Source organism: Tachypleus tridentatus, chromosome 9 (assembly GCF_004210375.1).
Source record: "Tachypleus tridentatus isolate NWPU-2018 chromosome 9, ASM421037v1, whole genome shotgun sequence".
Lineage (NCBI taxonomy): Eukaryota > Metazoa > Arthropoda > Merostomata > Xiphosura > Limulidae > Tachypleus > Tachypleus tridentatus.
In genome coordinates, this window is record NC_134833.1 from 146,198,428 (window position 1) to 146,342,606 (window position 144,179).

General features: G+C 33.8%; 2 protein-coding genes across 5 annotated transcripts; both read left to right on the forward strand.

The window, feature by feature from the left end:
• The first annotated feature begins 796 nt into the window (after positions 1-796).
• LOC143226611 (homeobox protein prospero-like) lies at positions 797-68,765 on the forward strand. 4 transcript variants are annotated; one of them, XM_076457808.1, is made up of 7 exons: positions 799-943; positions 5,247-5,363; positions 22,782-22,968; positions 34,623-36,721; positions 45,142-45,296; positions 59,716-59,860; positions 61,714-68,765. In XM_076457808.1, exons 4-7 carry the CDS (start codon positions 34,742-34,744, stop codon positions 61,891-61,893), a joined length of 2,460 nt encoding a protein of 819 aa, XP_076313923.1. In that variant the 5' UTR covers positions 799-943; positions 5,247-5,363; positions 22,782-22,968; positions 34,623-34,741; the 3' UTR covers positions 61,894-68,765. The 4 variants fall into 4 exon arrangements, with proteins under 4 accessions (XP_076313924.1, XP_076313926.1, XP_076313923.1 ...); XM_076457809.1 differs by lacking the exon at positions 5,247-5,363 and having other exon boundaries at positions 797-943; XM_076457810.1 differs by lacking the exons at positions 799-943; positions 5,247-5,363 and adding an exon at positions 22,465-22,599.
• Positions 68,766-75,086: 6,321 nt separating this feature from the next.
• Positions 75,087-90,157, forward strand: LOC143227268 (uncharacterized). Its single transcript, XM_076458732.1, has 7 exons — positions 75,087-75,210; positions 81,018-81,352; positions 82,522-82,580; positions 83,010-83,095; positions 83,616-83,787; positions 85,612-85,927; positions 89,891-90,157. Exons 2-7 carry the CDS (start codon positions 81,043-81,045, stop codon positions 89,929-89,931), a joined length of 984 nt encoding a protein of 327 aa, XP_076314847.1. The 5' UTR covers positions 75,087-75,210; positions 81,018-81,042; the 3' UTR covers positions 89,932-90,157.
• The last annotated feature ends 54,022 nt before the right edge of the window (positions 90,158-144,179 follow it).

A 144,179-nucleotide genomic window follows, 5' to 3' on the forward strand; every position in this document is an offset into this window, starting at 1 on the left:
CATATTTTAGGAAGGTCATTTAGTGTACGATTTTTTTTTGTAAGAACACTTTACTGAACCATCACTACTTTTTATGAACACTTTACAAAACCAGCACTCCATTTTATGGACTCTTCACTGACTCAGCATCACCTTTTATGAACCCTCTACTGAACCAGCAGTACATTTTACAGTACTTTTTGTGAACACTTTAATGAACCAGCAGTACTTTTTATAAACACTTTAATGAACCAGCAGTACTTTTTGTGAACACTTTAATGAACCAGCAGTACTTTTTATAAACACTTTAATGAACCAGCAGTACTTTTTATAAACATTTTAATGAACCAGCAGTACTTTTTGTGAACACTTTAATGAACCAGCAGTACTTTTTATAAACACTTTAATGAACCAGCAGTACTTTTTGTGAACACTTTAATGAACCAGCAGTACTTTTTATAAACACTTTAATGAACCAGCAGTACTTTTTATAAACACTTTAATGAACCAGCAGTACCTTTTGTGAACACTTTAATGAACCAGCAGTACTTTTTATGGACAATTTACCGAACCAGCACTGCATTTTTACAAGCACTTTACCGAACCAGAACTACTTTTTTGCAAACACTTTGCTCAACTAGCACTAATTTTTATGAATACATCTCTGAAGCAGCAGGAATTATTGATATACCCCAACACAATATTGTTTGAGTTGCTGAGTCATTTTACGTGCCCAAATGTTATAGTTTGTCGACTAGTTATTGTAATATTTCTAGTGAGCATGTGCAGTGCTGTCTTGAGAAGAGTACCCCGACGCGCGTGCTTGCCTTCTGTCACACGGAGAACGAACACTCGACGCCACGGTATTATTTCGAAACCTTTGTAGCACGTACAGCAGATATGATTACCTTAGCGCCAGAGTGCTTCAGAACAAACACATTTTAACACCCAACTCTTACATCAGGTAAGCTGATTTGACAGATTAATTAAAAGGGAAAAAGTTCTCATATTAATAGCTTATAAATGTGCTGATGTGCTGCAACTGTTTTAAAATGTAATTAAATCTAGAAATGTTTGTTGAGGCCATTGTGAACTTCCTACTTGTATGGCATGCTGTATATTTTCTATAGTTGATTAAGTGTGTTTGTGTGTCTTCTTTTTAACAAAGCCACATCTGCTGTGTCTACCGAGGTAAATCGAACCCCCGATTTCAGCGTAGATTTATCTCTGTACCATCGCGGGACACTTGATTAAGAAACTTGTGTAATGTTAACGTGTAGATAATTACTTAACAAATTGCATATTGTTGGTCTTTCTTTCAGCTTGTCCACGTGGTTAAGGCACTCGACTCATATTCCGAGAGTCGCGGACTCGAATCCCCATCACATCAAATCTGCTCGCCATTTCTGCCTTTTGGAAAAGGCTTTTTCAATCCCACTATTCGTTGGTAAAAGAGTATTCCAAGAGTTGGCGTTGGGTAGTGATGACTAGCTGTCTTCCCTCTCGTCTTATATTGTTAAATTAGGGAAGGCTAGCGCAGATAGCCCTCGTGTAGCTTTGCGCAAAATTCAAACCAAACCAAACGAATATTTCAGCTTACAATTTGAAACGAGTTAATTGAATCGTATTGATACATGTTTCTTTAGGTTAAATTCGGACCATGCCAAGCTGTTTGCGGGTTTAAAGGTCCAGGGTTAGAACCGCGATACCCTCCGACATTTAAATTATGGAGGAATTACAAGAGTAACAATTAGTCTCCTCACTCAGGATACTGAATGTTGTCTTATGTCTGGTGAACAGATATATGAAGTGTGTGTGTGTAACTTGGAGCCTCCAACCTGGCTGTTTAATTCATTATGTTGCCAAATTATTAGAAACTAATAGTAACAAATACATTTCGTACGTCAAGTTCTTGTATAGGATCTGGTAGGATTCTGGATCACATGGTGTACAGACACTGTTCAAGTTATATTTCTACCACTTAGTGGTTGTGTTTCGATATGTACACTGGTTAATGATACAGCAGTGTTTCTGCAAGTGCCATATACATCACAATAACAATATAGTATTTAAATTAAGTGCTTTTACTTCGCAACCAGATTACATCAAAGAGCTTTATTATACGTATACGTGTAGTTTACGTCGCAAGAATTCACAGATATGTGTTGATTGTAACCTACATTACGAGAATTAATACATTTATACACAAAAATACTTGCTGTATAAAGAACTATCAAATATCACGTGTATTTTTTAATAAAAATCACCCTTCTTAACAATGAACTTATATTCATCTGCTGGACATTCTTTCACAATGAATTTATTATATTCTTCTGCTCGACATTCTTAAAAAACGAATTTATCACATACATATTCCGGACATTATTTAACAATGAATTTGTTACATTCATCTGCTGGACATTATTTGACAATGAATTTATTACATATATATTGGGACATTCTTTACCAATGATTGGTTTGTTTTTAATATCGTGCAAAGCTACTCGAGGGCTATCTGCACTAGCCGTACCTAATTTAGCAATATAAGACTAGAAGGAAAACAGCTAGTCATCGCCACCCACCGCCAACTATAGGATTACTCTTTACCAATGAATAATGGGATTGTCCGTGACATTATAACGCCATCACGGCTGAAAGGGCGAGCATGTTTGATGTGACGGGGATCTGAACCCGTGACTTTCAGATAACGAGTCGAACGCCTTAACCATTCTGGCCACACCGAGCCTCTTTAACAATGAATTTATTACATTTATCTGTTGAACATTCTTTGAAAATGAATTTATTGCATTCATCTGCTAAACATTCTTTAACAATGAATATATCATATTTATCAGTTGGACATTCTTTAAGAATTGATTTATTATATTTATACTGTGGACATTCATTAACAATGAATTCATTATATTCATCTGCTCAACATTCTTTAATAGTGAATTTATTATATTAATCGGCTGGGCATTCTTTAAAAATGAATTTATTACATTTATCTGTTGAACATTCATTGACAATGAATTTATTATATTCATCTGCTGGACATTCTTTACCAGTGTATTTATTATATTAATCGGCTGGACATTCTTTAAAATGGATTTATTACATTTATCTGTTGAACATTCTTTAACAATGAATTTATTATATTCATCTGCTGGACATTCTTTAATAGTGAATTGATTATATTAATCGGTTGAACATTCTTTAACAATGAATTTGTTATATTCATCTGCTGGACATTCTTTAATAGTGAATTGATTATATTAATCGGTTGAACATTCTTTAAAAATGGATTTATTACATTTATCTACTGGACATTCTTTAACAATGAATTTATTACATTTATATTCTTGACATAACTTAACAATGAATTTATTACTTTCATCTACCACTCATTCTTTAACAATGAATTTATTACTTTCATCTGCCACTCATTCTTTAACAATGAATTTATTACATTTATATTCCAGATATTTTTCAACAATGAATTTATTACTTTCATCTACCACTCATTCTTTAACAATGAATTTATTACTTTCATCTGCCACTCATTCTTTAACAATGAATTTATTACATTTATATTCCAGATATTTTTCAACAATGAATTTATTATATTCATCTGAGGAACATTCGTTAAGAATGGATTTATTACATTTATATTCATGATATTCTTTGACAATGATTTTATTAAATTTATATTCCGGACATTATTTAACAATTAATTTATTATTTTCATCTGCTGGACATTCTTCAACAATGAATTTATCATATTTATCTGCTGGACGTTCTTTAAGAATGGATTTATTACATTTATACTGTGGACATTCATTAACAATGATATTATTATATTCATCTGCTAAACATTCTTGAATAATGAATTTATTATATTAATCGGCTGGACATTCTTTAAAAATGCAGTTATTACATTTATTTGTTGAACATTCATTAACAATGATATTATTATATTCATCTGCTCGACATTCTTTAATAATGAATTCATTATATTAATCGACTAGATATTCTTTAAAAATGGATTTATTACACTTATATTCCACACATTCTTTAACAATGAGTGTGTGTTTTCTTATAGCAAAACCACATCGGCTATCTGCTGAGCTCTTTAACAATGAATTTGTTACGTTAATCTGCTAGACGTTCTTTAACAATGAATTTATTACATTTATCTGTTGGACATTCTTTGAGAATGAATTTATTACATTTATCTGATAAACATTCTTTGAGAATGAATTTATTACATTTATCTGATAAACATTCTTTGAGAATGAATTTATTACATTTATCTGATAAACATTCTTTAACAATGAATTTATCATATTCATACGCTGGACAATCTTTAACAATAAATTTATTACATTTATATTATAGGCATTCTTTAATAATGAGTTTATTACATCATCTGCAGGACATCCTTCAACAATGAATTTATAATACTCATCCCACAGACATTTGATTTGACGAATACTTTCTAACTGACATACACTACCAAGTTAGATATGTGAATCTATAATAATAACTGGAAGTGGCTTTACCACTTCTAGCAACGTATAGATCTACTGTTGGATACACTGTTTATTTTACTTTCCAACGTGGCATTACTACACTGTTATTCTCCCATTTTAAAAGCCAGAATTTTTTGTATATTTCCTGATTTGTAATGTACTGTTCTGTGAACGACTAAGTTGCAGAGAAAACTGTTTATCTATTAAGACCTTGTCAGATCTTTAGGTCTATATTCCTACAGTTATCTGTCTTACTGACATGAAGGTTTCCCATTTAAAAAATTTTAATTCTAGGTCCATGGCGCTTGACTTGTAATCTGAGGGTCAGGGGTTTGAATCCCTATCACACCAAACGTACTCGACCTTTCAGCTGTGTAGGCATTATAATCCAATTATTTGTTGTTTAAAGAATAGTCCAAGAGTTGTCGGTGGGTAGTGATGACTACTTATCTCCCCTCTAGTCTTATACTGCTATATTAGAGACGGCTAGTGCAGATAGCCCTTATGTAGCTTTGCGCGAAATTAAAGAAACAAAAATATTTAGGTTTATTTCCACATTCAATGACAATTTGGGTTCTCATATGATAATTTTTAATTTTTTACACCTATTTCTAGGCTTGTGGTTCAAACATATTTGTACTTGAAGTATTATAAATGTACACTGGAAGTGTTGTCTTTTTTGCTCTTTTTGAACTCTTCAAGAAACTTCTTCCAGCTATGTAAATCTGTTTACAGGTGTAGTTTTGTCTTCATTTTCACTGATGACAATTTATGCATCAAACGAGAATCTCGCCTTTTAAAGAACAGTGTATCAATGACAGTGAATGAAGGAAACTAACTTATATTTGTTTCGTAAGTACCCTACATTTTATTTTTATAGAATTATTTACATTAACAGCGTTAATCACAATGTTTAATACATATATATGCCTACATACATATGTATTTATTTATTATTTTCGTATAGTGTTTTTATTTGAATAATTATAATTATGTTTGGGATTAGCCCAAATCTCTTATACTGACCAAGATACCTCATTAAATATTATTGGGATTACGTCCGAAAATGTCGTTAACAGTAGCCCCCAGCAGCTAGCTCATCGGTAAGTTTGAGAGTTTTTAAAACTAAAATGTGAGACTCGATACTCGTGATGTTTTAATGATTTTACATCTTCGTTTCATGGGTTTGTTAATATCATAGTTTGAAACGAGATGTTTAATTATCTATAGTAGTTTCTTGGTTATTATGTAGTTCTGATCCGTTTAGGTAAGTTACTTAGATACCTGTACCTAACTAAACACAAGAAAAACATGTATTAAAAGTGTCGACTTAAATTTTCCTATGAGATTCTTGTATAGAGTTTATCAAATCATGTTATATTAGTCGTTATATAAAGTCTTAATAATGTTTGGATAAGTCAAAATAATATTATAAATTAAATAGTATTATATTAGTGTCTATAGTAATGTTTTGAATGAACCAAGAATTAGGTCTCACAGTGTTACTACGTTACACTTTGACTTAGTGTTTGAATAAATCAAGAAAACAGAACAACATTTTTTCGTAAGTTTCTGAATTGTTGTTTTAATCTAGACTAACAAACAGACACACAGTCTGTCATCTTTTATTTAAGTTTATCACTGAGTTTTGACAGGTTATAGACAGGACGGAGCCTTGGTATACTAATTACTTTGACTCTACCAGTCATCACATTTCTCTACAATTCTGTTTGGCAACCATTATACCAGTGCTATCATATTTATCTTAAAACTTTGATAATTGTTTGTTTGTTTGTTCTGAATCTCGCGCAACTCTACAAAAGGGGCTGCCTGCGCTAAACTTTGAAGTTATCAGTAAACTGGACATTGGCTGTTGTCCGAGAGCACCTTAATTTTCGAACGCTAAGGAGACAGAATGTTTTTCTTCTTCTAAAAAATAGCTAAATCACATCAAGCTCTTTTAGGGTCAGGTAAAAACGTTGTTTTTGTGTCAACTGTTTATTACATCCTTTGTAAGTTTCCTCATCTGTTTCTAAGATTAAATATTATTTCGTGGTCGCAGGTGAAGTCCAATGGTGTAGTTGTTAACAAACACGGATATGTCTTCTTTAGTTCAGTTAGCGTGACTTCAGCGATTACTTCAGCGACAAATGCGTAGAATATTAAAGAGATTTTTTTGGGGATGTGACAAACATCGTTATTTTCCGAGCTACACCTTACAAGTGGGTCAGTCTTCCCCTCAGGAGTTTCTGTAATAACTAGAATTGTTTTACCGAGTGTAAGCAGAAGACAGGAAGGAAAAATCCCTTTGGCATCACACAAAATTGAGATTGGCTCTCACCACTAAAGAATGCCAGGACCGTTATATATGTATTGAGAGACGTGTGTATGTAGGCCCTATCCTTCCGCATATAGCAGATGTAATCTCTCTGCGTTTTTTTGTGATTTGGCTTCTTACCGCCAGGTGGTTATTTATCAGCTGCGACTGTTAACTCCTCACTATATTTCCACTCGAAACAGAAAAACGACTTAGCTTTTTAGTGATCTCCCCACAATGGAAGGATTTATATTTATATAAGTTAAAGACTGGTGTTAATGTAATGGTTTCTGTAATAATAATAACTTACGATTACAGTAAACTATGTAAAACAAAACTAAAATCCATCTGGTTATTAGCCAATTGAAAATACTTTTTTTTTACGAATGTTATTATTACGTGTTTTCTGTATATAGTGGCCTGCTAGTCTCACCATTTATTCAAGTATCTAATGTATGTATATTTTTGTAGGGTGTACTCACGCACATATTTGACTAATGGAAGCTATTCCAGCAAGTCGACTGGGTACTTTTGTTATCCAACTGAACACAGCTATGTTCTGACTTGACTACATAATCAGGTGAATAAATACCTAAACGTTCTCGAAAATGATCGTTTATTTTTAAATCAACCCTTTTGTAACCAAGAGATTCCATCAGCGAAAAAAACGACCTTACAACATTATACACACTATCTAAGGAATAAGCAAACCACCTATTTCTCTTTTCATTTGAGAAACACAACAGTTGGGAAACTTTCAGTTTTTAAAATATGATAGTAACGTACGATGCCGACTTGTATTTTCGTAATTTAGAGGTCAGGTCAGCACCAAACTACACAAATGTTCAAAACTTTATCCTTTTATTAATTTATATGACCTTCGAAGGTTACGATGGGGAAAAGTTAATATTTACATCTAATGGGATCAAAATTTCATATCTAAACTAGAAGACTGAATAGATAGATATAAGAGTAGCAGTATTCTGGTAAAATCAGAAATAAATGTATTCAATTACGAAACATCAGAGTTTGTATTTAGTTTGCGTGTTCATTTCTTTTTCTGTAATATAATAAGTTTTATTTTTAAATTTATTTGATTATTAACTCTACAAGAGTAATTTCTGAACAAGAAGCTATACAGGGTGTTAAAATAGTTTTTAAACATTAACTGATGCAGTTATACAAGTAAATTAACATAGGTGACTAGTAGTTGACATTCTCTGTTCCGGAACGCCTACTTGTTTGTTTTTTAATATGCACAAAGCTACACGAGGGCTATCAGCGCTAGTTATCCTTAATTTATCAGTGTAGAACAAGAGGGAAGGCAGCTACTCGTCATCACCCACCGCCAACACTTGAGCTACTCCTTTATCAACGAATAGTAGGATTGACCGTCACAATCTAAAGCCCACACGGCTGAAAGGGCGAGCACCTTTAATGGAAGGAGGATTGGAACCCACAACCCTCAGAATGCAAGTTGAGTGTCATAACCAGCTGGTCACACCGAGCCAGTAACATCGATAAAATAACATGTAGGACTATTGAATTACATTGTCTGTCACCTGTTATTGTACATGAGTTACATAAGCTACAATAAAGAGCACGTATATGACATACAACTTCACCAACCGATTTATTTTTATTAACGTTTCGATCAACTGTTTTGTTTTGTTTTTTCTCTTTTTCTGTGCTGTAATAAACCTTTCAATTAAAGTATTTCATTCGTCAAACGTTTTATCCAAATTGTATCTTTTAACAAACGGTTCGAGTAACTAACTGGTTTGTTTTGATTGACGCTTCAAAAACACTGGTTTGTTTTGATAAATGTTTCAACCAAAAGGATTCTTTTAAAAACTATTTTCACCAGCATATTTCTTTTGACAAACATTTCTGCCAAACGGTATTGTTTGACAAACGTTTCATATAACCGGTTTGTTTTGATAAATGTTTCGGACGTACTGTCTTTATTGTTAAAGATTTAAGATATACTAGTTTCTTCTTTTCAGTTAAAAAAACAGGCATAGGGTGTGGAAAAGAAACTCGATAATATGTAAGAAATGTATTTGCTTAGCATAACCAGGTGGTTAGGACGCTTGACTCGCAATCTGAGGGTCCAAGGATCGAATCCTCGTCCCATCAAACACGCTCTTCCTCTCAACCATGAAGGCGTTATAAAGTTTCGATCAATCTCACAATTTGTTAGTAAGAGAGTAGCCTGAATTGTTAGTGGGTGGTGATGACTTGCTGTTTTCCCTCTAGTTTTTCAACTGATAAATTGAGGACTACTAGTTGAGAGAGCCATCGTGTAGCTTTCTACGAAATTCAAAACAAACATAAAAAATACATTGGACCGTTTTGTGGATGTTTCATGTAGTTTGGGTGAATATATTAAAGGACCCAAAATACAATAATTAGAATAATAAAAAAATCTTAATTTGCTGGGATAGATCGTTTTATCTTCTTCTGAAACATGTTCGTGTTCATTCCTATCTTATATTAATTTCTCTTATCAGATATTTCTATCATCGTTAAGAGATCCCATTCAACAAGCTTACAGATAAAAATCCGTAAGAAAACATTGAACAAACCTATAGCTAAAAGTCTATAACAGAATGTTAAACAAACTTGTAGCTAAACGTCTATAAGAAAGTGTTGAACAAACTTAAAGCTCAAACTCTATAAGAAAGTGTTGAACAAACTTATAGCTAAAAGTCTATAATGAAAAGCAGAACAAACTTATGGCTAAAAGTCTATAAGAAAATGTTGAATACATTTATCACTAAATGTCTATAAAAATGTTGAACAAACTTATAGTTAAAAGTCTATAAGAAAATGCTTAACAAACCTATAGCTAAAAGTCCATAAGAAAGTGTTGAACAAACTTATAGCAAAAGTCTATAAGGAAAAATAGAACAAACGTATAGCTAAAAGTCTATAAAAAATGTTGAATACACTTATAGCTAAAAGTCTATAAAATTGTTGAACAAACTTATAGCTAAAAGTCTATAAGAAAGTGTTTAACAAACTTATAGCTAAAAGTCTATAAGAAAGTGTTTAACAAACTTATAGCTAAAAGTCTACAAAAAGTTGGACTAACTTGTAGCTAAAAGTCTATAAGAAAATGTTAAACAAACTTATAGCTTAAAGACTATAAGAAAGTGTTGAACAAACTTATAGCTAAAAGTCTACAAGAAAATGTTGAACAAACTTATAGCTAAAAGTCTATAAGAAAATGTTGAACAAACTTATAGCTAAAGGTCTATAAGAAAATGTTGAGCAAGTATGTAAGACGTCATCATATAGCTTGGTTAGAGTATGCAAGACGTCATCATATAGCTTGGTTAGAGTATGTAAGACGTCATCATATAGCTTGGTTAGAGTATGCAAGACGTCATCATATAGCTTGGTTAGGGTATGTAAGACGTCATCATATAGCTTGGTTAGTGTATGCAAGACGTCATCATATAGCTTGGTTAGAGTATGTAAGACGTCATCATATAGCTTGGTTAGAGTATGCAAGACGTCATCATATAGCTTGGTTAGAGTATGCAAGACGCCATCATATACCTTGGTTAGTGTATGCATGGACACGTTTTCTGATGTATATGATTGAGATGTTAGTTTGTAACTATTGTTGTTTGAAAAGGACAAATGCTTTTTGAAATACATGATTTTAAAGACGTATCTTAAGAAACTTAGCACAGTAAATTTTGTTGTTTTTCACTATACCAACACCTGTCACCTCGAGAGTGACTTTCAGAACAGTTTGAGAAATAGTTTTGTTTTAGCGATTGGTAGAGAATCAATCAGGTACATTGTTAACATCATGATCATTAAAGTTTATCTCTATAATATCACCCAGGTACATTGTTAACATCATGATCATTAAAGTTTATCTCCATAATATCACCCAGGTACATTGTTAACATCATGATCATTAAAGTTTATCTCTATAATATCACCCAGGTACATTGTTAACATCATGATCATTAAAGTTTATCTCCATAATATCACCCAGGTACATTGCTAACATCATGATCATTAAAGTTTATCTCTATAATATCACCCAGGTACATTGTTAACATCATGATCATTAAAGTTTATTTCTATAAAATCACACAGGTACATTGTTAATATCATGATCATTAAAGTTTATCTCTATAATATCACCCAGGTACATTGTTAATATCATGATCATTAAAGTTTATCTCTATAAAATCACACAGGTACATTGTTAATATCATGATCATTAAAGTTTATCTCTATAAAATCACACAGGTACATTGTTAACATCATGATCATTAAAGTTTATCTCCATAATATCACCCAGGTACATTGTTAACATCATGATCATTAAAGTTTATCTCTATAAAATCACACAGGTACATTGTTAACATCATGATCATTAAAGTTTATCTCTATAATATCACCCAGGTACATTGTTAACATCATGATCATTAAAGTTAATTTCTATAAAATCACACAGGTACATTGTTAATATCATGATCATTAAAGTTTATCTCTATAAAATCACACAGGTACATTGTTAACATCATGATCATTAAAGTTTATCTCTATAAAATCACACAGGTACATTGTTAATATCATGATCATTAAAGTTTATCTCTATAAAATCACACAGGTACATTGTTAATATCATGATCATTAAAGTTTATCTCCATAATATCACCCAGGTACATTGTTAACATCATGATCGTTAAAGTTTATCTCCATAATATCACCCAGGTACATTGTTAACATCATGATCATTAAAGTTTATCTCTATAAAATCACACAGGTACATTGTTAACATCATGATCACTAAAGTTTATCCCTATAAAATCACCCAGGTACATTGTTAATATCATGATCATTAAAGTTTATCTCTATAAAATCACACAGGTACATTGTTAACATCATGATCATTAAAGTTTATCTCTATAAAATCACACAGGTACATTGTTAACATCATGATCATTTAAGTTCAGTTATTTAAAATCATTCAGGTACATTGTTAACATCATGATCATTAAAGTTCAGTTATTTAAAATCATTCAGGTACATTGTTAACTTCATGATCATTAAAGTTCAGTTGTTTAAAATCATCCAGGTACATTGTTAACATCATGATTATTAAAGTTCAGTTGCTTAAAATCACCCAGGTACATTGTTAACATCATGATTATTAAAGTTCAGTTGTTTAAAATCACCCAGGTACATTGTTAACATCATGATCATTAGTACCATATCTTTCTGTTAAAACTCATTATTTATCTAGATAATCCATATTTATACCATATCCTGAAAAATTCGAATAACATTTTCATGTCAATTTACGTAAAATTTTGTAGGTCAAGAAATTGGTAATAAGGACTTGTGTATTTTAATCTCAGCCATAGCTCTAACCCTCATATATCAGTATTTTAATACTGGATATCGTAAAATACAAATTCTGTCTTTAAAGGATCAACTCATTTTTGGTATTCTAATATTAAATGTCATAAGATTCAAGTTCCAACTCTGAAGGATCACCTCATCTTTGGTATTTTAATATCGTATTTCGTAAGATGTAAGTCAACGAAAGTATTTTCGATTAATAAACTTTGTTTCAGTTGTGCTGGTGGATCGAATTTCGAAACTTCCACAACTTTAGACCGTGCGTTATTGTTACTTTATACTTGTATCTAAAACATAAATATGTAAGAGATATTTTCCTTATGTGCGTGTGAAAACAAAGGTAGAAACTTTGTACAGTTTGAAGCATGTGTGGGCGCATACGGAAGTGTATGTGTTATGAACTGTGGTAATATTAAAGTCTGTTCGGTTTGCTTTGTACTTTTTACACATTTACCTTAGATAACGTGAATTTCCTAAGTGCTGCGTGTCGAAACGTATACAATAAGGAAAGTAGGTGGAAAGGTAAGAATCTATGTGTGGGTAGGGGGTTTGATCACTTTAACCAGAAAAGCCAGCTGCCAAGATATATAAAAAGCTGTAATAATTATTGTTGCAATACCTCTGCATTAAAAGGCTCAGCGTTTCAGGAATTGGCTAGTTTGTTGTTTTCTTTATATGCGTGTATAATTGGTGTATATAAACACACACACATTCTTTAGGGTTAGGACATCAAGTTCACTTGAAACACTTGGGTTTGTGTTATGTGTAAGCAGTTCGATGTGAACTTAACGTCATGTGCAACAACAGTTTTATCATAAACTCTTTTGGTTCGGGTGTCTTAGCATCTTTCTTTCATCCACTACAGTTCTTTTATACCCAACCACCCCTACTGGCAAGTAACGGTCCTCACTGGGCGCCAGTAATAAAGTGTGTGTTTGTGTTTTTCTCATAGCAAAGCCACAAAGGGCTATCTGCTCAGCCCACCGAGGGGAATCGAACCCCTGATTTTAGCGTTGTAAATCCGGAGACTTACCGTTGTACTAGCGGGGGGCAGTAATAAAGAAACTTAGAGAAACAATTTTTGCTATCGAAAGTACAAAATGTTTCTAAAAAAACTGGTTTCACAGTTTGGTTTGATTTGAATTTTGCGCAAAACTACTTGAGGAATATCTGCTCTAGCCGTCCTTAGTGCAGCTAGTCATCACCACCCACCGCCAACTCTTGGGCTACTCTTTTAACAATTAATAGTGGGATTGACCGTAACATTATAACGTCTCCACGACTGAAAGGGCGAGCATGTTTGGTGTGATGGGGATTCGAACCCGCGACCGTCAGATTACGAGTCGAGTGTCTTAATCACCTGGTCATGCCGGGCCCAGGTTTCACAGTAACAAAACATAGAAATTTTATATTCTTATGACTACTCAAAAATAGAGGTCGATAGTGGTCGTAAATGTGAATGTTCAAAGTTTCAGAAGTGATACTACACAGCTCGTGTTTGATCTGTGTACATCTACCCACGGTGTATTATGGTAAGCATACAAGTCGCAAGATAGCGCTGTAGTAGCCTACATTTGCTCTATACTCAATTCCTGTGTAAAGAATATTAAACTGTGTAGCAACATTTGTACCCAGGAAGATGTTTGTATTACAAACCTCATTAATCATAATTTATCTTCATTTTAGCGAACCAGCAGTTAATATTAGTTTATTTGTTCATAAAACCAAGAACATCACAAACCATTAAACAGAAAATCTAGTGCAAGAGGGAGCATATTAAAATCACCGAATTTCTACTAATATTTCTATGTTGGGAATCCAAAAACATGAGATTAGACGACAACTTTATGAAACATTTTGTGTTCATTGAGGTACCTCAAAGTTAGGACTGACGTGGCCAAATGGTTAGTGGAGCTTGGCTTGCAGTCTAAGGGTCACAGGTTCGAATCCCCATCACAACAAACATGCTCGCCTTTTCAGCTGTGGGAGCGATATCCCATGACAGTCAGTCCAGCTATTCGTTAGTAAAAAAATAGCCAAAGAGTTGGCGGTGGGTAATCTTTCACTGGCTAACAACTTACAAGTTGATTAATTCATTGAAGACTTTAAGTACAGTAAAAGTCAAATTATCTGTTAAAACAACTTTGTATAAAAACAAACAAACACAGCTAGCAGAATGAACAAAACAAACCAATATTGTTTGGTTTCATTTTCGGTTTTTCTTAACTAGAAGGTGTACTTTCTGCTCTTTTCTGCGTGTGTGTGTATTAAGAAACAAAGTTTCTCTCCACAGAAAAATATGGATCACAGCAACAAGATAACAAGATAAGACCAAAAAAAAATATATTACATGATAAGAAAATATCAAATGTACCCTAGTTGTAGAGGTTTCTGAAAATATAGGTCCTATATAGCAATAGGGATACAACGTCTTTCAGATTTAAACTTCTCTTGGTTGCCTTTGAAAAACAAATCTTCTAATCGTTGTGTCAACGCATGAAACACAACACGTGACAGTCGTGACTCAACATATGAAATACATCAAGTGACAGTCATATTCAGTATATGAAGCATGATACGTGACAGTTATGATTCAACACATGAAACACAAGTAATACTAATAATTATATCAGCACGTAACTGGGACGTGATACTTTCTGTATGTACATATAACTCCGTTACTTTAGTTACTTATACTTTCTCAGAACGTTGAAAATGAGTAGGTTCTATGTAAATGTTTTCATAGTTTTTCATGATGGATACCTTGAAAATTAGTTTACATTTAAATACTGAGGTTTCCTCTGAAGTAAAGTATTTCATTTTTTTAAACATCAGCTTAGTATTAGAAGTCAAGTTACTGTCATTTATCAGTGGTTCCTTCTTTGATCTTGGTTGTCATACCAGTTAATGAGGAAGACTGGCATTGTTTAATCTAATGTGACGTCACTACCGGTTGATTATAGACACGTGAGAGGTCACACGTGTGCCTGCAAGTTTAGTTGCTCCAGGTGTCTCCGTAACTTAGCAACAATTGAAGCTAGAGATTATCTTACAAAGTCAGTGTTCCTTTATGTTTGTTTCAAGAGAATGTGGCTAAATGGGAAAATATGACAGCCATCTACAAGTCCTCGACTTTCAACCCGTTCTCCATGGTAGTTCATATTGTGTTGTTGATGTCAACATATTCAGTTTCTTTACCTGAAAGTTGTAACTTCTACTATATCATTCTCAAAGTTCAAAGATTATTTATAAATGTTTGAAATATATCAAAACTTTACAAACAGTACCACCCTTCTTCAGAAAGCAATAAACAATACTACCCTTCAGTAAAACAACAAATAATACTACCCTTCAGTAAAACAACAAACAATACTACCCTTCAGTAAAACAACAAATAATACTACCCTTCAGTAAAACAACAAACAATACTATCCTTCAGTAAAATAACAAACAATACTACCCTTCAGTAAAATAACAAACAATACTACCCTTCAGTAAAACAACAAACAATAATACTACTACCCTTCAGTAAAACAACAAACTCAACAAGCAACAATATTATACTTTAATAGTTCACAACAACAATACTATTTTCCATAAACTTATAAACAAAGTTATCCTTCGAAAATTTACAAATAAAGCTACTTTTTTAAACATGTCACAAACAAGACATCACTGAAAATCTTTACAAACAAATACAGTGGATGATTGGGAATCTATTCACATTTACCCTTAGTTTGTCATCAAGTATAATCGATACAAGTACACTGAATGGGTTGATAATCTCCTAATAATCGACTTTAGTTTGTCAACAGTAATTTTTGGATGTATTTAAATTGTGTATATTGCAGAAAATTTGTATTTTTACCTCCGTCTATGTGTTCTTTCTAGTACTGTTACGCCATCTGGCTTGGCAAGCAGGTGCTGCCATCTATGTATTATTACTTCGACGTTCTCTAAAAATGCAGTTTTAGTGATAAAATCGAAGTGTCTTTCAGATGAATTTCTTCTGGAGTGGGTCCTCAAGTAAGAACTAAGTAGCTTGAAGTTGCGTTCGGAACTAGATTGTCAGATTGAAATCAATGTCTATCAAGTCTTACACGAAACTCGAGCGCCCTCTTATATATAACGTTGTAAATGCAATAAATAACGTATCTCGAGGGATAGCGATCATCTGCGTAGAAAGAAATAAGGCCCAAGTTAAGTTTCAATAGTCGACTATGATCACAAAAAATGTATATATATACAAATACTTTAACAAACGTTTCGTTTCAAAATGTCCTCTTGTCTCTGCTTTAACTCGCATGGTAACAGTTTTAAAATTGTCATCAGTAGTGTAGTTAATTAAAGGGTTTTCCTCTAATAGTTCTACCAATCCAAAGGATTGTCACTAATATTCCGGTCACCCAAAGGATATTCATTAGTACTCCTGTCAACTCAGTAGGACTATCACCGACAAGTACAAATAATTATAGATCATTAACAGATGCAATTCAGGATACTCCATATCTTTCTGCATGTAGACAAACTTTAAATCAAACGCACGCGAAAAGATCATGTGTATCACACTTCTTTGGCCATAGTTTACTGTAAAACACCTAAGATAATACATACTTAGCTTATCAAAGCTATCAACAATAGTGTTGAAATATTTTAGCTAAATGATTAAGGTATACAGCGGAACCTGACATATTAACCACACTTCAAATCAAATGTGCCAGGAATTTTCAATCTAATAAAAGTAGATATCAGATTTAGACTCTAGCCTTGTACGGTTCCCATTCATCGCTCAAATCTAATAGTTATGAAAGATTAACTGTAAATCTAACAACACTATCAGGTTATTTATAATATGAATAATCTTTCTGTTCTTGACATCCGTCTAACTGTAAAACTGATAATGATATGACAGATCAAGTATTTCATCTTGTACCACATTCTGGTTCACACATTGTTATCCTCGAACTAACTGTAAGATTGGTAGATATTGTAATCTTTGAACTGTAAATGGTACACACTGTCGTCCTTCAACTGTAAAGTGGTATATATTGTTATCCTAAAATTCACTGTCTGATTAGTATATATTGTTATCCTAAAATTCACTGTCTGTTTAGTATATATTGTTATATTTAAACTATAAACTGGTATACATTGTTGTCCTTGAGCTGACTGTAAGATTACTATATATTTTTATACTTGAGCTAAAAATTGGTACACATTGTTATACTTGAACTGAATCTAAGATCTGTAACTATTGTTATGTTTGAACTATAAACAGGTATACATTGTTATTCTTGAACTATAAGATTGGGAGATATTATTATATTTGAACCATAAACTGGTAATATTGTTATCCTTGTACTGACTGTCAGACGTTAATATATTATTATGTGTCAACTATCAACTGGTATACATTCTTATCCTTCAACTGACAGTACGATCTATAGATATTATTATCTTTAAGCTATAAACTGGCATACGTTCTTATCCTTGAACTGTAAGATCGTAGATATTGTTATGTTTGAACTATAAACTGGTATACATTGTTATCCTTGAACTGATGTAAGATTTGTAGATATTATTATCTTTAAATTATACAATAGTATACATCTGTTATCTTTGAAATGTAAGGTTGGTGTATATTGTTATGTTTGAACTATAACTGGTTTACATTGCTATCCTTGAATTCACCGTAAAATCTAAGATGTTATTATCTTCACACGGTAAACTGATATATCTCGTTATCCTTGAACTGTGAGATTAGAAGATATTGTTACGTTTACACTATAACGTGGTATACATTGTTATCCTTGAACTAACGGTACGATCTGTAGCTATGAATATCTTTGAACTATAAACTAGTATACATTGTTATTTTTGAACTGTAAGATTAGTAGATATTGTTTTGTATGGTATACAATGTTATCTTTGAACTGACTCTTAGATATGTTCATATAGTTATTTTAAACTATAAAATGGGATACACTGTTATCCTTGAACTGTAAGATTTTTATGCATTGTTATCTTTGTACTGACTGTATGATTTGTAGATATCATTATCTTTAAACAATAATTTGGAATTCATTGTTATTTTTCAACTGATTGTTAGACCTAATGATGTTATTATGTTTGAACCATAAACTGGTATACATTGTTATCCTTCAACTGTAAGATTGGTATATATTGTTGTATTTGAACTATAAACTTGTATAGCTTGTTATCCATGAACTGACTGTGTGATCTGTAGATATCATTATTTTTGTACTATAAACTGGTATACATTGTTGTTTTTGAACTAACTGTAAGATTTTTAGTTATTTTCTTACACTATAAATTGGAATTCATTTTTATTCTTCATGATCGGTAGATATTATTATCTTTAAACTATAAACAGGTAAAAATATTTATAATTGAACTGTGAGATTGGTAGATATTTTATGGTTGAAATATAAACTAGTATACATTGTTATACTTGAATTCAGTGTTGATATAGTTATTTTAAACTATAAAATGGGATACATTGTTATCCTTGAACTGTAAGAATGGTATATATTGTTATTTTTGAACCATAAACTGGTATGCAGTGTTATCTTTGTACTGATTTAAGATCTGTAGATATTATTATCTTTAAACAATAATTTGAATTCATTGTTATCTTTCAACTGACTGTTAGACCTGATGATATTCTTATCTTTAAAATATAAATTGGAATTCTTTGTTATCCTTCAACTGTAAGATATGTAAATATTGCTATGTTTGATTGTAAACTTGTATACATTATTTTCCTTGATCTGATTATAAGTCTGAAGTTATTATTATCTTTAAACTATAAACTGGTATACACTGTTATTTTTTGAAGTCACTGTAAGATCTGTAGATATTATTGTCTTTAAACTGTAAAGTGAAATACAATGTAATCCTTGAACTGTAAGATTGGTATATACTGTTATGATTGAACTACAAAGTGGTATACAATGTTATTCTTGAACTGACTGTCAGATCTGAAGATATTATTACCTTTAAACTATAAACTGGTACACATTGTTGTCATTGAACAGTCAGATTGGTAGATATTTTTATGTTTGAACTACAAAATGGAATTCGTTGTTATTCTTGAACTATAAGATTGGGAGATATTGTTATATTTGAATTATAAAGTGATATATATTGATATTTTTGAATTATAAAGTGATATATATTGATATTTTTGAATTATAAAGTGATATATATTGATATTTTTGAATTATAAAGTGATATATATTGATATATTTGAATTATAAAGTGATATATATTGTTATATTTGAATTATAAAGTGATATATATTGATATTTTTGAATTATAAAGTGATATATATTGTTATATTTGAATTATAAAGTGATATATATTGATATTTTTGAATTATAAAGTGATATATATTGTTATATTTGAATTATAAAGTGATATATATTGATATTTTTGAATTATAAAGTGATATATATTGATATTTTTGAAGTCAATGTAAGATCTGTAGATATTATTTTCTTTACATCGTGATCTTTGAATTGACTTTAAGATCTGAAGATATTATCCTTTTTAAACTATAAACTGGTATACTTTGTTATCCTTGAACCGATTTTAAGATTTGTAGATGTTATTATTTTTAAACTACAATCTGGTAAGTGGAAGAGTGTGGTTATTGTAAGATATTACATAACACTTAAATAGTGTCTTTATTGTATAACTTTACCTAACACTAGAACACTGTCTTTATTGTATAACATTATTTAACAATAGAAGAGTGTCTTTATTGTAAAACATCATTTAACACTAGCAAATTGTCTTTACTGTAAAGCATTGTTTAATACTAGAATAGTGCCTTTATTGTAAAACATTATTTAATCATAAAAGAGTGTCTTTATTGTAAAACTTTACCTAACAGTAGAAGAATGTCTTTATTGTAAAACATTATTTAATAATAAAAGAGTGTCTTTATTATAAAACATTTGTTAACACGGATAGAGTGTCTTTATTGTAAGATATCACCTAACACAAGAGGAGTGTCTGTATTGTAAAACTTTACTTAAACGTATCTCGTGTAACATATTCTGCTATCTAAACTGTGGTTACCATGTTGATGTTAACATGTTGATACTTTTGTTTTCCTTTGATGTTTCAAACACGTACACTGTTTAAGTAGATTGTATGCCGTCAATAAACTGTTAATATCTGAAGGCACGTAGTGGAAACGTTTCAGTTATCTTCTGAGTTAGGAATACAAAACACTACCCAAGCAATTTATCCTAACAAATAACAGTTTTTATAACACGATGTTTGTAAGTTGGTTAACGTAGGAACTCAGTGCGAGGTGACGCCGAATGTTCAAGTCCGGGATTGTGTTTACTCCATTTGGGTTTTAGAATTATTACCCAGTTCTAATCATAATATACGAATAATTTAGGTACAATGAAAGGTAAAATCTTTACTATTAATTATCGCCGAAGAGTTTTTGTAACACAGTTATTATCATTAGGGCTAGTGTTCACAGTGTTAGCTTACCCTATGTTTAACTACAACCGTTAATAAAGGCTAAGATAAAACTGTAGACACTAGCTAGCCCTGATGGCGGTAACTGTGTTCCTGGAACTAGTCGGTTTTGTTTAATAATAAACATTTTTACCTTTCACTGTGACAACAGAAACGTCGCGTTTTACTGTTCTTAATTGTTTAATCCTCGAATCGTCTTCTATGTTCCCAGTCATTCTTTGAATACATTAATTTCATCAGTGGTCTCCAGGTGTTTCGCCCACTCTATCGCCCATGTGTTTTACTTTGTTAGGCTAAATATCTCAAGCGGAGATAATCGACCATAGATTAAGGACAACTCCATGGATCAGACTGTTTCATAGTGTTCCCCCCGCCTATTCATCCATCTCACGTGACTAGAACTGTAGCGTGTGTGTATATACGTGGGGGTATACAAGCTTTGGCCTCTTAACGCGCGTCTGATTTTAAGCTGTCCAGCGGCAGGTAACCTAGCAACGGTTTCCGCGGCGTCTGGCACGTGGCTGCTGTCTCAAGTCATTATCACCGTTACTTTCTATTGAACCACATTATCCCAGCTGTTAGCCCGCGGCCGCCTACCAGCCCGATACTCAGAAGACTGTTATGTAGTGTGTCCAACCCACTAATTCTTTGTTTAATGGCTTCACATAGTTAACGGCCTTTTGGTGGCCAACAGGATATAAAAAAACATGACCTTAGAATCTTTTGCTCATTTCCAATTCTTAATTTGAAAAAAAAAAATAACGTTTGAAGGCTGATAATGCTAAAATTCGAGTTTCGGTACTCGTGTTGAGCAGAGCACGTATAACCCGTTATGTAGTTTTGTATTTAACACGAAATAAACAGAGTTATATATTTGTGGGATTTCATTTTTTCGTTTTATTTGAGAAAATCGTGCAAAACCGGATGAATACCGTGAAATATGATTTCTAATTTTTTGTTCTGTATTGACACAAAAACAAAACCATTAAATATATTATATGAAAGTTCGCTCAGGAATATTAGAAAACAAATGAAGTAACAAATATTTTTAATTTTTGCTGACTGTTGATTAATTACCCTGGACTTTTTTATTATTATTTTTATTCTTTGCTTGGAAAAGTTGACTACTTCAACTCAGTAAGTTGGATGAACGGTAAATTGACGGACTAACAACGGTAAAATTCGGGTCTCGATTCCGCGAGATGGACATAACGCAGATAACCTATTGCTTGGCGGCCCGGTATGGCCAGGTGGGTTAAGGCGTTCGATTCGTAATCTGACGGTCGCAGATTCGAATCCCGGTCGCACTAAACATGCTCGCCCTTTCAGCCGTAGGGGGCGTTATAATATGACGGTAAATACCACTATTCGTTGGTGAAAGAGTAGCCCAAGAGTTGGCGGTGGGTGGTGATGACTAGCTGCCTTCCCTCTAGGCTTACACTGCTAAGTTATGGAAGGCTAGAGCAGATAGTCCTCGTGTAGCTTTGGGCGAAATTCGAAAACAAACAAACAAACCTATTGTGTGGCTTTGGTCTGAAACAAACAAATTATCAATACGATAAGCCAGAGATATTTTAGACCCTATTTACATGAGAATAAGTTCGTTGTATTTTTTTAAATCATTACGTGTCGTGTAATCACGAGTTTTCAATTCCTGGCATCAATTTCGTTGTTAAACTCCGAAATTAACGCTTGTCTCACGATATATCTGCACGTGCTTAGAGATCTCACCTCGACGATGCCCTCGTCGTATCTGCTTTACCTTCAGCTATCTAATCTACACTCGTATTGTTGATTGGATCACTGTAAAGCTGTCTGTCTGTGAAGTCAAATGTTTGTCTTCAAGTAAAGGTATGTACTAGCAGAAAAAAAGTGTGACAGCAACATAATCATATGAAACTGTTTAGATTGTTATGGAACTATGATGTTAGGTTTAAGGTGAAGTCAACTTATTTAGACGACATATAAAATTCTGGAAATACTTGCATTATCTACATTTAAAACTAAGCTAAAACTCAACTTTATCCGAACAGATCTTTGAACAGAAGGAGACCAAATCAAGTAAGTTTGTTGTCAGTTGTTTCTGACAAACAGCACTGTGAATTGGACTTAGACTTACGTGGGTCTTACTTCAGATGGCCAGATCATCCTTGTCTGATCCCGCAGTCCAAAGCTGGAAGTTCCTTTTTAAAGCCAGAAGCTGATTGTTTTTATATCAAGGTCAGAATATTAAAACAATATATGGAATTAAAATGAAAGTTACCTTACACGATGTAGACTATGTATTTCTTACTAATGATTTTGTTTTTGTCTTACCAATTGTTTGTTTTTCAATTAGAAGAACAAAAGTATCTGATATTTCCATGTTATATAATTATACATATTTAATTTGAGTAGAGGTGAAGTGGAGATTTGATTAGTTTCATTGTCGATAGGAAAGACATTTTTATTCGCTTACATAAGTGGGCAACCTACTTTTTATCGTGTGATACCATTAATTTGAGCGAGAAAATGTACGTGAACGTGCATTAAACGTTTTGTGTTTAATCTGAAAGGCAGTCAGCTGCGTTCATTTTTATCATAATCTCCCCTGTCTCCCCCAGAGATGATCGTTTTTATCCTTTATATGTGTCAGAAGTGTATATAACCAAGCGTGGTCGAATGATGAAATGTACATCTTTATCGTAATCGAATAGCAGGGGATGAAACCCCACACCAGTATGTCTTCGTAGATATGTAAACCACCAGGGGATGCAACCCCGCACCGTTGTGTCTTCTGTAGAGACGTAAATCACCAGTGAATGAAACCCCACACCAGTATGTCTTCATAGATATGTAAACCACCAGGGGATGCAACCCCGCACCGTTGTGTCTTCTGTAGAGACGTAAATCACCAGTGAATGAAACCCCACACCAGTATGTCTTCATAGATATGTAAACCACCAGGGGATGCAACCCCGCACCGTTGTGTCTTCTGTAGAGATGTGAGTCACCAGTAAATGAAACCCCACACCAGTATGTCTTCATAGATATGTAAACCACCAGGGGATGCAACCCCGCACCGTTGTGTCTTCTGTAGAGATGTGAATCACCAGGGGATGCAACCCCGCCCCAATGTGTCTTCTGTAGAGATGTGAGTCACCAGTGAATGAAACCTCACACCAGTATGTCTTCTACAGAAATGTAAATCACACTCCAATTTTTTCCATGGAGCTGTCAGTGTTAAAGGGATTCATAATTACGCTTTACATATAAATGTTTTTTTTTGTAATGATTGAATCCTGGTTTAGATTAGCTTCTCAGAATATTTACTTATCTGACCTGACTGACTGTATTCAATTCAACACTATAAAATGACAGGTGTTAGTACCTTTAGTTTGAAATGCATTCTACAAACAAATAAAACCTGCCGCGGAAAAAAAAAGTACTTTTGAATATCTTATATGTTTCAGAGTGTCACATTACAGGCAGAGGTTTGGAGAGCACTCATTTGGTAGCTCGAAGAGGCAGAAAAAACAAAGATATGCTTTGATTATTACGTTATTTACTATAGCTGACAAAATAAAGCTGTGTTTCTTGCAGCAAGTAAATAGTAGGTCTTGTCTATCGCTGTTAACAGTAGATCCTGTCTTTATAGCAGCTGTTAAAATTACATTCTGTCTTCATTATATTTCATACCAGTAAGCCTTCTCTGTTGCACCTTATAACAGTAAGACATGTCTTCGTAGCAGCTGTTAAGAGCACCCTGACTTTATAGCAGCTGTTAAGAGTACACCCTGACTTTATAGCAGCTGTTAACAACAGATCCTGTATTTTTACAGCTTTTAACAGTAGATCCTGTCATTGTTACAGTTGTTAACAGGAGATCCGGTCTTTTTTACAGTTTTTAGCAGCACATTCTGCTATTATCGCATTTGTTAACCGTGGACCTTACACTTGTTGTATCTTTTTACGGTTCATATCGATTTGTTGTAGCTGTGACATTATACCTCATATTTTTGTAGCTGCTATCATTAGGCCTCGTGTTCGTTGTAGCTGTAGCATCATACCTCATATTTTTGTAGTTGCTATCATTAGGCCTCGTGTTCGTTGTAGCTGTAGCATCATATCTCGTACTCTTTGCAGGAGTTGACATTAGATTCCTTATATGTTGCAGAAGTTGACATTAGATCCCTGTATGTTGCAGCTGTTAAAAAAAATAACTCGAATCTGTTGCAGCTGATGACAGTATATCTTATATTTGTTGTAGTTGTTTCCAGGATATCATATATTTGTTATAGTTGTTTACAGGATATCTTATATTTGTTGTAGCTGTTTACAGTATATCTTATATTTGCTGTAGTTGTTTACAGGATATCTTATATTTGTTGTAGCTGTTTACAGTATATCTTATATTTGCTGTAGTTGTTTACAGGATATCTTATATTTGTTGTAGCTTTTTACAGTATATCTTATATTTGCTGTAGTTGTTTACAGGATATCTTATATTTGTTGTAGCTTTTTACAGTATATCTTATATTTGCTGTAGTTGTTTACAGGATATCTTATATTTGTTGTAGCTGTTTACAGAATATAAAAGCTACTCTTAGTTCCGATCCCGTAAAGCAAACCACTTCATTTATTAATTTAAGTGGCATAGTTGTAGCGTAGCAAATATTGCATGTTTTGCCATTTTAAAATAGTTACCCTTCGTTCTTGGGCAACTAAGGTATCAGAGTTCATCTGTACTTATGATAACATAGTTATACCCTGTTCTAGATAACCAACGTTCATGACTCTTTGTGTAAGTGTAGTGACGTACCTACATGTAAGGTCCTCCCCTCGTTTTCTTCATATCTATGCAATTAAAATTCCTGTGTTACTCAGATAACAGCTAAAACAGGTTCATATCTATCGTGCTTTAACCCTATTTTTAGTGCATTGAATGATTTAATTTTAGCAAGAAGCATTTGTTCATTGCGCATGTTCATATACATTAATCGAACCGTCATTTTTCTGTTGGAAAAAGAACAAAAGTCATTTATAACATATATTTTGAACGTTCTAAGCAGAGGATAAGCTCATTGGCTAAATCATCTATTTTAATCTTGGTTCACGAACATCTTTTTTAAGAGTTTTGTGTTGAATGTTAGTGGATTTGATTTTGCACTAAGATGACCTTTAAGATAAGCTGTCAAGGTCACAATAAATATCGACAACTATTCATGATACACATAGTGAAAACGTTTCGAATGGGTAGAACGTTTCTTGGTTGAAAAGAAATATAGTTAAAGTAAAGTTTCACAATTTAACTGTAGCTGTTGCACAAGACAAACCACAGGCTTCGAGAGATCACTAAATGTTCTGGTAGTTACTGTATTACTCTAACCACAGGCTTCGAGAGATCACTAAATGTTCTGATAGTTACCGTATTACTCTAACCACAGGCTTCGAGAGATCACTAAATATTCTGGTAGTTACTGTATTACTCTAACCACAGGCTTCGAGATATCACTAAATGTTCTGGTAGTTACTGTATTACTCTAACCACAGGCTTCGAGAGATCACTAAATATTCTGGTAGTTACTGTATTACACTAACCACAAGCTTCGAGAGATCACTAAATGTTCTGGTAGTTATTGTACTAGACTAACCACAGGCTTCGAGAGATCACTAAATGTTCTGGTAGTTATTGTACTAGACTAACCACAGGCTTCGAGAGATCACTAAATATTCTAGTAGTTCTTGCAAAGTTTCTATTTTAAAGTATATTCGTCAATTTCTGAGGATATTGGATTTTATAAGTTTTTTTGAAGATGTGATTAGCAAAACGGCAGAAATCTGTCGATAAAAACAATTAAGGCAGCAGAAAAAACAAACAAACAAAAAACAGGGAGTGTCCCCTCCCGGAAATCGCCCACTTAGGTAACATTTACATTGTCCGGCCGGAAACCATCGTTTATCCTCACCTAACCTCCTCTTCCCCTAGTTATCTTGTAGACAACTTCGTCCTATTGACGTAACTTCAGGTTGATAGTTACAACTTGTAGACTGTGAAGACGTTCCACCTGACTAGATGAGAATTTCTTTGGAGATTCTCACACAGGGACGACACATACAAGGATTTCCTTTCGACAGGAATGTCACGCCATCTCAGGCAATATAGTGAAGTAGGGGTTGTGTATTTTAGGTTGTGTTATAAACGATTTCCTCGTAAATTTTTCGTATTACAATTTTACAAAAGAACATTAATGTACGGAATAAGGGTACGAATATGTTCCAAATATATTATACATTTTAAACAAACAACCCTGTGCCAAACGTTTCTGATTGGTTAAAACCTGTGAAGCGCAAATTTATTGCGAAAAGGTAATATTCTGTTAATAAAAAATATATATTTAAAATTAGTAATTTATTGGTTTTATAACCTACCACTCAAAGAATAAGGTCAATACTGTTGTTTCTTATGTTATCCGACTTGTTTTAAATTTTAAAAAAAGTTTCTTGTTTTTTTTTGTAACTTATCAGAGAATTAATTATATCTCTTTATAATTGTTAATTATTCTTCTATTGTGTTTTCAAAGTGATACCATACTACCCTTCGTGGCTCACGTTGGCGTACCCGTCTGCGAACCTAAGGGTCCATGGTTCACGTCCCAGTAGGGCTAAATATACACAATCACTCTGTAAAAGTCCTCTTATTAGTCTAATAATAGTAGTCCGAGAGTTGGCGGTGAGTGCTGTTAATAAACTGCCTTTGATTCACTTCAAAATTAGGGACAGGTAGAGCAGATAGACCTTGTGTAGCCTTGCGCGAAATGAAACAAATAAATAAGCAAGTTGAGTCTGTAAATAAAGATGTATTATATGTAGTATTATATTGCATTACATGAAGACGAAAGTCGGAAGAGTTTTGAAACGTCTCCACAACAGGCAGCTGCCGTCCATTCTACAAAGTTTCATCAAACCAGAAACATGTCTTCTCAGCCACCGAATAAATTTATTTTCTATGGTCTGATGGCTGTCATGGGATTGTAACTGACTGAAAATTTCAAGAAAATAAAAATAAACAGGGTAACAAATGAAATTTGAAAATGCTGATTTATTATTAAATAGTAATTCTATTGAGTTGCTAAGGCGTGTATATTTTAGTTACATGATAATATAGTCACGTTCGTAATAATCTTGTAATAATTAAACTTATGCTTCAAATGCCAACTGAGAAAACTTGCTCTTGACACATAACATCATGTTTCGAAAATAAAATTTGGATGTTACAAATAGAGAGGTTAGGCACATTATATTAAAAGGATTTAGCAGCCTCACTACGTCGTTACAGTTCTTGTCACCGCGTCCGCTCATGCTGTATACGATGACCGTACATTGTTAAAATTGTCCAAAGTATACTTTCTGTTGGAAAATTCACGTTATAAGACCGTCATCTCAGGACCCGTTTTAATAGTCCGATCGCACGTAAATCCATAAAAGTTGTCCCCGGCAGATTGTCAGGTGTGTGTTAGTATTGACTCAAGTATGCAACGATTGTATTGGAAACTGTTGCCTTTGACATGTTTGGTTTGGTTTCTTGTGAATTTCGTGCAAAGCTACACGAGAACTATCTACGCTAGTCGTCTCTAATTTAGCAGGAAAATACTAGAAGTGAGACAGCTAGTCATCACTACTCACCACCAACTCTTGGGATACTCTTTCACTAACGAATAGTGGGGTTGACAGTCACATTATGACGCCATCACTGAAATGGAAAGGATCCAAACCCGTATTTGCGAATGGAACACCCTAACCACCTGGCCATGTTGAGCCTTGAAATTGTGGAGTCGAAAGAAATCTTATAAATAAGAGAACTGATGGAAAGGCCAGGTCAATCATCCGACATCATTCCGATTGAAAATTTATGGGCCGAGTTAAACAGATTAACGAAAGCTCACAAGCCAAACTCGGAAGATGAACTTTTTGAAGTACTTAAAGAAGGATGGTAGTCAATCACTCAGTAACATCTGTACAAACTTATTAAAAGGGTTCCATGTTGATGTTGTAGTAGTGAAATACAAGAGAATGTTGACTAAATATTAACTTGTGAAACTGACTTGTGTTATTTTTAGTTTCATTTTTACGTTCGATTATTGGAGATAAACTTGTTTGATTATTTTTGTAAGCTAATTGTAATAAGAAGATCTAAAAACGATAACAGTTGTACAACAGTTTGTATGAAAATATAATAAACTACAACAGTTGTACAGCAGTTTGTATAAAAATATAATAAACTACAACAGTTGTACAACAGTTTGTGTGAAAATATAATAAACTACAACAGTTTATATGAGAATATAAGAAACTACAACAGTTGTACAACAGTTTATATGAGAATATAAGAAACTACAACAGTTGTACTACAGTCTATAAGAGAACATAAGAAACTACAACAGTTGTACAACAGTCTATAAGAGAATATAAGAAACTATAATAGTTGTACAACAGTTTATATGAGAATATAGGAAACTACAATGGTTGTACAACAGTTTTTATGAGAATATAAGAAACTACAATAGTTGTACAACAGTTTCTATGATAATATATAACTAAAATAATGAAAAGTTCAGGTATTTATGTTAACATTAGGATTTCAGTACATACCTGAACAGATTTCGTCGAGTGCGTTCTAAAAACATATAGTTATATATCTGTATATAGATATATATATTTTTCCTGTTATCTAATAAAATATCTAACAAATTAATACCTTTTAAAGGGGCATTTTTTCCACCCCCTGTAAATAATTAGATTAGATTAATAAACTAAATTTGTTCGTAAAAACTATTTTTGAAAGAAACGTTTTATTGTTAAACATGGTTAAATATAATGACACAATATATTTTTTCCATGCTCCTGACCTTAGAAAGTTTACAAATTTAGGCTTGAGATCACCGTTTTTGGATCAGTAGATGGACTATAGAAATGTTTTTGTTTGTTTGTTTTGAATTTCGCACAAAGCTACTCGAGGGCTATCTGTGCTAGCCGTCCTTAATTTACCAGTGTAAGAATAGAGAAAAGGCAGCTAGTCATCTACACCCACCGCCAACTCTTGGGCTACTCTTTTACCAACGAATAGTGGGATTGACCGTCATATTATAACGCCCCCACGGCTGAAAGGGCGAGCATGTTTGGCTCGACGGGGATGCGAACCCGCGACCCTCAGATTACGAGTCGCACGCCTTAACACGCTTGGCCATGCCGGGCCCTATAGAAATGTAAATATTGTAAATGTTTTGCCTATTTCAGAAAGTGGTAGCATATACTCATACAGGAAAATCGATTCTACAGTTTATGTCTACTCCCCAAATGTAAAGCTTGTTTCTTTTCTACGTATAATATTGTACAATCTACTATTCGGCTGTCGTCATCTGATTGTTCTCTCTGATTAAAATTTATACCTTTTCGGATATGCCTGATTAAAACTTTCCTTTCTTTGTGTTTAATATATTTATAGGCTATTTTCTTCGTATCTCAATATCTTTCTCTTTTATATCTCTGGTTGTCTGTTACATAGTCTGTTTCATATTAAACCTTATTACCCACAGAACGAGTTGACTTAAGTTCAAGTAGAGAGATATTGATGTAACCAATATTATTCCAAGCTTTATTCAGGTTGTTTAATAAAGGATATTCTACGTCTTATTAACGTTCTTATCATAGAAGTCTGGTTTATCCGGCCAGGAGAGAAAAATACCATTTAATAATAAATCATATCAGGACTTTATTATCTAACACTGCAAGAGTGATGTATTAACAACTAATAATCAAATCATGAAATATTACTGGAAGAACGTTGATGTGCGAAGAATGGAAAATGTGTTAATCAACACAATGTTACATGTTACACACCAATATTTTAATCTACACCAGGTAACCTGGCACACACCAAGGTTTTAAAAAGTTTAAGATGTAACGACATCATCTTTAATCAATACCAGGTTACCTGGCACACACCAAGGTTTTAACTAGTTTATGATGTAACAGCATCATCTTTAATCAATACCAGGTTACCTGGCACACACCAAGGTTTTAACCAGTTTATGATGTAACGACATCATCTTTAATCAATACCAGGTTACCTGGCACACACCAAGGTTTTAACTAGTTTATGATGTAACGACATCATCTTTAATCAATACCAGGTTACCTGGCACACACCAAGGTTTTAACAAGTTTATGATGTAACGACATCATCTTTAATCTACACCAGGTTACCTGGCACACACCAAGGTTTTAACTAGTTTATGATGTAACGACATCATCTTTAATCTTCACCAGGTTACCTGGCACACACCAAGGTTTTAACTAGTTTATGATGTAACGACATCATCTTTAATCAATACCAGGTTACCTGGCACACACCAAGGTTTTAACTAGTTTATGATGTAACGACATCATCTTTAATCAATACCAGGTTACCTGGCACACACCAAGGTGTTAACTAGTTTATGATGTAACGACATCATCTTTAATCAATACCAGGTTACACGGCACACACCAAGATTGCAACACGTTTATGGTGTAACGACATGGTCTTTGACCTTGTATCAATGCCTTCACTCACAAACTCAAGGCTACAGTTACGAAAGAGATTCTTTCGACTCGAAAGAAAGCCATTATGGTGATATATGCATTCTTTTAAAGTTGATGAGGTCACACGGGCTTTTGGTCATACGTTGTTATCGACGGCTGTTTTCGTGAGAGAAATGGTTAAGACTAAAACAACCACAATTCTGTTCGACCTGTCAAACCTCTCATACAGTTTGAATATTTTGCGTTTCCTCTATCTTTATATATGATAATTAAAACCGTTGTCCACGCACAGAGCATGCTTTTCGGAGAAGCTCGCCAAAACGGTTGATATGATAGAAAATATTTTGTTTTCCGCCAAAGACTTGCACCAACAGAAATTGCTATTTTAGATAATACTCTGTAGTCGTGTTCATTGGCTTGGAATTATTGAATAGGATGAAGTAACCCTTCCCCACACTCTTCAGTGATAATAGCATATGGCATTCCACTTTGCTCAAAGTAAACTCACAATTATCAGACACATAGTTAATGAAGGATGCACTAACCAACGGTTTGTAACGTTTGAGGTTATTTCTCTTTCAATGGACAATGGCCTCATCGCGAGGGAGTTTCAGTAGTATTCTTTTTATTCAGACTTTCAAGAAAACAATTTAATTCAAGTACTCCAACATTTTAAATATTTTCGTATAAAAGTTTATTTTCGGTATAGTAGTTTTTAAATTTCTTTGTGTCCATTTTATGTGATTAGGGCTCGCATTTTAAACAGTTTTTAAGTTACTGAAACAGAGAGAAACAATGAAAGTACGGTTAATCTAGTTTCATGAGTCCAGGACAATGAGCTGGACCATGAATGTGCGTATTGATTATCTCTATTCCAGTAAGCGTAGCGTGATATACCTCTATTACAGCCGCGTCAGGAGTCTTTCCTTCTGTGAAGTATACTGACTTTTTTCTGTGTGGGTACCAAGAAAACACACTTCCCCCTTCCTACCCCGGTAGTCTATTTATTGCTTATGTGGTGGTAAACATCTGGGATGGACATACATATATACATGCTTTCAATCAAAATTTATTTCATATTTTAACAAAGCAACGACATCTGAGTTGCCCTGTACTTAACATTTTATATATCAGCTAAAGTTTGTTTTAGGCCTGAGTTAGTATATGAACATATAAGAAACAGTACGAGTGTTGACGTAACTACGTATAACAAGTGATATGTTGGAAGATATTAAACTACAAGAGAGAAATCATTGAAACTGTACAGAAACAGTCTAGCCGGTGAAGTTAAATACAGTTAAGTTTTATGTTTTTTAAAACACGAGGTTTGTAAAATGCGGTTGTTGTTTTTTAATATATTTATGTTGTGTGTTAATACTAAATCTATGTTGTAAAGTATCAGTATACTTTTGTTGTAATTTATTATTGCTTGTTTGTAGAATTAAACGTTCTGTATTGTATATCTCGTTTTTAAATCAGTGAAATTGTCTCACATTTGTGTATCAGTGAAATAATCTCATATCTGGACATCAATTAAGTAGTAACAGTGAAAGAGTTAACCGTTGAATGATAACCACTGCCAGTATTGACATAGGGAGTAACTTATCGGTAAATGTGACAGTGAAAGAGTTAACCGTTGAATGATAACCACTGCCAGTATTGACCTAGGGAGTGACTTATCTGTAAACGTGACAGTGAAAGAGTTAACCGTTGAATGATAACCACTGCCAGTATTGACCTAGGGAGTGACTTATCTGTAAATGTGACAGTGAAAGAGTTAACCGTTGAATGATAACCACTGCCAGTATTGACCTAGGGAGTGACTTATCTGTAAACGTGACAGTGAAAGAGTTAACCGTTGAATGATAACCACTGCCAGTATTGACCTTGGGAGTAACTTATCTGTAAACGTGACAATGAAAGAGTTAATTGTTGAATAATAACCACTGTCAGGTGTGTATTAGGATGTATATGTTTGTGGATTGGATTTTGCCCTTACTTGTAAACTGATGGAGTAGGTGGAAGGTTATTAGTTAACTTAACTTAACCCACTGTCAACTCTTTTATAAGGCTTCAACTCCCCTATCCCTCCTAGCGTAGATTAAACCTTTTGTTGTTGTTTTTGAACCACAGTCCCACACCGCAGGGCCGCATTCAAAATACTAATATATGAAAATTATCAACTTTAGAGCACATTTAAAGTTATAGTGAAAGCAAAACAAAAACCTGTCTACAATGTCACTCACGTAGCTGCGAAATGCTGGTTTTACGTACAAGAGAAGTATCAGTGTCTCCCAGAACATGACAAAGGTACGTTTAAGAGGGACAATGTTATCACTGGTATTGTCTGACTATGTATGTAATTAGATTTTTCTTAACTATAGAAATGAATAGTAGTAGTGTTTTGAGTCTTGATATTGCAACTGATACAGAAACGCAATTACATACAAAATTTTGTTGTTAGCTCTTATAGTGTGTGTGTTTTTTTTCGTATAGCAAAGCCACAAAGGGCTATCTGCTGAGCCCACCGAGGGGAATCGAACCCCTGATTTTAGCGTTGTAAATCTGGAGACATACTGCTGTACTAGCGGGGGGCAGCTCTTATAGTGTGTAGAAGTTGTTGACCCGGCTGACATATTGGATATAATACAACTATACATTGATGGATTCGTTAGTTGGACAATTAAATTCGTAGTAAAACAAGAGAGATTTAGATAATTAGACTGAAATATGTCAGTTAGAGCTTTCGTGGTCAACGATGTTCTTTAACGCCACTTTTCTGTTTCAAACTTTCTCAATTAGTTGAGAAGTGATCGTCTAAGTTTCTTATGCTGTTTCGTGGTGACGATAAACTCACTTGAAGTAAAGATGTATCTCAGAACGACTGGTACGGTTATTAAAACATTTACCAAAATAAAGCAGAGAACGACGTTTCGACCTTCTTAGGTCATCTTCAGGTTTATAAAGAGAGAGTACCTGAGAAAGTCGAAACGTTGTTCTCTGCTTTATGCTGTTTCGTTTTGTTGTTTTTTTTCTTGAAATTTTATTAAGATCCACAGTCAAAAATGTTTGGATTTGGTTAAATCCTATATACGTTGAGGCAGTAAAACTTTACACACGGTCAGATGTCCGTACAGACACACCCTGGAGACACCCAGGTAATATTAATATAATGTGTTGTTATCTTCTGTTGTTGATAACATTTGTGAACGTTGTTCCTCGTGCTCTCACGGTGAAAGGTATAATATAACGAGTGTTTATCTTCTTTTGTCACATATATAACATCTGTTCTCCACTTTTTTGTCTTTCAGGTTTCAACCAAATGACTAAGCAGTGGAGCCTGAGTCAGGCCTAATAGCTGCGTATGTTTGTTCTACTCCACTTCATTTAAAACTCGGTCTGAACCGTCCAATCAGCCTTGTTCCTTCTTATGACGTCGTTAGAGGAAGCCATGCATGAGAATACTGTAAAGACCAACCAGACAGTAGAACCAAGAAATGACTATTCTAGTATTGCCGACTTGAGTATGCTATCGAGTCCACCTATTCAATCTAATCAGAAACGGTTCAGCATGTCTCTAGCCAGTTTAGCGGCCTGCCAAAGTATTGACTGCTCCGATAAAGTGGTAAACCCGGATGTGGAAGACAATTGTAATAAATACGCGGTGACTGATAATCTACCAGTCACGGGGGAGAGTAAAACGTATCTAAGCGACAACGTTTCCTCCGATACAGGCACATCTTTACGTCTTCCTAGTGTCGAGGGTACGTCACAATTGTCGAACACCAGTCATCTTCGGGACACGCAGCGGAGCCGGATGTCCGTCGAAATGTCTAGCGTCGCCCTTCCAGTTTCCGGCGGGGAGCGGATAGGAAACCGGCCTGTAAGCTGCGACAGGACGTCCGAGCAGTCACCTACTCACAGTCCCGCGATTTCGCCGAGCCCTGATTGCAGTAGAAGTCCAGTCGGTCCTGCTAACTCACCCGCATCTGGTAGCAGCTCTCTGGAAGTGAAGCGTGCTCGTGTAGAAACAATTGTGTCCACCATGATGCAGTGTCCAAACGGTCCCGTGAACGGGTGTAAGAAGAGAAAGTTCTACCAGCCTCAACAGCACGAAGCCGTGAACGAAGACCAAAAGCGCGAAGGCGATAACGATGACGACAGTAAACAGCTCACAGAACCACCAATAAAAGAACGTCGTGTGTTTCAAGAAGATCTTAAATCAGACCTGAGGAAGATGCAGGAACAACTTGTTTTAATTGAGCAGCAGTACACGGAACTCTTTCAAGAACATGTCTCATCAAGGGTTCCGAAAACCCACAAGAAACCTCTCCAGTTTGGAGAACGAGACAACCCTCTGGCGGTATTTTCCGGCGTAACTTCCAAAGACACAGACAACATTCAGTCAAGTAGAGTGAAAAACACTACAGGTGAAACCGGACAACTTGCCTACTATAAGGATCCAGAAATCCGTCAGTCCTGTATTGTTAAACCAAATGGTCAGTCTAGCCAACCTTCAATGACCACTGACCTGGACAGTCTGGTTGATGCTCTAAAGTCTGAAATCTCCAGGTCACTGGCAAATGTTATCGACTCTGTTGTGACGAAATATAAACAAACCAGAGTGTGTTCTAAGTCGCTGGAGACGGAAACACCAAAGGATCTGACGCTGCTATCTCAAATCCTTGATCGAAAATCTCCTCGTACAAAAGTGGTTGACCGTAGCAACAGGGTCACTAATCAGATGCTAACTGGTCAGAAAGTTAACCCCTTTCCTCGTGATCCAAATTCCAGAACTCAGGGTTTCTATTCACAGGGGACTAGACACCCCGCATCATTATTCTATCCAACCCCCTTATCACAAGCAATACAATTTGCTCCATCGAGTAATATCGCCCACCATCCACCCCTACCGGCAGGTACGGGAGTGACTACAAGCAGTAGTGTTACGGAACAAACTGAAGCTATATCTCTTGTAGTAACGCCTAAAAAGAGACGCCACAAGGTGACTGATGCACGTGTAACCTCTAGCCTTGTGAATTGCTGCATGAGTCAAGAAGATTCTAGCCCTAAGTGTCCTGCCATTAATGACACGACACAACCCTTCATTTGTCTCCCGGTGTACCCTCACCAGCCACCTCCTCTGGTCCCTGTAAGCTTACCCACGTCTGTGGCTATTCCTAACCCCAGTCTCCATCATCATGAATTGTTTCCCTATTGCTACGAGACCACCAGGCTAGCCTACTTCGACCAAGCGGAGAGATCCTTTAAGTCAGCCCTTGCTGGACGTACCCCTTCCCAGTATCCCGATTCTCCAGTTGAGTCCACAGCCTTCTCTTACCTGAAACAGGATGTAGGAGAGGGATCAGACGGTGGTGAAAGCCAGGGTTGCGAGTCAGGTCTGGCAGTTATATCCTTTTTACATAGTTTTAGACGCTTAAGCCTAAACGTTTAGTTTTGTAGTTTGGTTTGTATTGAATTTCGCGCGAAGCTACTCGAGGGTTATCTGCGCTATCCGTCCCTAATTTAGTGGTGTAAGACTAGAGGAAAGGCAGCTAGTCATCACCGCCCACCGCCAACTCTAGGGTTACTCTTTTACCAACGAATAGTGGAATTGACCGTCATGTTATAACGCCCCCACGGATAAGAGCGAGCATGTTTGGTGTGACGGGAATTCAAACACGCGACCCTCTGACTGCGAGTTGAATGCCTTAACCACCTGGCCATGCCGAGCCAGTTTTGTAGTAAAACAATATAAGTGAACAAATAGTTTAAATTCAGGTCCATCAAACATGACAGACACATACTTTTTGTAATGTTTTATGTTTGTTCGAAGCAGTTGTATGAACTTCGTCCTTGTATAACGTATATAAACAAACTAAACGAGGGACTGTTCTAGCTCATCTTCAGAAACTAACAACCCTAAAGATTCAGGGTACTGATTTTGTACAGAAAGTGTCAACCTCAGTGTCATCTAGTAAAGCATTCTACAACCTTCTGAGAGAAAGTAGAGAAGAATGCAGTTTATCTAAGACACTATCTACTATAATCAGTACCGAAGAGGCCTTTCCTATCAATACCAGAACTCGGGTTGGCTGGGGTATCATAACAAAATAATGGTTGGGAAGCTATTTGTATTGAACTAATGTTATGATATCAGTTTATAGCATGTTATATGTTAGCGTGTTATATCATGATTATGGTATTATTGTACCATATCTCTTACATGCATCTATCTCATGTATTATTAATCCATTTAAGCTCTATCTTAGCATCCTCCACGTGATAGATCACAATATGCTGTTTATTGCTATATTGGGTTTACTGTCGATAAAGTTTTAACGCTTTTGTTGGGATTTTAACATGATTTTACTTGACAGTTCTCCATAGAACTTCAGGTTAGTGTCTGACAGAGTGCAGGTCAACGGTTTACTTAGTTTACAGAAAGATGTTCATCCACACTACAGAACAACACTACTACGTAAATATAATAGGATTTCTATGAACGTAACTAAAACCACGACCTATATTTTGCAGAATGTAACTTTATTAGATCAGTGTTTCGTTACTACAGTTTCGTCAGGAGCGATTGATACTCTACAGCTTCACTAATCTATATAAAAGTCGTAATTTTATTCACGTTAATACATATATGTCTCATAATAAAGTCCTGTACGTCTACAATACATTATTTAGAACTATACAGATAGTACTAACTCGTTACCAAGGTTACCACTATGTCTACAGTAGATTGTTTGTTTTGAATTTCGCGCAAAGCTACTCGAGGGCTATCTTCGCTAGCCGTCCCTAATTTAGCAGTGTAAAATTAGAGGGAAGGCAGCTAGTCATCACCACCCACCGCCAAGTCTTGGATTACTCTTTTACCAACGAATAGTGGGATTGATCGTCACATTATAACTCCCCTACGGCTGAAAGGGCGAGCATGTCTGGTGCGACCCTCGGATTACGAGTCGAACGCCTTAACACGCTTGGCCATGCCGAACCTACCTACAGTACAACATCCGGAACTATTCAGATGGCGTTAAGTCGTGACCAGGATTACCAGTATGTATGCAGTACAACATATAGAACTGTTCAGGTAGTGATAACTTGTTACCAGTATGTCTACAGTAGCACATTTATAACTATACTGAGAGTGATAGGTCGTTACCAGGGTTAACAGCATGTCTACAGTACAACATATAGAACTATACAGGTAATGATAAGTCATGACCAGTATCAATCTGGAAAAGTTTTTAGTATGGCCTACATTTGAACCTGACTTCCCAACTCCGAAATACGGAGCTCTACAATTAGACTAACCAACACCTCAATAGATTGTTTTGATCTACATATCAAGAAGGGAACAGCGAATGCTTGAGCATTTAGGATTTGCTCTTATATCTGAAACATTAAAAATAAGTCATACGAATAACGTGATGACCACCAAGTAACCTATACTACCCTAACACTTACAACCATTTATCGTCTGAAACTAACATCTTTGTTTTGTAAAGAACCGCCCATAGTTTCTATTCTTGTTCGACGTCCATCCTCCACCCTTGCGAATTTCAATAATTAAATAATAATTTCACACTCGTCCTTTCTGTTATCAATCAAATTCATGCAGAGTTCAGGCGAACTGATACAAGCCCAGCTGCCCGAAGATAGTCCTTCCGGCAGTTAGCCCATCTTTAAAATAGCTAAATGAAATACAAAGCTAGCATATGTGTGTCATTGGAGTATCAGGAACGTCTAGGAATCGTGAAGTAAAAATAAAGGGAGCTATTTCATTTTTAAAACATTTCATTTAATAATTTATAAGTTACAAAAATATGTTATAGCTTTAATAGTTTCCCAGTTTTTATGTTCATTTGATTGTTAATTATTCTACATTGTTGCAGACAGTTTAATGTCCTTTAGGTTGGGCCCGGCATGGCCACGTGGGTAAGGCACTCGACTCGTAATCTGAGAGTCGCGGGTTCGAATCCTTGTCGCACCAAACATGATCGTCCTTTCAGCCGTGGGGGTGTTATAATGTTATAGTCAATCCCACTATTCGTTGGTAAAAGAGTAGCCCAAGAGTTGGCGGTGGGTGGTGATGACTAGCTGCCTTCCCTCTAGTCTTACACTGCTAAATTAGGGACGGCTAGCACAGATAACCCTGGTATAGCTTTGCGCGAAATTCAAAAAACAAACAAACAAACCCAAATTGTGAGGAGCGCCCCCTATGGGACGTAAGTAATAAAAAGTAGAGACTAACTGCTTGCACATTCTTTGAACATATTGTCTAAATCTAAATAATACGATTACCATGGTTATATCATTCTGTTATGAGTTCTTTAGGATGAATTTGAGCATAATAAAAATTTAAATTATTAACACAGGTAAAGCTGTATAAACGCGGTTAGTTGTGTGAAGTAAAGCTGAATAAACGCGATTAGTTGTTTGAAGTAAAGCTGTTTAAACGCGGTTAGTTGTTTGAAGTAAAGCTGTTTAAACGCGGTTAGTTGTTTGAAGTAAAGCTGAATAAATGCAGTTATTTGTTTGAAAACAATTTCCGTAGACGTTTGTTTTTTTAATTCCGTCCAAGGCTACACAAGGGCTAGCTGCGCTAGCCGTCCCTAATTCAGCAGTGTAACACTAGAGCAAAGGCAGCTGATCATCATCACCCACCGCCAACTCTTGAGCTACTATTTTACCCACTAATGGTGGGATTGACCGCGTCATAATAACGCCCCCGCGGCTAAAAGGCCAAGCATGTTTGGTGGAAAGGGGATTCAAACACGCGACTCTCAGGTTGCGAGTCGAGTGCTCTAACCACCTGGCCATGCGGGGCCCCACTGAGGGAAATCGAACCCCTGAGTTTTAGCATTGTACATCCGGAGACTTACCGCTCTGCTAGCGGGGGACAAAAACGAGTCGTATTGCTTCCTTCAACGTTTCAATACTAAATAAAACATACTGTTTTGTACCTTGCGAAGCAGATCAATTATTGTTTAATACAAGAAAACAAATTGAACAATATAGCACAAAACCCAAGAAATTATATCTGGTAACAAGTTAAAGAAAAACGCAATTAAAGTAAAATCAAAACCTTCACTGAATTCTGTCCAGTGAAAGGTGTCACTGACTCCGTTTTGTGTTTCGCTGGAAAGTTTTTCTTTTGGATAAAATCGATATAAGACTCACTAGACCTACCTGATATTTAGGCTTGGTGTAGTGTTTTCTAAACTCATTTCAAGTAAGGCTGTTTACAGTTGCAATGCGAGTTTTTCAACATTGTTGTTGATACATAGATCTCTGCCTGGCCATGGATTCATCGATAATTAACAATTTTGTAAAACAACAAAAAAAAAAAAAATTTTTGCAACATTTCTACAATCGAACTCCATAATTGATTTTTGGTTTTCCAGACTGGTAGGAAACGGTTTTACTCAATTTGTCAGATATTAAAACAGCGATAACAGTAGTTTTATTTAATGTTTTTTTTGTAAATATTTTAGTTATATTAATTTCATTAATTAAAATTAAAACTAACTGTATTATTGTAATGTTTTAATATGAAATATTGCGCTTTGGACTTTATGAACTTTATGACTTTCGACTTTATGAACTACAGGAGGTATATATAAATTATCAGATATGTTTCAAATCTATCATCGTATAGAAACGTTCTGAACTATTTACGCTTTGTTTGTATTTAATTTCACGCAAATCTACTCGTAGGCTATCTGTGTCAGGCGTCTCTAATTTAGTTTTTTTTTTAGATTTGAGGATAGACATCTAGTCAGCAACACCAACTACCACCACTTGGTAGTTATCGAATCGAATAGTGAGATAGATCCTTACTTTATAACGCTCCTTCGACTAAAAGGACAAGTACGTTTGTTAACAGGGATTCGAACGTTATTGGCGAAAGTTGCAAATTTTTAAAGGAAATAATACGGAACACCTTGATTTCGGGTTTAAATATTTATGAAAAATAGACCATAATTATATAATATTTTATATATATGGACACGCAGTTACGTCAGTGCCTCATAATATGTATATATAACTTTCATAATTACATGTGTGTGTGTGTACATATAATTACACAGATCCCGATTTCACACCAACATAGAATGGCTCAGGGCGTTTCGAAACAGCTGAGCTTCAACATTATCAAACCAGATTTTCTTCCTTCAAACTTCATTACCTCTAACATTCAAAGTATAGATATAAACAAATTCAATACTGCTACTTATCAATAATGTACTTTGTGTTTGTATACTATACTTAATCAGGAAATACGAGACACCAGAATAAGTGTACTGTGTGTTTATATATAACAGTTAATCAGGAAATATGAGGCACAAGAATAACTGTACTCTTAATTACGAAATACGAGACACCGGAAGAAGTGAACTTTGTGTTTATATACTATACTTAATCAAGATATACGAGACACCAGAATAAGTGTACTGTCTGTTTATATGCTATACTTAATTAGGAAATAGGAAACACCAGAATAACCGTACTGGATGTTTGTATACTATACTTTATCAGGAAATACGAGACACCAGAATAAGTGTACTATGTTTCTGTATGCTATGCTTAATCTGGAAATATGAGACACCAGAATAACTGTATTGTATGTTAGTATAATATATTTAATCACGAAATTTTATTAGAATAAGCGAACTGTGTGTATGAATACCGCGTGTAATCAAGAAATACGAGATACTAGAATAAGTGTAATGTGTATTTGTGTACTATACTTAATTAAGAAATACGATATACTAGAATAAGTGTAATGTGTATTTGTGTACTATACTTAATCAAGAAATACGATATACTAGAATAAGTGTAATGTGTATTTGTGTACTATACTTAATCAAGAAATACGATATACTAGAATAAGTGTAATGTGTATTTGTGTACTATACTTAATCAAGAAATACGATATACTAGAATAAGTGTAATGTGTATTTGTGTATTATACTTAATCAAAAAATACGATATACTAGAATAAGTGTAATGTGTATTTGTGTACTATACTTAATCAAGAAATACGACATACTAGAATAACTGTACTTTATGTTTGTATACAGCATTTCTTCAGTAAATACGAGATACCAGAAGAAGTGTACTCTGTGTTTCTGTACTATAGTTAATCAGGAAATACGAGACACCAGATTAAATATACTGTGTGTTTGTATAATACAGTTAATCACGAAATACGAAACAGCAGAATTAGTTTAAAGTGTTTGTATACCATACTTAATCAGAAAATAAGAGACACCAGAGTAAGTGTACTATTTGTTTGTATACTATACTTATTCTATAAATACGAGATACTAGAATAAGTTTACTCTATATTTGTGTACTGCACTTAATCATGAAGTTCGAGATATAAAAATAAGTGTACTGTATGTTTGTATAATTAACGTTATCAAGAAATACGAGATTTTAGAATGAGTGTACTATGTATGTGTATGTTATACTTGTTCCGAAAATACGACATACTAAATCAAGTGTATTGTGTTTTTGTATACTATAATTAATCAAGAAATACAAGACACCAGAATAAGTGGACTATGTGTTTGTATTATGCACTTAATTAGGAAATACGACATACTAAATAAGTGTATTGTGTCTTTGAATACTATTTTTAATGAAGAAATACGAGAGACTAGATCAAGTTTACTGTGCCTTTGTATACTACACTTAACCAGGAAATACGGGACACTAAAATAAATGCGCTGTATTTTTGTAGATTGCAATTAATCAGAAAATACGAAATAAAAGAATAAGTGTACTGTGTGCTTATTACATGTAATGAGTAAATACAACATACTAGAATAAGTGTACTGTGTGTTGTGTAATATATTTAATCACGAAATACGAGATACCAGAATAAGTGTGTTGCGTGTTTGTAAACTACACTTAATCAGTAAATACAAGATAGAAGAAAAAGTGTATTGTGTGTTTCTATACTGCACCTTATCAGGAAATACGAGATACTAGAATAAGTGTACTGTTTGTTTGTATTCTGTTCTTAATTAGATAATACGAACTATTAAAATAAGTATAATTTGTTTTTGTATACTATACATAACAAAGAAATACCAGTTACTTGAATAAGTGTATTATGTGTTTGTATACTATGCTTAATCAGTAAATACTAGATACTGGAAAATGTGTGCTGTGTGTAAGATACTAGAATAAGTGTTGTGTGTGTTTGTATATTATACTTAATCTAGCTAATACTAGATACTAGAAGAAGTGTACTGTGTATGTATATACTATACTTCATAAAAAATACGACATACTAAATTAAGTGTATTGTGTTTTCGATTACTATACTTAATCAGGAAATAAGAGACACCACAATAACTGTACTGTGTGTTTGTATTCTGTAAGTAATAAGGGAATTCGAGATACTAGATTTAAGTTTACAGTGTGTTTGTATACTCTGCTTAATCACTAAATACGAGACAGTAGAATAAGGTTACTGTGTGTATGTATACAGAATTTAATGAGGAAATACGATATGTTAGAATAAGTGTATTGTTTGTTTGTATACGGCACTTTATCAGGAAATACGAGATACTAGAATAGCTGTACATTGTGTTTGTAGCAACACTTAATCAGGAAATACAAGATACCGGAACAAGTGTACTGTGTGTATGAATATTGCATTTAATCAGGAAATTCGAGATACTAGAATAAAAGTGTACTGTGTGTTTGAATACTATACTTATCCAGATAATAGACACCAGAATAAGTGTACTGTGTGTTTGTATACTATACTTAACCAGATAATAGACACCAGAATAAGTGTACTGTGTTTTTGTATACTATATTTAATCATAAAATACCAAAACTTAGAATAAATGTACTGTGTGTTTGTACACTATCCGTAATCAAAAAGTGCCATATACAAGAAGAAGATACTATGTGTTTGTATACGACACTTAATCAGTAAATACAAGATCAAAGATTAAGTGTATTGTGTGTTTGCATACTAAAATTTTCAAGGAAATACGAGATTCTAGAATAACTGTACTATCTATGTGTACATCATTCTTAATAAAAAAAATACTACGTACTAAACTAGGTGTATTGTGTTTTTGTATACCATAGTTAAGCAGGAAATTGGAAACACCAGAAGTGGACTGTGTGTTTGTATAATATAGTTAATAAAGAAATACGAGACACCGAATAAGTGTACCGTGTGTTTGTATGCTACACTTAAACAAAAAATACGGCATATTAGAATACGTGTACTGTGTTTTTGTATACTCCATGTAATAAAAAATACGTTTAATAAGGAAATACAAAACACTTGAATAAGTGTACTGTATATGTGTATGCTATACTTCATCAGAAAATACGACATACTAAAGTAAGTGTATTCTGTTTTTGTATACAATAGTTAATCAGGAAATACGAGACATCAGAATAAGTTTACTCTCTGTTTTGTATACCATAATTAATCAGAAAATACTAGATTATTGGGTAAGTGTATTGTGTACTTGTATATTACAATTAATCAGTAAATACTAAATACTAGAATAAGTGTACTGTGTGTTTATATACTATACTTAATAAGATAATACGAGATACTAGAATAAGTGTATTGTGTGTTTGTATACTATACTTAATAAGATAATACGAGATACTAGAATAAGTGTATTGTGTGTTTGTATACTATAGTTAATCAAGAAATACGAGTGTAAGATTTACATTAGTACTCTGCCTTCTTTAACTTGTTTTATACTAGAACTTTAACTTCCTTAACCAGGTTTGCACTAGTACTCTAACTTCCTTAACCAGTTTTACACTAGTACACTAACTCCAATGCATCTGAGAAAAGCGAAGCTCATGTTCTTCTACGTAAGGTATCCAAGCTCTACGGTTCTCAAGCTTTACTTTCAAGACATCAAGTTCAATAAGAACAACACAGCGCAGCTAACCAAATGGTTCTCCAACTTCAGGTACGTTCAGTGTCAACTTACTTTTATACTGCAAATTGTAAACAGTCCTTTAACGAAATCTGAAATATTAACTACTACAGCAAAGAGATGTAACTAATCACACTCATTAAAACCTACCTTATTGTGTCTCACCACCCATATATGATGCCAGAGTATAGTTATATATCTACCCACTCATGTTTAATACCACAGTGTAGTGATGTATCTACTCATCCGTATTTATTACCACAATGTTAAGATGTATCTACTTACTGATATTTAATAAAACAGTGTAGTGATATATATATTTACCCATATTTAATACCACAGTGTAGTGATGTATCTACCCACCCATATTTAATACCAGAGAGTAGATATATATCTAACCATCCATATTTAATACCACAGTGTAGTGATGCATCTAGTAACACTTATTTAATATCCTAGTTAAGATGTATCTACTCAACCATATTTAATACAACAATATAGTAATATACAGTCATGTGAAAAAGTTAGGACACACTATGAAAGCCTGTGTATTTTTGTAACATTTTTGGATATATAGATATTTAATCTCAATTTTAACAATACTGAGAGTTTATAGAAATATAACTAAACAATTGAAACTGAAGAAAAGACTTTTCAAGATCTTCTGTAAATGTAATTCTACAAAAATGCATATTCTAACTGAGGAAAAGTAAGAACACTCCCCACATTTATTCTCACTTAAAATGGCTCAACTCACACACAGGTGTATCACACCAGGTGCATATGATTAGAAGATCGTTACTCAGCATTGTGAATGAGGCTTGCCCTATTTAAACCTCAGACATTTAGTTTGGTGTGTTCCTGACTGTTGAAGTGAGAGTCAGCACTATGGTGAGAGGAAAAAAACTGTCTGAGGCCTTCAGAAAGAAAGTTGTAGCAGCTTATGAGTCCGGTAAGGGATTTAAAAAGATCCCAAAAGATTTTGAAATCAGCCATTCCACTGTCCGGAAAATAGTCAACAAGTGGAGGGCTTTCAAAAGAACTGCCAACATGCCCAGGTCTGGTCGTCCAAGCAAGTTCACCCCGAGAGCAGACCGCAAGATGTTAAAAGAGGTCTCCAAACATCCTAACATGTCATCACGGGACCAGCAGGCTCTGGCTTGTTGGTGTGAAAGTGCATGCCTCTACAATGAGAAATAGACTGCACAAGTTTAATTTGCATGGGAGGTTGCAAGGAAGAAACCTTTGCTCTCTAAGAGAAACATCAAGACCAGACTGAAGTTTGCCAGAGAGAATGTAGACAAAGACCAGGACTTCTGGAATAATGTTATTTGGACAGGTGAGTCCAAAATTGAATTATTTTGACATCAGAACAGAGGGCATGTTTAGCGAAAACCAAATACAGCATTCCAGGAATATAACCTCATACCAACTGTGAAGCATGAAGGTGGAAGTGTCCTGGTTTGGGGCTGCTTTGCTGCAGCAGGACCTGGACAGCTCACAATCACAGAATCCACCATGAATTCTACTGTGTATCAGAGGGTGATTGAGGACCATGTGAGACCATCTGTAAGAACATTAAAGCTGAAGCGGAACTGGACCCTGCAACACGACAATAACCCAAAACATACCAGTAAATCCACCAAGAACTGTCTGAAAACTAAGAAATGGAGAGTCCTGGAATGGCCTAGTCAAAGCCCAGATCTCAATCCCATTGAGATGCTGTGGGGTGACTTGAAACGGGCTATACATGCAAGAAACCCCTCAAACATCTCACAGCTGAAAGAATTCTGCATTAAGGAGTGGGGCAAACTTTCTTCAGACCGATGTCAGAGACTGATAGATGGCTACAAGAAGCGTTTCACTGCAGTTATTTCAGCCAAAGGGGTAAACATTAGCTATTAGGGGAGTAGGGTGTCCTAACTTTTTCTTCAGTTAGAATATGTATTTTGTAGAATTACATTTACAGAAGATCTTGAAAAGTCTTTTCTTCAGTTTTAATTGTTTAGTTATATTCCTATAATCTCTCAGTATTGTTAAAATTGAGATTAAATATATATATATCCAAAAGTGTTACAAAAATACACAGGCTTTCATAGGGTGTCCTAACTTTTTCACATGACTGTATGCATCAACTCATCCGTATATTGTACCTCAGTACAGTGATGTATCTACCCACCCATATTTACTATCACAGTGTTGTGATGTATCTACCCACCCATATTTAGTATCACAGTGTTGTGATGTATCTACCAATCCATATTCAATACCACAGAGTAGTGATGTATCTACTTAAACATGTTGAGTACTGCAGTGTAGTGATGTATCTATCCACCTCTTTTCTTATCTTACATGTATCTTCACATAGCTTTTACTATGTTTCTTTATTTTATAGTCAGTGCTACTAGTTTTTATTAAAACTGTAAGAGAAGGAAATACGAGCGAAGTTATAAGAAAATATCGAAAATAGCTTCGTCCATTATAATTCTGGAAATTTTCATAATCTCTCCAAAAACTGTGGACTGCTCACCTTAAACAGTACTTCTCTCTCCAAAGCTGAGCGTGTTCAACATATCTATATCCATTAGTTTAGTTATAGAATGAGTGCAAGTTAGTTTATCGTTTAACTCTTGTCTCTTATGAAAATTATCGACAAAAGAATATACGATATACGATGTACTTGAGCTCGCTGGGAAAATAAGACTATAAATAACAATTGATTTGAACTATACAGTCTCTACATGAAACCATATGATAGTGTTCCTTGTTTATATGTGGTAAACATATGTATCATCGATACACTATATGATGAGTTATGTATGTCTAACTATACTTGATGATATCTATACACTACAGTGGAACCCCTCTGAAGCAGCCACCTTCGGGACTGAGACAAACTGGCCTGATTAGAGGGGTTCCACTGTACATGATTAGGGATTATGTAAACAAAAAAGGGACTGTGATTGAATGACCACTTTCAAGGGGTGACCAAATCTGAGGGGTGGCCGTTTAGAGAGGTTCCACTGAATATGATAAGTTATGTGTCCAACTACAGTTTGATGACATCTGTACATCTTATTTTGAGTTATGTGTGTCCAACTATACCTTGATGACATGTATGCATCTTATTTTGAGTTATGTGTGTCCAGCCAAACTTATTGACTTCTATACCATAAGTATTTTCCACCGATTATGTTAAATTCTGTATCGTTCTTTGAAGCATTAATCTCATGATTCAGGAACATTAAAATAAAATTATGTGTCAGTTTTGTGATAACGAAATGTGTTAAATCACATTAGTTTACACGTCAGTCATTTTTGAAATAAACGTATATTAAATTAGGCGTGGCTATTAAAAGTAGCCTTTTTTTTTACCCCTTCTGCTAGTTGTTGAGAGACGGGACGTGGGAAAGAGACAAAGGAAAATTTACTATTTTGTTCTCACAGCTCCCGATTAATAGAAATTTTAGATCGTTGTTCATTGTTCCTGGAGACAAACACCTGCCAAAGAAACCCAAAATATTACTACTTACTTCACGTGACAGTTAATGAGTTGTTAGGTAAAGTATTCAAAGTTACTACGCATGTCACGAAGTGAACAAAGTTTATTGTGTTTACAGAGCTTTGGTCATCATTAGTGTTAAGGATATACTTTGTATTCATACACCGTAACTTTCCTTTACTAAACTATTACAGGTCCGGAAAAAAACATTACACATTTATATACTGTTGCCCCATTGCCGGAAACAGTTGTTTAAAAAAGTATTGAGGTAGTTATGGTGCTGTGGTCTGCTGTCGTTTCGACGGACGCCTTTTCTGTATCAGCCGGCCGACCGTGAAGACGAGAGTCGGCGGGACCCTCGTGGTATTGCTTTTGTTACCAGATGAGGGATCCGATCGATATTGTACCTCTATCACTTACTGTTTAGGACATGCTCCAGTAGGTGGCGTGAACACGCGCTTTATTCTGGACCCCTGAATAATTTTTTTTTTTTTTTCTCACAAGTATAACAGTAAAACTTGTTAAGCCGGAAACTGCATTAGACAGAAACCTGCACGAGCCGGAAATATCATAATTTTGCAACATTATCTTCAGATTTCTCTTATAAAACGCCCTCTATATGGCGGAACCTGCGTAACGCGGACGAAAAACTATCTTTCACCTACTTCATCTATCAACAAATAGGATTAGAACCTGATTAAGGCAGAAAAAATGTTTTTGATTAAATATTAATTTCTTTAAATTTCGTTACAGTCAGTATTGGTTAAATATAGTCTGTTCTTTTTTCTGACGTCATTATTCCGGAAGTCGTTATTTGAAAGAACGATTGACTGTACTTTTGGTCGCATTTACTGATGGAAAACTAGAGAAACCATGGGTAATAAGTAAAAGTGTTTGTTTGTTTGTTTTGGAATTTCGCACAAAGCTACTCGAGGGCTATCTGTGCTAGCCGTCCCTAATTTTGCAGTGTAAGACTAGAGGGAAGGCAGCTAGTTATCACCACCCACCGCCAAGTAAAAGTGAAAATCTGTGCTGTTTTAAAAAGTTAAGAAAGAATCAACTTTCTGTGGAATGAAAAGCGAATAATAAAGGGTGGATGACAAGTGTTATATTAGAGGAATTTTTGAACAAATTAAACAAAAGAATGGAACAAGAAAATATGAATATTCTACTTTACCTAGATAATGCAACTTGTCACCTATAAGTTCAACTTTTCAAATGTTCCTTTAGTCTTTCTACTTCCATGTACAACATCAGTTCTACAGCCACTAGATAATAGAATTATACAGTGTATAAAATTGAAATACAGAAAATTGATGCTTCAGCACATTATTGCAAACATTGACAACTGTAAGAAGCATCTGAAATGACCATGAAAACTGACATGTTAGTGCAATTGCATTTTTAAGTCATTCAATCAAATGTGTAATAAAGCACTTTCGAAACTGTGAATTTATTCTTGATAATGGCGAAGACTGTGGAGAAGTTGTTTGTTATGATGATTATAGTAAAATCCAAACTCTGATTGATGCAGATGATTGTGTGAACGTTGACAAGAATGTTTTAACAGAAACTGATGAAAGTGATTTAAAATCTATAATATTATTTCAAGATGGTAACAGTTTTAGAGATTCAGAAGATTAACAAAATTGAAAAGATAGTGAGGAAATAGAAATTCATACTCATCACAAGTGTTAAGTTATATTAATTCTATCAAATTGTATGGAATAACAAACTTCATGAAAAGACTGTAGAATTGGGATTCTCTTTTAACAGCATGAGAAAGCCCATTAAAAACATGAAACAGTTGAAAATTGACACTTTATTCAAATAAATTTGATTAAGATTTTGTGTACTTGTGTATGTTTTGATTGTCTGTATTTGTTCTTAATCTATTAAATATCATAAACAGTATAATAACTTTATTCACAAACGACTTACTTCCCTTGAGTCAAGCAAGTATAAAGTTCTCCTCAAAAATTATATATAATTAATGAAATGCATGTTCACTGTCTAAGCCGAAAATTTTACTCGTCCGTGCGATTCCGCCTCAGACAAATATTACTATATTTTGTTTAGTTGTATAGTTACAATAAAGTGACTGGTTACACAAGTAAAAACGAGATATGTTACACGAGATTTTCTCTTTACTGCTTTGGAAGTAATCTTATACATACAAATGTACTGTATAAACTTAAATTAACGTTTATTAACCACATATGAATTTGATGAAAGTATATTATGTGTAAAACATAGATAACATTTATTATTCCAAGTGTCATAAACTTCACACTTTACTTATTTATTTTAATATTTCTGATATTATAAATTATTTTTACAAATATTATTTCTGTATGTGTAATATCGACAGAACTTTATTTTTCTAAGTACTGGTGATTAGGTGTCGAGATTTAACGTTATCAGTGTTTTAGTTTCGAATTTCACACATGTTTAAAAGAGAGACTTGTTAACCACTGTATTTCTTTAAACAAGAGACTTGTTGACCATCATATTTGTTTAACTAAGAGACTAGTTAAACACTATTGTTCTTTAAACAAGAAGCTTGTTAACTATTATATTTGTTGGAACAAGAGACTTCTTAACCACTATAGATCTTTAAACAAGAGACTTGTTAACCATTACATTTGTTTGAACAAGAGACTTGTTAACCATTATAGTTATTTAAACAAGAGACTTGTTAACCATTATATCTGCATAAGCAAGAGACTTGTTAACCATTATATTTGTTTAAACAAGAAACTTGTTTACCACTATAGTTCTTTAAACAAAAAAATTTAACCATTATATATGTTTTAAAAAAACTTTTAAACCACTATAGTTCTCTGAAGAAGAGACTTGTTAACCAATATATTTGTACAAACAAGAGATTTTAACTACTATAGCACTTTAAATAAGAGATTTGTTAACCATTATATTTGTTTGAACAAGAGACTTGTTATCTACCGTAGTTCTTTAAACAAGAGCCTTGTTAACCACTATATTTGTTTAAACAAGAGACATGTTAACCGCTGTAGTTCTTTAAGCAGGAGACTAGTAAAATATTATATTTGTTTAAGAAAGAGACATGTTAAATATTATATTTATTTAAACACGAGTCTTGTTAACCATTATAGTTCTTTAAACAAGATACTCGTTAACCATTATGTTTTGAAGAAGAGACTTGTTAATCACTATAGTTAACCATTATATTTGTTTAAACAAGAGACTTGTTAACAAGAGACTTGTTAACCACTATGGTTTTCAGAAAAGGAGACTTGTTAACCAATATATTTGTTTAATGAAGAGATTTTAACCACTATAGTACTTTAAACAAGAGACTTGTTAACCATTATATTCGTATAAGCAAGAGACTTGTGAATCATTGTATTTATTTAAACAAAAGTCTTGTTAACAATCATATTGGTTTACACAAGAGACTTGTTAACCACTGTAGTTTTCTGAACAAGAGACTTTTTAACTAATATATTTGTTTAAGCAAGAGATTTTTAACCACTATAGTAGTTTAAACAAGATATTTGTTAGCCATTATATTTCTTTGGACAAGAGACATGTTAACCAATATAGTGCTTTAAAAAAAAGAGACTTGTTAACCACTATATTTGTTTAAATAAAATACTTTTTAGCCACTATATTTGTTTAAGATGAAAGAAATTTTAACCATAGTAGTTCTTATGTTGAATATGTAACATCGACAGAACTTCATTTTCACATGTTGTGGTGATTATATGGCGAAATATAACATTTTCAGTGTTTTAGTTTCGAATTTTGTAGTGATTATTTCACACAGTAAGATGTAGTCTTGTCAGTAGTTTCCATCAAATACAGTTGTCAGAGCTTTAGTTTCGTACATTTATACTATTTATTATCAATAGTGTAATATTGCAATTATTTTTATAGTGATTATTTTGGATCTTATTTTACTGTAAGAGTATGAAATTAATATTTTCATAGTAAGTATTTTGCATGGTATAATGCTTTCAGTATTTAAGTTCAGTGTTGTTTGAGATAATGTTATTTGAAACATAGAAGTAGGTAAGCCTTATCGCTGTTTAAAAGCGAATGCATACAAAAGCTAGAAAAGCTAGAATGACATTTCTCGGTAATTATACACAAATAAATATTAAAAAACTGAGATTATGTCGTTTCTGAAGTAACAGTTATTATGTACGTTTGTGCAATAAATTGTGTATTATGGGTTTTAGAGAATGCCATCACTTAAGGTTCAGCATTTGAAATTCACTTTTTTCCGTAAGTAGCTGACTATTGAATTTGTGAAATATTTCACTTCATAACCAACATGCTTTTTATTTGTTGAAATAGCAGTGTCTGTCTTACATTATTTGAGTACCTTAGGTACATGACATAAAATTAGAGAAATATAGAAAGAAATCAGAGGTTAAATCAGCGTTTGTAAGAATTATTAAAGTTGTGTGTTTTATCCATGTGAGGTAAGAAAGACAGCGTGATTACATTTGCTGTTATTTATATACACACGTAGATATACACACACAAAAAAGCAACACGACTCTTTGATTGCTCGTTTGAATTTTTAAGCCCCTCCCCCATATTTTAACAGTTAGTCTTCACATCTTGGTGTGCCCACCACAGATAGTTCGTTTGAACTTAACTACGAAAAAACACAATAACTGATGTTCCCGCTTAGGCCCGGCATAGCCAGGTGGTTAAGGCGCTTGGCTCGTAATGTGATGGTTGGAGGTTCGAATCCCCTAACACCAAACATGCTTACGTTTCAGCCGTTGGGTCGTTCGTTATAAAGTGGCTTTCAATCCCACTATTCGTTAGTAAAAGAGTAGTTCAAGAGTTTTTAGTTGATGGTGATGACTAGCTGCCTTCCCTCTGTGCTTACACTGCTAAATTAGGGAGGGCTAGCGCAGATAGCCCTCGTGTAGTTTTGCGCAAAATTCAAAAACAATCAATTTTCCAACTTCGAATGGGAAGATACAATCTATATAATGTATCACAAGATGAATCAGATTCTTTCCAAAAGGTGTTTTAGTTGTTCACAATAAGGCTTAACAATAAACAAACAGTGCACAGTCCATTTATTTTAAAATGATGTATTAAAATAAGTCAAACGTATATACAAATGTTTGTTATACAGTTAATTATCACATATGTATCCACAATTTTGAGAAATTTTCTTTTTTCTTCAAAGTCCACCAGGCTGACACAATTACTTCATAACAAAATTGACAAAACGAATTATTGTTGGTTACTCTGTTACTACAATACAACCTGTGCTCATTTCACTTTAAAAATAGTCAGTATACTACAGTATGTTTAGGGCTAAATCCACAATCACCTATTCTAGATCTAAATTTCAAACTACTTTTTCAAAGTAACATTTATAACCCGACAGAGGCCTAGAGCTTTACTAATAAGTATTTAATTATCAACTAAAACAACAAACAAAACTCGGACACATCTAATAACATAACACTATAATAAAACAATTACCAATTAATAACAGTTAAACTACATGAGGTGTTGTTCGTAAACAATTACGTAACCAACATAGCTTACGATAAGCTATCAGTGCAACTTTGTTCTTAATAAGAACAAAAATTACTTAAAATTAATTTAAATGCACCTTAAAGTTTTGTAATTGTTATAAGTTCTAAATTTTATAGTTATGACGTTTCGATCCATCAGAATCACTCATTTATTGAACCAGCTTTTAATGCCTATAAAATGTTGCTGTTATTATGTTTTTAAGCTAATCACTGAGTTCAGTAGGTTTCCACTAGACATTAACTTTCGAGTTAACTCGTAATGTGTAGTAGCTGTAAGATCGTCGACAGCAGAATTTCGGCTTGTAAGGCTTTATGTACTTCATAATACGACACATACGTAGACCTGTGTATTTCGTGAGATCAAGTGATACACGTGTTGCAAAAGAGAAAGTAAGCTGTCTTTAAAAACTACAAAATTTTCAACCAAGTTTGTCTGTTTACAGTTAACTGTAAATGAACCCGTGAGCTAACTCACCTCTATGAGAGAAGAATCCAAACTAATAAATGCGTGTTTACTATGTTCGTATTAAAGAACTATACTGGTTAAAAAGTCTTTTGTTTAAACACGTAGAGTGGTTAACAAGTCTCTTACATAAACAGATATAGTAGTGAACTAGACTCTTCTTTAAAGAACTACGGTGGTTAAAAAGTCTCATATTTAAAGAACTATAGTGGTTAATAAGTCTCTTGTTTAAACGAATATAGTACTTAACAAGTCTCTTCTTTAAAGACCTACAGTGGTTGGCAAGTCTCTTCTTTAAAGAAATATAATTGTTAACAAGTCTCTGGTTTAAACAAATATAGTGGTTAACAAGTCTTTTATTTAAAGAACTACAGCGGTTAACAAGATTTGTTTAAACAAATATAATGTTTAACAAGTCTTGTTGAAAGGCCTATCGTGGTTAACAAGTCTCTTGTTTAAAGGATTATAATGGTTAAGAAATGTCTTGTTTAAAGATCTATAGTGAATAATAAGTTCTTGTTTAAAGAACTGCAGTGGTTATCAAGTGTGTTGTTTAAAGAACTGCAGTGGTTATCAAGTGTGTTGTTTAAAGAACTGCAGTGGCTAATAAGTCTCATATTTAAAAAACTACGGTGGTTAAAAGTCTTTTGTTTAAAGAACTATAAAGATTGACAAGTCTTTTGTTTAAATAATTATAGTGGTTAAATAATCTCGTGTTTAAGTATCTATAGTGGTTAACACGTCTCTTTTTTAAAGAACTATAGTGGTTAAATAGTCTCTTGTTTAAAAAACTATAGTAGTTAAATAGTGTCTTGTTTAAAGAACTATAGTGGTTGACAAGTCTCTTGTTTAAAAAACTATATAGTGGTTAACAAGTCTCTTGTTGAAAGAACTATAGTGGTTGAATAATCTCATGTTTAAGTAACTATAGTGGTTAACAAGTCTCTTGTTGAAAGAACTATAGTGGTTGAATAATCTCATGTTTAAGTAACTATAGTGGTTAACAAGTCTCTTGTTGAAAGAACTATAGTGGTTGAATAATCTCATGTTTAAGTAACTATAGTGGTTAACAAGTCTCTTGTTGAAAGAACTATAGTGGTTGAATAATCTCATGTTTAAGTAACTATAGTGGTTAACAAGTCTCTTGTTGAAAGAACTATAGTGGTTGAATATCTCATGTTTAAGTAGCTATAGTGGTTAGCAAGTCTCTTGTTGAAACACATGTTCAACAACGATGCACGTTTGTATTGCTATGATTCTAGTTTCTTTATAACTATTGACACTCCATGAATTGTGTTGTTTTTATAACTATTGACACTCCATGAATTGTGTTGTTTTTATAACTATTGACACACCACCACTTGTGCTGTTTTTACAACTATTGACACACCACTAATTGTGTTGTTTTTACAACTATTGACACACCACTAATTGTGTTGTTTTTACAACTATTGACACACCATTACTTATGATGTTTTTTACAGCTATTGACACATCACCACTTGTGTTGTTTTTCAGAACTATTAACACATCTCGACTTAAGTTTTTGTTTTTTACAACTATTGACACATCTCGACTTAAATTGTTTAAACCTAATGGCAGAGTTTACTCCATACGTTTTCCTCTCATGGCAAGGTAATTAAATTCCTGTAATTTGGAATACTTGTATTTGCATGAAATAATTAAAAAATTAAAATATTACGCGCGGACTCTCTTCCCAGTAAATGAGGTTTTACCTGTGAAGCGGACAATAACGTTTCAAAAGACTTTAACTTGAAAGGGGTTATTTCAAATCACATCCCATAATGCTTCAATTTAAGAATACCTTTCTCAGCCGTGTGCCCGTATTATTGAGCTCAAAAATACGGTATTGAATCTTTGTGTGCTGATTTCTGAACTTGTTTATGCAACTTTTAATTTTCCGTTTTGATTTTTAAAGAGATATTTTAAAAAAGTTATTCGGAAAAGGAAGAAAAAACACGTGGGCTTTTACGATAACATCGTGATAAATATTTTCGGACTCTGAAGAAATTGAAAATAATTTTTAATGATACTTCATTAATTTGTGATTAATTAACAGCCTCGTATCATTTCCTTTAATTCTCTAATTTACTGTGTTATCTTATTTATACTCCAAAACGGGGTAATTATCCCCCCAATAAGAATTGCCTTGCTTTGGGGATCGCACCTACCAAACTCAAGTTGAGAAACAAACAATGTGAGTTATTTCTTCCTGGTGTCACTAATTACAGTTTTATGTTAATTAAGTTGCTCTTCAGAATATCTAATTAATCTATATCTACTCGTTGCCATAGCAACCTAAAATGCATCATCTAATATGAGCTTTATATATGTATTAACGTACTCTCAATTTTTGTTCATTCTTATATTATGTATGTTACAGAACATGATATAGTTTACAGGTATTAATTACTAACGGGTCTGTTGGTTAGTGTTACGTAATACCTTAGTGACTTCCACTAGGCTCAAACGAACGAGTTCCTTGGATGAGAAAATCACTTGACCACATCTAATTAATGCACGTGATATACAAATATTGAACTATAGTGAAAAGTAATTGAAAATACTGATATGTTGCTCCTAGAAGCCCGCTAGGTAAGGTGGAGCTGGAAATGGCTCCAGTACTTTTTGTGTTGTAACTATAAGTTGTGAATTCCAATCGCGACATTTTTTAAACTAACATAGCGGAAATATTTTCTAGTATTAGTTGTTGACCCAGCTGTAAGTGTGGCTTTATTTGTGAATTGTATAACTAACTGTGTCGTAAACGTATTCTGTGTCATTGCACTGTAGAAACTCTAGTTTATGAGCGATTTCTACACTTAAATCAAGCAGTGACTCACGCGAATCTCGAGAGTGACTACTAGACTGCTAACAACAAACGAATCATTAGCGAAAAAACTTTTAAAACGCATCTAGATATGTTACACAGTCATTATACCAGGTGAAACCATATAATTTACTATCCTTACTATCTGAAACAATTCAGAGCAAACCTAAATTTGTCTATCTGTTATGTTTACTGCGGGTATTCAACATTGGTAATTATTGTTTTAAATCCCTTAAATGGTCGTTGTTCCAAGGTAAATGCAGCGTTAAGTGAAATGGGTGTAAAAAAAGACAGTACTTTCAAGGTTAATACATTGTTTTAAGTTTTCCAAACAAATATTGCTGTTTGTTTATCCGCAAAAACTCGAGCTCACAATGTTGTTAATGCAACTAACAGACAACGGATATGATTCAGGTTTATAAACCTCGATTTTATCAGTTCCTTCTTTCAGCTGGTTAGATCTCCACTGTATATATCTCAGAACGGCTGATATTGGTATTAACTTTTTACTGATAAGGAGAGAACAGCATTTCGACCTTCTTGGTTATCCTCAGGTAAAGTAAGAAAGAGTTTGAATGTGACCGTTGACGGACACGTGTCTTAGGGACGAGAGTATAAACGGGTACGGGATTGTAGGGGGCGTTGCAGGTGGATGTTAAGTTATTGATTAGTATAGGTATAAAAAAAGGTGTTCCTTTATATTGGTTTTAGTTGATGTATAAGAAGGGCTTCTTTGATTTTGTGTTTGTTTACATTTGTTTTTCTACTTAATATCTGTGTGGAATCAGCAGATAGCCCGATGCGGCTTTGCCATAAGGAAACAGACACACACATACCTCTTTCAGCTGGTTAGGTATTGACTTTATCAGTTCCTCCTTTCAGTTGTTAGAACTCGAATATATCAGTTATTTATTTCATATGGTTAAACATCAAGTTTGTCAATTACTTCTACTAGCTAGATAGTATCCTGTTATCAGTTCTATTGGCTCGTTGTTGTTCTTAAGAACGCCCCCTCGGTGTCTCAGAAATAAGCTTAGCATGACGTAACCTTTTGGGTTTGATTCCTCCAGATAGTTTATTGTTTACCTTTGTTTTTATTAACAGATAAACAAAAATTATAAAGATTTTTATTACTGTTTTCCATTATTCTGTGTTGACTGACTACCTTCCTTTTAGCCTATCGCTTCAGAATCAAGAAAACAAAAAAATCACTTTCTGTTTTGTAAGGTATAAATAGAGCTAGATCTGGTATAATGGTCAGCTGCAGTACAAGGTTCGGACCACGATTTGATACAAACGTATCCCATACTTTCATCTGTGGAAGCGTTAACTGTGCCAGTTAAGCTCACTGTTAGGTTAAGTAATAATCGCCTGTCTACCAGGATTTACTGAATGTTTTGTTCCCAAGTAGAAAAGCAGTACGCTTACGAGCTTACAAGGCTAAACTATAGGATTCAATAGGCCAATGAAGTGTTGCTCATGATGAAAATACAAATATCAAATATAATTACAATCTGTACGTAGCGCCATCTCTTATGAATAATGTACAAGATTAAAATTGTTATTTTTATTATACTTGCAGATTGTGTTTTTAATTTGTTTTGTTTGTTTTGAATTTCGCGCAAAGCTACACTAGGGTTATCTGCGCTAGCCCTCCCTAATTTAGCAGTGTAAGACTAGAGGGACTACTCTTTTACAAACGAATACTGGGATTGACCGACACATTATAGCGCCTCCACGGCTGAGAAGGCGAGCAGGTTTGGTGTGAGGGGATTCGAAGTCACGACCCTCGAATTACGAGTCGAATGCTTTAACCACCTGGCCATGCCGGACCCATGTGCTTTTATAATTGTTTTTTCTATGACCAGAAACAAAATAAAATAAACATTATTTATATGCACTATTTGGCTTTAAGTATTTTATGTAAAATGCATTTTAAAACTGATTTTCTGGGATTGATTGAAAATTACAATTGTTCAAAAATGTCAAAGTACATTCATTGATGACTATTATTTTGCCTTTTTGTTTCTTTGTTGTTGTTCCTCCAGACTAAATAATTTCAATATTTTTCTCCTGTTTAGAGAGTTTTTCTACATTCAGATGGAGAAGTTCTCTAGACAAGCCATTAGTGAAGGTGTGAAAAATTCAGAAAATTTGAAAGTTGGATTTGACTCAGAATTAGTGAGGATTCTCAATCTCCATTACAACAGAAATAATCACATCGAGGTAGGTCAAGCAGACACATCAAACAGCTTTGGTTCTTTGCATCATTTTTTAATCCGCAACTTCAGTCCTAAATGTGATTGGAAGAGCTTGTTTTAAGGTATTCTACAAAGCAAATTAATTTTAACAGTGTCTTATATATGTGGGCTGGGATTCTTTTACAGTAAGTGTCTGTGACTTGTTGGAGATAAATTCGAACAATAAACAGACAACACACAATCCATGTGTTTTAAGAAAATATACTGAATGCAAGTCAAATGTATGTACAAAAATTACTTTCACACTGTAGAATATCACTGACAAGTCGAATAATTTTTCTCTACTCTGTTTCTTACTGTACAATGTGCGATAAAGTTACCAACGTTACTTCATGGGTTATCACAGTTGCATCAAGAACTTTAAATAATTGCCTCCTTTATCGTCAAAGTCTACACAGACAGGTTCGACTACTTTAAAACACTCCTTCACAAGACAAATTATTCTCATCGCATTTAACGACGTAACTCACATTAAAATATCGCCCTCTTACGGCTAAAATAACAGTCACGCAGTCTAACTTCACTTTCACGAAATTAACTTTTTCTAGCTTCCTTTTGTTTTGTCACCACAGTTGTATCTAGAGCTTTAAATAAATCACTTGTGCATCAAAGTTCACACAAACTGGTTCAGGTGCTTTATAATCTAATTGACAAGACACATTATTTTTCCTATTATTGTTGTTACAATAGAGGTGTGAAACATTGTGCAAACCATCCGTTAAGGTTAATCACTCACACGTCGACTAATTACAAGTTTTCTTTCATTAAATTTTTCTATCTTCTTTAACTTACCATATCTGCACGTATTTGTAACAAGAGACAGAAAAATCCTGAACTATCTAGCCTAACAACAATATCACACGTAACTAGAAAACTTGAAAAGTCTGAGTAAGATGACGTCAACAATATTATGAAAGCCAAGTGCAACAATCAAACTGCACACACTACGTACGACTCATACAGAGTTATGTAACGAACTTGCCATAACCATTACTTTTAAAATAATTAACTTTTAACACTCTTGTTATGAAAACTAAATAATCATTTAAATATTAAATCACTAAGTAAACTAACTAACAAGTATTAAGCTAAATAGTTTTGTAAACAAAATCTTTAGACGTCTATTTCTTGGTGACTTGGATAAATATCCACTATATTCACAAATGTACAGGGTGGCCCGTAAGTCCCTACCCTTCCGTATGTTATTATGTTATATTCAATAATACTAATGAGGAGTTGAAGGCAGCTGTTACCGCGGCATTTGTAACAATAACCCCTGGTATGTTAGGAAAATATCTCACAGAACATGGCGTCGCATAATATTATGCAGCGAGAATGAGGGACAGCACACAAATACACTGGATACATAAGATATATGGATGGGTAGGAACTTACGGGTCACCCTGTAGAATATCCTTACTTTATAAACAATGAAGCAAAATGTGCCAAAGTATCAGGTGCTATAAGCGGTATATGATGTTGTTATTATGCACATATGTTAATATTAAGTGATTTATTGTGCTTATAAATCGCTGTTTGCCAACTTAATATTGCAATGTGTCCAAAGCACGATCCGACCATGTGCCACGTGCTATACGTGTCATGCAATTACGTTGTTGTTGCGTACTTAAAGCACTATCTATCATAATCACACGCCTTATTATTTCAATATTATGCAGTTTTTGCTATATGTTCATCATATATTTTACATAACAACAAAAATAACTCATGTCTACTGTTTGAACAATCGTTAAATCAAAACTAATAAGAAATAAGATATACAAATGATGCTCATGTATTGTTATATTAACATGATAGGTTCCAGAACACTTCCGGTATGTTGTAGAACTAGCACTTAGGGAATTCTTCATGGCAATCTCAACTGGAAAAGATCAAGAGCAGTCCTGGAAGAAGACAGTATATAAAGTAATTGCTCGTCTGGACACCAACGTTCCTGAGTATTTCAAAAACCCCAACTTTATGGAGCAACTAGAATAATCTACGGAAACCCCAAATTCATGTAGCAGCTAGAACAATCTATGAAAACCCCAAATTCATGTAACAACTAGAACAATCTATGAAAACATCAACTTAATGTGGTAAAATTGTCTTCACCAAAGAGATCTAACCAGTAAGGTTGTCTTTACCAAAGGTATCTGACCACAGAATCACTACATGTACGATACGAAACTAAATACATTCCATAACTTCTTACTTCGGCTTGGAAGTGATATACTGTATACATATCGACATGTTTGTAAGCATAACTTAGTGTCTTGCGGATTAGTGCCTTGAATGTAATGGTCTTTTCTGCGAAGAAAAAAATACGTGTGACTTCATTCTATCGTCTAAAATACATGATATCTCAGAAGAACTCGTTGTCTTGGGATCTTAAGATCTTTTCTGATTAAACTGAATTATAAACTTGGATAACGGGCGATAGAATAAAATGGCTTACGAAATATTTTCTTAAAAATAGTCTTTCTAGAATAGATTAATTCGATTAGTTTATACTTACTAAGGTTATAAATGTTCTCACATTCATTTTTCCTGTCTACTTATAACAGTGTTTTATTGGAAAGGAACTTTTCAAATAATTATAGTTTAACAATTACTTTGAATATATACACAAATATAATACACACTACTGTCGTGATGATTATCCTAGTCTCGTGATGCGCAGAAACGACTGAGTTCATTTTTTCAGTCCATCTGTGTCATCTGTTGGAAAACTGCCCCTTGCCCATTATAGTATTCATTTATTAAGTTATGGCAGTTATTGATTCCGTAAATCACTAGGATTGGCAGATGTAAAAACTTTGTCGGTTAGGAAATGAATACTTGACGAACTGTGCACCACTAATTATAGAAAGTTATTTTCTAAATATTCTCAGTGATTATCAGAAGAGATCGCCTGAAACACTACAATGTGACTTAATTATTTTAATTTATCTTAGTTCACGTGCATAAATAAATGATGTAATCTTAAAAGATAATTGAAAAATATGTGACTGCTATTAATCAGAACAAATATCCATCAACAATTTATTGTACATTCATTGCCTCAATATTTTAAAACAACATACACATAGGTTAACTAAAACCATCGTTTAGATACATAGTTGTCCCTATCTAACTCTATCTTATCAAACACAACTTCAGAAGCTGCTTTGTCCCTAACTTTAAATAGAAATATCTCAGTGAGCAAATCTCAATTTTTTCGGGTTCAACACAATGTAAATACTAGATAACAAAATCACAGATAAACACAACAGGCCAATATCCACATAAAAACTAGTTTAAAAAGTTGCTAGTAAAAAAGTAGGCCTTTACCAACAGGAATACAGAGGAATAACTGACTAATCAATACAATAGGCTTTTTGCAAAAAAATATTGGTTTATAAAAACACTGGTCAACACAACAGAACTTAACAACAGAAATACTTATAATTAAACACATTAACCAATACAATAGGAATTTGCTATCAGAAATACAGATTATTAAAATTATTAACCAACACAATAGGAATTTGCCAAAAACAAACAAACACAAAAACAACCACCGATTATTAAAATGACTAATCAACATTACAGGCCTCTACCAAAATAAATATTGAATATTAAAATCACGAATCAACATAGTAAGACTCTATCAACAGTAAGACACGTCAATAAAATTACCTGTTAACACATTTACCACCATAAATACTGCTTAATACAATTACTGGTCAACACAACAGACTTTTGCCAACATAAATACGTCATAATAAAATAACTGATCAATACAATAGGCCTTTATCAATGGAAACATAGGTTGATAAAATAACTGGTCAACATAATAGAGTTTTACAAACAGAAATACTGTTATTAAAATCATTGACAATTAAACCAGACCTTCACCAATACAAATGTTATGTAATAACATCAATTATCAACACAACAGACGTTTGTAAAAATGCAAGACTGGTCAATAATTCGCTTTTCAACAGAACAGGCATTTACCAATATAAATATTATTCAACAAACTCACCAGCACATATGAAATTTACAAACACGCATATTGATTAATAAAATTACTGGTCAACACAGTAACTTTTTATAACAAACATACCAGTTATTTGAATGACTAATCAACACTATAGGCATTTATCAACACAAATACTAGTCAATAAAATCACAATATAATTGGCCTTAACAACATAACCACTGGATAATTTCCGATAAACACAAAAAGCTTTTACCAAAAGAAATCGCCCGACCTGGCCAGGTGGTTAAGACGCTGGACTCATAACTTGAAGTTCGCGGGTTCGAATCTCGGTTACATCAAACATACTCGCCCTTTCAACCATGGGGGCATTATAATGTGACGGTCAATCCCACTATTCTTTGGTAAAATAGTAGCCCAAGAGTTAGCGGTGGGTGGTGATGACTAGCTGCCTTCCCTCTAGTCTTACACTGCTAAACTAGGGACGGCTAGTACAGATAGCCCTCGAGTAGCTTTGCACAAAATTCAAAATAAACCAAACCTAAAGAATACCGGTTAATAAAAACACTTATCAGCATAATAGGCCTTTCATCAACAGAAATACTATTGTTAAATCATTTATCAACACAATAGGCCTTTCATCAACAGAAATACTATTGTTAAATCATTTATCAACACAATAGTCCTTTCATCAACAGAAATTCTATTGTTAAATCATTTATCAACATTATCAACACAATAGATCTTTCATAAACAGAAATACTGTTGTTAAATCACTTAACACAATAGGCTTTCCATCAACACAATGAGTTTTTATCAACTAACTACTGTTGTTAAAATCACTTATCAACATAACAGGCTTTCACCAACAAAAATTATCTTATTAAAATCAATGATCATACAATAGCCCTTTACTAACAGCAATAATGTATATTAAAATCACAGACCGACGTAGTAGAGTTTTACCAACAGAAATGCTCTTATTAAGATCACTGATCAATAGTATGGGCTTTTGTCAATAGACATATTGGTTAAAGATATCACTAGTCAACACAATAGGCCTTTACCAACAAATATAATTGTTAAGAAAATTACAGGTGAACGCATCAGTCCTTTTCTGAAAGAGATACTAGTTCAAATAAACATTGATCAACAGAACAGGTATTTTACAAACAGAAATAGTGGTTATTAAATCTACGATCAACACGACAGGCCTTTACCAAGAGAAATAGTGGTCATTAAAATCTACGATCGACACGAGAGGCCTTTACCAAGAGAAATACATGTTAATTATGTTACCGATCTACATAACATAATTGATCTATATCTATTTCAGAGTGTTAATTCTATCATGAAAGTTGAACTAAACTTTCACGTTTAACATTGAACTCAAAGTTCTTTATCTAAACACTCTTTGGAGTTGGATTAATCTTCCCTCCTCTGTGAACATACCATTTAGCTCTTTTATCTGATTCAACGACATGGGATTTTCATTCCCACTCAGCGATCTCGAAATGATTCCTGTTATATCCTATTAAATACGTACTACACAAACAACATTTATATGAACCCAGATATTTCTAAAAAATACTATTCTATCTCCCCTCCACATAAACTGCAATCTAACCATCTTTTATGTGAATATCCATATCTTCCGGCCCGGCATGGCCAAGCGCGTTAAGGCGTGCGACTCGTAATCCGAGGGTCGCGGGTTCGCATCCCCGTCGCGCCAAACATGCTCGCCCTTTCAGCCGTGGAGTCGTTATAATGTGACGATCAATCCAACTATTCGTTGGTAAAAGAGTAGCCCAAGAGTTGGCGGTGGGTGGTGATGACTAGCTGCCTTCCCTCTAGTCTTATACTGCAAAATTAGGAACGGCTAGCACAGATAGCCCTCGAGTAGCTTTGTGCGAAATTCAAAAAACAAACAAACAAACCACATCTTCCAGTTATTGGTATTTGTGTTTTCTCTCTTCTTCTGATCACTAGCTCAAGAAAAAAATTATATCTCTTTAGTATCCCTACACGTCCAGCTGTACGAAGTAGACTGAATTTTTGTCTTTTTCTTTATTCATCTTAAAGACCTGATTGAATAATCATCAGGCATTGTTTCTTCTAATTTTTTTTTAAATCACCAGAGTGTTATAATGAGTAATGTAATTAACAAGAAACGTAGGAAGTATTCTCTAAGTATTCCAGGAAGTATTCTCTAAGTATTCCAACATTTTCCACTGATAAGGAAACAAACTGGATACAGTGAGTCCTATTTTTCTGAGAAATCCTTTATCTAAACTCTCTTCCCATCCTACTTCCTCAACGGGAGCTTCAACTCACTAAAAACATATCGTGAATGTATGTTGTCTCTCGTTTTTGTGATTATTAGAAATTCTTCTTCAAGAGGGAGGCGTTAGGAGAAAAGCTGAAACATTGTCTTACTCTGTAAACAGACATTGAAACCTAAAATATCGTTGAAATAGCATGACGATAGATTCTAATAAAAATATGTTCTTTATTATTCAAATCTGGTTTTACGAGCATTTTCAGACAGAAAAATGACACAGAGTACTTGTTTTGTTTTAGTCCAGAAACAAGTAATGGTCAACGTACATTGCATCAACCGCTGAACTCGAGACACCAAACAACAGCAAAAATATAGACCAGGAATATATTTCATAAATTTTTTGTGAAACGTAGGAGTCACTTTCTAGATATTGCAATTTTCAGCATTATTTTATATAATGGTGAAGCTTTGACTTAACAAATTAAAACATATATTAAACTACTTGATAAGAGTTATTGACTTTGACCTTTATCAACTGCAACTGATTTTCACACATCCCGTAGCAATATACTGCATATTATCTGTACATACTGTGTTTCACGGAATGATCAAGTCGATCATTCTATAAAAGGTTTCGCTTAGCTATGCATAGCTCCGTGTATTGGATGTACTTAACTAGAAAGAATGTGGTCATCAGAGCAGGTGGCAGGACATTCCCTTCTTAACCCTAACTTTCCTGCTATAAAACAAATGTGTAGCTGATAAATGGAGAGATATCTTTAATGGTAAATCTGGCGGTGTTGTTTATTAATGTTCTCCCCCAGTCGTCAATATAAACCACACAAAACAGTAACATATTCTTAGATTTTTATGGACATACAGTATTAATGTGATGATATGTTTTACTTATGTAAAAAAACCTAATATAAAGAAGGTTATTATTTAATTAATATCTGTTTTACAAAAAAAAATCAAAATGTTGTATCTAGTCTTACGTTTAACAGTCTTTCCACTACACTATTTTGATTTTATAACACCCTTCCCTATAGATCATATCATAATGCTGTGCTTGGATTTGACAGTCATTCCTTTGTTGGACAACATGTTGTCCTACTACTACTAGACCAAGCTACTTCGTTAAGAATTTGCCTCGTCCTTTCTTAGCGAAACGGTTTGTTGTTTTAAATTTATTACCAACAGATTAAGCCTAATTTCGTTTAACTATGAGCCTTAAAACTTGAAATTGCTCGTGTTAGTACTATTGCTAGCAGTTTGCTTTAAAATCCTCGTGTTTATTTTTATTAGAAAATAAGAAAAAAGTCTGATTTAATTAATTCTACGTCTTAAGGTATTCGTATAAGAACTATCATTTATTAAATACCGCCTACTTCATCTAGTCCATTGTGAATTTTCAATAATTAGACAATAGTATAATTTCAATCATACTATTCTCACTTAGAAAAGGGTATGATAATAATAATAGTAATTAGTATTATAACCGGCCTGGCATGGCCAAGCGCGTAAGGCGTGCGACTCGTAATCCGAGGGTCGCGGGTTCGGGCCCGCGTTGCGCCAAACAGGCTTGCCCTCCCAGCCGTGGGGGCGTTATAATGTGACGGTTAATCCTACTATTCGTTGGTAAAAGAGTAGCCCAAGAGTTGGCGGTGGGTGGTGATGACTAGCTGCCTTCTCTCTAGTCTTACACTGCTAAATTAGGGACGGCTAGCACAGATAGCCCTCGAGTAGCTTCGTGCGAAATTCCAAAACAAAAAAAAGTATTATAACCACGATATGTGGTATTACAAATATAGGCCTAATGGTATTAGTAATACTAACGTACAGTCATATTTCGCCAGGATGAGTAGAGTATTCATACGTAGCAATTGTTTTAAGACAAAATCTATCCGAACAACTTATTGCAATATAGAATAAAACCTAATTCAAATACTATTTACTGATAGTAACTAATACAATAAGACGTGTAAACGATTTCTTTCTTAATCGTGTAATAGTTTTAGTTCCAACTGACACGCCTGAAGCTTTCTTCTTTTCTGAGAATATTAGGATTTTTCCTGATTTCTGTTTTTAAGTCTAAAGTTTGTTGATTATTTTGTGTTAGAATTATATCAGAATGTGAATTATTTTGAAAAGTAACATTAGAAGAAAGCTTAAAGTTCAGGGACCATTATTTTATTTACTGTGAACTCAGTTATTTATATATAAAAACGCTTTTTGTTTTCACTGAAAAATTGTTTAATTAATAGAATACTTATTTCACAAACTGGCCCCTCAAACTTGGACTTCATCGAGTTCATGTCTCATGTATACAGTTAGTTACCTATACGTACTTATTGTTTACATAAGTTTTGTGTAGTGCGTTTTAGGTTAACATATACAAAAATATAAATGTTACAATAGCATGTTTACCTTTAAATTAAGTATTTCAATCCTTTTACTTTAAGCATTTACAATCTGAAAATTTAATTAAATTACGATTGTTCATATTTTTCAGATTTTATGAAAAGCTATTCGTCACTAGAGTTAACGGTCACGTGACCCTCATGTCTTAATGTGTATGTTTTGGCTCAAGTTCCAATAAACACGTTTTTTTACACAAATATATCTTTGAATTTGTTTTACTTTTTTCCTCCAATACCATTCATAAGTCGAAATAATATTAGAAAATCTTCTTGATGACGAGAAATCCACTTGAAATAAAAATTTATCTCTGAACGGATGTTATGGGTATTAACACTGTTATTGATAAGGATAGAACAACCTTTTGACCTTCCTAGGTCATCTTCAGGCTGTGAAATACATTAGAAAATCTTGTTATGAAATGGAGAAGAATTCAAATCAACTTCCAGTCAGAACAAGTGTTTGAATGTTTGTTGAATTTTATTTATAACTACTCGAAGGTTACTTGCGTTAATCGTACTTAATTGAAGTGGTAAAGGAGGCAGCTAGTCGCCATTACTCACATTAGCTCTTGGGCTAATCTTTATCAGTGAATAATTATAGCGACCTTCAAATTATAAAACCTCCATGGATGAAAGACGAGCATGTCAGTGACAGGAATTGAACCAGAAGATGAACCTCCAATGAATGTAGTTAATTACATATACTTTATTTTACATTCTGTATTTGGAAATATGATAAATCCAACCTGTCCCAGTGGTTCAACGGTAAGTCAGAGGACTTACATTTATACGGTTTCGGTACCTGTAGTGGACATAGCGCTGATAGTCCTTTGTGTCTAACATGAAACCGATAAACAAAATAAACTCGAACTTTTCTATAAAAAAACTGCAGATTACTTCTCTTATGATGTTTCAGTTTCAAACTGAGAAATGTAGATGTTAAACATCACCAAAATTGTGGGTCTTCAAATCGTTAAATGATTTCTGAAATTTTGTTCAACAAAAGCCAATGGAGGAGCTACAGAGGGAGCGTGAGAAAAATGATTAAGACGTTGTTTTGAATTAAGCACAAAGCTACACAATGGGCTATCTGTGCTGTGCCCACCACGAGTATCGAAACCCGGTTTTTAGCGTTGTAAGTCCGCAGACATACCGCTGAGCCACTAGAGGGCATGATTAAAACAACACATTTTAAACAAGGAAAAAGTCGTAATTTTAAAGATTTGTCGTTTAATCAAAGCAGAAGTCACAATTCTAATGATTCTTCTCTAAATTAAAGTAGAAACTGTAGTTCTTTTATTGCTCAGTCAATATACGAGTCGTGCTTTCGGCGTTTCGTCATCGCATAAGCGTAATATTTCACCAAGATACTATCAAAAAATAGAATAAAAAGCGCTAGGCCTAATATGTACTTACAAATAGTAACTGTGTATGTAATAAGGAAAAGTAAATTAGCAAATCGATTGTATGACATAAAAAACACTTTAGTTTCAAATTTCTAATCTTATTTTAATCGTTGTCATTACGAAATTTTCTTCTAGGAATCATAAACACAGAAGTTACCACATGTGTATCTTTCAATTTAATGATTCAAACCTCTCTCTGTCAGCAAAGAAAAAGGCTCATCCAGTTCTGAAAGAAAAGAAGTACTTGCATTACCACGAATTAGTTAAAATTCTACGAGAGCTTTAAGTATAAAAATATGTTATTTAATGTCAATCATATTGTTTTTTTCTAGTAATATTAAACTTGTCTTATTGGAGTCGTTGAAAGATGAAGTGTTCCCCAGTGAGACAGCGGTAAGCCTACGGATTTACAACGCTAACATATAAGGTTCGATTTATCGCAAGTACACTTCTTCTTTGCAAGTTGGTTGGTTGGTTGATTTTATAGCAGAAAGCAGCTAGGCTATCTGTGCCAAACATCCACTATAAAGTTAAAAATAAAGTAAAATTAGGAAAGTTACAAAAGGAAATTAAGGTAAAATAAAACAAAGTTAAAAAAAGCATAAACCCCATGTTTAAATCTATTGTACAGCGTTAAGAGAAAAACTAAAGTAATACAAGTTGTAAAGGACTTTCTGTAGCATAACTGTAATTATCATAACTCACCAGGAAGACTAACAGGTAAGTACAAAAACCACCATCAGTCACCTGAAGTTAGCCTTTCAAGTCCTAGTTTCGAGTTATTTGACGTTAAGTAATAAAAGTTTTAAAAGACTTGTAGCAAAATTTTAATATTAACTCGTCAGGATGACTAACAGGTAGTTCGAAGAGCAGCACTGGCCACCTGAAGTTGGTCTATCCAGTCCTGGTTTCGAGTTATTTGACTTTACTGCCAGTTTCTAATTTCAAATCGAACTAGATGGACTGTGATTCTTAAAATGTAACCGCAATTAAAAAGGTCTAATGTATAAATTAAAAACTTAAATGGCATTAAAAAGATTGATGGTCTTTAAAAAACTAAAAACAATTCCAAGATGGACAGCGTCACCATTACCAATAACACTGTCTAACGTTATGGACAAACCTTGGGACAGAATATGGTGTGAAAATGGTGCCGTCGTTGAGAGTTATAACGACGGCAAAAAAGTAAAATGTGGCTTACAGTGATCTGAGTGTCACACAGACAACACATTGGTGCACCAGTTGCGGATAAAAGAAAATGATGAGTTAAAAAACTGTGACCAACTTCCCCTTTCCGATCCATACGGAAGCAAGACAGCCAAAGTCCAATATAGGGTTTTATTTGGAAAAGCTTTTTGTCACATTGCTCATTCCAAGTCGACTGCCAACTGGCACGGAGCCGAGTCTTGAATAAAGGACCATAGTCCATATACTGAACAGGCACAGCGGTGATAGTGCCAGAGCAGATATATTTTTCTCGTGCGTCGGCGAGCTCGTTCCCGGGAATACCAACATGGCCCGGTATCAAGAAAAACTGGATAAAAGTAGATGTTAAAGATAATTGGGCCAGTCGGTTTTGAATATCGGCGAAAACAGAGTGTGAACTAACGTGAAGCGATTCCAGGACCAGTAGAGAAATGTATAAATAGTGCAAGAATTTTGGAAACAAAGCAACGAAGAAATAGATCTTATCAAAAAGATAAGACTAAAAAACAACTTCTAGGTTTTTTATAAATTTTTACAGAATATGTTAAATGAAAGGAATAAAATGAAAACTAAAATGTAGTAATTTTGAGCCAATAACTCAATTTATGCTCATGTGGGCGAAGTGGCCAAGTCAAAGGCTCCTGTAGGATTCTGGTATAGCCGTTAATTTTTAAGCCTCTGGCCAGTTAAAAAACAGCTTACTCGTAGCACCTGTCGCCACCAGCGTTATGTCCATCTATCTTGAATTGAATAATGAAGATAGACTGTAGTATTTCAACACGGCCAAAACTGAAAGCGTAGAGAGTGTTCAGCGAACTCACGTATCGAACCCTGAACTTTTCAATCGGCAATCAATCACCCTTAATCGTTGACACGTTTGGTCTAGGAATAAAAGGGAATCTTTATTATTTAGTTAGTAGCACGCAACAAGAACAAGGGATTAAAAACCCATTATTGACTCCGTTAAGAAATCTTTTCAGTTCTCAAACAGAATTAACAAGATATATTATTTACAGATTACTGTATAATTCCTTGCACGGTATCTATAAGAGGTTTTTTATTATAAAGTTGTAAACCATTTATATGCACACGTGTCTATCAAGTAATATATGTTTGAGTTGTAATGGTCGCCACAATTCGCTTCCAACTTATCTTTTTTTATAGTTTCCATTATCCACATTCCCAGTGATTTTCTAATCCGTTCTCTTTATTGTCTCTTTTCTCTGTTTCTTTCATCCTACAATGATGTTTTTCAGTAGACAGATCTCGAACCTAATCGCAATGTACTCAAAATATTACAGTTTCTTCTTAACATCCTCTAAGAACATCTTTTCACATCACGATTTTTCAGCGCCCATTTATTCGTTTTTCTCTCAGTCTTAGATATTTTCAGTAAATGTTTTATTTTATTTTATTTTAAATGTTCTATTTACTTTCCGTCTACTCTTTCTTAAATATCTATTGTGAATGTTAAGTTTGTGTTTAAGTACAAAGATAAATGCACGTAGCTTATACTGTTAAATGTGTATTATGAAATTCCCGCCTATTCACCAAAATTGTAGAAGCTTCTCCAGTGTAATAATCAACAATGTACTATGTGTGTATGTAAATCGTCAGTGTTGCTGTGCCAGATGAAATTTTTCGATATTCGTCTCACGCTTATAAAATTAACCAACAAAACGTGCCAAGAGAGTGTATATGTTATTGATTTACTACAGTTAGTATACTATAAACCTCGGAAGCTACAACTGTGATTAACGCTTATTAATCGAGAACTTCATATATCGACGAGGAACTTTTATAGATGTTAAACATTACAAACAGTTTAACCTCAGCAGATTACTATCAGATGTTAGTACTTATACAAAGACATTCTATAACTTTAACAATGAAAAACTCGCGTGTGATTAGCGAAGAACTAGCTAGCTCCTCGTTAAGTAAATTATGCCTATATAAACTCGAAATTAATTTGCTTATCGTGAACCCTCGATGGAATATCAAAGAGTTATGGATCAAGTACACTACTCCATATTCTTTGTAAGTTTGTAAAACTTATGCAAATAAACTATTCGTAACAAGTAATGTAATAACCATTATTATAAATTGTGTTATTGTTTGCATATTAAAACATATTTGTGCTAAGAAATAAAACTGTGTGTATTAATCTTGTTGGCAAATATCATGCATTTGATACGTCTTGACATTTACTTAATTTATAAATTAAAATTACGATTTAACTTACTTTCAGGCAATTTAAAATTATGATACGTATCATAATAAATTGGAGGCTCGTCCGGGATAAATCATAATATTTAACATGTTCTATCTGTGCTAATCCCCCTGCATTTATTAAAATCCGATTTCTAGAGTATTAAGCCTGTAGACTTACTGCTGAGGTACTGGTTCTAACTACAATAATAATAAAACATTCACAATATGACTTTGCAGGACTAGTTTTCTTTCTTTCAATTAAGTTTTAAGGTTGTAAACCAACTAAACTATCAAATCATGATAAAACGTTGCACAATTGTCACTAAATTAAACTTGTAATAAAAACTGCCCATTTAAAAAGTCTTCAGTCTTAGAGTTAATGCTATACTGATGAAACGTTTCATCTTAACCCAAAACACTCGGTGATAGAATAAACAGTGTGCAACATATCTAATATCACGATCCCTATTGACTTTTATTTGACGTATTAACTCACCAACTGCATTCCCCAGGCGGCTTAGTGGTAATTTTGAGAGCCTATAACACTAAAAATTGAGGTTTGATACTCGCGGAGGGTACATCACAAAAATTAGTGTATCTGTGTACTTTGTAATAAATCAACCATCTAACTAATGTTCTAATAAATACTGATTGTAGGCTTAACATAGCGCACGCACGAAGAATGGCGAAATATGTTTTTACTGGGCAAATACATCTTTTCAGTAAGAATGGTGTCCAACTTAATATAATTTCAACTAACGTTTTGTTTTATTTGTTCTAGGCTGCTGCCAATGAAAGTACTGAAAATGATAAGCCTCGTGATTCAAACAATGAAATCTTGCAATACATTAGAAACCAACAGGCTTAACGTTTTGATAGGAATATTGTCAACTACAGTCCTTTTCATTTCTCCGTTTCAGATTTCTCACGTATCTGATTTGAAATCCTAAGTGAAAAATCAAGACGAATCTGTTTTTGTAGCGTTATCTTCGGGGTCAATATCCCTTCCTCTCAATAAAGTCCGATCGGGATATGCCGGTGAAGTAAAAGTAATAAATAATAGTGAGATTCCCTTCAATATACATACAAACAGAGATGTAATAAAGAAGTGATTCTTTAGGACTACTAGCACTATAGTAATACTCTTCCAGTTGGAAACGACTGATATAAACAGCTCTGGAGTTTTTGGTATTTTTTTACGAAATTTTACCCTTAAACATTAATTCCTATAGTACAATTTGAAGCTCATTCTTACACATAATCATCACTTATTTTTGACATTAATTTTGTAGCATAGCATTATGCATACTCATTTTACTGTACAAGTTTCATAAAAATCACTAATGGCTGGGACTCGGAACTTCGAGCTGACCGGTAGTGGTGCATTTCTACCCTGTACTTCGCCTTCACAGACCTACAGGAACTTAGACACACTCCTCCTTACAATGTTGTATTTGTCACTCTACCCCGCATGTGAAACATTCTTACCACAATGAAATATAAAATATTAATATCTTTAATTACTTATTTGATCTCTATTCTTAGAAATTAATGACTCAATGTGATCTTAAATTTTCGTTTATTGTTTGTTTATTTTGTTAAGAAGATAAATATATCGCACAAAGATGACAATCATTCTTTCAAACGCCCCTTTCGCCGTTGTTTATCTGTAGCAGACGATGCTCACACATAAATGGGTGCCATTGCTGACTATTATTTATTCTTCTAAAATGTTAATGTCAAATCCAAATTGAGAATCGTATATGTAGGCTAAATCCATAGGAGTGAGTGAGTGTTGTAATTTCTGTAAGTATTTTCCATGAAATATAAGTTTTCCTTCAAAATTTATAAACACAAAAATATTCACTGAGACTTAGCCTTAGTCAATTAAACTGTAGTTGTACAAGTAGGCGTATTGTAGTCTTAAAAATGTAAAACTGTACAATTATATCAGTTTGTTTGGCTGAGCATAAATAAACAAACTTTACAAAATAATCATAAAATGGCTTTATCTGAAGGACAGGAATAATCTCATGAAAGTTTGTATCTCAGACCAATACATTAGGTGATAAAATAAAACGCTCGCAACTTGCCTAATTTCATCCACAGTTTTGGTTTTTGTGTAAGCTTGTAACTCAATTAAAAATAGTATATAATTTCATTTAATGTTACATTTTATCTGTTCTACGCAGTTGCCAATGGGTGTGATGAAAATTACTAACTTAAAATTTAACCTCTGAATCGATTCATTGGAAACTAAGAGGCCTAGTATTATGATAAAATCATCGTAAACTGTACACCCCCTTCTATACGTTTCTTTTAATTTGACCATCTAAGGTTTTAAACACCTTTGATTTGAGAACTGAAGTGGAAATATCAAGAGGAACATGGGAAGAAAGAATAAAAACAACTACATTTCTATTACATTTATCAAACTGCTATGTCTGTCATAAACATTCATTATAAACAAATAAATGATGATTCACCAGCTTAGACGTTATAAGCCTACTCCGTAATATTTTAGGTTTAAGCTAACACTTCTGTGGTACCGTTAGAAAAGGAGGCATGGACCATTCTTTTAGTTAAATAGTTAGTAATAAGATAAACTTACGTTACATTTAAACATAAGTCAATTTACAACGCCATAATTGATATGAAAGTCAATTTACAATTTTTCCTTATGTATGAATTTCAATATTACGGCATTAGAGCTTAAGCTAGGCCTAATATATTATATCACTATTAAACGTAAATGTATATGGTTCCGTTAACTAAACATTTAATGATGGCTTTTAATTTATTTATTTATTGAAACTGTAATTAAGATGTATCGTCTAATAAGCAGCTGGTAACGTTTAGATAAACCCTGTTTAGCTGATAATCGCCCATGAATATGATTGTTTATGAATAGAATAAAATACAATAAACATAACACCAACTTGAATAAAAGTTTTAAATTTTAAAGAAGTTAATTAACAGATTAGGACTTATTCCAGCGGTACTGCCAAACAAAAATAGTTTGTTGTTACGAAATAGACGTAAGCATTTAAATGTAACATGAAAGCGAAAGTTGATATTATTGTAAGGTAAACAACAAAGACGGTTCTAGTGGTGACACTATTATTCTTTTTATTGTTTGTTTGGTTTTTTAATTTCGCACAAAGCTATTCGAGGGCAATCTGTGCTAGCCGTCCCTAATTTAGCAGTTAAGACTACAGGGAAGGCAGCTAGTCATCACCACCCACCGCCAACTCTTGGGTTACTCTTTTACAAACGAATAGTGGAATTGACAGTCACATTATAACGCCCCTATGGCTGAAAGGGCGTGCATGTTTGGCGCGACGGGGATGCGAACCCGCGACCCTCAGCCTTAACATGCTTTGCCATGCCGGGCCATTCTTTTTGTAAGCTGTATATTTTAAATTTTTCCAAACTTTTTACTATCGAGAGGGAGCTACGGGTCGTTTATGATAGCATAAAGTTCAGGTAGTTAGGGTAGGCCTGAAACGTCTACCTACAACAAACAGTGAAACTAACAAGAACCACAACAGAGATTGGTTTCTTATCGGTGTAAACGTCATCAAGTGATGCTTTCCGGTATAGATTAACTACAACTCTCTTGTAAAACTCAACTAGTACCTTCTGGCTTTGCTATAAGAAAACACACACACTGTTCCACGATTATCTTCAAGCCCTTCTTTCGTATAATACAGCTTATACTGGCTGACGAAGAGCTTGTGCAACGTTGGAAATAATAAAAACCTTTTGTTATAGACGCGCGTTTAATATTTTTTCATTATTTTCCACTTCTTGTGGTCTTTTCTATTGTGTAATTATTTAAAGAAATTCGTAAAGATGGAGATCAAATCAGCAGCAATAACGTTGCCCATAGCGATACCTTTGGTTTGTTTACAGAAAGCTAAATTTTATTTAAAGTAAGTCTTGTTAAGAACAAATCTGAGAGTTTCCGATGTGTTCTATGGGAGGATAGGTACCATTGGTAATGCAAAGGGTAGCCGATCTAATAAGATCCGTAGCTGAGCTTATACTTTCTTCTATGGGAATGAAAGGGTACATAGGGATGGTAGCGAGAGTATAAATAGGATAGTATTCGAACTCACACGTAGACCATCTTTGCGGAACCTGTTGAGAAAACCATTGGTTCTATTTAAGTGTGAATGGATTTTATTTGAGAAGAGGGTGAAATAGTTTTTGAGTTGCTATTAGCGGATAATTGTATATGGAGACGACGGCCCTTACAAGTGACTTAGATTTGTAATTTATGGGTAATCCATACATTTAAGGAGATTTGTAATTAGGTGGACTGATATTCTAGAAGTCGCAAAGGTTTAGAGGTTTACTTTTAAAGCTCTTCAAAATGTCTTTAGCATTTTTTTTTCCGGTTTATTTGTGGGCGGCGTGATTAAGGCACTCGACTCGTAATCCGAGGGTCGCGTGTTCGAATCCCCGTCACACCACACATGCTCGCCCTTTCAGCCTTGGGGGCGTCATAATATGACGGTTAACCCAACTGTTCGTTGGTAAAAGAGTAGTCAAAGAGCTGACGGTGGGTGGTAATGACTAGCTGCCTTCTCACTAGTCTTAAATTTCTAAATCAGGGACGGCTAGCACAGTAGCCCTCGTGTAGCTTTTCTGTTTCTTACCTTTAATCCACTGTTTCAACCATTCAACTTAAACAGTGCAAATTTTATGTGGATCTCATGATTTAGTTCCTAAGTTGTTGTTTTTTTTCCAAAATATGCATAGTACCCTCTTTTGGCGAATTCTTTAACGTTTTTCCTTTGTTTCTTCGCAACAAATTTACCACAAATATAACAGAATGTATTTAAGTCATTTGTATAACCTCTTGTTGTCATAACAACGAATATATAATATTAAAAATAATAATAATAATGTCAGATTGCACGCACAAACAAGTACTATTCAGAAATGACACGTCATGTGGCCTGTTAATCGTTTATATACTAGTTGCGTGTTTCTCGTGGATTCGAGAACGATCGATAAAACTCTCACGGCGTAATTGGGCTAAAGAAATCTATGACTAGTGGTTGTCAGCATTTCAAGCATAAGAAAATGTGACCCGAGTTCTGTGAAAATGATTCACTTATGTAAAAGTAAATATCTCGTTTTTTGAAAAATCTGTACATGATAAAGACAAATGTATATAATTTTCAATTACTGTAAATCGTAAAAATTTCAAGACATTAAATAAATCGCAGGCCTGTGTCATTTGATCTAAGTAAGAGTTGTTTTTTTCCTTTCCGATTTGTAAAAAAAATATTTATGTGATAAAATAAAATGAGTAATATTTTCGAAATCTGTGTAACTGATTTATGAAATATTCGTTACTAAAACCAAACCAACATTTATGGTTCAGTTTTTTTTTATTTTGCGCTAAATTATATAGGGCTATCTGCTCTAGCTGTCCCTGTTTAGCAGTGTAAGACCAGAGGAAAGGCAGCTAGCCATCACCATCCACCGCAAACTCTTGGGCTACTCTTTCACCAATGAATAGTGGATTGACCTCTCACCTTATAACGACCCCACGGCTGAAAGAGCGAGCATGTGTGGTGTGACGGAGATTAGAACCCGTGACCCTCGGATTATGAGTCGAGTACTAACATTTATGAAGTTTCAGTTACCAGGCCTGTGTTATGTGATCGTCTGATTCGTCATCTTGGAAAAAGTCTTTCTTACACATTGCTCTGGATATTTTACCTCACTATGCTCATCAAGTGGTCCAGCAATGTTTTCAGCAACATCTATTGAATTTTAAAAATCATTATTTCTGTACTCAGTCATATTTTAGTTATGGATCTAGCGGCATATCGACATTTTACTGGCCAGATAACCGTGCTAAGAAGAAATATGAATGACTATAGCTTGGCTTTAGTAGAAGCTACACTATCAAGGTCAAGGATTTTCAGTAGTTCAATAATTGCTTTATAAATTCCAGGTACCACGAATATTATAACTTTTACACTGTCAATACGACTTTCCTATAGAGTTTCAGATGGCATTTTCGCTGAATTTGTCACACCTAATATTAAAACTGCCCATATTTTATTGAGGATACAAAGAGACGATAAATTCATTACAAAGTGCCAAAATATGTTAAAGCTATTTTGCAAGACTTGGTGCTTTACTCAGAAATGGGTCACAACATCCACAAGAGATGTAAATAGCTTTAGGATTATGATTTTAAACTCTCTTCAATACATCGGTATTTTTGTCATTCACGTGACACTATTATGTTACCCTCAACCTCTTCAGTTACCTATTGGTCTTTAAGCTTTTCAAGAAGGGACTCTTTTAGTCCAGGACCACTCGAGTCATAGAGGGCTATGTACCATACAAAATATTTCTTATCACAAGTTCATTCTCACCAACATTGACATTTCTAAGAATAACTGTCGGTTTGTGCTGATTACATATAAATGGGGTACAATCAAGGATGGTAAAATGCTATTTGTTTCAGCTAATCACAATATTTTCTTCATTGTATAATTTTACATAAATTCAACGAATTCGATTTGTATGTTTTTCCTAGATAATGGCCATAAATTTCCTTACGCCTGACGTGCTCTGCCAAAAAGATTACCATTATGGACATCTCCAAATTCTTCACGAGGTAATCTTTCTCGTAGAGCTAAATTTCTATCAGTTAAAAACTGAATAATGTGTAACAGCCAATAGAGTATTTTTGTCCTGTGGTCAATCTCCAACTCCACTTGAGACTGCTGTAATGCATCAGTAGTTGTTTTGGAAATTAACTTACTATTCACATCACTGTTGCATGGAATGTATTCAATCATGTGATGCCTCATGACTCGTTAGACTATCACTTAAATGCTTTCAGTCATGTAATCCATCGAAAGATAGCTGGCCCACTTTTAAAGTCATTAAGAAATATTATAACTACTCAAATAGAAGATTGAAACAAATATTTACAGTAACATGCTGTAAAAACTTTCAATTTCAATACTATCACTACCAAAATATTAGTATATTCTGAAATTTGTCTAGATTCACTCTAGAATAACAAGAAACTAACATCAATACTTCAAGCATTCATTTGCTAGCTAATGATAAAATACGCGGATGTCCTGTCACCTATTGGCAAGTCTTTACAATATAAAGTAAATTAAACAAAATTACCTTGTTTCAATATATGTATATGTTTATGTGTGTGTGTGTTTAGCAAAAGGATAAAGAAAATAATTTATTGCAGTTCACTACCCAAAATGTATTATACAATTTTGTTGAATAAGTATTTTTTTATCTATTATCGATACAGAAATATTTTTGGTAAAGTGTATTCGTTTATTTTTTGCTTTTGTTTATGGCAAAGCTGCCATATGATTGTATGTTGTACTCACTACGAGAATCAAACTCCGAATTTTATATTTAAAAGCCCTCAAGCTCTACTTTCAGTCATTTGAGATACAGTTTACACTACACGTAGTTAACTTATCAGTTTCTTTATGATTATTCTCACAAATCACAGTACAGCCTTGAACTACGTACAACTGAATATATATATGTAAAATATACTATTTATATTGAGTCAATATTTTAACCAATCTTTTTAGGTTTGCATCAGAAGAAGTTTCTAGAATGGCTCCATCTTTACATGGTAATATAAATGTTGTAGAAAAGATGAATAGAGAAAAATCTGGGAAGGTAAAAAGAAAATGGTTTCCATTAAAAGCACAAAATGACAATAAACCCATCACTGTTAAGACAACGAAAAGAAAATTCTCAAGTCCCCAAAGTACAGTTAATGACTTCTATTGTTCTTCTGCTTCTGGAAGTAATTCTAGCGATATCAGTGTTTGTTGTTGTCCAACAGATGTACAAATATCAAGATATCCCAACCCTTGTATAGTAACTATATCAGAAATGGAAGCTTTTTTTCATCTCATGGGTAAGCAATAGAAAAAATTTAAATAATTATTTAGATATCTTATATTGGTGTTTATATGTTGTATTTATTCCAAAGCTACTAAGACTATATGTTGTTATCGCTAATGTTTAACTACTAACCAAAAGGATGGTATCCACCTAACAGCACTCTACCATCCACACTGAGGGATTCACTATCACTGTTATAACACACTCTTAGCTTAAAATGAGAGGAATATTTTGTGGCATTTCACAGAGTCTCAACCTGTTCGCTGTCTCTGAAATCAAGAGCTCTATCCAAATAGTAAATCTGTGACCTAATTATATAGAAAATAATAATTTGAACTTCGAATTACCATTCTTTTAAGATTAAAACTATCTTACTTTCGAGAAACCTTTTGAACAAAGTTTACGCGACAGAAACTAATAAGTGCAAATTATTGAAACGTCAAGCTTCTGCTAATGTCAGAAACGTTTCTCCAGACTACTACATCATATCTACTATAATACAGTTTGCTACTTTCCACGTGGATTTCTTCTGTATACACTTATACAGAATTTATACAGTTATACATTTACTAATATTATACCAGTTAATATGGGTAGATATTTCTACCGGCTAAATGGTTATGATACTGAAGTGATGTTTTACCAGTCAAAGAAGTAAACGTAACCAAAAAATGTTCTGGTTCAGAACATGTAGACTTTTGTAGCGTTTTTGAGAATCTATAACTTGCAGACCGATCCTGACGAAACATCATTGACATGATGTTAAGTTATATGGTACTTTACTTTCTAAATTTAGTGTTATCGTATAAATACACATATATATATACTCAATGCAAATAATTTCGGAAACACAGTAATTGATATCTTTAAAAGATGTGTTTTAATAATTTATGAAGAAAATGATTTGGTGTAATATTGTACTGAATATTGTGTATTGCAAACTTTTAACCAGATTTTACATCTTGTAATAGAATTATGCGACGAATTTCATAAAATAAAATATAAGCCAAGTAAATTGAAGAAGATACTTAAATTTTGAGAGTGACCAGTATCCAATGTTTGTGTGTGTGCGCGCGCATGCACTTTAGAAAAAATTCGTGTGTCAGTTTTCTGAATATCTGTGTCTGTGAAATATCCAATATACCTAACTCATGTATTTATATAATGATGTTTTACCCTCAGAGGACCGCGTGATAAAAGACTTTCTTGAATGGGATAACTGCATGGTCTTTGCTGATAAGGTAAGTCAGTGTAAAACGGTGTAATTTTGATAAATCAGTTGAAGTGAAAATGTAGTGAAGATTTCATTTATTCTTATTTTGTATTCTACAACTTCTTTGAAAAGTATATAAGCTTTTCAAATTTATACTCTACAACACCGTCAAGAAAATTATACTGTTTTATATTTAAAGTTGTACAACTATAATACACAAATTAGCTGTTTAAAATCACCTTACAAATATAGAATCATGTTTTGAGCATCATGTCTGTTAAATTTAGATATGACCGAAACCTGTATAGTTTGATTTAAAATTAATTGCGTGCTATTAACATGCAAACACAATATGGATTTTAATCTCTTACTTTTAGTATTTTAGGATGATATGGTTTCAGTTTTTAATATTACCAAATATATACAATATATCTCTATCTTACTTTCTCTTCCATAGTATTTGATAGCAATGGTTTTTGCCTACTTCAAACGAGCAAGACTTACCATACGCCAGTTCACACGTCTAAACTTCTTTCTTGCACTGTAAGTTACCTTAGTTAAGAATGATTCTTAAAATATTCTTATGCAATTCCAACTTTTCTTAAGATATACTTCTTTCAAGACACATGAAACAGTTTTTCAAAATTATACCTTGCCTAATAAAATAAATTTCGAAATATTTTGCATATTATTTCAAAACTTCTTAGCGTCCGGCATTTCAGTAATATATTATTATTTTTAAATTATTAATAAATCATAATAATGTTCTAAATGTATCTTTTAAAGATTGCATTGAACTCTAAGACAACGTCTTGTTATTTATTAATAACTGAATTAAAGGCTATTTTCTGAATAGTTACATTGGTGTGTGTAGCTTTCACTGATCAGTCTATAAAGTAAATCTTTAGACAGTGAGTATTAAGTTTACAACTTTGTTTCAATTTTCAGGCTTAGCTAATATCTGCAATATAACTTTCAATTTTTGTTTTGCAGAAAAATATATGAAATTAAAATGATTGTTTTGATAATACGGATTTCTGTACTGTTATTGGATCTCTGCCAGATTTTTGGCCCACGACATGGAGGAAGATGAAGAGGAATTGAAACATAATTTTTTACCTTGGGTGTTGGGAAGTTCATGGCGACAAAAGTTACCCCAGTTCCTAAAGAAACGCGAGAAGTTCTGGAGAATTTTGGAGCACAGATCAGTTGTTAGCAGAAAGTGCTGCTTGGAGGTAAATTTATACTTAAGTAGAGTGGATTATATATGTGGACAGTAATTCTAAACTCGTGTAAATAAAGCCATAATGGTATATATATTTAGCGATACTCAGGCACATTGATATCCAAAAGACAAGTTTAACGTATTCACAAATTCCTGTAATGCTATGAAGAGAATACATAGAACAAAGACAGTAAAGAAGAAACAAACACGCTAAGAAATAAAGAAAATCTTTATCTACTGTGGTTTACTGCCTTCGTTATTATTGGTATTCAATCTTGTTGCTGATGCTATAGAGGTTTTGCAGAACATAAAGAAATATGGCCACAAATATGTTTGAGGAAAGTATTGGTAGGCACCAAAAAACCATTGCTTGAGATGACCTTCTTTTGATCAGGTTAACATAACAAAGTCGAAAAAAACTTTGCAACATCTTACGACAAGAATAACATGAACATATTCAATTCAGGACATTAAAAAAAAACAATGAATATGAGATTCACTAAACAAGAATATTTTACAAGAAAGGCTGCCTGCAAGCCTACCTGGGAAAGACAGCGTGTCAACTTACAATTAAGACACTAGCAATATGTCATCTTATTTGCCTGGAGAACTTATGAAGGAAAACGCAGGAAGTGGCGCAGCAAATTTTTGTGCCGCTAGTTATTATGATGGAAAAATGCCTTTTCATATCTTCTACGGAAATGTCGATATTCCTGACATATATTAGGGTAAGGATTGGTAATAACTCTTTATGACAGGATGACAATGCCACTGCTCACAACGCACGTATTGTACAGGATTACTTCGACCAGGAGGACATTACAAGATTGCTAAGGCCGTCAAAGTTTCTAGATTGTAATCTCATTGAGAACTACTGGGGAGAACTGAGCTGAAAAAATTGCTAACCACAACCCTAAAGCAACTACTGCAGTTGAGTTTCAACTACTTCTGGTGGAAAGTTGGGAGGAACTCACAGCGGATTATATCAATAACCTCATCGAAAGTATACCATAGTACTTTAAACAAGCTATTAAATACGATAAGGATCAACTAAGTACTGAATGCTTAATATGAAGTGATAAAAGGTTACAGAAACTATTTATAATAATTTGACATTATATTTGTCATAATATATGTTTTAATAAGGTTTCGTTGTGACACGTGAAATACTAAATTACACATCCTTCTACAGGTGTTTGATAAAATTAGTTGATGTTGTAATGATGTTCATAGAACGTGCCTCATTATACAAATTACATATGTAGATATTTAATATAGCATACATTTCTTAGCCTAACAGTGTTAAGTCTACTGGTATTCTATCTTAATACTAATAATCTTACGTATTAAAAAATATGCATATAGTTTAGTCAAGACTGCATAGGCGAACTACAAGTCCGTATTCGCCCTATCTTGACTAAAGGATAAAGGTTGTAACATTGAATGTTTACCTAAGTAAAAGGATTAGTACGACATCAAAGAATCAGGGTTTGTATCTGTAAAGTTGTATTTCAACTGATTAACTTAGCATTAGAAATCTATATTCAAATAGTTCTTCATTTGAAAGTTTAATTAAAACGGTGAATGACATACAGTTTTATGTTAAATAAAATTAACTAGCCAGATTTAGCTAAATGTACAAACCATTAGTGTTTGTTTGTTTAATAGATAAATATGTTTCACTCTTTGATAATACATCACATCTGACGCTCAAGTACTCGGAAAGAATCAATATTTGGGGAACACGCATCACAAAATATTATTAAAATATTATTGTACCTATTATTGTAAAGTTTTTCATTTTAAAAATCCTAATGTGACTTTCGATTACTAGCTTATGTCCATACAACCTTCTCATGAAGTATGGCAGAGGGAACGAGTAGAGAGCCATGCTGGAGCTAATAGACAATATCCCCATAAACTACATCAATATCAAATTTGTAACATGTCAAAAGAAAGAGAAGAAAAAATACAACGTGGAGTGTGTAGGAAAGATGTTTCAACTACTAAAGCTCACAGCTGTTCGTTGAACAGTGTTGAAGATACTGATGGTTCAACAATCACCAACTTTCATCTTCCTTTATCATCATCAACTTCTGAGGCTAGTTCCTTCAGTTTCCAATCAGAACAAAAGACAATTACTTTATCGGGTAAGTTAAAATATGTTTACACTTGTAAGTCAGAATTATTAAGGTAAATATTGTATATAGAAACAAAAGTCTTCAAACAAAGCAAAATAATAATAAATAAGGTAATTTGATATTTAATAGTGCACACATAAACAAGGAGGTGTTTTAGACAAAGAAAAATAAAACATCTACTGACGTGGTACATGTAACTCTTCACATGGTTTGGAGAAAGAAACATAAAACATTGATTTACTTATATAGCTCTTGATGTGATTTAGGGTGAGAAATTACTTGTTATATGTAGCTGATAATGTGGTTAAATTATGAAATGTAAAACAACTAAAGACCTAGTACATCTGACTCTTGATCTGATTTGAATGAATGGAAGTGAAATATTTACTCACCTGGTATATGACGCCTTTGATTTGATTTGGATAAATAAAAGTAAAATATTTACTGACCTAGTGTATCCAATTTTTGGTCTGTTTTGGACGGAGAAAAGAAAACAGTTACTGACCTGTAACATGTAGTTCTTGACCTGGTTTGGACAAACAAAAAGTAATTTCTGGCCTGTGACATGTAGTTCTTAACCTAGTTTGGACGACCAAAAATAATTACTGACCTGTAACGTGTAGTTCTTGACCTGGTTTGGATGAACAAAAGAAAATAATTACTGACCTGTAACGTGTAGTTCTTGACCTGATTTGGACGAACAAAAATAATTACTGACCTGTAATATGTAGTTCTTGACCTGATTTGGACGACCAAAAATAATTACTGACCTGTAACATGTAGTTCTTTACCTGGTTTAAACGAACAAAAATGATTCCTAGCCTGTAACATATAGTTATTGACCTGTTTTGGACGAACAAGTTAAAATAATTACTGACCTCTAACGTGTAGTTCTTGACCTGTTTTGGACGAACGAAAAGTAATTTCTGGCCTGTGACATGTAGTTCTTAACCTAGTTTGGACGAACAAAAGAAAATAATTATTGACCTGTAACGTGTAGTTCTTGACCTATTTTGGAGGAACAAATAAAAATAATTACTGACCTGTAATGTGTTGTTCATGACCTGCTTTGAACGAAGAAAAGAAAACAGTTACTGACGTCGTACATGCTGCTCTTCAAGGGGTTTAGACAAATAAATTGAAAACATTTAATAACATGGTACATTTAGCTGTTGACTTGGTTTGGACTAAGAAAAATAAAACTTGTATGGACCTGGCGTACATGGATGTTGTCATGGTTTAGACTACAAAACGTTAAAGGTTTATTAACATGGTTTATGTAATTTTAACGTGGTTTGAACTAGTAAAAGTAATACATTGATTTGTTTGATTTTGAATTTCGCGTAAAGCTACAAGAGGGTCATCTGCGCTAGCTGTCCCTAATTTAGCAATGTAAGACTAGAGGGAAGGCAGCTAGTTATCACCTTCCACTGCCAACTCTTCAGCTACTCTTTTACCAATAAATAACGTATTGTTCGTCATATTATAACGCCCCCACGTCTGAAAGGGTGAACATGTTTGGTGTGACTGGGATTCGAACCCGCGACCCTTAGATTACGAACGTAGTTCCTTATCCACCTGGCCATACTAAGCCTTACATTGATTTACTTGATACATACAGCTCTCGACATGGTTTTGGGTACAAAAGTAAAACATCTGCTTACTTGGTACATGTAACGTATGATGTGGTTTGTACTGAGAGAAGTGAAACATTTACAGTACTATACAAAAGTAAGACAAAGCAAAAAATATATTTCAGGCTACTTTCACAGAACAATGAAAGGTAAATCACAGGTGAAACATCAAAAGTTTACTAATATTCATATTTAGTACAATAGAAACTCAGTGAAAATGCTTGAGTTCAGTAAACAGTTAATATTTTGTGTGCCCTTTTTGTTTAAATAACTGCAGACAGTCCTTCAGGCGTTGATGAAACATATTTAATCAAAGTGTCCTTTGGTTTTTACTTCAAGCGTCGCTATACACTCACATAAACTCTCTTTGGAAGTAACTTTCATTTGTTATATTTTGGTCTATCAAATCCTAGATCTGCTCAGTAGGGCTGATTTCGAGTCTCGGTGTGAGCCATCGCATCATTTAAATGACTCCAGTAGCTTCTTTCTTTATTAAATTAATTTGTATATCAGTTGGATGAGTGTTTTGTCTCATTATCTTCTTGGTAGTGAAGTCATTTACCGATAACACACAAACTACTGGGTATGCCACAGTGGATCAGTATCTGATGGTACTTACGCTTGTCCATTATTCCATCTATTTTGCAAATATCTCCTGTGACCTCATCAGAAATCATCACAGTGTCCACCATGGTAGGTGTTATGGATGTAGCTATCTTTCACCTTTCATTTGCCAACCTTACAACCTACTTTTTGAACCACTTTAAACTCATCCATTCACAACATCCTTTTCCAATCATCAACAGTCTGATTTTTGTTCCTTTTAGCAAATTTCAGTCTATTGACAATGTTTGAAGATTGAAATAAAGGTTGTTTTTCAAAAGTGTTACACAACAAATATCCCATTATTTTTGAGTCTGCTTGATATCAGTGACAGTCTTCCTTCTGTCCTGATGGCTGTATAAACACAGATAACATCAGTATCATTGAGTTCAGGTGTTCTGCCTCTTACTTTCGTATTTTCAAACTTATCTGTCTCTGTCTAGGGTGTTCTTGATAGTGTTTGGAGAGTTTTTAAAATGTGCTTCAATTTGTTGGAGAGTCCAACCAGCATCATGTAAAGCTTTTATACAAACTATCTGTCCTACTGACAAATCTGTCCTACCTCTGCTGTTTAGGCTGTGACAAACACCTTAACATATAATGTTAAACACTGTTTTTATCAAGGTTTATTTGTGGAGTGCTATTAAATTGATTTATTCTAGCATATACAAGTACCATATAGTAGCTCCTTGCTAGCTTCCTTCTGTATAGTTAAGTCACTATATGAGGTATATGACTATATGTCACTATATGACAGTTGACAGTTATCTCAGACCCTAAGAGTGATTAGTATGTTCGTTCAAACAGAATTCTTATAACATGCCCTTGGTACAAATACATGGGATTATAAAGAATGATAACTATGCTGACCCTAGTTCATTCTATTGTCAACAGGAGTCAGTGAAACATTACCACTGTGTTGAAATTTACATTCTGTAATAACAGAAGGATTAGCTACATATGTAATGGAAAGAATGACAGAATATTCTCTTCACCTAAAACTTTTGCACAGTACCGCACTTGTTTGGTTCATCTGACTATTGAGTTAATTTGGATTAAAACAACTAAAGCACTTACTGGTCTGGTGGTGTATGTATCTCTTTACTTTGTTTAAACAAAGAAAGTAATAAATGTATTCTCTTGTTAGATAAAGCTCTCGACTTGGTTTGGACTAAGTAGCATCATATATTTACTCAATTTAAAACAACATTCTGTTATGTTAAAAATACACTAATTTTTGTAATTAAAATATGAAATCATTGTATTTATAAAGTATTGTAAGAAGAAGTATATTAATTGGTGTGTATTTTATAAAAGTTATTTGTTGGAATACTGATTTATAAAACCTACTGCAATGTTTTACTAATTATCTAGATAATAATGTAGTTTTTTCTTATGTCAGCCTGTTTTGTTGATACCATGTTTAAACAGTCAGTATGTTTGTTTCGAAGTGTTCAACAGATGACACTTTAAGTTATTTATAAAAATTAATTATTTGTTTTTTAGTTAAAATGAAATATATAAATACTGTTTGCAGTTTTTGTAATTATAAACTTTCTTTAAGCAAAGTCAGTTGACACAGTAGAAGAAAATATTTTTACTTATAAGTTCAAAAATTTTGATAATTCTCTTAAGTCAGCCATCTTGAATTTAATCAGAGTGTTAGAGATTGACAAAATGTTTTTCTTTGTTATAACTCTTCAGTGACTGCATTCTTTCTATACCCTCTTTTCAGATACCACTGATACAGAAAATATGTGGATTGATATAATCTAGTGAATATTTGTGAACATCACTTTATTACAGTGATGTTAGCTTCAATACCAACGTTTGTCGTTATTACAACTGCATAATGAAGTTTATACAAACCTCTCTGGACAGGTTACGCAAGGGTAAATACGCCATTGGTAAAATGGTGCGTCAAAGTTTAGTTTATTACAATAAAACTGTTATGTAATGTTCGAAAATTATGTGCGTAAAGACTTAAAAATTAGTCGACTTTTGACCCGTTACGTCTGAAGTTTTCATTTATTGTGTTCACCTGTTCTTTTTCAGCTTAAAATACAGAAATACATCCAAATAGGGAAAAGTTTACTTTCCTACTTAATTTATACGAACATCATAAAACATTAAAGAATATATAATACATTTAAATTAAACGTAATTGCTTATTAATTTGGGTTACAGAGAAACTGTGTTCTGCAGGATGGTTCAAAACGCTTTGTTTCTTGAAAACGACATAAAACAGATAATTAATCAGACAAATGTAATTCATTATACCCATAGTTTGCCAGCTTAAAAACAAACAAAATCGTTCTCATCTTGACATATATTTACACATAATATTGTGAAATGGATTAGCTCAAGCTGGTTACGTTACTATTCTTAGTAGTATCAATTCTCATGTGCCCAGCTTATTTAGCAAGAACGTGACTCGATCATTTTAGTTTTGTTTTGTCACATTCACCGTTATAATTTTTTATTGTCACAGAATATATGTGGCTGCAAGTTTTATCTTTATAAAGCATAATGGATCACAGTAGATAAAACGTATCTTGAAGATAATTGATGTACAAGAGATTTACTTTCAAGAATTTTAAAGTGTAGTTGGTGTTACATTTATATGGACTGGAGTCTGGCCAGCTTCACGTCAAATTTCATGGTAACAACTCTATGGAAATGATTAGGACTTGATGTACTGGACTCAACATTCCATTTACACCGGTAGGATTCTACCTAATTCTTACTAAGAAACTGTTTCAAAGTGATATAATTTTAAAACACTAAACGAAGATCTTTAAGTTCCAAACATTTACATTTAAACTATTTTAGCCTTTATTAAACACCGTTATCTCTTCATTCTTATTCTAAACATTTCCTCTATATTTATATTAATATTTGTTAAATACCGTTATCTGGTCATTCTTATCTTAACATTCCAATTAAAACTATATTTAATATACTCTTTGTTAAAATCCGTGGATACATATGATGTTGTTTACCGAATTATATCAAGTTATAGTAACCTTTGACATATACATTCAGATTAATATGAATATTTAATGTTCTTTATATTTAAAAAGGAAGGAAAATACCCAATTTTTAGAAGCTTATAACCCGTCTGTTCAATTAGTGAAATATTTTGAAGAATAGATTGTCGTGCGTTTGTAACTGGATTGACAGTTCTAGAAAAGTGGAGAACAATTGAAATCTGAAAATAAATGTGTCTTACGAAATATTTTTAGAGAATTATATTAAATTTTGGTTTTCAGTAGGGCTTTCTGGTTTTAGAAATCCAATAACCAAACTGATTTTTCGTGTGTAATTTGTAATTATTTCACTCTTAACATTCATATTGGGTTTACAATTCATTTCAGTGTTTTGAACCATTTTAATTTAAAACACGGCATAAATTCTGGCCAACATCATTACAGTAACTTTTTCTACATTTTATTATATCTCAGCTTCCTTGTTGGCTTGTAAATTATCATCTGTACTTTTGGTTTATATCTGAGAACATACTGCAAAAATATTTTACTTAACAGTTACGTGAGTCTAGTACATAGTATTACGTACAGATGGCGTGCAATTATAAAACTGTCATTAAAATTTGCTTATCAAAACTTCTACAGTTACATGCATTCTTGTTAGGAAGGCACTGTGTTTATGTGTTTTAAACGTTAAATAATTACTCTTAGTAATAAATTATAACGAACGAGCTGTTCACTCAGGACAAATTTCCATATATTTGTACGAATACTTGAATAAAATCATTATTTTGTTTACTCCAAATTTTAACTCAATATTTCATCGTTTTCGAATACAAGTTATATTGTGTGTGTGTGTTTGTGTGTTTTTCTTTTAGCAAAGCCACAAAGGCTATCTGCTCAGCCCACCGAGGGGAATCGAACCCCTGATTTTAGCGTTGTAAATCCGGAGACATACCGCTGTACTAGCGGGGGGCACAAGTTATATTACTTTTTTTTTTTTTTTTTATATATATATATATATATATAAATTAAATAAGGTAAAAAACTAAAATATTTCTAAAATTTCCATATGATTTATAATGAGGATTCATGAAACAAAATTATAATTACAGTGTTAGGGTACTGGAGTCTAAAGATAGAATTTTTTCTGAGTCAACTAGTCATCAGATGGCGGGAGCACTATAAAAACAAAATAAACTAGAATAACTTTTTTTTTTTAATCAGAATATTCGCGCATATAAGTTACTCCGTTAATACGAAGGAACTTCTTGTTTAATAATCATATATGTTTATATAAATGTCCAACATGTGTAGTAATAAAACGTGAGGATAGCTGTGTTTAAATCAACATGTTATGTATGTTACTTAATAAAGAAATGTTTTTTTACAAATACGCGTTCATTTTTTTGAACGTGCTTACGACAAAAACAAACAATTTGTTCTTCAGAAAGACAGGATTGGATATTGAAGATAGCCGTTAAGTGTACTTTAAGATAGATTGTTTGCTACTAGAACTCTAGCTGTTCTTGGTATGCATATAAAGACCTACATTAAATGATCTCAGGACTAGTTATTTGTTACTACACCACTAGATGTTTAAAGTACGTTTATAAGGACGTACAGTGAGTGTGTCTCGAGATTGTTTGTTACTACATCTCTAGCTGTGTTAGACATCGGAGGTGAAGTCTCAACATCCGGTCTTCATAACGTTCTCAGCGCGTAAATCACATTCTTATTTATTTAAATTCTACGTGTCCTCGGTTTTAGTAAATTAATAGAGTAAGTCCTCAAAAATCACACATGTTCATGGGCATAGACAGTTGTAAAATACATATATTATACCATCGAGGAATATTCAGAGTGTTTCCTGTTTGAAATGACTCCACTTACCAAACAAGATAGAGATGTAAGTAAACATATCATTCGATCCGGCTAATGATCATATAACACACTAAATCCCTACATTACAGACTTTCCCACGTTGTCTATCAAAAGTTTGGTGATTGAACAAACTCTCAGTTTACAGAATTATATTTTTCTTTCAGTTAACTTTATTTAAAATACTACATTTATGACTATTTAACAATGAAGTAGCATTTTACGATTGGAACTTCTGGTTCTATTTAGTTTTTTCAGTGAGAAAGACAGTATTATAGGGATTTTTTCTTCTACACCTAAAGTCGAGACAGTTTAGTCTGTCATGTAACCATCAACCGGGTCAAGTGATAAGTCCACTTCCATCTCTATCTTGTTTGGTTCCTTTTTAAAGTTCGGTAACCCTACATGGCTTTAATATTTAATGTTATTTTTTTCTCCCTAATATTTCTTTGGTTACTCTTTATAAAATGGCGTACGTGGGTTAATACGTTATAGTGTATTCTGAAGCTTTATGAGTTCTTCGTATAATAACAATAAAATAGGTAGTTAAAAACCGTGAAAACTATTTTGTTTCGTCAGATGATGATAAAATTATAGATCCTACTAGAACTAGGTAGGCGTTAAGCCTGTTTGAGTAAGTTAATAATGTATGAAGATGAGATATTTCAGTTTTTGTTATCCGTAATTTTTCGAGTTTAGGACGCTCTGGGTATTTGAGAATTGGCATATACATCAGAGTTAGAGAAGAAAACCCAGATGACTTTTGTATTACATTAATACAGACGCCCGCGTCTTTCATACATAGACAGTGCTAATACACTTTCCGTTAACACGTTATTTGATAGATCAAAGTCATCTTTCTATTGGTTATAAATAATTGAGTATAAAACGTCAGAGAAAACTATTGGTAACTTGTGAAAGGAAGGGTGTGACAAGTGGCTCTAATTTTGTAATTTATGACAACGAAAACGTGTAAGATTGAAGACTGTAAAATTGTGTTTCGTCTGAGTAATGAGAGTTTTATAATAATACAATTGTATAACATTAACATTTGATTCATTAGCTACTTTTTGATGCCTAGTTTATTGTTATACTAGAATAATGAAGTAATTTAATACATTTTTACGTGGCTCTCTAAAAGAGGTCGCGACATGCACAACTTCGCATGCGTGTGACAAAACATATATTTTAAAAAAATGTAACCGCAACGCCTGTAACAATCTGTACCGTAGATTTGGTTTCCACAACATAATGAAGCTTTGTAGTTCCTAAATTGAGCGTTAATGTTTGGTATTGAAGCATTGTAATACTAAGATGAGAGACGAACGAGGAACAACTTCCTTTAAAAGTAACATTTCTCTTGTATTTTATATGTGTGTGTGTATATATATATATAGCATGTTATAGCTTAGAGCTGATTTCAAGAATAAACGTATATTATTATTAATATTATTATAAACATTTATTATACTATTATTATTTAAACTCAAGTGTAAGCAAAACGAATTAAAATGTTTTCTAAGTGTGGCTGTTTTATAAATCAAAGCACAACATATAAAACGTATGCAAGTTTCTGAGCGAAAAAATTAACCATATTTCTGTTTAGACAATATAGTTTAAGCTTACTTCGTATTAAGGTATTTCAGCCATCCAATCATTTATGCTTGTAAAATGAAAAAAAGAAATATTCAGCCTGTGCATGTTTCTATAGCAATAACTAGTGAACCAGTGGGCCTGTCATCCACGTGTACAGGTATCATAACCCTTTGACTGTATAATTAATATTCACCAAACTATAAAAGTATGTAATAATAGTTCAGCAAATTTGTTTCAAATATTATTTTATATTTTATTGCACTCTAATGATCATTGGCCCGGCATGGCCAAGCGTGTTAAGGCGTGCGACTCGTAATCTAAGGGTCGCGGGTTCGCATCCCCGTCGCGCCAAACATGCTCACCCTTTCAGCCGTGGGGGCGTTATAATGTTACGGTCAATCCCACTATTCGTTGGTAAAAGATTAGCCCAAGAGCTGGCGGTGGGTGGTGATGACTAGCTGCCTTCCCTCTAGTCTTACACTGCTAAATTAGGGACAGGTAGCACAGATAGCCCTCGAGTAGCTTTGTGCGAAATTCAAAAACAAAACAAAACTAATGATCATTGTCGCTCCAATACAAGTTAGTAGACATACTTATTTTCGTGTTTTGATGTAAATCAATACTAGAGTGTATTTGGGTCCGCTTTTGGGGAATCCCTGTAAAAGTGTTTTCGTGAAATGCCCAAGTTTCCCTAGGGGTTGGGTGAAAGATTTTATCTTTTGCGAACATCGGGATCCAGACGTCTCGTTTCTCACAACTTAGGAGTTGATGAATCCAACCTTTCGGAAGAATAGGTTTTCGGAAGATCCCCGAGTTCTCCAATGAAATGGGGTGAAAATATATGCCTTTATGATAGCCTTAGGAAAGAGACTATTCGTTTGGTACACCCAGAGGTCTCTGTTACCAGCGGTTTAGGAAGAAATGTGTAACAAACACACACCATGAATCATATTATTTGAATAAAAGTAATAGTGTTGTGTTTCTATTTTTCTAAAACTTTGATGTGAAATATGAAGGACCTTTTGCGAAACCTATGAAGCATTGAATATTGGTTTTATTTATGTAGAAAGGTTTAGATTTTTTAATGTTCTCATGTTAATAAAAGTAATTTAAGTTTATAATCTATCAATTTAACAAATTATTTTTCAAACTAATGCTTACCATGTCGGGTCTTGTAAGTTACTGTATACAGTTTTTATACTGTCATGAGAATTGGTAAATACAAGGCCACATTTGTTAAGATTATTTCATTCATATTTTCCAGGCACCTGTTAAGAAAGTTAATTATGAGTAATCTCCGAAGCTAAGTGCTGCTTCAACTTCTAGCTGATAGCCATCTATTGCAGGTTTGTTGAACCAAGATCTTCAATATAGGCAAGAAACCATCCTAAGAAAGAGAATTTTCAGTGTCAGTTGTAGAGAACCAAATTACCATTTGCTGCCTTCCACTAGTCTCTAGTGCTGAAAGTGTTTGTTTCTTAGTTTAATTCAAAAATGGCACTTTTCACTCGAGGCCACATTGAATCAAACCTAATTCTAGATCCACATTAAAGAAAATTTATAGTTGGTTTAAACCACACAACATGTCACAGGTACTCTGCACGTGTTCATAGGTCGAACATGCCATTTTTTCATTGCTATAACTCTCACACCTTTTGTTGAATTCGATACAGAATTACTCCTCATTACATCTGAAAGGCAAACAAAGGGGTAAATGTATTGCAGACTGCAATGAAAATGTTTTTCAGCAGGTGACCTACTTTATAACATATAATGATATAATGCAAGCAATACGAATATGGATTTTGTAGTGTTTAATGAACTGAGATCACCTGAAGCGACACCAATCTCACTGATTGATGATGAGATTTCATGTGACAACATTGCACAGAATAAAGTTGAAGTGATAACTCAACTGGTTGATGATGAGATATCATGTGACAACATTGCACAGAATAAAGTTGAAGTGATAACTCAACTGGTTGATGATGAGATATCATGTGACAACATTGCACAGAATAAAGTTGAAGTGATAACTCAACTGGTTGATGATGAGATATCATGTGACAACATTGCACAGAATAAAGTTGAAGTGATAACTCAACTGGTTGATGATGAGATATCATGTGACAACATTGCACAGAATAAAGTTGAAGTGATAACTCAACTGGTTGATGATGAGATATCATGTGACAACATTGCACAGAATAAAGTTGAAGTGATAACTCAACTGGTTGATGATGAGATATCATGTGACAACATTGCACAGAATAAAGTTGAAGTGATAACTCAACTTATTTGAGACACGAGTCTTGAACACCTTTCATGTTTCATACGCACTACAGCTTTTCGTGAGAAATTAATGGGATAACACGCGCAGTCTTAGAACTTCCATTTCCAAATGTACAAAACCTTCAAGCTTGTTAAACCAAAACACTCGGTTTAAGAAGAAACTGAAGTGTACCAAGGAGACAACTTTACTACAAATGGTGCTGTGGTGCCGTCCGTTGTTACACTACACAATAACTTACTATGACAATGGCAAGACGTGTTTAATATCATGGACCAGTTGTAAAACCTCTTCATATTACTTTGTGCCAAAGATTTTTTGGATTTTTTGTTTTGCATCTCTTTTAAACCATTTCAGACACTGTTAAAAACGACAACATGATCTATCCAATGGTTGATGTCCTGGATCCAAATTATAGTTTTGATTGTTTGAAACATGGATACAATTCAACTGGAAAATCAAGCAGAGGCGACACAACGACAACATGATCTATCCAATGATTGATGTCCTGGATCCAAATTATAGTTCTGATTACTTGAAACATGGATACAACTCAACTGGAAAATCAAGCAGAGGTGACACAACGACAACATGATCTATCCAATGGTTGATGTGTTGGATCCAAATTATAGTTCTGATTGTTTGAAACATGGATACAATTCAACTGGAAAATCAAGCAGAGGCGACACAACGACAACATGATCTATCCAATGGTTGATGTCCTGGATCCAACTTATAGTTCTGATTCTTTGAAACATGGATACAACTCAACTGGAAAATCGAGCAGAGGTGACACAACGACAACATGATCTATCCAATGATTGATGTCCTGGATCCAAATTATAGTTCTGATTGTTTGAAACATGGATACAATTCAACTGGAAAATTAAGCAGAGGCGACACAACGTCTACAATTCATAATGAAGAAAGGAAAACCCAGCCTCAACAAAACAGGTCACATACTGATTGTTCACTTCAGTTCTTGTTCACTCACATACAAAGTACGAGCAAACATCTGCAAACACCAGTTGTAACTCAACAATAATACACACTCCTGTTTATGTCAACTGTCAAAATGCTTCCAACAGGTTTTTGAACTAATAAACTGTTAAACATGTTTCATTGGAAATTACATGTTTTCAGCACATCTTAAGTAAGAAAAACATCACAACTTCACAAAAATATAAACCTTATTACTTGACTAATTTTGGCATACCACATACGTGGTTTTTAAGGGTATACAGTTTGAAAACAGTGACGCCTAATGAGTATTGTATTCTCAATCCGATTTATTCATGCTTGTTTTGTGAAAAATGTTTTTAAAAAATCTCATATTTTTATTTTTGAGTCTGTTTACACTTTTATGTCTCTTAGTGGCTTCTCCGATATTTTTTCTTTGATAATATGAGTTTTGTTTCTGAGAATTTGATTATGTGGTTGATTTGGGACGATTTCTGATTCTTCCAAACGGAGGTACTCATCTTTATGTTCTTGCGTTTAACAACCGTTTAGTTTGACTTATGTATACTTTGTTACATGATCCTGGGTTGAATATATTCTTTCCTTCTGGAACCTATTACTTCGGCCCAGCGTGGCCAAGCGTGTTAGGTCACTCGACTCGTAATCTGAGGGTCGCGGGTTCGCATCCCGGTCGCGCCAAACATGCTTGCTCTCCCAGACATGGGGGGTGTTATAATGTGACGATCAATCTCACTATTCGTTGGTAAAAGAGTAGCCCAAGAGTTGGCTGTAGGTGGTGATGACTAGCTGCCTTCCTTCTAGTCTTACACTGCTAAATTAGGGACAGGTGGCACAGATAGCCCTCGAGTAGCTTTGTTAGAAATTCCAAAACAAAAACAAACTGGAACCTATTTATATCACAATTTGTATCAGATTGTTATATTTCCCCATTTCTTACCGGATTTGAAATAACCAATGGTAATCAACTCTGGCTCCATGGTTCCTCCTGACTATGGAACAGACCATGTACCGGATGAAGATGATTGTAGACCCTACCAGCCATATAAATTAAACCAAAAGTTAGATAAGTTATAGATATGTAAAATATAAATTCTGGTTTGAAATGTTGTAGGCTCTAGGCACTGTGCCTGTTGTGTCTAATAAATAATTTGACTCTGCATGCATCCTCAGCCACCGTATATTCACTGTGAAAGCTGTTATCAGAAAACGATGCAGTTGGAATGTTGACAATGTGAATCTGCAGGTATCTGGAAAGCCAGTTTGACATTACCCAGTGGAAACTTCCATCCAGAACTAATAATGACATGAGTATTAGTGTGGCCATTAGAGACAGTGATACGTAATGAACTCTGGGTAGAGTCTTTACCACGTGTCTTTCATGTGTTAATCTTCTTATGTTAATATTTCACCAATGTTTTTAGTGTGTGTATTTTGAAGTGGAAAACCTGAAACTATGTTTCAATTATTCAATGTTCTACATTTGTTCATTATAAAAATAAAACATTATTATTATTGTAGCGCTTATTGTTATTAAAAATCTTCTTTAGATTAGGTTAAACCTAAACTAGATAATAAACTTATTCAGGACAAAAGTTGGTTAAACCTAAACTATATAATAAACTTATTCAGGACAAAAATTGGTTAAACCTGAACTGGATAGTAAACTTATTCAGGACAAGAGTTAGTTAAACCTAAACTAGATAATAAAGTTATCCAAAACAAAAGTTGGTTAAACCTAAAGTAGATAGTAAATTTATTCAGGATAAGGAGTGTTTAAATGTGAACTAGATAGCAAACCTTGTCAGGTGAAGGGTTGGTTAAACTTAAACTAGATAGTAAACCTTGTCAGGACACATGGGCTGACCTGACACGGTAAAAAATCAAGGATTACTTAAGGTAAAATGTATGATTGCAATGGTTGAAGTGTTGGTCCATATGAACACTAGATCTGTTGACGTGTTCGCTACTGTATACTATTTTCACTGGATAGTCACTTGTGTATTAGTGGAATTAGGAAACTTTAATTAAATCAGGAGAGTGTAGGAAACCACAAGGTTCTAGTTGTCTATTTTACAATACTGAAAATCAAGCTATAATACTTTTATACTCGTGACTGCTTTCTTTTCATTATAGCTTGACAACTTGAATTTTGTGTAAACGTCTGTGGTCAGAGGTCAAACACATTATGTTACTCGCTGTATTTACAAGTAAGTATTTGTTTACAATTAATGGTGTACTCACATCCCATCTTCCTGATGTTCTAGCTTCCACGTCCCTCGCTGGTACCAATGCATTCAACCGTTTACTTTATTTCCCGCTGTTGATACAGTCAGGTAATTTTTTCCTTCATGTTCAGCTCAATATTTTCCTTCCTTCCTGACATTTAATCATTTTACTCAAATCATTTCTTAATGAAGAAAAACAGACTCATTTGATTCAGTTCTCACATTACTAAAGGGTTAACTCCGAATACATTGACGTGAAAACATTAGTAGAAAATTTTCGAATTCGAAAGAATATTTTTTTTTTCAAATTGAATTCTATTAGGGTTTGTTTGTTTGTTTTTGGAATTTCTCGCAAAGCTACATGAGGGCTATCTGTGCTAGCCGTCCATAATTTAGCAGTGTAAGACTAGAGGGAATGCAGCCAGTCATCACCACCCACCGCCAACTCTTGGGCTACTTTTTTACCAACGAACAGTGGGAATAACCGTCACATTATTTCAAACTGTAAAGGGATCTCTGAGCACTAAGACATTGTCTAGAAAATGATGAAAAAAAATTTAAATATTTACTTTCACTTAAGAAATACAAATAAAATTTGGGTTTTGAAAATTTGAAACACAATGTATTAGTATTTCTAAAAAAAAAGAAAAAAAAAGGTGTGATATTGATACGCCATGCCTGTCATGACTTCTTCTGGGATGGATTTCTTATAAGGAAATCTTGAAAACATTCTATGTTTTATAGTTTTGTTTAGAGTTTACGTACTGGTTTATAAGTATTATTATGTTACAACTTACAGCTTTCACATTATGTTAGGTTGGGTTTTAGAACAGGTACAACGTATTTGTTTGTTTGAATTTCGCACAAAGTTACTCGAGGGCTATCTGTGCTAGCCGTCTCTAATTTAGCAGTGTAAGACTAGAGGGAAGGCAGCTAGTCATCACCACCCACCGCCAACTCTTGGGCTACTCTTTTACCAACGAATACTGGGATTGACCGTTACATTATAACGCCGCCACAGCTGAAAGGGCGAGCATATTTGGCATGACGAGGATTCGAAACCGCGACCCTCAGATTACGAGTCGAGTGACCTAACCACGTGGCCATGCCAAGACAGAAACCTTGTGGAGGTCGTGTGATGTTAACGTTTAAAAAATTATTATATCGTTGTTCTTACTATCGATTGTGAAATCTATACCTTTAGGTAGATTGTTCATATGTTAGAGAAATTTTCTGAATTCATCTTGACAAGCAAAGCCACAAAAACGTCATCTACATATCTTAGTCAGAATACAGGTTTGTATATGGAAGTGGTTATGGCTTGCTGTTTTATATAGTGTGAGAAAACAGTGGCCAAAGTGCCTGACAATGGATTTTTCATGGCAAGTCCATGAAACTCAAGGAAGTACGAATTTTTGTATTGAGAGCAAATAAATGTGGCTTGTTGTAATAGTTTCATTATGTGTTAATATTTTGTATTCACTCTCTTGTTGGAATATTGTGAAATAATTTCTTCAGTAAGTTGTATTTCCTCATGACAACGGGTTTAAGGAAATAGATTTAAGACATTCATGCTAGGCTTAAAATAATAACATTACTGTTTAAACTATGTAACTATTGTATAGGAGGTATGGAGTGTTTTTTAATTGGTTGCTCATATTGGAAACATCCAGGTTTTAAAATACAGTTAAAGTATTTATAAAGGTTGTAGTTTGAAGAGTTATAAGAAGACATAACTGGTTAGCAGGTTATTAAGTTATTATATACTTTTTGTGAACCATAGATTGTTGATGTTCTACATTGGCTCTATGTAAAAACGTTATAAAATGTAAAGATAATAGCTTTTTTCTTTTAATTTTATTTTGACTAGTTTTATCAATTGTTTGTTGTGTATCGGGTTAAGGTCAGTGTTTGACTCAGTAAACACAGACGTATCATTCATTATATTTACCATTAAGGAATCATACTGTTTGGTTGGTAAAATTACTATTAACTTTCCATTATCAGCTCTTTGAATGACATTGTCTTTATTGTTTCTAAGATATTTTTGGCTTTTTTAATTCACCTGGTTTTGGTTTCGTAGAGAAATTGCTCTTTAAATTGTTGTTGTTTTTGGAATGTTGAATATTTGTGACGACTATTCTGTGTCCTGAGATGATTCTTTTGGTCTTTCACTTGGGATTGGTTGATGTTGATTGGATTTGCGATTCGATTCTGATATTACTTTCTTACACAAGTTATTTTTTCAGCTGGTTTTTAGATTTAACACTAGGATGGTAAGTGGAGTTACTGCCTGAAACCTTGATAGGATTATGGTTTCAAATTCACCGAGTTCAAAGTTCGCGAGTTTCGTCGTATTGCTCTTTACTGTGTCTGGTTCTTTTCTTTTTTTTGTATTGTTCTGGTTAACAGAGTTTTTCTAGCTTTCTAACTAAATTTCGTTTCGTAATTAACCATTTAAAGTAAGTGCATTTCTCTACTAATGATGAAAATAATTTGTAATCTTCAGGGTCAGTCAAACGTGAAAAGCCGCTTCTTAAATTAAGAACATTTTTTGCTGAGTAATTTCACTTCTGTGATTTTCTTTTGAAGTTTATTTTAAAAGTTTAATATTACTCTTTTTATAATATTTTTTTTTCATTTTTATATTAAACTGGAGGTTCAGTTTTAGTTTTGGTGGTTTGATATTAAATTTTTCTTTTCGACTGTTTTTGAAAAGATTAAAATTACATTCTGAAAGTTCAGATGTTTTTTGTTTTATTATCGTTTTTTTAATAAAATAAATTTATAATTTCCTATTTTCCCATAACGTGAGCGGATTCTTTCAGTGAGCCTTATGTTTTGTAGTACTACCATTAAGCTTAGTTGGCTTTGTAAGATTCTTCAAGCGGAAATTGGACAAAAATTACATCCATATTTATATAAATATTTCTCTATTTCTAACGGATTTTTTATGGCTGCTTGTAATTTTAGCTTTTTTGGCCTGGTAGATAGAATAACCCATACCACTGAAGAAGTAGAAAGATTGAACTATCACTGTCTGGCCTGGTAGCTAGAATAACCCATACCACTGAAGAAGTAGAAAGATTGAACCATTACTGTCTGGCCTGGTAGATAGAATAACCCATATCACTGAAGAAGTAGAAAGATTGAACCATCACTGTCTGGCCTGGTAGCTAGAATAACCCATACCACTGAAGAAGTAGAAAGATTGAACCATCACTGTCTGGCCTGGTAGATAGAATAACCCATACCACTGAAGAAGTAGAAAGATTGAACCATCACTGTCTGGCCTGGTAGCTAGAATAACCCATACCACTGAAGAAGTAGAAAGATTTAACCATCACTGTCTGGCCTGGTAGCTAGAATAACCCATACCACTGAAGAAGTAGAAAGATTGAACCATCACTGTCTGGCCTGGTAGATAGAATAACCCATACCACTGAAGAAGTAGAAAGATTGAACCATCACTGTCTGGCCTGATAGATAGAATAACTCATACCACTGAAGAAGTAGAAAGATTGAACCATCACTGTCTGGCCTGGTAGATAGAATAACCCATACCACTGAAGAAGTAGAAAGATTGAACCATCACTGTCTGGCCTGGTAGCTAGAATAACCCATACCACTGAAGAAGTAGAAAGATTGAACCATCACTGCCTGGCCTGGTAGCTAGAATAAAGAAGTAGAAAGATTGAACCATCACTGTCTGGCCTGGTAGACCCACCACTGAAGAAGTAGAAAGATTGAACCATCACTGTCTGGCCTGGTAGATAGAATAACCCATACCACTGAAGAAGTAGAAAGATTGAACCATCACTGTCTGGCCTGGTAGATAGAATAACCCATACCACTGAAGAAGTAGAAAGATTGAACCATCACTGTCTGGCCTGGTAGCTAGAATAACCCATACCACTGAAGAAGTAGAAAGATTGAACCATCACTGTCTGGCCTGGTAGATAGAATAACCCATACCACTGAAGAAGTAGAAAGATTGAACCATCACTGTCTGGCCTGGTAGCTAGAATAACCCATACCACTGAAGAAGTAGAAAGATTGAACCATCACTGTCTGGCCTGGTAGATAGAATAACCCATACCACTGAAGAAGTAGAAAGATTGAACCATCACTGTCTGGCTTGGTAGATAGAATAACCCATACCACTGAAGAAGTAGAAAGATTGAACCATCATAAACTCTAGATAGGTTAATGTGCTTAGTAACTAAACGAACCTAGTCAGAAAGAACAGAAAGAATCAACGATATTAGAAACTAGAACGGACTAACTCGCCTAACAGCTGGAAAACAACACTGCTTAACAAATTTTAACTACTAGAACGGACTAACTGGTCTAGCAACTATAATAACTCATCCAACTCAACAAGCAGGAAAATTTAATTAGTAGAAAGGATCATTAGGAGTTAGGGGGAGCCAACTGTTGAGTACCTAAACAAATCCAACTCCAACTTTTGTTCTCATTTTTATTGATTCAAAAGTGAATCCAAAGAACCATCGGCCTAATATCATTTTCAGAGAGTTAAATCTACAAGATTACTAATTTGCATTATCTTGTTTCATTTAGATAGGATAATTGTGGTAGATCTGTTAAGGGGTCTTTTGTCAGTAGAGCTAGAGAGACATAAGGTTGCCACATATACTCCCCATTTGTTGATTTTCGTATTAAGAACGTTGTAAAGAACTTGCTAAAGATGTATTTAAACTGTTCGAATTGTACATAATATAAACAAAATTTCTCTAAGCTTATCGATACATATTTTTGTAAATCAGTGCGATGATTCTAACTTTGGCCAATTACCTTAGTAGAAAGAAATATATGTGTGTGTGTATGTCTATATATGTGCCTTTCTCTCTGCTAAATATCTTAATTTTATAATGTTTTAATTCAGTTGACTGGAAAAAGATTACTTTCAATTCCCAGTGAGGTTTCTTAACCGCTCTGGCTGTCCACAAAAAAAAAAAGGCCAGTGGGTGTCTGTAATGATACTAAATTGTTTACTGAGTAAAACAGTAAGAACATTGAACGTAATAGTCACATATTTTTCAGGATGGCGCTACACTATTTACATATGCCATTACATAAGAACTTCAGAAAGACAGGAAACATCTGAATGGGGTTCGTTGTCCAGACTGATTACAAAAAGCGCCCCTAGATGGCAGTAACAAGGAGTTTAGTTTGACAGAAGGACTCTAAAATATCAGTCTTGTTATGTTCTACCAGTATAGTTCAGATGTAATATTATATCGCCTGCCTTCCAAAATCGTCAAATTTAATGATAGAAAATATCGTGCAATAGTTTAATTTAAGCAAAATGCTTTCTCTAGTCTAAGTACAGTCATTAAATTATAGAAATAATGTTAATCTAGACTTGAGTGGCAGGTTAGAACTGATTGTAAGTACGCAATGATCTTAGAAAGGCGCTCACAAGTGTTTTAACCAATGAAAATGTTTGTTTAGATGAACGTGTGACAAGTTACTACTGTCTGGTGCTTGTTCATGCGACGAATTATATCATTTGTCAAGTTATTCAAGCTCGCTAATGCCAATCTGCGGTGGTTAAATGGTAAGTCTCAGAGATTATAATGCTATAATCCTAAAAATTGAGTTTCTTTCTGTACTCGCGGTTGGCGCTACAAGTAGTGCACTGTATAGCAATAAACATTTATACGTCAATGACACATTGTATTTCTATGACAATTTTACATAGATTCAGTAATGCTATAACGTTTCTTTACAAATATTTATTCTGAACATTCACAGAGTATCTTGATGAGGAGAAACCCACTTGAAATAAAAATGTTTCTTAGAACTGCTGGTAAGGATTGATAAGGAGAGAACAACGTTTCGACCTTCCTAGGTCATCTTCAGGTTAAGATGTTAATACCCATACCAGCCGTTCTGAGATATATTGCAGAGTTCAATTCTTGTGGAGTTGCTGTAGCTTCGAAGCTCAAAACTAGATGGTATCAAACATCTTGTGGAGCTGTTGTAGTCTGAAACCTTAAAAGTAGGGTGTTTCAAGTGTCTTGTGGAGCTGTCGTAGTCTGAAACCTGAAAAGTAGGGTGTCTCAAGTCTCTTATGGAGCTGTCATAGTCTGAAACCTGAAAAGTAGGGTGTTTCAAGTGTCTTGTGGAACTGTCGTAGTCTGAAACCTGAAAAGTAGGGTGTCTCAAGTCTCTTATGGAGCTGTCATAGTCTGAAACCTGAAAGGTAGGGTGTCTCAAGTCTCTTGTGGAGCTGTCATAGTCTGAAACCTGAAAAGTAGGGTGTCTCAAGTCTCTTGTGGAGCTGTTGTAGTCTGAAACCTGAAAAGTAGGGTGTCTCAAGTCTCTTATGGAGCTGTCATAGTCTGAAACCTGAAAAGTAGGGTGTTTCAAGTGTCTTGTGGAGCTGTCGTAGTCTGAAACCTGAAAAGTAGGGTGTCTCAAGTCTCTTATGGAGCTGTCATAGTCTGAAACCTGAAAAGTAGGGTGTCTCAAGTCTCTTGTGGAGCTGTCATAGTCTGAAACCTGAAAAGTAGGGTGTCTCAAGTCTCTTGTGGAGCTGTTGTAGTCTGAAACCTGAAAAGTAGGGTGTCTCAAGTCTCTTGTGGAGCTGTCATAGTCTGAAACCTGAAAAGTAGGGTGTTTCAAGTATCTTGTGGAGCTGTTGTAGTCTGAAACCTGAAAAGTAAGATGTTTCAAGTCTTTTGTGGAGTTGGCGTAGTCTGAAACCTGAAAAGTAGGGTGTTTCAAGTGTCTTGAGGAGCTTATGTAGTCTGAAACAACCGAATATTTTTTTTCAATTATCTTGTAGACCTGATTGATCTGATGTAATCTGAAACTCAAAATATATATTGTTTCAAGAAAATTAGACATTTGTGTATTTTTTATCTCTTTCATATTTTGGCACTTATAGTATTTGATTAGTTGCTTTAAATAAAAATAAGTGTATCACTGTATTCCAGAAAAACAAAGGATAAGTAGAATGTGACATACCGCCCTCGCTTCCCACAATATGCTAAGAAGTTATATTTCTGATCAAAATGTTTCCAAATGTTGTAACAAATGATCGATTATTGTTAAGATAGAATACAAACACCCCTAGTGCTGTCAAACTGTTAAACATCTATACAAGTATTTTGTGTAATACTATGTACATCGTGAACGATTTATTAGAACATCAAAACATTTTTGTGACTCATATAACTCAACACTTCACCTATCGCAACAAAACTTTATCAAAACATTTATAATGACAAAATGTGACATCAAATTGTTATAAATAGTGTCTGCTACCTTTTATCAGTTCATATCAAATGTTCAGTACTTGGTTGGTTATCTTTATACTCTAATAACCTCCGAAGGTGGATGTGACATGCTGTTGATGAGGTTATTGATGTAATCCACCGTGATTTTATTCCAATATATCACTAGATAGCAATGCAACCCAGCTACAGTAGCTAGTTTAGAGTCGTGTTTTGCAATGTTCCGGCTAAGTTTTACCCAACAGTTCGGCTCGGCATGGCTAAGTGGGTAATCTGAGAGTCGCGGGTTCGAATCCTCGCCACATTAAACATGCTCGCCCTCTCAGCCGTGGGGATGTTATAATGGTACGGTCAATTCCAGTATTCTTTGGTAAAAGAGTAGCCCAAGAGTTGGCGGCGGGTGGTGATAACTAGTTGCCTTCCCTCTAGTCTTTCACTGCTAAATTAGGGACGGCTAGCGCAGATAGCCTTCGAGTAGCTTTGCACGAAATTCAAACCAAATCAACAGTTCTCAATGGGATTACAATATGTAAACTTTGCTGGTCATATCAGTCTTGTAACGTCCTCCTGGTTGGGATAATCCTGTACTACGTGTGCAATGTGAGTAGTGGTATTGTAACACAAAGTTATTACAAAACCTTGCACTAGCATATGGCAGAAATATAATTTCCAAATGATGCTTGTAGGATGCATCATTGGCGTTTGTTTCACTGCAAAATACGTATAGCAGGTTTTCCTTCTTGATAAATAGCGACCCAAACATATCCTGCACTATCTCCCGTGTATACCCTATGGAACACACGGTCTTCACTCATCTAGTTGTTCCCCAGGCGCACGACAAACAAATTCTACCATCAGTTTTAACAAGCCGGGATCAAGACTCATCTGAAAAAAATGGCATGTCGCAGGTGTCCTAACTGTAAGTTGACACGATATCTTGACCAAGTTACATGGTAAAGCAGTGAATTCTAGTTTACAAAATAACCTTGTTTCAGTCTTTTTATCTGTTCTTCTGAACATTCTGCAATGAATGTGTTCATGTTATTCCTGTCGTAAGATGTTGCAAAGCTTTAATCGACCTTGCTGTGTTAACCTGATCAAAACAGGGTCATCTCGCGCAGTAGTTTTTCGGCGTCTAGCAGTAGACTTTCTACAAACAACGTTTCTTGTAGTCCGATGGCGTGTGAGGATTCTGGATACAGTACACTGGGAGTACTTACTGTTGTGGCAATGTCCGTTTGCTTCATACCATTTCTGGACAATCGAAAAATTTGACGCCCGACAATTAATGGCACGTGACAAGGCGTGAATCTTCAACAAGTACAGATAAATTATCTGAACAAACCGTTGATATGATTAGAAAAAAATACACTAAAAGCAAACTATTTTACACAAAACAGGTGTTTGTATAGGTGTGTTTTGACGTATAAATGCTCCAAACAGCTTATGCATACCAGAATAACAACTCGTACATAACCTATCTTGTATGTTACTCACTAACTACTCCAAGTATGTAGATAGTAACAGCAATATAAAACAGTATGTAAATTTTTTGGTTAAGACGACATTCCATTATAACAGTATTATCACAACTTCAGATTGGCTGTTTTATAGGTAGAAAGTTTGTTCTATTTATTCATAGACTTAAGCATGTAATTCTATTCACTAATAGAAAAATTTAAGCAGTTTTATTAGTAGGTTTTAGTTTCGAATATTCCTGTTGTTCGTTTATACGGTAATCGTAATACACGTGAGAGGTGTATCCAAGAAAAAATTGAAGAATGATCGGAGATTTATTAAACGTATGGGTGCCCGCTCGAAGGGACAACAGAGGGCGTTCGCTCCCTCACATTTCACAAGAAAATTGGACTTGTTATTAGTTAGTTGAACTAAATGAATTTAGTTTGTGTTTGCGTTTAAGCACACCTAACATGTTTTTTAGTCTGTTGACTTCTTGATGACGAGAAACCTACTTGAAATAAAAATCTATCTCAGGTCGTTCTCTGTTTATCAATAAATGTGTTAATATCCATACAAGCTGTTCTGAGATACATGTTGACTAACGTACACTGATCTTCCACATTCGCGTTTTGTCCCCCTTGAAAATACTTCTGTGGGGCGTCCATCAATTTTATATGTCTAAACCTATATCCAGCTTCAAAACCTTCAGATTACTAGTATAAAATAATCTTTCTTAGGCAAAACAAATTATTAAGAAATCGAAGTGTGAAGACACTGTCAATAATTATTTTAGTTTATATGAAACTGTCTATTATTAGCAACTTATTACCGTTTCCATTTTTTAAAATTTCTAATAAATGAAGTAACAACTTATGAAATTGTTGTAACGTTATCAGTAACCTATTGGAATCTAAGTAACAACTTATGAAATTGATGTAACGTTATCAGTAATCTATTGGAATCTAAGTAACATCTTATGAAATTGTTGTAACGTTATCAGTAACCTATTGGAATCTAAGTAACAACTTATGAAATTGATGTAACGTTATCAGTAATCTATTGGAATCTAAGTAACATCTTATGAAATTGTTGTAACGTTATCAGTAAACTATGGAAATCTAAGTAACAATTTATGAAATTGTTGTAACGTTATCAGTAATCTATTGGAATCTAAGTAACATCTTATGAAATTGCTGTAACGTTATCAGTAACCTATTAGAATCTAAGTAACATCTTATGAAATTGCTGTAACGTTATCAGTAATCTATTGGAATCTAAGTAACATCTTATGAAATTGCTGTAACGTTATAAGTAACCTATGGGAATCTAAGTAACATCTTATGAAATTGCTGTAACGTTATAAGTAACCTATGGGAATCTAAGTAACATCTTATGAAATTGCTGTAACGTTATAAGTAACCTATGGGAATCTAAGTAACATCTTATGAAATTGCTGTAACGTTATCAGTAACCTATGGGAATCTAAGTAACAAATTATGAAATTGCTGTAACGTTATAAGTAACCTATGGAAATCTAAGTAACATCTTATGAAATTGATGTAACGTTATCAGTAACCTATTGGAATCTAAGAGCGAAAATCAAGACTTACTAATTTTTTCATTGCTGCTGACTTGTTCATGTCTTTGAAGATCAAACTTAGTATTACTGATCCAGTGTTGGGACAACATGACATCCTAAACACTGTTTCAGTAGGGAAATAAATAAACATACACAATGGACTGTCTATTATGTATCTATAGCAGTGATTCTATCGTCAAATGTTAGCGATAACAGTCCTCAAACATTACATTGAGCCACATGGGCTTAAATGAATAATTACATTAAAGAGGACCTAGAAATTTCCAATTGCTCTCACTGTTGTTTGTTAATTAAACTATAGATTTCCAGGTAAAAACAAAGAAAATCACGTAGGCCCCCGAAATTAAAGTATATAACTCAAATACGTTAGTGTTCCTTCGGCTCAGGCTCAAAGCCTGTGAAAATATTTCGCTAAGTAAAGCTAAATACACAGTCTGCTAAATCAGTTTTCAAAAACATTCTCTTCTAAATGATATAGCTCAGTGCGGTCGTTGTTACCTCAATCAAGTAAACATGGGAATATTTCAAAGAAATGAAACTGAACACAGTTCGATTCCAGGATTCGAACAACTTTGCAAATACTTCCCCAAAACCTTTAGTATAACAAACCATATGTCAAGAGTTTATTACACTAACTCATTTACCAATACTTTATTACATTAACCCATTTAACAAGACTTTATCACACTAACCTACTTAACAAGACTTTGCTCCATGTGTTTGTATTTAGTTGAATTATGAAATGTTGTTCCTAATATCAACTCGTGTTTCCATAACAAGTTACAGGTCGTGTTGTTCATAATGTTAACTCGTGTTTAAATATCAAGTTACAGGTCGTGTTCATAATGCTCACTTGTGTTTTCATAACGAGTTATAGGTCGTGTTCTTCAAAATGTTAACTTGTGTTTCAATAACAAGTTATAAGACGTGTTGTTCATAACGTAAACTTCTGTTTCAATAACAAGTTACAGGTCGTGTTAATAATATTAACTTGTGTTTCCATAACAAGTTGTGGGACATATTGTTCAAAATGTTAACTCGTGTTTCCATAAAAAGTTACAGGACGTATTGTTCATAATGTTAACTAGTGTTTCAATAAGAAGTTACAGGACGTATGTCCATAACCTTAACTTGTGTTTCAATACCAAGTTACATTTCATTTTAATAATGTTAACTTTTGTTTCCGTGAGAAGTCACAGAACGTGTTGTTCATAATGTTAACTTATGTTTCCATAACAAGTGTTCATAATGTTAACTTGTGTTTCCATAACAATTTATAGAACGTGTTGTTCATAATGTTAACATGTGTTTAAATAACAAGTTATTTGACATGTTTATGGTTTCACTATTCCCAAAAGTGGGAAACAATTCTAAGTAAATACTGAAACACAAATACAAGTTTACTTAAGAATGTTTCAACTCATTACAAGTAATATACTCTAATCAACAAAGGAATATTAACCTTAGACTATAAACTGCAAAATCACTTATTTGTAGAAACATAAGGTTTTTTGTCAGAGATTTTCTCACTCTCTCTTTCTTTTTTCTTGTAAAATCCTACATGATCAAGTTGTCTTTCTGTGTACCAACTGAATGAAAGCTATCATTCACGAGGGTTTTACGTCGTCATGGAAACCTTCAAAGTTCATTTGACATGTTTGTTCAACAGTCTTTTTAAGAAAACTTTGCCACCTCAGTATGCTTGTTATCTCCATCTCCAGATCTTTTGTTGCGCCCTCTGTCCAGGCCCCATAAACACCGGTAAACACTCGATGTTTTGGTTAGAGACGCCATTCAGCTGTTGTTGGTAATACAACGCCCCCTATCAGTTTACCGGTTCAAGACTTTACGCACAGTTCGAAGGAGAGTAAAAACTGACATCTTGAGGTTTCTTTAAATACATGAGATCAAAATGTTTGTGGGAAAGAACAGTCTCTAGAAACGACATATTTACTTACATTGCTGTTTGTAGAAGTAACTTAAAAATAAGTTATTTGTTTGGTGGCAGTGTTGTTCCCTCACCTCAGGTTGGTTTAATATAAATCATAGTTTCAAATGCAATGTACTAAAACAACTACAGTTATCTAAACACTTTTTTTTTTGTTTACCTAAATGATGTAGATAAATGATTACTAATCAGATCACGGTTTGTGTTAAATAACAAATTAGGTAATTAATTTCACACGTACGGATTTTAGAATGGTTTAATGATATAATTAATTAATGTTAAGAGATTAATTTAACTTTTCCTTGCAAACTAAGGCATATGTTATTCATAATTTCAACAGTATTCGTTTACAGTGGAAGATAGCGTTTATCAATAGAAGGTAATGAATAACAGTGTGGGTCAACCAGTGGAAGACACTAAATAACAGTGTAGGTCTGCCGGTGGAAGACAGTAAATAACAGTGTAGGACAACCAGTAGAAAACAATGAATAACAATGTTTGTTTATCAATAGAATACAGTGAATAACAATTTCTGTTTATCAATAAAAGACAGTGAATAACAGTGTAGGTCAACCAGTGGAAGACAGTGAATAACAGTGAAGATTTACTGTTGGAAGTCTGTTAATAATATTTTATACTTACTGGTGGAAGTCTGTTAATAATATTTTATACTTACCGGTGGAAGATGTTAATAATATTTTATACTTACCGGTGGAAGATGTTAATAATATTTTATACTTACCGGTGGAAGATGTTAATAATATTTTATACTTACTGGTGGAAGATGTAAATAACAATGTAATTTTTACCAGTTTTTCGTTTCGATAAATTCACTCATTAGCAAAGTATAAAACCATTAACAAGCAGTTTCTTACGACACTGAAATAAAACCTATCGAAATGGGCCCTTAAGCGTGTTAAGACGTGCGACTCGTAATCTGAGGGTCGCAGGTTCGCATCCCCGTCGCGCCAAACATGCCCGCCCTTTCAGCCGTGGGGGCGTTATAATGTGACGATCAATCCCACTATTCGTTGGTAAAAGAGTAGCCCAAGAGTTGGCGGTGGGTGGTGATGACTAGCTGCCTTCCCTCTTGTCATACACTGCTAAATTAGGGACGGCTAGCACAGATAGCCCTCGAGTAGCTTTGTGCGAAATTTAAAAAAAACCAAACCAAACAAAATGATAATTTGCAGAAATCTTTGATAAGTAAGTATAATATTCAGTTTCAAATCGAATCGCCCATCACCAAAAGATTAAACCTAAAATAAACACACAAGAGAAATAAACTCCCCTTAGTTGTTGGAATACCCATTGACAAAAGACAAGTTACATATTCAAGGGTATAAAATCCTAGGTAACTTACATTTTCATAAATTCAAATATAACTTACTCATATTTGAAGCTATGAAAAGTTAAGATAGAACATTTTTTTTTCCTTACTTCAACTTACAGGATTATAACAGAGACGCCAGATTTGTACGTACCAAATATACACAGACAGGTCTTTGATTTAGTTACATATGTTTATATGTTACAGGTATAATAGCATAGGCTCGTTGAAGACTATTCATACTTCTTCAGGTTAAAAGTGAAACAGATATAAGTCGGAACTATATAATATATATAACATTTATTTTCATATAATTTGGCTAAACACAATACCATGATATGAACCTGACTTGTATACAGTATTTATTTTAACATAATTGTGTGGTTTAGATGACCTACTCGTAATCTGCCGGTCGGTGGCTCGAATCCACGTCACACCAAACGTGTTCGCCCTGAAAATTATGGAAACACAAGTTAATGTTATGAACAACACCTCCTGTGACTTGTTATGGAAACACAAATTAACATTTTGAGCAATAAGTCCTATAACTTGTTATGGAAAGACAAGTTAACATTATGAACAACACGTCCTGTAATTTGGCTTGGTCACAACAGTGTAAGTTTGATAAATAATTTCGTATTTTTCTTGATAAGTTAAATTGTTTTATCAGTTGTGTGTAAGTAAGAATAACCCTCTATACTTTGTTCGATTATTAAAAACCTTGACGATTATTTCTTACATATTAAAGGCTTAATTGAGCAGTTCTGTGTTGAGAGGTGGCGTTATTTACAATAATAGTAACTATTTTCAAATAAAAGATTTTATTAAAGATAGGAATAGAAGCTTGTCATTTATCTTTCTAAATTTGAATACTTGAGTTCATGGAACAGGATTCCAAAACATAGAGGCTTCTCTCACAGCGTGTATTGTAACTACGTTGTGTCGAGAATAGAGCTAATAGACTTCTAATATCTTTCAAGTTTTCACTTTAACCGAACATATGATCAGTTTTTATTACATACCACTCTCGTCAGTACAGTGTCTCCACATCCCGACACTTATATCTGGATCTCTAAACTCCAAACGTCTTCGTTCATCTGCTCTCTAATGTAATCAAACTTTCGAGAAACGTTCCGCTCTTGTTTCCTTACAAACGAAGCGATGTGTAGTGAGTGCTTCTGTCTGTATCTAACCAGTCAGGAAGTTTAATTGCGTCTCTTCGTCTGGGATTGGAAGTAATTCCATACATTGCAGTAACGCTTTAGTTCGCACGCCATGAAAGAACCAATAACTTGGTCTATTGGTGCTTTTAGATTTATCTCTGGCTTTATAGTTTTCCCCCGTCTTCTTATAAGTTCTTCCCTCTATCTCACAAATTAAAGCACACAACCATATCTTCGACCCCCCAACCTGAAAGTGCTGTCTCTTTAATTTACCAATGGATCGTTTCTGTCGCATTGAAAATACGACACATCTACTGAGGAAAGATTGGTTTCTTTGTTTTTTAATGTCTTCTTGTCTTCTATGATGGCATGTTAGAAAATAATCAGGATTTCAGTTCCCAGGAGTTCGCATTTCTTCGTTTTGTAAACACAGATTTGTCTTACACATGAACAAGGTTTCTGTTGAAGTCTGTTAAGAACGAATGGTATTTAAGATGTGAAGAAATCTCATTATGAAAACACGTAAGATACTATATGGATATTATATAAGAATCAAACTATTGTAGTGGTGGCAAACGTTATTTTTTAAAGTACTCATAAGAAGTCTTTCGTATTACACCAAAGTAACCAACTTATCACTAAAATACCATCGATTTAAAATATTCGCGTTACAGTTCGCTTTATATTAAAAATACCATTAAAATTATTATTAATTAGATAAAATCAAGGAACAACTAATAATCAGATGAAATCAAGAAACAATTACTAATCACGTAAAATCAATAAACGATTAATAATCAGATGAAATCAAGAAACAATTAATAATCAGGTAAAATCAACAAACAATTAATAATCAGGTAAAATCAACAAACAATTAATAATCAGGTAAAATCAACAAACAATTAATAATCAGGTAAAATCAACAAACAATTACTAATCACATAAAATCAACAAACAATTAATAATCACATAAAATCAACAAACAATTAATAATCAGGTAAAATCAACAAACAATTAATAATCAGGTAAAATCAACAAACAATTACTAATCACATAAAATCAACAAACAATTAATAATCAGGTAAAATCAACAAACAATTAATAATCAGGTAAAATCAACAAACAATTAATAATCAGGTAAAATCAACAAACAATTAATAATCACATAAAATCAACAAACAATTAATAATCAGGTAAAATCAACAAACAATTAATAATCAGGTAAAATCAACAAATAATTACTAATCACATAAAATCAATAAACAATTAATAATCAGGTAAAATCAACAAACAATTATTAATCAGGTAAAATCAACAAACAATTAATAATCAGGTAAAATCAACAAACAATTAATAATCACATAAAATCAACAAACAATTAATAGTCTATAGACAGAATCTATAAAATATTACTGGACATCAAACAAGATAATTAAAAACTTCTATTTTAAAAGGATCATCAGAAAGAAGAGAAACAAGCTGAATGATTATATTTTCAAGTTTACAGCTACAGACTCTAAAAAAGAAACAAATTGAGTTGGAAATAGCATCAATAATATTTTCTCAAGCTACAAAATTGTAAAGGCGAGGAACGTGCGTCACGCCAGCAGAGGACGCTACATGTTTGTCGACTTCAAGTATCTGTATCCTAAGACAACTACGTAATAGTTGTACGAAGTGGAACCAGAGGGTTCGGCTATTTTCGAAATGTATGATATTATACTTCGATACAAGCAAGCCTGTTATTATAGCTTGACTGACTTAGTGAAGTTTATAAGCAAATATTTAATGATACATTTAGATCTCCTATACTTTTGTATTACTACTTGCTCATTCTAACTCAGTACATAACAATTTATATTGTATATAAACTACAGAGTTTAATACTGGTATTTAAGCAATCCCTTTAGACACTGTTAATTAGCTTAGAATAATTTTCAAAATGAAAAAATCGACATAATTCTACTTTTTAAAAAACAACCAATATCCAAGTTTTGTTTTAAATATCTGACGTTATGAAGTTTATAAAATTAATTTAAGCAGAGTCGTTTACCACAAATTTATTATTTAGATTATTCTGAACGCTAATTAACTAGTTGTGTATTTACTTACATTTCTTGACCGGTATATATCAATTGTTCAGAAACAAAAAGTATTTAAATATCATGCAATAATTAATCATTTATTATTTCACTGACTGGACTTTATGGTATTTATACAAATCGACAACAATGTTTCATCTAACACGTCATAATTTATAGTTTTACAAGAGTGTTACTGTGCTTACGTACATTATTATGTCAACAATGTCTGGATTTTATTGTGTTGAAACCAATATTTTAATAATAGTTTTACTGTCTGTAGGATTTTAACAGATCTGTTGTTATCTATTGTTTAATGAGATGAGATCATAGCGTACGTTTTACTACATAATAAATAAGTTTAGTCACTATTATAGAATAATAACACCAATACTTAATAAATCTTTGAGGGCCAAACTTTCGTGGATACATATCAAAAATAATAAACATATTATATACAAAGTGTTGTCCATTTATGGACATACAACCGCATAGATAAATATATTTTTACAGTAATGTTTTGTTGTAAATTTACTTTCGATAATTCATCTTCATCATTTTCTTATGTTGAGGTGATCTGGAGACAGTCCTAATGGATCTAAATATTCTCCTTTCTCATGTTAAGGTAGTTGATCACAGGTAAACATACCTTCAAACATCTTTCACGTGCATAAATCGTGTGAAAGTATAGAGTAAGTACCTAAAGCGCTCATAGCTTCTTTGAGACAATGTTCCGCGGGACAACTGCTGTTTAGCTTTCAAAATTCACCGAGACAACCGTTATAACATATCCTGTGTGGATAGCGATGTCAAACTAGCTAAACTTTGACTGTTAGAAAATACAGATATCTTCACGTGATCACATTCATAAATACAGTGTTCCTATTAGAAGAAAGATGCCAGTATGGCCAGACGATGAGGGCGCTCAAATTGTAATCTGAGGATCACGGGTTCGAATCCCGGTTACACGAAACATGCTCGTCGTTTCAGCCGTGGGGGTGTTATAATATAACGGCAATCCCACTATTCTTTGGTAAAACAGCAGCCCAACAGTTGACGGTGGGGGGTGATGACTAGCTGCCTTCCCTCTAGTCTTACACTACTATATTAGAGAGAGGGCTAGTGCAGATAGCCCTCTTGTAGCTTCGCGCAAAACTGTTTGTTTGTTTGTTTTTTTGGAATTTCGCACAAAGCTATTCGAGGGCTATCTGTGCTAGCCGTCCCTAATTTAGCAGTGTAAGACTAGAGGGAAGGCAGCTAGTCATCACTACCCACCGCCAACTGTTGGGCTACTCTTTTACCAACGAATAGTGGGATTGACCGTCACTTTATACGCCCCCACGGCTGGGAGGGCGAGCATGTTTAGCGCGATGCGGGCGCGAAGCCGCGACACTCGGATTACGAGTCGCACGCCTTATGCGCTTGGCCATGCCGGGCCCGCGCAAAACTGAAGAAACCAATAAGCGAAAGATGAATACCTCGTTATCTGAACACGTCATTAATGTCTGGAAAGAAGAGTCAGTAAACTCCCATTAAAACAAAATTCCATTGTAATAAATCGTTCCTATGTATTTACATGATATTTAATAAATAAACTGTTCAAACTCTACTTAATTATATACTTTCTACATAAATGTAATGTTATATAGTGACACAAAACACTAAATCTGTAATCATGATGTTATATAGTGACACAAAACACTAAATCTGTAATCATGATGTTATATAGTGACACAAAACACTAAATGTGTAATCATGATGTTATATAGTGATACAAAACACTAAATGTGTAGTGAGGATGTTATATAGTGACACAAAACACTAAATGTATATTGAGGATGTTATATAATGACACAAAACACTAAATGTATATTGAGGATGTTATATAGTGACACAAAACACTAAATGTGTAGTGAGGATGTTATATACTGATACAAAACACTAAATGTGTAGTGAGGATGTTATATAGTGACACAAAACACTAAATATGTAGTGAGGATGTTATATACTGATACAAAACACTAAATGTGTAGTGAGGATGTTATATAGTGACACAAAACACTAAATGTGTAGTGAGGATGTTATATAGTGACACAAAACACTAAATGTGTAGTGAGGATGTTATATACTGATACAAAACACTAAATGTGTAGTGAGGATGTTATATAGTGACACAAAACACTAAATATGTAGTGAGGATGTTATATAGTGATACAAAACACTAAATGTGTAGTGAGGATGTTATATAGTGACACAAAACACTAAATGTGTAGTGAGGATGTTATATAGTGATACAAAACACTAAATCTGTAATCATGATGTTATATAGTGACACAAAACACTAAATGTATATTGAGGATGTTATATAGTGACACAAAACACTAAATGTGTAGTGAGGATGTTATATAGTGATACAAAACACTAAATGTGTAGTGAGGATGTTATATAGTGACACAAAACACTAAATGTGTAGTGAGGATGTTATATAGTGACACAAAACACTAAATGTGTAGTGAGGATGTTATATAGTGATACAAAACACTAAATGTGTAGTGAGGATGTTATATAGTGACACAAAACACTAAATGTGTAGTGAGGATGTTATATACTGATACAAAACACTAAATGTGTAGTGAGGATGTTATATAGTGATACAAAACACTAAATGTGTAGTGAGGATGTTATATAGTGACACATAACACTAAATGTATATTGAGGACGTTATATAGTGACACAAAACACTAAATGTGTAGTGAGGATGTTATATAGTGATACAAAACACTAAATCTGTAATCATGATGTTATATAGTGACACAAAACACTAAATGTGTAGTGAGGATGTTATATAGTGACACAAAACACTAAATGTGTAGTGAGGATGTTATATAGTGATACAAAACACTAAATGTGTAGTGAAGATGTTATATAGTGACACAAAACACTAAATGTGTAGTGAGGATGTTATATAGTGACACAAAACACTAAATGTGTAGTGAGGATGTTATATAGTGACACAAAACACTAAATGTATATTGAGGATGTTATATAGTGACACAAAACACTAAATGTGTAGTGAGGATGTTATATAGTGATACAAAACACTAAATCTGTAATCATGATGTTATATAGTGACACAAAACACTAAATGTGTAGTGAGGATGTTATATAGTGATACAAAACACTAAATGTGTAGTGAGGATGTTATATAGTGACACAAAACACTAAATGTGTAGTGAGGATGTTATATAGTGATACAAAACACTAAATCTGTAATCATGATGTTATATAGTGACACAAAACACTAAATGTGTAGTGAGGATGTTATATAGTGATACAAAACACTAAATGTGTAGTGAGGATGTTATATAGTGACACAAAACACTAAATGTGTAGTGAAGATGTTATATACTGATACAAAACACTAAATGTGTAGTGAGGATGTTATATAGTGATACAAAACACTAAATGTGTAATCATGATGTTATATAGTGACACAAAACACTAAATGTGTAGTGAGGATGTTATATACTGATACAAAACACTAAATGTGTAGTGAGGATGTTATATAGTGATACAAAACACTAAATGTGTAATCATGATGTTATATAGTGACACAAAACACTAAATGTGTAGTGAGGATGTTATATACTGATACAAAACACTAAATGTGTAGTGAGGATGTTATATAGTGATACAAAACACTAAATGTGTAGTGAGGATGTTATATAGTGATACAAAACACTAAATGTGTAGTGAGGATGTTATATAGTGACACAAAACACTAAATGTATATTGAGGATGTTATATAGTGACACAAAACACTAAATGTGTAGTGAGGATGTTATATAGTGATACAAAACACTAAATGTGTAGTGAGGATGTTATATACTGATACAAAACACTAAATGTGTAGTGAGGATGTTATATAGTGACACAAAACACTAAATGTGTAGTGAGGATGTTATATAGTGACACAAAACACTAAATGTGTAGTGAGGATGTTATATACTGATACAAAACACTAAATGTGTAGTCATGATGTTATATACTGATACAAAACACTAAATGTGTAGTGAGGATGTTATATAGTGATACAAAACACTAAATGTGTAGTGAGGATGTTATATACTGATACAAAACACTAAATGTGTAGTGAGGATGTTATATAGTGACACAAAACACTAAATGTGTAGTGAGGATGTTATATAATGATACAAAACACTAAATGTGTAGTGAGGATGTTATATACTGATACAAAACACTAAATGTGTAGTGAGGATGTTATATACTGATACAAAACACTAAATGTGTAGTGAGGATGTTATATAGTGATACAAAATGTTATTTGTGTGGAGATAATGATCACAATATTTGAAAATATTCATCACTAAATATACACTCGTAACACTCGGCTGTAGTTATGTTTAGTTATTACTTGTACACACACTCGGCTGTAGTTATGTTTAGTTATTACTTGTACACACACTCGGCTGTAGTTATGTTTAGTTATTACTTGTACAGACACTCGGCTGTAGTTATGTTTAGTTATTACTTGTACACAGACTCGGCTGTAGTTATGTTTAGTTATTACTTGTACAGACACTCGGCTGTAGTTATGTTTAGTTATTACTTGTACAGACACTCGGCTGTAGTTATGTTTAGTTATTACTTGTACACAGACTCGGCTGTAGTTATGTTTAGTTATTACTTGTACACAGACTCGGCTGTAGTTATGTTTAGTTATTATTTGTACAGACACTCGGCTGTAGTTATGTTTAGTTATTACTTGTACAGACACTCGACTGTAGTTATGTTTAGTTATTACTTGTACACACGCATCTAATACAGATCGAAGTAACTGTGTTAGAATTTTCGTTTAAGGGTAAAACTGTGACTAATGCGTTCACTTCTGTGTAGTAGTCACATAATTACGATTTGAGAAAAACAAATAGTGCATTCGTTTCTATGAAACGGACAAATAAACCAAATAAGAATGTTTTTGTATCTTTATATCTTTTGCGCTTCTTGTGGTAAAATACAAGAAAATATGTGTCTTTAATATACATTTTATAAATACATTATCTTGAATGTCTAACGAAGAACAAATATGAATATTCTTATACTTTATATAACATTACAGAAAGCTGAATGTAACTTTGTGAAATTCTCAGCATTTGTGGTACAATAGGAGATTATTTTCTCAATTACTCCTTTGTGTTTTAAATCTATAACTCAGATATATGTTATTTAAATATAATTTTACAAATGTAACATCCAAAGATATTTACATGGTCTAACTTATTGAAGGTATCATAGGTTAGACACGTGAAGAAATATCAGTATTGTCCAGTTCACATTCTGGACAATTTTATCCAAGGGACAAATTACTCTGACAAATTGACAGTATAATAACCTTTGGTATTTACAAATAACACAAACTGAAACAGGTATGGGTTACCAAGACTGAAGTAACCTTCCTGCAAGTTAGTGTATAAATACTTGCTATGCTTCTATTGTTATTAGTTTTATGAAAATTTAGTAACTTTTACCGTAGTAAAAGGAATAAGTTGGAGTCATAACATATTATTAACAGTTAAATTTCAGCTAGTTTTTACATCAGTGACCACACAGAATATGTTATAACGGTTGTCTCGTCGAATTTTGAAAGCGAAGCAGCAGGTGTCGTACAGAACATTGTCTCAAAGAAGCTGTGAAGGCTTAAGTTATTTATTCGATACTTTTACAAGATTTGTGCAGGAGAAAAAAGTTTAAGTGATCAAGTGACGTCATTGTCTCCACACTGCAGGGCCAGGTGGTTAAGGTACTTGTAATCTGAGGGTCGCGGGTTCGAATCCCCGTCACACTAAAATATGCTCGCCCTTTCAACCGTTGGAGTGTTATAATATGACGGTCAATCCCACTATTCGTTGACGGTAAGGGATGATGACTAGCTGCCTTCCCTCTAGTGTTACATCGCTAAATTAAGAACGCCTAGCGCAGATAGCCGTCGTGTAGCTTTACGTGAAATCAAAACAAACCGAACTTTACACTGCCTTAGTTTAACATCTATGTATCGCCCTCTAGTGACGCAACTAACAAATACTCCTTACCTATTTAGAAATTATACTTTAGTTTTACTCCGTGTCTACAATGCTCATCAATTTTATTGTAGGCTTATGAAATACGGAATAACATGAAAACAAATTGGTGAACTTTGAAGTTTCTCTAATAATCTAAATTAACATTTGTTGCCAGTATCAATATTTTAGCCATCGAGATAGAAAATGTAGGATGTTGTTTGAAGAACAAGTGTGCTTTTCAAGCTGGTTTTGTCCTACATTCCATCATAATTTTCACAAAATTCCTGAGCGATCCCTATTATGAAGTACTATCGTGATTCATGACAAAATAAGCAATACAGCTCAATGCGAATGGTGTGTTTGTTTGTTTGTTTGTTTTGAATTTCACACAAAGCTACTCGAGGGCTATCTGTGCTAGCCGTCCCTAATTTAGCAGTGTAAGACTAGAGGGAAGGCAGCTAGTCATCACCACCCACCGCCAACTCTTGTGTTACTCTTTCATCAAGGAATAGTGGGATTGATCGTTACATTATAACGCCCCCACCGCTGAAAGGGCTAGCTAGCATGTTTGGTGCGACCGGGATCCTCGAATTACAAGTCGAACACCATAACCCACCTGGCCATGCCGGGCCCGATGCGAATGGACTGTGTGAAATCAACAAAATAAGGCCTAGGAATTATATTATTCTCTCATTCTCTGTACTAGCCATCACCAGTAAGATTAGAACGTTCAAGACGTTCTAGTGTTTAGGCAGTGTTTACCAACTTGTTTGTATTTGATAGGAGAGTTTACAAAACCCGGTGACCCTCTCTTTTTGTGAAGAAAGGAAAATATCTCATAAAACATTTATATGTTCTTTGGTCTGGATGTGTTGAGTATTCTCACGTACATATATGTAGGGAGAGACACTTTAACAAAGAGGACATCTGTTAAAGCTTGAAACATCTTGGTTTAGGAAGCTCTAATACTTAGCTGGTCTTGTTTATATTCAGGTCCTAAGTGCTCCTCGCCCCCCAATCTACAAACTTGTCGCGTGATACAATATGCTGTAGAAACACTCCAAAGATTCTTGTCGTTCACACAGACTGAAAGGTTCTGACACTGTACACTCCACAAGAATAGTACCTGTACAAAAACATTTATATAAATACAGCACACTTCAGTTGACAGTGAACGAGTTCTAAAAGAGATATTAGATTCAACTGCATACTGACGTCACAACATTCCAAGTGTTATTGTGAAGATCTAAAACGAGTCTTGAGTGACTTGTATGAACAACAGTTGCTGTTGAAACAATTTCCTCTAATTGTTAAAACCAGATAAAAAGAAACACATTCATAGAATATCCTTTCAATACTAGTTCTATGTTTCTGTGTTCCTGTTAGTTTTTTTATTTCCGGTTTTTTATGTTTTGAATTTCTCGCCAAGCTACACGAAGGATATCTGCGCTAGCAGTTCCTAATTTAGCAGTGTAAGACAAGAGGGAAGGCAGCTAGTCATCGCCACTCACCTCCAACTCTTGGGCGACTTTTTTACCAACGAATAGTGGGATTGAACGCACGCTGAAAGGGCAAGCATGTTTGGTGTGACAGGGATTCGAACCCCTGATCTTCAGATAACAAGTCGAGCGCCCTAACCACCTGGCTGTGCCGGGACCCGGTTTTCTTCATTTTCTCACTCATAATTCGCTCTCTGATCATTTTGTTGTTCATAGGTTGAAACAATAAAATACAAACGTAGAAGTTTCTAGCTACAGTGCCGTTACACACCTGCACACACAGATTGGCTTATCATGTTTCTTTTATATGTAAATTGTATGTTCGTATTAAGATAATGTCATTACCTTTCTATTGACAACAAAGCTCATTTTGAATGAGTTTCATTTCGCTGAGTCGTTGTCTTGTATACATAGACGTATGTTTACTGTTTGTATTTACCAGTTATGTGGCGTGTAAGTTATTCATTGGTAAATCGCAAGAAGATATCTTAAATTATAGTAACATGTTTTTTAAATAGTTTTAATTCCGTGTTATTACGCATGACTTTAAGATAATGTTAATGTTATTTTAACACATCCTGTTTCTCAACCCTTCCATATATTCAGACTTATGTAATTCATTATGGCCCATCCTTGAAGTTCATAACACGGAGCATTATGAAACGTGTATTTCTACACGGCCCATACTTGAAGCTCATAACACGACGTCTTATGAAACGTGTATTTCTATACGACCCATCCTTTAAGTTCATAATACGACGTCTTATGAAACGTGTATTTCTACACGACCCATCCTTTAAGTTCATAACACGACGTCTTATGAAACGTGTATTTCTACACGACCCATCCTTGAAGTTCATAACATAAAGTATTATGAAACGTGTGTATTTCTACACGACCCATCCTTGAAGCTCATAAGATGAAGTCTCATGAAACGTGTGTATTTCTACACGACCCATCCTTGAAGTTCATAACACGAAGTCTTATGAAACGTGTGTAATTCTACACGGCCCATACGTGAAGCTCATAACACGACGTTTTATGAAACGTGTGTAATTCTACACGGCCCATACTTGAAGCTCATAACACGACGTCTTATGAAACGTGTGTATTTCTACACGGCCCATACTTGAAGCTCATAACACGAAGTCTTATGAAACGTGTATTTCTACACGGCCCATCCTTGAAGCTCATAACATGAAGTATTATGAAACATGTGTATTCTTTCATTTCCCGCAGAATTTATCTTCTTATGTTTTTGTTGTTTATTCATTCTTAAGTCGATCATTTGTACGTAGCTAAGTCCTATACGCAGCGACTGAAAAGTTTTAATTCAAAATTATAATTTCTAAAGAAATACTGTACTCTTCATTAAACTGTCTTAATACATTTAAATTCATACGTGAGAATATCCAACAACGTATAATCTAACTATTGTCTGGTGTACAAGGTTTGTTCGAGACTTTCTTTTCGTCAAAAGAAAGGACCACTTGAAGGTTTTTGTGGACCCCCTTTAAATTCCCCTGTCGAGTGGAAGATGAATAGAAACAGAAGGAAGTGGACTACGGGTATGCATAACTACACACCGATGTACTATTTATCTAGAATTAAGAGTTTGATTTCTTCCGGACCCAAGAATCGTAACTTATTTTAGATTTTTTTTTCAAGATAGAAACACTGTAATTAACTTTATGACTGCCTTGATTGTATTGACCAATGGGCATCTAAATGGTACACCGAATTACGTCTTTCTTCCAGCCAAGCCCTTCATTGGCATAGCAGACTCACACCCCTAAAAACCAGGTTTTCGTACCCGTGGTTGGCAGAGCACAGATAGCCCATTGTGTAGCTTTGTGCTAAATTATAAACAAGAAACCTTCCAGCAAGTTACTTGAATAACTTTAAAATTGTTGTGTTCCAACATTAATCCATACTAACAACAGGGTTCTGGTACCTAAAGCAAAGAACTAAACAATATATCATCTTGGACTTATTCAGCTAAATAATGGTGTTTCTTTCAAAAGAGAGATAGGTAAAGATGAATGGATTATTATGAGTAAAATGTGTTAAATTGCTTTGAAAGAGCGTCATGTAATTACTACTAAAAGGGGGAAAAAGTGTTAAATTAATATTTCTCTAACAAGCACAAAGAAACATGAACCTTGGATCAGTGACTACTTGTTCTGTTCCTGGTCACACCACCATCCTTGCGAGGATATGTCACAACAAGGAGTTTAACGCACGCAGACCTCGTAAGGCACGTTCACTAACTCACCGACGCGAGCTTCGTGCTAGCTGCACACGCATGCGGTCCTCGTGCTCACGAGAAAGTCGTTATGTTCGTCACTTTCAGCAAGCAATACACGTGACAGAGCGAACGGTTGAAGCGAGTTTAGCGCTAATGAGCGAGTGTTTCCGAAGTAAGATAAATTAGGTTCGAAGTATGTGTGATCACGATCGCCTTACTTTAAACCAAACGTTCGTGCCTGAAGCTGTTAAGAAGACGATTCCTGACAAGCTCGTGCCATAGCTTGAGATTGTTAGAGACATACAAAGCTAATAGCTGGTTCGATTTCCACAGTAAAGAGCGTCTTCCAGTAAAACCTAAGTTAGCCAGTTGAGCAACGTCGGAGTTTTAAACGAAACCTTTAGACTACAAACGAACACAAACGATGGACGACTTCTTCCAGGCAGTTTACTAGCGAACAAGTTAATTGTGTTTTCTACTTTTCAGTTTCTTAATAAAAAAAAAACTTATTTTTTTATTCCGTTTTCTTTTAGAACAGACAGAGAACGACATCTTCCTTTAAATTCGTGTTATTTTAAAGGACTGCACAATAAAGAAAATTTGCTTAATATTCATAAAGCATTGAAAAACGCAACAAGCACAGTTAATATTTGGAGTTCAAAGACATCTGGGTTTATGTTAATGTCATCGAGGTTTCTGACATCCTTGATAAAGATATAACTTAGTTGAACACCAAGAACCCGATGTAGCTGTAACTGACCCATGGAACACCAAGAACCCGATGTAGCTGTAACTGACCCATGGAACAACAAAACCCGATGTAGCTGTAACTGACCCATGGAACAACAAGAACCCGATGTAGCTGTAACTGACCCATGGAACAACAAAAACCCGATGTAGCTGTAACTGACCCATGGAACAACAAGAACACGATGTAGCTGTAACTGACCCATGGAACAACAAGAACCCGATGTAGCTGTAACTGACCCATGGAACAACAAGAACACGATGTAGTGTAACTGACCCATGTAACAACAAAAAATACGATGTAGCTGTAACTGACCCATGGAACAACAAGAACACGATGTAGCTGTAACTGACCCATGGAACAAGAACCCGATGTAGCTGTAACTGACCCATGGAACAACAAGAACCCGATGTAGCTGTAACTGACCCATGAAACAACAAGAACCCGATGTAGCTGTAACTGACCCATGGAACAACAAGAACCCGATGTAGCTGTAACTGACCCATGGAACAACAAGAACACGATGTAGTGTAACTGACCCATGTAACAACAAAAATACGATGTAGCTGTAACTGACCCATGGAACAACAAGAACACGATGTAGCTGTAACTGACCCATGGAACAAGAACCCGATGTAGCTGTAACTGACCCATGGAACAACAAGAACCCGATGTAGCTGTAACTGACCCATGGAACAACAAGAACACGATGTAGTGTAACTGACCCATGTAACAACAAAAACACGATGTAGCTGTAACTGACCCATGGAACAACAAGAACACGATGTAGCTGTAATTGACCCATGGAACAAGAACCCGATGTAGCTGTAACTGACCCATGGAACAAAAAGAACCCGATGTAGCTGTAACTGACCCATGAAACAACAAGAACCCGATGTAGCTGTAACTGACCCATGGAACAACAAAAACCCGATGTAGCTGTAACTGACCCATGGAACAACAAGAACCCGATGTAGCTGTAACTGACCCATGGAACAACAAAACCCGATGTAGCTGTAACTGACCCATGGAACAACAAGAACACGATGTAGCTGTAACTGACCCAGACAACAACAAGAACCTGATGTAGCTGTCTCTGACCCAGACAGCAAAGAACCCGATGTAGCTGTAATTGACCCAGACAACAACAAGAACCCAATCTAGCTGTAGCTGACCCAGACAACAACAAGAACCCGATGTAACTGTAACTCACTAGTGAACAGTGTGGGTCCGATCTAATCGTATCTGACCCAGGGACTAACGTGAAGCCAATCTACATATAACTGAATGAGAGAACATTGGAGACCCGATCTAGTTATGAGTGAAAACTAGCCAGAAAAATTCAACTTGATGAATTCCCAGAATAACATTATATTTTAAACTACCCATAAAATTAGAAATACAACATCCCCACAATTATTATGAGTGAAAACTACCAACAGGGTGATTAAATAAATAATAACACTATGTAACACAAAGTTTGTTTCTGGATAGTATGTGTTATTTCTTAATTACTTATGTTGTAAAAGTACAGAAAATGATCATTATTCCCTTCAAACTTTGCTTTCGTGACCTGGATAATGAAATTTATAAATTAACCTATTTTATATGTAGAAACGGACAAATTGGCACATTTTCATTTATGTAAGGTCTGAATAAAACAACATATGAATCAAGATTTACATGTATTTATACTAAAGTTATACAAAGATGTTTAGAAGTGAGTAATTTTTTGAGATTTGCAACTGTAATGTAAATCACTTTCATGTATCAGCCCCCAAACATAGTCTCCCATAATGTTTTCGTTATACGTAAAGTTTGAAGAGAAAAATAGCTCTTTTCCATTTACTTTAAGCATAAGCAATTGGGATATAATACTTTCTGTCCAGGAACAATAAAAAGTAAAAATTTTGTTACATAGTGTAATCTATGATCATAACTCTTGCTTTATGAATTATATAAATCACACTGGTATGTATTCATATAAAGTGTTTATCTTTCCATTGAAGACATGTATAGTTATAACTTCTGCCTTATACGACGGCTCAGCATGGCACTCGACTCGTAATATGAGGGTCACTGGTTCGAATCCTCGTGACACTAAAATGATGACTCTTTTAGCCGTGGGGCGTTACAAGTTACGATCAATCCAGCTATTCATTAGTAAAAGAGTTGCCCAAGAGTTGGCGGTGTGCGGTGATGATTAACTATTTTAACTCTAGTCTAAAACTGCTAAATTAGGGATAGCTGGCACAGATAGCTCGCTTGTAACTTTGCGCAAAATTGAAAACAACAACAAAAACCTTATGTAAAGCCTAACTTTATTACTCTGATTTGGTTTAGTTTAGGGTTAATAATGAACTTGGTATAACTTAGTGATAAGTGGTAAAAATAATGAAAACTTAGGTTTCACATTAATTTCCCAGTATTCTACTATAGGGCCTTGATCTATAGCAACAATATATTACACCAAAAGTCAGTTCAGTACTTATGTGGTATATGTGTTTCACTCTCTTGAAAATAACATGTCTTTTTCTGTGTATTTTTTAATATACATCAGCTGGTGTTTCTGAAAGCCATATATAGAAGGTCCTGTTATATGGATCGTTTTAAATCGTTACCAATATGTTAACTCACTATCCCAGTGTGATTCGAACTGGGACACACATGAAGAGACTAACACGTGTGCTTGTCACGTAACGTGCAGCAGGCCCGACTCGCGACGATCGCCTGGTGGGCAGAAGAAAAACTGGGAATAGTGTTATAAACCCATTGTCTCTTTCATCACTTTGGGTGGCCTGGAACTTAGTAGAATTTCCAGAAACTCGCGATCGTAATGTAAAGCGTTAGAGGTGAATATGAACCAAAATAAACATTATAATTATCTGTGATAAAATAAACCTAGAAATCCGAAAATAAAACATGCTAAAAGTAATTTTCTGTTAATTAAACTTTTTCTGAGTTCAGTTGTTTTGTTTCAATGTAGTACAATCTGTAATATAGATAAACATGACTTTCTAGTACAATATTTAATACAGAGAAACATGACTTTCTATTATAATCAAGAAATATAGAAAAAAATAACTTTCCAGTACAATATGTAGTATAGAGAAACATTGACTTTCTAGCACAATCAGTAATATAGAGAAACATGACTTTCTAGTATAATCTGCAATATAGATAACCATGGCTTTGTAATACAATCTGTAATATAGAGAAACATGACTTTGTAATACAATCTGTAATGTAGATAAACATGGCTTTGTAATACAATCTGTAATGTAGATAAACATGGCTTTCTGGTATAACTTGTAATATAGAGAAACATGACTTTCTAGTATAATCTGCAATATAGATAAATATGGCTTTGTAATACAATCTGTAATGTAGATAAACATGGCTTTGTAATACAATCTGTAATGTAGATAAACATGGCTTTGTAATACAATCTGTAATGTAGATAAACATGGCTTTCTGGTATAACTTGTAATATAGAGAAACATGACTTTCTAGTATAATCTGCAATATAGATAAATATGGCTTTGTAATACAATCTGTAATGTAGATAAACATGGCTTTGTAATACAATCTGTAATGTAGATAAACATGGCTTTGTAATACAATCTGTAATGTAGATAAACATGGCTTTCTGGTATAACTTGTAATGTAGATAAACATGACTTTGTAATACAATCTGTAATGTAGATAAACATGGCTTTGTAATACAACCTGTAATGTAGATAAACATGACTTTGTAATACAATCTGTAATGTAGATAAACATGGCTTTGTAATACAATCTGCAATATAGATAAATATGGCTTTGTAATACAATCTGTAATGTAGATAAACATGGCTTTGTAATACAACCTGTAATGTAGATAAACATGACTTTGTAATACAATCTGTAATGTAGATAAACATGGCTTTGTAATACAACCTGTAATGTAGATAAACATGACTTTGTAATACAATCTGTAATGTAGATAAACATGGCTTTGTAATACAATCTGCAATATAGATAAACATGGCTTTGCAATACAACCTGTAATGTAGATAAACATGACTTTGTAATACAATTTGTAATGTAGATAAACATGGCTTTGTAATACAATCTGCAATATAGATAAACATGGCTTTGTAATACAATCTGTAATGTAGATAAACATGGCTTTGTAATACAACCTGTAATGTAGATAAACATGACTTTGTAATACAATCTGTAATGTAGATAAATATGGCTTTGTAATACAATCTGTAATGTAGATAAACATGACTTTGTAATACAATCTGTAATGTAGATAAACATGGCTTTGTAATACAACCTGTAATGTAGATAAACATGACTTTGTAATACAATCTGTAATGTAGATAAACATGGCTTTGTAATACAATCTGCAATATAGATAAACATGGCTTTGTAATACAATCTGTAATGTAGATAAACATGGCTTTGTAATACAACCTGTAATGTAGATAAACATGACTTTGTAATACAATTTGTAATGTAGATAAACATGGCTTTGTAATACAATCTGCAATATAGATAAACATGGCTTTGTAATACAATCTGTAATGTAGATAAACATGGCTTTGTAATACAATCTGTAATGTAGATAAACATGACTTTGTAATACAACCTGTAATGTAGATAAACATGACTTTGTAATACAATTTGTAATGTAGATAAACATGGCTTTGTAATACAATCTGCAATATAGATAAACATGGCTTTGTAATACAATCTGTAATGTAGATAAACATGGCTTTGTAATACAACCTGTAATGTAGATAAACATGACTTTGTAATACAATCTGTAATGTAGATAAACATGGCTTTGTAATACAACCTGTAATGTAGATAAACATGACTTTGTAATACAACCTGTAATGTAGATAAACATGACTTTGTAATACAACCTGTAATGTAGATAAACATGACTTTGTAATACAACCTGTAATGTAGATAAACATGACTTTGTAATACAATCTGTAATGTAGATAAACATGACTTTGTAATACAACCTGTAATGTAGATAAACATGACTTTGTAATACAATCTGTAATGTAGATAAACATGGCTTTGTAATACAATCTGTAATGTAGATAAACATGGCTTTGTAATACAACCTGTAATGTAGATAAACATGACTTTGTAATACAATCTGTAATATAGAGAAACATGACTTTGTAATACAACCTGTAATGTAGATAAACATGGCTTTCTAGTATAATCTGTAATGTAGATAAACATGACTTTGTAATACAACCTCTAGTCTGTAAGCTCTAGATGAGATGTGATTTTAAAGTACAATCGGTAAAGTTGTGACATAATTGTAGATTTATCTACACTTCCGGTAAATTCCACCATAAATTCGTTTATATTTTCTGATAGATTCCACTTTATATTTCTCTGTAGTTTCCAGTACGTCCCACCGTATATTCTGTCTATAGTTTCCGAAAAAGAAAATTATACCGCAGACGTTTTTATAGTTTCCAGTGATTTCCACTGTAGATTTCTCTGTAGTTTCGGGTAGCATCTAACGTGAATTTTTAAACTTTCCGGTAAGATCCACCGTAAATGTTTCTAAAAGATTATTATAAGTTCAATTGCAAGTCTTCCTTATAATTTCAGATGAGTTCTACCATATATGTCTCTGTAGTTCCCAATAAAACCCACTATGAATTTCTCTTTAGATTGGGATAAAACCCACTGTGAATTTCTCTCTAGATTGTGATAAGATCCACTGTGGTTTTCTCTCTAGATTCTGATAAGGTCCACTGTGGTTTTCTCTGTAGACTGTGATAAGATCCACTGTGGTTTTCTCTCTAGATTGCGATAAGATTCACTGTGAATTTCTCTCTAGATTGTGATAAGATCCACTGTGAATTTCTCTGTAGATTGTGATAAGATCCACTGTGAATTTCTCTTTAGATTGTGATAAGATCCACTGTGGTTTTCTCTGTAGATTGTGATAAGATTCACTGTGAATTTCTCTCTAGATTGTGATAAGATCCATTGTGGTTTTCTCTCTAGATTGTGATAAGATCCACTGTGGTTTTCTCTGTAGATTGTGATAAGATCAACTGTGGTTTTCTCTGTAGATTGTGATAAGATCCACTGTGGTTTGTTTTTTTTGCCATTCATGCAATTCCTTGTTGTCATCCACAGAAAATGTCGATAAGAGAATTTTAATACAGTTAAGATGATAGTTTATTTACACGTATAACCAAGGCCGGATTAAGGGTTTTATAGGCCCTAGGATTTTTAACTTACAGAGGCCCCCTCGAGACAGAACATCTACATGTAATACATTTATAGTCATAGCTTAAGGGCTTCTAATTAGTGTGAGGGCCTGGGTTTCAGCCCGATAAGCCCATGCCTTAATCTGGGGTTACGTATAACAACAAGCCCAAAGTCACTACAATTTCTGTTTCTTCTAACAAGTTTCAATAAAATCTGAAATAAACGAATGTAAGTAAACAAACTTATTTTTAAATAAAACATAAATTGAAATGTGTTAACAAGAAACGTTGTCTTGAATACAGTTATAAAAGCGAGAATGGAGCAACTACGTGTAAACTTCAGTTTCTGTCTAATGATTATAGGAACAGGTTGTTAGGCTGTTGTTATTATGTTTAAAATTCACTGTTCATAACATATCCCCCCACACACACACACACTCCTAAAACTGAAGAACGCACCAAATAATTGTGTCGCTTGGACGTCAGGCACATTCCTGCTTTATACAGATATATACAGGTTGTAGATTTATAAAGACAAACAGAAAGATGTCTATAAATTAAGGAACATTTAAGAATCTAATGGAAATATAGTGGTTCATTGCACTGATTTACTTTCCCAATTTCTTTCGCTTATCAGCACGAAATAGTCGAGAAATCTCGTTCGTGGAAGAGAAAACCATTAGATCTATACAATAATTACATCTAAACAATACTTAGATCAACATAGTAATAAGATCTAAACAATAATTAGATTTAAACAAAAATCAGGTCTATATACTAATAATTAGATCTATACAATAAATAGATCTAAATAATAATAAAAGTTATACAATAATTTACAATAATTAGACCTATACAATAATTAGATCTATACAATAAATACGTCTATATAATAACAAAAGTTATACAATTAATAGATCTATATAATCATAAAAGTTATACAATAATCAAATCTAAATAGTATTTAGACCTATACAATAAATAGATCTATATAATAATAAAAGTTATAGAATAACCAGATCTAAACAGTAATTAAACCTATACAATAAATAGATGTAAAAATAATAAAAGTTATACAATAATCAGATCTAAACAATAATTAAACCTATACAATAATTATATATGTATAATAATTAGATCGATACAATAAATGGATCTAAACATTAATTATGATCATACAAAAATTAAACAATAATTTCCTTTTTAACTGTAACAATGTGTCGCTTTATTCTATTGTAACAATACTTTACAGGACATAACCGCAATACATCTCATCCATTACGCTTTATTGTAACAATACAGAGTTACAAATACATATAAAGAAAGGTTTCAACTTCCTCTGGGAGTTGAAGGTTTACTTATTACAATTTTTCTCAGACGAGTCTCCGATTTATTATGTTAATGTACACTAGGTTTTAAGATTTCAAATAGCCGGAAATTTTAATTTATAAGTTAATTGAACGTCAACAGGTATCAAACCTACGATTTCTGCCAACAAGATTGGCATACAGAGATGTCTTTCTTAACACAAATATATTTTAACATACAAACAAAAAATACAATTTATAATAACGGCTATTACAAATATTGGTTTATATACAAGTTTTAAAAACTTACAAACAGTATTGAGTCTAATATCTGGTTCAGAAGTGAATATATTATCAACGACCCAGGTCCACAATGAACAAATTATTCTGAGTTGATACTGTTACATCTCGCTTAAGCTAGCTAGCTTAGTCGGCCTCATGCCGCTTATCAGCTGGCTTTTTAACGACGAAGATATTTAATATCCTCGTAGAAATGAAACGTCCGAAGTTAATTCGCTGAGGTTAAATGGTTTATAATGCTCGAAATCTATAACGTTCCTGGGCAAATTCTGTAGTTTTCCTATTAATCAGCGTTAATTACAGTTGTAGCTTCAGAGGCTCATAATACACTCACTGTAGCAAACAAACAGTATAAAACTGTCTTTTGGTTAACTTTTTATTGCAATTAGGAGAGATTTTCGAACGTTCAATAATATTAGAAGACACGCTAGTGTTATCGTAAGCCACATATTGTTGATTTTTGCTCTCTGGAATCTTCTACAAATTCAGAGAACAGGAGGAAGTCGAACAATACGTTAGCTGCATTAAACTGAAACAAACGCAGGTATTGAAATAAATGTATAACAGTAAATCTATTACATAGGCACATATATATAAAAAAAGGTTCCTTTTCCTCTAGGATCTGTAGACTTTAAAAAAAAAAACGTTTCAACTTGATATTGGAGTCACTGACACATATCAAGAAACGTCCCAACTTTGTTCGTGAGCTGCAGAATCATATAATAAAACCTTTCCGCTTCGTACAGGAGTTGTAGACACATGTAAAGAAGCGTTTTGACTTCTTTCAAGAGCGACAGATATATATAAAGAAACGTTTTAAATTCCTCTGGGAGCTAAACACGTATAAAGAAACGTTCCAACTTGATATGGACGCTGCGGACACATATAAAGAAATGTTTCCGCTTCGTGTAGGAGTTCTAGGTACATGTAAATAAACGTGTCAATTCCTCATATGAGCTGCCAACACATAAAAGAAACGTTTTAACTTTCTATGGGAGCTACAGAGAGATACAAAGAAACGTTTCAGTTTCCTTCCGGAAGTGATATACGCATATAGAGAAACTTTCAATTTCGTTCAGAAGTAGCGAACACACATACAACGAGATTAGGTAATATTTTAATTTGGTGGGATTACTACATCTTGGTTAGCTGTTAATTGTTAAACATAAAGTTTTCGTATTGAGGTTTGAGTAATGAACACAGATAATAGAAACTGAACAGGCTTTTTAAACCCCAAGTGATTTAGCTGATTTCTAGAACTCAGATCTTCTTTCAATTAAAAAAAAAAAGAGCTTTAATGTGTATAACGAGAAGAAATAGTCCTACTGAATATCTAGTCCTCCAGTTCAAAGCAACTTCGTTTCTCGTACTTTAAGTAACAAGGTATTAGCCGCTGAAAGCATGTTTTGAGAAAAACAAGTTAGGCCTGCAAATCCTTTGTTCACTGATGTGTGTTTATTCGAAATATTTACTTGGGAATTTTGTTATCACTTAACTCGGGCCCAGCTAACTCTGATTTGCCACCTCGGATAATTTGATTACATGGTACTAATTGATTTATTTGCTAATGGGCTTGGCAACATGCCAGCTACCATAGACGCAGATTTGGCTAAATGTTAAGGAAATAAATGGTTCCAAACAAAACAGCTTTAGGAAACCTAGCAACGTTTTTCTAATCTTAACTTTTAAACCGCCTGTTATTATGGTTCAGTTGTTATTGCAATATGATTTGATATTTTATTAAAGTGACTTCATGTAAGTTACTAATTAACAACAGACGCATGAAGTATTTCAATATTCAATTATCTTTGTTGAGATTGCGAACGGTTTGATTATAGGAATTTATTTACAGTAGATTATGAGATTTAACATTTGTAAGCGATTTAATAAACATCGCAGATAAAATGATAAAATATTAAATTGTCCACCCACATATATCGTTAACATTCATAAAGTGGAACTTAAACTGTCCACCCACATATATCGTTAACATTCATAAAGTGGAACTTAAACCAAAACGTTTAGATAAAAACTTTAATTTAAAAAAATGTTACACTGTTATAAACCCTCCCTTTAATCTCAATATCTCTCACGTAAAGTATAGATGAACCTTTATGATCATACTTTGATGGTTTTAATGTCCCAACGAGACAAGATCGGTTGTGCGATTCATTAGAATATGTCAGTTGGAAACCTTAACAAAAGCCTGTCTCAATTACACAAGCTGGTTTGGATATTTGTTATCTACTGTCTGAATGAGACATGTTAAGGTGAGGATATTACAAAGAGTTTGCTTCCGTGAGACACGTTGTATTACGGATTACTGTCTCACCTAAACACACTGAGTGGATGATTTTACTGACACCTTGTTTCAACCAGACACGATGAGTTTTAGACTTTACCGATTGCTGTTAATTTATAATGTTGTATATCTTCTACACATTTTGTAAGCATGATATATAACGCAATCTTAAATCTCCTAATGTTGTCACTTTGTAAACAAATCGATGTTTATTTTGTCATCTTAAGTCACTTTACAAACAAATCGATGTTTATTTTATCATCTCAAGTCACTTTACAAATACATCGATGTTTATTTTACCATCTCAAGTCACTTTACAAACAAATCGATGTTTATTTTACCATCTCAAGTCACTTTACAAATATATCGATGTTTATTTTACCATCTTAAGTCGCTTTACAAACAAATCGATGTTTATTTTACCATCTCAAGTCACTTTACAAACAAATCGATGTTTATTTTACCATCTCAAGTCACTTTACAAACAAATCGATGTTTATTTTACCATCTCAAGTCACTTTACAAACAAATCGATGTTTATTTTACCATCTCAAGTCACTTTACAAACAAATCGATGTTTATTTTACCATCTCAAGTCACTTTACAAATATATCGATGTTTATTTTACCATCTTAAGTCGCTTTACAAACAAATCGATGTTTATTTTACCATCTCAAGTCACTTTACAAACAAATCGATGTTTATTTTACCATCTCAAGTCACTTTACAAACAAATCGATGTTTATTTTACCATCTCAAGTCACTTTACAAACAAATCGATGTTTATTTTACCATCTCAAGTCACTTTACAAACAAATCGATGTTTATTTTACCATCTCAAGTCACTTTACAAACAAATCGATGTTTATTTTATCATTTTAAGTTACTTTACAAACAAATCGATGCTTATTTTACCAACTTAAATCACTTTACAAATATATCGATTCTTATTTTACCATCTTAAGTCGCTTTACAAACAAATCGATGTTTATTTTACCATCGTAAGTCACTTTAAAAACAAATCGATGCTTATTTTACCATCTCAAGTCACTTTACAAATACATCGATGTTTATTTTACCATCTCAAGTCACTTTACAAACAAATCGATGTTTATTTTATCATTTTAAGTTACTTTACAAACAAATCGATGTTTATTTTACCATTTTAATTCACTTCACAAACAAATCTATGTTTATTTTACCATCTCAAGTCACTTTACAAACAAATCGATGTTTATTTTACCATCTCAAGTCACTTTACAAACAAATCGATGTTTATTTTACCATCTCAAGTCACTTTACAAACAAATCGATGTTTATTTTACCATCTCAAGTCACTTTACAAACAAATCGATGTTTATTTTATCATTTTAAGTTACTTTACAAACAAATCGATGCTTATTTTACCAACTTAAATCACTTTACAAATATATCGATTCTTATTTTACCATCTTAAGTCGCTTTACAAACAAATCGATGTTTATTTTACCATCGTAAGTCACTTTAAAAACAAATCGATGCTTATTTTACCATCTCAAGTCACTTTACAAATACATCGATGTTTATTTTACCATCTCAAGTCACTTTACAAACAAATCGATGTTTATTTTATCATTTTAAGTTACTTTACAAACAAATCGATGTTTATTTTACCATTTTAATTCACTTCACAAACAAATCTATGTTTATTTTACCATCTTAAGTTTCATAATGTTGTCACATTACAAATAAATCAATGTTTATGTTATCAATAATTAGTAGTAGCTTCACTGTGTTTCTAAAAACATTATAAAAGGTTGTTATAAAAGGATATGAAGCTAGAACACTGGTACTTCAGTGTAGGGGTAATATTCAAATAAAGATAAACGTATTGAACTTTTATTATGTGACAACTCTCGTCAATGTAAACGTGTTATGAAACAATGTCCACATGTTATTTATTTATTAAATTAATAAACAGACAAATCAGTATTAATGTTCAATACAGAGTTTCCAAGTAGACGGAACACCATCAAATCATGTTCTGTTTTTAATGATTTTAGACAGTCCAATGGGATTAACCGTACGTTTTATTTCTGTGGCAGTACTGGGTGTGTTTCCATGTGCATGTTATATACCATGACGAACATTACTGACTTAGAACACAACTCTTAAGACTTGCAAAACACGAGAAATCTATTCATTTAGAATAGGTTACATGTGAGTTTCAACTAATAAATATATCGTAAGCCTAACCATACTTCACGAATATCGAAAGGATCCGCTGTGTTTTTTCAGGTTTTCTAACTTTTGAGAAATGCACAGTTTTCAACTCTGAGCGAGCACGTTTTCCGCCGGCATAAAGGCCGCGTTACATTAACTAACACGTCATTAGCGTGCTTTGGCCAAAAGCCTGGCTGATTGGAAAAGCACGTGCGGCTTTGCCTGTCATTGGCAATTATTGCTAATTGACCCATATGCTGCCAGAGCCAATCAGAAGAGCAATTTCTCTGACTGAGAGAAGAAATAAGCGGGAGATCTCCGTATTAATGTGGAAAGACATGCGTAGTACGCCTTTAGGCGGAAGGATAAGGCCGTAAAGTCAGGCTATAGGGACTTTCTGTGCAAACGGCTCCAAATTATTATCAACCTTCTGTTTAATAACCTCTCTTCACTGACAGGGAACCTAAAAACTGTATTTTAAGGGAAACATACGTGAGAAACCTATCTTAACTGTATTATTTTCTTGTTCATTGCTGATGCTTAAAACACAACAAAATTAGTAATTACTCCAGACAACTAGACTATTTCGCCACCTGTTTGAGAAATCGAACGATGAGAAACAAACGAATTTATCTGGCAAAAATAAATAACCCAGTTTCTTGATGAAATCTTAACTTCTTTCAAAATAAGAAACTAGATACTGATTTAGAAATATGTAAACTTCTGCGAATAAATACCTTCCAGAAAATATTATGTTCAGATAGAAAAATATATATATATTTTTAAACAAACTTAAGTTATTTGATGACACTAAACGAGTTCCATTATGAACGTAAAAGCGGCGGGCGAACCACACAACCTGCAGCTTTGACAGTTTTTACAGGTGTACATGTGATGAAAACAATGTAAACGTTGTAGGTGGTGTTGTAAGATAAATATGAAACAAATTAAAGACCCGGCATGGCCAGGTGGTTGAGGCACTCGACTCGTGATCTGAGGGTCGTGAGTTCGAATCCACCTCACAAAAAACATACTCGCCTTTTCCCCCGTAGGGGCGTTATAATGTGACGGTCAATCCCATTCTTCGTTGCTAAAAGAATAGCCCAAGAGTTGGCGGAGAGTGGGGATGACTAGCTGACTTCCCTCTAGTCTTACACTGCTAAATTAGGGACGGCTAGCACACATAGTCCTCGAGTAGCTTACGCAAAATTCAAAAGTAAACAAACAAATTAAATTTCATTTCACTTTAACTATACACAAGTAAACACATAACACACTAGAGAAAGTTGGAAACACCACTAACAATACAATGTTCTTGTAATGTACAAGTAAACACATAACACACCAGAGAAAGTTGGAAACACCACTAACAATACAATGTTCTTGTAATGTACAAGTAAACACATAACACACTAGAGAAAGTTGGAAACACCACTAACAGTACAATGTTCTTGTAATGTACAAGTAAACACATAACACACTAGAGAAAGTTGGAAACACCACTAACAATACAATGTTCGTGTCATGTACAAGTAAACACATAACACACTAGAAAAAGTTGGAAACACCACTAACAATACAATGTTCTTTTGATGTACAAGTAAACACATAACACACTAGAAAAAGTTGGAAACACCACTAACAATACAATGTTCGTGTCATGTACAAGTAAACACATAACACACTAGAGAAAGTTGGAAACACCACTAACAATACAATGTTCTTGTGATGTACAAGTAAACACATTACACACTAGAAAAAGTTGGAAACACCATTAACAATATAATGTTCTTGTAATGTACAAGTAAACACATAACACACTAGAGAAAGTTGGAAACACCACTAACAATATAATGTTCTTGTAATGTACAAGTAAACACATAACACACTAGAGAAAGTTGGAAACACCACTAACAATATAATGTTCTTGTAATGTACAAGTAAACACATAACACACTAGAGAAAGTTGGAAACACCACTAACAATATAATGTTATTGTAATGTACAAGTAAACACATAACACACTAGAGAAAGTTGGAAACACCACTAACAATATAATGTTCTTGTAATGTACAAGTAAACACATAACACACTAGAGAAAGTTGGAAACACCACTAACAATACAATGTTCTTGTGATGTACAAGTAAACACATTACACACTAGAGAAAGTTGGAAACACCACTAACAATATAATGTTCTTGTAATGTACAAGTAAACACATAACACACTAGAGAAAGTTGGAAACACCACTAACAATACAATGTTCGTGACATGTACAAGTAAACACATAACACACTAGAGAAAGTTGGAAACACCACTAACAATACAATGTTCGTGTCATGTACAAGTAAACACATAACACACTAGAGAAAGTTGGAAACACCACTAACAATACAATGTTCTTTTGATGTACAAGTAAACACATAACACACTAGAAAAAGTTGGAAACACCACTAACAATACAATGTTCGTGTCATGTACAAGTAAACACATAACACACTAGAAAAAGTTGGAAACACCACTAACAATACAATGTTCTTGTGATGTACAAGTAAACACATTACACACTAGAAAAAGTTGGAAACACCACTAACAATACAATGTTCGTGTCATGTACAAGTAAACACATAACACACTAGAAAAAGTTGGAAACACCACTAACAATACAATGTTCGTGTCATGTACAAGTAAACACATAACACACTAGAGAAAGTTGGAAACACCACTAACAATACAATGTTCTTGTGATGTACAAGTAAACACATTACACACTAGAAAAGTTGGAAACACCACTAACAATACAATGTTCGTGTCATGTACAAGTAAACACATAACACACTAGAAAAAGTTGGAAACACCACTAACAATACAATGTTCGTGTCATGTACAAGTAAACACATAACACACTAGAGAAAGTTGGAAACACCACTAACAATACAATGTTCTTGTGATGTACAAGTAAACACATTACACACTAGAAAAAGTTGGAAACACCACTAACAATACAATGTTCGTGTCATGTACAAGTAAACACATAACACACTAGAGAAAGTTGGAAACACCACTAACAATACAATGTTCTTGTGATGTACAAGTAAACACATTACACACTAGAAAAGTTGGAAACACCACTAACAATATAATGTTCGTGTCATGTACAAGTAAACACATAACACACTAGAGAAAGTTGGAAACACCACTAACAATACAATGTTCTTGTGATGTACAAGTAAACACATTACACACTAGAGAAAGTTGGAAACACCACTAACAATATAATGTTCTTGTAATGTACAAGTAAACACATAACACACTAGAGAAAGTTGGAAACACCACTAACAATACAATGTTCTTGTGATGTACAAGTAAACACATTACACACTAGAGAAAGTTGGAAACACCACTAACAATATAATGTTCTTGTAATGTACAAGTAAACACATAACACACTAGAGAAAGTTGGAAACACCACTAACAATATAATGTTCTTGTAATGTACAAGTAAACACATAACACACTAGTAGCAAAGAAGGTCCGACCATCTCTACAAAGTAACTTCCAACTAGCTATAATGTAGACTCCTAAAATTATAGCATGTTATCGAGTGTATACAATAATAAGTGTTATTTAGGGTTGTGTATAGATTAGTATTTTTGTACAGTGATATTTGATCTACGTAGCAGGATTACAACCTTCTGTTTTTGAACTCTAAAACGTTGTGTATGAATATGGTACCTTCTACTGTTTTTGTACAGGACTAATTTGTGTATGGAAGTGAATACAGTCCACTATATTACTACAGAACTATGTTACCTGTGAAGACAGGAACGACCTACTGTTCTTGTACAGTGGAACGTCGTATGTGAGGGTGGGTAGAGCCTACAGTAATGATATGTTGATAGAAATAGGTATATTCTATTTATATGTACAAAAATACGATATGTATAGAGATTGGTAAAGACTACTAGTTTGTTCAGGAATGTTTTATATATATCGGTGAGTATAGCCTGTTTTTATATATGGAAATGACTATAGCCTATTATTTTCACACTGTAATAAGTTGTATACAGAGTTAGATATAGCCTACAGATTTTGTATAGTGAAACATTTTTTTTTTAGGATTTGTCAGTGTCTTTTAGTTTAGTATAATAACACGTTTAGTGTTTAGTGCTTGTCAATACCTTCTGGTTTAGTGTAATAAAACGTTTAGTGTTTAGTGCTTGTCAATACCTTCTGGTTTAGTGTAACAAAACGTTTAGTGTTTAGTGCTTGTCAATACCTTCT

Coding starts and splice junctions, on each gene's coding strand:
- LOC143226611 (XM_076457809.1), top strand. CDS start 34,742: ATGACGTCGTTAGAGGAAGCCATGCATGAGAATACTGTAAAGACCAAC. Junction 36,722..45,141: donor GCGAGTCAGGTCTGGCAGTT/ATATCCTTTTTA, acceptor AACCAGTTTTAC/ACTAGTACACTAACTCCAAT. Junction 45,297..59,715: donor AAATGGTTCTCCAACTTCAG/GTACGTTCAGTG, acceptor TCTCCTGTTTAG/AGAGTTTTTCTACATTCAGA.
- LOC143227268 (XM_076458732.1), top strand. CDS start 81,043: ATGGCTCCATCTTTACATGGTAATATAAATGTTGTAGAAAAGATGAAT. Junction 81,353..82,521: donor AGCTTTTTTTCATCTCATGG/GTAAGCAATAGA, acceptor TTTTACCCTCAG/AGGACCGCGTGATAAAAGAC. Junction 82,581..83,009: donor GCATGGTCTTTGCTGATAAG/GTAAGTCAGTGT, acceptor TCTCTTCCATAG/TATTTGATAGCAATGGTTTT.